This window comes from Oncorhynchus gorbuscha, linkage group LG02, assembly GCF_021184085.1.
Source record: "Oncorhynchus gorbuscha isolate QuinsamMale2020 ecotype Even-year linkage group LG02, OgorEven_v1.0, whole genome shotgun sequence".
NCBI lineage: Eukaryota > Metazoa > Chordata > Actinopteri > Salmoniformes > Salmonidae > Oncorhynchus > Oncorhynchus gorbuscha.
Genome location: NC_060174.1, coordinates 16,298,514 through 16,442,692, shown reverse-complemented (window position 1 = coordinate 16,442,692; position 144,179 = coordinate 16,298,514). Strand labels below are relative to the sequence as shown.

Sequence of the window (144,179 nt, the reverse complement as noted above, 5' to 3'; positions counted from 1 at the left end):
AAACACAACGCTCTTCCCGTAAGAAAGTGGCCTACGGCACAACAGTGGGCAGAGAATAGTGAGCGAGCCCGGGCAGCAGCGAGCTGCTGAGTCATGGAGGAAGTCAACAACGTGATTGGTCCTGTGTTTCAATGACTCGGCAAATCCGAGTCATTCGCAGCTGGGAAATGGATGGAAATGATTTGAGCTAATCTGCCCGTGTGCACAATGTCTTACACAGTACCCCATGTGATAGTTCTGGACATCTGCCATTTATTTGAACACAGAGTTCAGGACAGAATATTCCAGTGGATATATTGATGTCTGGAAAAATAATTAGACTTGTCTGGTAAGAATAGAAGCCAAAATACATTTTCAAAGCATATGTGTACCATTTTGGTTGAGCATTTAGCCTACAATACTACAATGCTACACAATAGCACAGCCATGGCATCCTTTGTCAATGCTTGCATGGCCACTTTGGAGGCAGCAAGTTCAAAGTTCATGGATACCCCTCACATGTACACACTGAACACCTTGCGTGCAACCTGTCGCAGCCCTTCAACAAGTTTAGTTTCACACAGACTGACAAAACAACTCCCCAGGAACCCACACAGACTGATTGCCTAGCTCTGATATAAAACACTCTAGCTTTCAGCCAGCCAGCGGCAGTAGTATGTGTGGTTCAAGTCAACTGAACGGAAAAACAATATACATCATGTAAGGACTCTAAATGGTAGCTAGAGCCTCATCACGAGCCAGGCATTGCTGTCTCCTTCACTCTTTCTTTCTCTCTCTCTGTCTCTCTCTGGTGATTGTTTACTGTGGTGGGATTCTAGACGGGACCCCAAACCGTCTGCGAGTTGCCCCTGTTGAGTCACAGTCTAGGGTTGAACTGATGTAATGGGGCAGGAATCCGGCCCAGCCACCACCAGTCTAGACAGCCTGACCCACTCCCTCAGCCTGAGGTGGAAAACAACATTCTGGAAACCAAGCCAGGTCAAGCGGTGGCCATTTTGTGATCTCATATCGCCATCCTGTGGCTACCAGGTGTATTTCTTTGTATGACTGAAATTCTTGCAAAAACAGGTAGATTACTCATACAGTCAAATAGCAACTATCAATCATAAGAACACAGATCCATACCATATAATACAGATAGATATACAACAATAAACAATAGCAACATTTCGGTTTATCATATTTGACAGTATTTATCGTAGCATTTGCCTTTCTAGTCAAAACACAATATACTGTACCCTCTGCTCCATCGCACCTTAATTGTTTTGAAAGACCTTTAAAAAGTAGAGTTTGCACACTAGAGCCAGTCAGTAAATGTCAGTAACTGTGCATTCTGATGAGTCATCGTGACCATTATCCTGCAGCATCTGACTGGAACAGAGCACTTACTGCAGAGAGAGTGTTTCCAGGTAATGCTTTCATTAACACCTTCCAGCTAACCCTCCTCCCTAACAGCCAACTGAAAGATTGATAACCCACACCCACATGTACAGTACACACACACACACACACACACTTCCCGGAAGCTCAGAGCTGTTGGGAGAGGGAAAAGGGAGGGTTACGATGCCGGGATTTCATCAGGTTCTTCCCGGCAATCAAATACTGCATCACCAACACACAGTGATAGGATGGGCCCATCTTGTGGCTGGTCAATCCCTGTGACGAGTTTCGCAATGCACAGCCATACAGAGAGCAGCTATAGGATAAAAATGGGAAGGATGCCGAGATGTGAGGAGTGTTCTGGTTATTGATCTCACTTAGCAGTTACTAAAAAAACACGGTGGGTCCACTGTGGGTTTTTGAAAGAAAAGCACATTTTCTGTCCATTAAAATAACATCAAATTGATCAGAAATACATTGTAGACATTGTTAATGTTGTAAATGACTATTGTAGCTGGAAAAGGCAGATTTTTTAATGGAATATCTACATAGGCGTACAGAGGCCCATTATCAGCAACCATCACTCCTGTGTTCCAATGGCACGTTGTGTTAGCTAATTCAAGTTTATAATTTTAAAAGGCTAATTGATCATTAGAAAACCCTAGAAATTGCCATGAAACTGACGATCTCGTACAACGTTGTGGACTACTCCCTTCACAGAACAGCGCAAACTGGCTCTAACCACAAAGAAAGAGGAGTGGGAGGCCCCGGTGCACAACTGAGCAAGAGAAAAAGTCTTCAACTGGCAGCTTCATTAAATAGTACCTGCAAAACACCAGTCTCAAAGTTAACAGTGAAGAGGCGACTCCGGGATGCTGGCCTTCTAGCCAGAGTTCCTCTGTCCAGTGTATGTGTTCTTTTGCCCATCTTAATCTTTTTCTTTTTATTTGCCAGTCTGAGATATGGCTTTTTCTTTGCAACTCTCACAGCCTACCACAACTTTGCCAAACGGGGTGATAATTTAACACAAGCACATTCGCAAAAAAAGCACAATCGTTGCACAAATGTACCTAACCATAAACATCAATGCCTTTCTGAAATTCAGTACACAGAAGTATATATTTTAAACCTGCATATTTAGTTAGAATAAATTAATGTTAGCAGGCAATATTAACTAGGTAAATTGTGTCAGGGTATATGCAACCGTTTGGGCCGACTGGCTCGTTGTGAACTGTGTCCGTAATTAATCTGCCAGAATTTTACATAATTATGACATAAAATTGAAGGTTGTGCAATGTAACAGCAATATTTAGAATTAGGGTTGCCATCCGTTAGATAAAATACGGAACGGTTCCTTATTTCACTGAAAGAATAAACGTTTTGTTTTCAAAATGATCGTTTCTGCATTTGACCATATTAATGACCAAAGGCTCGTATTTCTGTGTTAATTATATTATAATTATGTCTATGATTTGATGTATGATAGAGCAGTCTGATTGAGTGGTGATAGGCAGCAGGCTTGTAAGCATTCATTCAAACAGCACTTTACTGCGTTTGTGAGCAGCTCTTAGCAATGCTTGAATCACAGCACTGTTTATGACTTCAAGCCTAATAGCTCCCGAGATGAGGCTGGCAAAACTAAAGTGCCTGTATGAACATCCAATAGTCAAAGGTTTATGAAATACAAATGGTATAGAGAGAAATAGTCTAATTGTCATAATTCCTATAATGACTACAACCTAAAACTTCTTAACTGGGAATATTGAAGAACTGGGAATATTGAACCATCCCCTTTCATATGTTCTCATGTTCTGAGCTGTAACGGCATTCAGAGGTGGAAGAAGGATCGGACCAAAGCGCAGCGTGGTAAGTGTTCATAATGATTTATTCAAAACGACCTGAACACTGAAATACAAAACAATAAACGATGTGAACAAATGAAAACCGAACAGTACCTTGTGGCCCAAACACTCACACGGAAACAAACACCCACAAACCAAAAGTGAAACCCAGGCTACCTAAGTATGATTTTCAATCAGAGCCAACTAACGACACCTGCCTCTGATTGAGAACCATACTAGGCTGAACACAAAAACCAACATAGAAAAACATACATAGACTGCCCACCCCAACTCACGCCCTGACCATACTAAAACAAAGAATAAAATAACAGAACTATGGTCAGAACGTGACATGAGCAAGGAACTTAAACGTCATCTTTTTTACATGGCACATATTGCACTTTTACTTTCTTCTCCATCACTGTGTTTTCGCATTATTTAAACCAAATTGAACGTGTTTCATTATTTATTTGAGACTAAATAGGGTCTTATTTATGTATTAGATTAAGCTAAAATAAAAGTGTTCATTGTTCATTCAGTATTGTTGTAATTGTCATTATTACAAATATATATCGGCCGATTAATGGGTATTGTTTTTTTTGGTCCTCCAATAATCGGTATCGGCGTTGAAAAATCATTATCGGTCGAGTCAATGTGTGGGGGCACCGGTGTCGAGGTAATTATGTACATGCAGGTAGTGTTATTAAAGTGGCTATGCATAGAAAATAACAGAGAGTAGCAGCAGCGTCGGGGGGACAGAGAGTGAGAGAGAGGACAGAAGGGGAGAAGGAGGACAGTGGGTGAGAGAGAGAGGAAAGAGGGTGGGAAAGAGAGAGGACAGTGGACGAGAGTGAGAGGACAGCGGGCCACCAACCAACAGGGCAGGAGAGGACTTCCTCTGTGTCATAGGGTCAGAGAAGACGAAGGGCAGAGAGGAAGAGGGCCAGAGAGGAAGAGGGCCAGAGTATAACGAGGAGAGGAGAGGTGTGTATATGAGGTGTTTCCATCCCCATCCCTTTGAAGTTTTTGAGTCCCATCACGGGCTACCATAGGTGCATTCAGAATGTGTCATGTTCTGCAGTAGAACCTACTGTGAATTGTTCCATTTATACAACCTTAGTGTTGGGGACAAGTTATGTTGCCATAAAACAGTTACAATAAATCATTTTATATTATTCCTCCAGTAAAACTGACCTGCATAGACACGGGAAACTGTTTGCGTGTGATCAGGGGTGTATTCGTTCCACAGATTCTGTTGAAAAAAACAGTTTGCAATCGGAAGCAAACAGAACCGAACAGGGATTAACATACCTGAATTTGCCAATAGAAATTTGCCAATAGAAAACTGTTGGACTAATGATTACACCCGAGGTCAGCTAGATGCAGGCAAGAGTGTGCAAAGCAGTATTAATTGTGTCACAGTCTGTCACCTTGATTACTAAAAAGTATCTCGACCTGTGGACTATATTGTAACCTAACATTCATAAGCTAGGCTGTAGCAACCTCATGATGGGTACAGGGAAAATTAGAGCATCATGTAATAGCCTAAACCTATCGATAGGTTGAATGGAATATAAATGACAGTCATCCAATATGCTGTAATAGAAATAAGGCCATAACATAATCATCCACATAATCATCCTCTCTCATCTTATAAGGCACAGACCGCCACTGGGTTGTGTGTGTGTGTGTGTGTGTGTGTGTGTGTGTGTGTGTGTGTGTGTGTGTGTGTGTGTGTGTGTGTGTGTGTGTGTGTGTGTGTGTGTGTGTGTGTGTGTGTGTGTGTGTGTGTGTGTGTGTGTGTGTGTGCGTGCGCGTGCGTGCGTGTGTGTGTGTCCACAGCTATCCGGCCAGGCAGCAGCAGCCGTACTGACGTGGGTCCAGGTCATAATGATCCATAATGACCATAATAATGATAATGATAATAATGATCATTTCTTCTGAGGACAAACAGCTCCCGGTTACTGTATCATTTAGGACCCAGGTGTTACAGGAAAATGTTGAATCACTCCAATAAAGATTGACCTTGTGCTCCATAAAAATGTATCAAAATATACTATTAGACGGGCTACAGTGTTACTGCTGTATGAGAGCCTCTGAGAGGGGTGTTATGTTTGTGTGTCTTTTGTAGATGTTTGTTTATTGTTTGTCGTGATTGGTTTTACTGTGAGTAACCCCTGGATTATTCTAGCTTTGGCGTGTGCGTGTGTGTTTGTGCGTGTGTGTTGACAAAGTGGTCCGTAATGAGATGAATGGGTTTACCTGTGTTGAGTGGGAGGAGACATATAGAGGTTTCTCTTTAGTCACATGACCTGTTCCAGACAGAAAAGGATCAAAGAAAAGTAGGGCAGAGGATTACACTGACTGTACTCTTCTACCCCAGGCTATTCACAGCCAGAGAATATTACCTAATCACACACATGTACATCAGAGCTGGAAGATTCCATAAGAGCAGCTTACATCACATACACTAAAGCCAATCAACACAAACAAACATTTACAGAAGCACAGAAAGTACACCTGCACAAGCGTGCAAACATGCATTCACACATGCAGTATAAAGCATTGTATGTGCCTGCCTGCCTGTCTAACTAATGACTGAGCAGCAGCTGATTCATACTTTACATAAGAGAGAGACAGAGAGAGAAAGAGAGAGAGCGAGGGAGAGAGAGAGCCACAGAGAGACACAGCGAGACACAGAGAGACAGAGAGACTATGCTGAGGTGAGGGGTCTATGGTCAGTCCGGGTACTATTTAATGAAGCTGCCAGTTGAGGACTTGTGAGGCTTCTGTTTCTCAAAATAGACACTAATGTACTTGTCCTCTTGCTCAGTTGTGCACCAGGGCCTCCCTCTCCTCTTTCTATTTTGGTTACACCCTGTTTGCTCTGTTCTGTGAAGGGAGTAGTACACCACGTTGTACGAGATCTTCAGTTTCTTGGCAATTTCTCGCGTGGAATTATGTTTCTGGCCATTTTGAGCCTGTAATCGAACCCACAAATGCTGATGCTCCAGACGCTCAACTAGTCTAAAGAAGGACAGTTTTATTGCTTCTTTAATCAGGACAAAAGTTATCAGCTGTTCTAACGTAATTGCAAAAGGGTTTTCTAATGATCAATTAGCATTTTAAAATGATAAACTTGGATTAGCTAACACAACGCCTCTGTAAGCCTATGTAGATACTCAATACTCATTTACAACATTAACAATGTCTACACTGTATTTCTGATCAATTTAATGGACACATCTTTTGCTTTTCTTTCAAAAACAAGGACATTTCTAAGTGAACGCAAACTTTTGAATGGTGGTGTATGTCAAATATTTGATGGCAAGTGCTTCTGATTGGCTGTGGGAGGGCTGTTTCAGGCCCAAACGCAGCGAAGTTGGGAAGTATTTTGATCAAACTGATGAAACCCATTTGCAATGAAAAACAACACAAAGAAACGTTCTCTGAGGGCAGCAGCAATTTCGCATCACACCAGAAACTCCACCAGAAATGTAAACCGGACTAATAGCTCACAGTGGATTGAGCCTGGCACTGGGTCATTTTCGCCTTTTGACAGTAGAAGGAATTAGAAGTTGGGTTTTAAAGTCAGTTGCAGCTTAAAAGTGCAATTATTAATTCATGAGGATTTCCCCAAAAAAATTGTTGGGTAATTTCCAGATTTGTCACCAACCCAATTTCGTGAGCCGTGGACTACTCTTTCTGACCTCGGTTTCTCACCAAATCTTTCTGAATTTCAGCCCATTGCTTTGCATAGTAGTGCTTTCCTCTGTTGGCTTGTTTAGTAAAAGGGGACTTTATTTACCGTAACAGCTAGTAAGAATCCCAGGTGAAATATATATTTTTCCTTTCGAATGTAGAACTACATTTATTGTAATAGGGTTTTTCAAAAGGAAGTGCAGCCAAAACCTTGTAAATAAAGATTACAAATATATTTAATGAGGAGCTTCTTGGAGTCTCTCTTGCAGACTGACACATAGGCTACTGCTACAGTGGTGTAATGTAGTGCTGCAGGAGCGACACACCGTCACTTCTCAGAATGGTGCTTGTTTAATAAAGTTTAGATCAAAGCTGAATCAAAGGCTTGCCTTTTCCAGGTGGGGCTCCCAACTGGAGAGCCTGGTAAATAGCCTCTCCACCCCTGACCACACGGCCTGCTGTCCTCTCTCTCTCACAGGGGATGCTGTCCTCTCTTACAGGAGATGCTGTCCTCTCTCTCTTACAGGAGAGGCCGTCCTCTCTCTCACTCACTCAGGAGAGGCTGTCTTCTCTCTTACACAGGGCATGAGAGCACTTCCTCTGTTTGAGAGGGTCAGAGAGGCAGAGAGCCAGAGAGGAAGAGGACCAGCGAGGACGAAGGCCAGTGTATAGCGAAGAGAAGAGATGGGGTTGTTTCATCCCCACCCCTTTGCTGTTTTTGTGTCCCATCACGGGCTACAATAGGTGCATTCAGAATGTGTAATGTTCTAAATAGCATTCTGCAGTAGAACCTACTGTGAATTGTTCCTAACATTTATACGACCTTATTGTTGGGGACAAGTGAGTTGCAATATTTTATTTGACATTAATCCAATGTTCAATGTTTATAGCAATGGAATGCATTATCAATACAGAAGTCAAACAACATAACTGTGGATTGAGAGGAACATGAAAATTGTATTAATTTAGCTGCTTCTCTGGACCAGTCTCTGATAGTGTCACATAGCATGTGGGTTTTGAACAGTCTGCTGGTTATGCCAAGACAGAGGTGCTATGTCTAAACGCTAGCCTGGAACTAAACTCTGTTGCCACGATACCACAGCCACACGAACACAGAGGCAGTCATTTAAAAAAGGGGCACCTACATACAGTAGCCTACAACGTTGGCTTAACCGCAGAACCTCCAACAAACATTTTTTGGGGAAAAACACACAATAAACCACTTGTCTGACAGACATCTTTGCCACACATTGGGGCTCCCATGGTGATGAAAGCTACAACAAACTGACTCACAGGGATTTCAGTGGTCTCCCAAAATTATCCCCCCCAAAAAATAGTTTACATTGAACTCTCCACAAGAGATAAGTATAGAAGCTGGTGGTATAACTCATGTTGAGCACAGTAAAACTGACCTGCATAGTCAGGGGAAAGCCATATATTCCTATCATGACCACACTTTTTCCTCAGCAAAAGCCTGGTTCTTGGAATAGTGGAACACCCCATCAGAGCACCAGCTAAATGGGATGAGTGGTTTGTCTGGGCAATGGGAGGGAGGAAGGAGGCTGTTAAAACAGGACGGACGGGTGTGTCACACTCATATCGGCCCCTCGTTAGAGTGTGTCTCGTCTCTTAGCGCGTGTCATTGTCAGTCAACGCCCTGATGAGACTTCTCGCCGGCGACAGTGTGTGTTGTGACCTTGAGGCTTCTAGGCAGCGTGCCCAATGTGGTGTGTGTGTGTGTGTGTGTGTGTGTGTGTGTGTGTGTGTGTGTGTGTGTGTGTGTGTGTGTGTGTGTGTGTGTGTGTGTGTGTGTGTGTGTGTGTGTGTGTGTGTGTGTGTGTGTGTGTGTGTGTGTGTGTGTGTGTGTGCGTGTCCACAGTTATCCGGCCAGGCAGCAGCAGCCGTACTGACGTGGGTCCAGGTCAAGGAGGAAATGGAACAACAGATAATGTACCATAATGATCATTTCTTCTGAGGACAAACAGCTCCCTGTTACTGTATCGTTTAGGACCCAGTTGTTACAGGAAAATGTTGAATCACTCCAATAAAGATTGACCAAAGATTGACTGACTAGGCCTTCTCACCGGTTACGTAAGTCATTTCATCAAAATGTGAGAACTACTGGATATGTAACTGATTTAGCTAGTTGAGGTGCTGATTAATGGTTGACTAGTAGAATCAGGTGTGTTTAGAACAGGGATGGAACAAAAGTCTGCATACTGGGTTGCTGTCCAAGAGGAGGGTGGGATGCTCCTGCTGTAGCTTGTTGTTCCCCATTACAGAGAAGGGTTAGGGTTAGAAACACTGTTTTATATAGGGAAGGCCAAGAGACAACTCAAGGTCCACTTTAAAGCTTGGATCCTTAATGTGCATCTCCATCCATAGCTGCAGGAAGTAGGGGTCCTGTATTATTAGGGTGGCGAGTCGCCTTAGGGTTAGAGCATTGGGCCAGTGACCAAAAGGTTGCTTGATCGACTCCCTGAGCTGACAAGGCAAAAATATGTCGTTCTGCCCCTGAGCAAGGCAGTTAACCCACTGTTCCCCAGTAGTATTGTAAATAAGAATTTATGCTTGACCTACTTGCCTAGTTAAAAAAAGGTTAAATTAAAAAAATATATATACAGTTTATGATGGAAGTTTATGTACACTTAGGATGGAGTCATTAAAACTCATTTTTCAACCCCTCCACAAATTTCTTGTTAACAAACTATAGTTTTGGCAAGTCAGTTAGGACATCTATTTTGTTCATGACACAAGTCATTTTTCCAACAATTGTTTACAGACTTATTATTTCACTAATAAAGTATCACTATTCCAGTGGGTCAGAAGTTTACAAACACTAAGTTGACTGTGCCTTTAAACAACTTGGAAGATTCCAGAAAATTATGTCATGGCTTTAGACGCTTCTGATAGGCTAATTGACATAATTTGAGTCAATTGGAGGTGTACCTGTGGATGTATTTCAAGGCCTACCTTCAAACTCTCTTTGCTTGACATCATGGAGATATCAAAAGAAATCAGCCAAGACCTCAGAAAAAGGAGGTGGGAGGCTCGTATGGTATAGAAAGTAGGGCCAGTGCAAGCACTTACAGTAGACTTAAGCCTGGGTCCTGATGCTAAAACGATGATTGTAAGCACTTCATTCATTCCTCGTGGTTTGTCTTGTTCACAACTAGCTACCACATACAGTATGTGCAGGGGAAGGATACAGATTATGGTGATGATGATTGTGGTGATGATGATGATGGTGATGATAGTGATGATGATGGTAATGATAACTATGATGATGATGATGATAATGATGATGATGATGAGGGTTTTGATGACAGAAATGTATGTGGGGAAGGATACTGATTAGGTCAATCCTGTTGTATCGGGCTTGTAGTGGTTATGAGTAATGAATTTGGCCCTACTAGAGTTTCTGTACTAATGAAGCATTAAGACACAATATTTAACACTGAAGTATAGTAACAATACAAACCTGAAACGATATTGACGTCCTCTAATGTCATACAGTTATTCATTGCAACACATGATAAAGTAAACAGAAACGTAAACCGGCCACAAAGTTAACTGTCAATGAGTCCCTCTCTCTACTTGCATTTCCAATCATAGCCTCAACACACTTGTGATGTACGGGCAACTAAACCCCAATGCTTTAGTTCAGCATTTACAGTAAATAGGACTTCTATGTGGACAGAGAGCATTTCCCTGGGCAGTGCTTGCGTTTACCACTTGCTGTTTCTTTTGCACCATAAAGCCAATTCCCAGGAGTCCAAACCTTGAGCTCTCGCTCAATCAGCCCGAACAGTACGTAGCCTAAGAGATAAAACACAACAGCATGTCTACATGGCTGTGTTGTTTGTAAGCAGAGGGGGGGGACCGTTAAGATGTGAGCTGAAACTGTATGCAGTAGCAGATTGTGCTCCATTTTGCATTTCCACACTTAGCTTTAATGATCGGCATTGAACTGAGTGTAGGATCCCCTGATCCTAGATCTGTGCTTGACCTCTACTCTAACCTGTCTTCCATGAGAAAAGCCCATGTGCGTAAGTGTTCATTACCTATAAACCAGTCCACACACGTGCACATACACCCCTCTGAAAAAGCCTGAGTCACTGTATCCCCCTGAAGCTCACCGTCTAGCACCATCAACACACACATACTGGAGCTCTTCATCTTTATCATGGAGATGAAATGCTCCATTAACACAACAGGAGAAAATAAGCTACTGTAGGCTCAACCCTAATGTACGTGCTCTCTGTCATGGCCCAAGACAATACCTAAGGGTCGGGTCGCCTTTCCTCCACTGAGGGGCCAAAAATGTAAATATTGAATGTCTAGTACAGTATTCAGAGAACTGACTATTGAATGTCTGGTACAGTATCCAGAGAACTGACTACTGAATGTCTGGTACAGTATCCAAGGAAACTGACTACTGAATGTCTGGTACAGTATCCAATGAAACTGACTACTGAATGTCTGGTACAGTATCCAAGGAAACTGACTACTGAATGTCTGGTACAGTATCCAGAGAACTGACTACTGAATGTCTGGTACAGTATCCAAGGAAACTGACTACTGAATGTCTGGTACAGTATCCAATGAAACTGACTACTGAATGTCTGGTACAGTATCCAAGAAAACTGACTATTGAATGTCTGGTACAGTATCCAAGGAAACTGACTACTGAATGTCTGGTACAGTATCCAAGGAAACTGACTACTGAATGTCTGGTACAGTATCCAATGAAACTGACTACTGAATGTCTGGTACAGTATCCAAGGAAACTGACTACTGAATGTCTAGTACAGTATTCAGAGAACTGACTACTGAATGTCTGGTACAGTATTCAGAGAACTGACTACTGAATGTCTGGTACAGTATTCAGAGAACTGACTACTGAATGTCTGGTACAGTATTCAGAGAACTGACTACTGAATGTCTGGTACAGTATCCAGAGAACTGACTACTGAATGTCTGGTACAGTATTCAGAGAACTGACTACTGAATGTCTGGTACAGTATTCAGAGAACTGACTACTGAATGTCTGGTACAGTATCCAAGGAAACTGACTACTGAATGTCTGGTACAGTATCCAATGAAACTGACTACTGAATGTCTGGTACAGTATCCAAGAAAATTGACTATTGAATGTCTGGTACAGTATCCAAGGAAACTGACTACTGAATGTCTGGTACAGTATCCAAGGAAACTGACTACTGAATGTCTGGTACAGTATCCAATGAAACTGACTACTGAATGTCTGGTACAGTATCCAAGGAAACTGACTACTGAATGTCTAGTACAGTATTCAGAGAACTGACTACTGAATGTCTGGTACAGTATTCAGAGAACTGACTACTGAATGTCTGGTACAGTATTCAGAGAACTGACTACTGAATGTCTGGTACAGTATTCAGAGAACTGACTACTGAATGTCTGGTACAGTATCCAGAGAACTGACTACTGAATGTCTGGTACAGTATTCAGAGAACTGACTACTGAATGTCTGGTACAGTATTCAGAGAACTGACTACTGAATGTCTGGTACAGTATCCAGAGAACTGACTACTGAATGTCTGGTACAGTATTCAGAGAACTGACTACTGAATGTCTGGTACAGTATTCAGAGAACTGACTACTGAATGTCTGGTACAGTATTCAGAGAACTGACTACTGAATGTCTGGTACAGTATCCAGAGAACTGACTACTGAATGTCTGGTACAGTATTCAGAGAACTGACTACTGAATGTCTGGTACAGTATCCAGAGAACTGACTACTGGTTGTCTGGTACAGTATCCAAGGAAACTGACTACTGAATGTCTGGTACAGTATCCAATGAAACTGACTGCTGAATGTCTGGTACAGTATCCAAGGAAACTGACTATTGAATGTATGGTACAGTATCCAAGGAAACTGACTATTGAATGTCTGGTACAGTATCCAAGGAAACTGACTACTGAATGTCTGGTACAGTATCCAGAGAACTGACTACTGAATGTCTGGTACAGTATCCAAGGAAACTGACTACTGAATGTCTGGTACAGTATCCAATGAAACTGACTACTGAATGTCTGGTACAGTATCCAAGAAAACTGACTATTGAATGTCTGGTACAGTATCCAAGGAAACTGACTACTGAATGTCTGGTACAGTATCCAAGGAAACTGACTACTGAATGTCTGGTACAGTATCCAATGAAACTGACTACTGAATGTCTGGTACAGTATCCAAGGAAACTGACTACTGAATGTCTAGTACAGTATTCAGAGAACTGACTACTGAATGTCTAGTACAGTATTCAGAGAACTGACTACTGAATGTCTGGTACAGTATTCAGAGAACTGACTACTGAATGTCTGGTACAGTATTCAGAGAACTGACTACTGAATGTCTGGTACAGTATTCAGAGAACTGACTACTGAATGTCTGGTACAGTATCCAGAGAACTGACTACTGAATGTCTGGTACAGTATTCAGAGAACTGACTACTGAATGTCTGGTACAGTATTCAGAGAACTGACTACTGAATGTCTGGTACAGTATCCAGAGAACTGACTACTGAATGTCTGGTACAGTATTCAGAGAACTGACTACTGAATGTCTGGTACAGTATCCAGAGAACTGACTACTGAATGTCTGGTACAGTATCCAGAGAACTGACTACTGAATGTCTGGTACAGTATCCAGAGAACTGACTACTGAATGTCTGGTACAGTATTCAGAGAACTGACTACTGAATGTCTGGTACAGTATTCAGAGAACTGACTACTGAATGTCTGGTACAGTATTCAGAGAACTGACTACTGAATGTCTGGTACAGTATCCAGAGAACTGACTACTGAATGTCTGGTACAGTATTCAGAGAACTGACTACTGAATGTCTGGTACAGTATCCAGAGAACTGACTACTGATTGTCTGGTACAGTATCCAGAGAACTGACTACTGAATGTCTGGTACAGTATTCAGAGAACTGACAATTGAATGTGTGATGGAATAATACTATACTATTCATGTTTGGTATCTATGTGTAACGTCTTCCCTGAAGGGGACTCTGATGTCATATATCTAGATTTATGATTTCTGTGGTTCCTTGTAGTTGTTCAGAGAGAATTCTGATGACACTGTACGCAATGGCCCTACACAGCCCACACCCTCAGGCCATCACACATAGAAATGACCCCCTTCTTAGGGGATGATGGCTGGTTTGATATGATTGGATATCTTAGTTTTATTACCTTTGGTTTGGTCTGTGGATTGGTCAACAATTAATTTTGAATACAAACAATTCAGATCTGGTATAAATGGAATGAAGGTCTATTGTTCTCTCTCTTATCCTGTATCCTGTCCATCAGAGAACGGTGGTGGGATATGTTCTAATTTCCTAGGCTTCTAGGCCTCCAGACTATTAGGCATCTATTTGTAAGTTAACCCCAGGCCTGGGAAACTCCAGGTCTTGGGTGCCTGATTGGTGTCACACTTTTTCCCCAGCTCCAGCTAACACACCTGACTCCAATAATCAACTAATCATGATCTTCAGTTAAAAATGAAATTAGTTTAAATCAAGTGTGTTTGCTAGGGATGGTGGGAAACGTGACACCAATCAGGCCCCCGAGGACTGGAATTGCCAAGGCCTGTGGCTCGGATCGACCCTGAGTGTACAAAACATTAGGAACACCTTTCTAATATTAAGTTGCACCCCTTTTTCCCTCGGCACAACCACAGTTCGTTGGTGCAGGAAAGGTAGTGACGTGTTGAAAGCACCAAACTGTCCGTTTAAACAGCTAACACACAGCTCTGACAACCCATACATACCCTACAACATTTACATTTACATTTACATTTAAGTCATTTAGCAGACGCTCTTATCCAGAGCGACTTACAAATTGGTGCATTCACCTTATGACATCCAGTGGGACAGTCACTTAACAATAGTGCATCTAAAACTTAGGGGGGGTGGGGTGAGAGGGATTACTTAACCTATCCTAGGTATTCCTTAAAGAGGTGGGGTTTCAGGTGTCTCCGGAAGGTGGTGATTGACTCCGCTGTCCTGGCGTCGTGAGGGAGTTTGTTCCACCATTGGGGGGCCAGGGCAGCGAACAGTTTTGACTGGGCTGAGCGGGAGCTGTACTTCCTCAGTGGTAGGGAGGCGAGCAGGCCAGAGGTGGATGAACGCAGTGCCCTTGTTTGGGTGTAGGGCCTGATCAGAGCCTGGAGGTACTGAGGTGCCGTTCCCCTCACAGCTCCGTAGGCAAGCACCATGGTCTTGTAGCGGATGCGAGCTTCAACTGGAAGCCAGTGGAGAGAACGGAGGAGCGGGGTGACGTGAGAGAACTTGGGAAGGTTGAACACCAGACGGGCTGCGGCGTTCTGGATGAGTTGAAGGGGTTTAATGGCACAGGCAGGGAGCCCAGCCAACAGCGAGTTGCAGTAATCCAGACGGGAGATGACAAGTGCCTGGATTAGGACCTGCGCCGCTTCCTGTGTGAGGCAGGGTCGTACTCTGCGGATGTTGTAGAGCATGAACCTACAGGAACGGGCCACCGCCTTGATGTTAGTTGAGAACGACAGGGTGTTGTCCAGGATCACGCCAAGGTTCTTGGCGCTCTGGGAGGAGGACACAATGGAGTTGTCAACCGTGATGGCGAGATCATGGAACGGGCAGTCCTTCCCCGGGAGGAAGAGCAGCTCCGTCTTGCCGAGGTTCAGCTTGAGGTGGTTATCCGTCATCCACACTGATATGTCTGCCAGACATGCAGAGATGCGATTTGCCACCTGGTCATCAGAAGGGGGAAAGGAGAAGATTAATTGTGTGTCGTCTGCATAGCAATGATAAGAGAGACCATGTGAGGTTATGACAGAGCCAAGTGACTTGGTGTATAGCGAGAATAGGAGAGGGCCAAGAACAGAGCCCTGGGGGACACCAGTGGTGAGAGCGCGTGGTGAGGAGACAGATTCTCGCCACGCCACCTGGTAGGAGCGACCTGTCAGGTAGGACGCAATCCAAGCGTGGGCCGCGCCGGAGATGCCCAACTCGGAGAGGGTGGAGAGGAGGATCTGATGGTTCACAGTATCGAAGGCAGCCGATAGATCTAGAAGGATGAGAGCAGAGGAGAGAGAGTTAGCTTTAGCAGTGCGGAGCGCCTCCGTGATACAGAGGAGAGCAGTCTCAGTTGAATGACTAGTCTTGAAACCTGACTGATTTGGATCAAGAAGGTCATTCAGAGAGAGATAGCGGGAGAGCTGGCCAAGGACAGCACGTTCAAGAGTTTTGGAGAGAAAAGAAAGAAGGGATACTGGTCTGTAATTGTTGACATCGGAGGGATCGAGTGTAGGTTTTTTCAGAAGGGGTGCAACTCTCGCTCTCTTGAAGACGGAAGGGACGTAGCCAACGGTCAGGGATGAGTTGATGAGCGAGGTGAGGTAAGGGAGAAGGTCTCCGGAAATGGTCTGGAGAAGAGAGGAGGGGATAGGGTCAAGCGGGCAGGTTGTTGAGCGGCCGGCCGTCACAAGACGCGAGATTTCATCTGGAGAGAGAGGGGAGAAAGAGGTCAGAGCACAGGGTAGGGCAGTGTGAGCAGAACCAGCAGTGTCGTTTGACTTAGCAAACGAGGATCGGATGTCGTCGACCTTCTTTTCAAAATGGTTGACGAAGTCATCTGCAGAGAGGGAGGAGGGGGAGGGGGCGGAGGATTCAGGAGGGAGGAGAAGGTGGCAAAGAGCTTCCTAGGGTTAGAGGCAGCAGCTTGGAATTTAGCGTGGTAGAAAGTGGCTTTAGCAGCAGAGACAGAGGAGGAAAATGTAGAGAGGAGGGAGTGAAAGGATGCCAGGTCCGCAGGGAGGCGAGTTTTCCTCCATTTCCGCTCGGCTGCCCGGAGCCCTGTTCTGTGAGCTCGCAATGAGTCATCGAGCCACGGAGCGGGGGGGAGGACCGAGCCGGCCTGGAGGATAGGGGACATAGAGAGTCAAGGGATGCAGAGAGGGAGGAGAGGAGGGTTGAGGAGGCAGAATCAGGAGATAGGTGGGAGAAGGTTTGAGCGGAGGGAAGAGATGATAGGATGGAAGAGGAGAGAGTAGCGGGGGAGAGAGAGCGAAGGTTGGGACGGCGCGATACCATCCGAGTAGGGGCAGTGTGGGAGGTGTTGGATGAGAGCGAGAGGGAAAAGGATACAAGGCAGTGGTCGGAGACTTGGAGGGGAGTTGCAATGAGGTTAGTGGAAGAACAGCATCTAGTAAAGATGAGGTCGAGCGTATTGCCTGCCTTGTGAGTAGGGGGGAAGGTGAGAGGGTGAGGTCAAAAGAGGAGAGGAGTGGAAAGAAGGAGGCAGAGAGGAAAGAGTCAAAGGTAGACGTGGGGAGGTTAAAGTCGCCCAGAACTGTGAGAGGTGAGCCGTCCTCAGGAAAGGAGCTTATCAAGGCATCAAGCTCATTGATGAACTCTCCGAGGGAACCTGGAGGGCGATAAATGATAAGGATGTTAAGCTTGAAAGGGCTAGTAACTGTGACAGCATGGAATTCAAAGGAGGCGATAGACAGATGGGTAAGGGGAGAAAGAGAGAATGACCACTTGGGAGAGATGAGGATCCCGGTGCCACCACCCCGCTGACCAGACGCTCTCGGGGTGTGCGAGAACACGTGGGCGGACGAAGAGAGAGCAGTAGGAGTAGCAGTGTTGTCTGTGGTGATCCATGTTTCCGTCAGGGCCAAGAAGTCGAGGGACTGGAGGGAGGCATGGGCTGAGATGAACTCTGCCTTGTTGACCGCAGATTGGCAGTTCCAGAGCCTACCGGAGACCTGGAACTCCACGTGGGTCGTGCGCGCTGGGACCACCAGAGTAGGGTGGCCGCGGCCACGCGGTGAGGAGCGTTTGTATGGTCTGTGCAGAGAGGAGAGAACAGGGATAAACCGACACATAGTTGACAGGCTACAGAAGAGGCTACGCTAATGCAAAGGAGATTGGAATGACAAGTGGACTACACGTCTCGAATGTTCAGAAAGTTAAGCTACGTAGCAAGAATCTTATTGACTAAAATGATTAAAATGATACAGTACTGCTGAAGTAGGCTAGCTGGCAGTGGCTGCGTTGTTGACACTACACTAATCAAGTCGTTCCGTTGAGTGTAATAGTTTCTGCAAGACAAGACATGCCACCAGGGGTCTCTTCACGTTCCACAACTTTGGGAAATGCACAGTACCACATAGAGCCATGACTACATGGAACGCAATTCTACGTCAGGTAACTCAAGTGAGCAGTAAAATCAGATTTAAAAAACAGTTAAAACAACCCGTCATGGCACAACGCAGACTGTGAAGAGAAACACACACATACGCACACATACTTTAACACACACACTCTACACACAAAATAAAGATCTCAAGTGGACCTTTGTTGCCCACCTGTACCATGATACCATGTGTTGTGGGATGGGTCAGCTGTACAGTAGTGGAGAGGGTAGCTAGTTTTAAGTTCCTCGGCATACACATCACAGACAAACTGAATTGGTCCACTCACACTGACAGCGTCGTGAAGAAGGCGCAGCAGCGCCTATTCAACCTCAGGAGGCTGAAGAAATTCGGCTTGTCACCAAAAGCACTCACAAACTTCTACAGATGCACAATCGAGAGCATCCTGGCGGGCTGTATCACCGCCTGGTACGGCAACTGCTCCGCCCTCAACCGTAAGGCTCTCCAGAGGGTAGTGAGGACTGCACAACGCATCACCGGGGGCAAACTACCTGCCCTCCAGGACACCTACACCACCCGTTGTTACAGGAAGGCCATAAAGATCATCAAGGACATCAACCACCCGAACCACTGCCTGTTCACCCCGCTATCATCCAGAAGGCGAGGTCAGTACAGGTGCATCAAAGCTGGGACCGAGAGACTGAAAAACAGCTTCTATCTCAAGGCCATCAGACTGTTAAATAGCCACCACTAACATTGAGTGGCTGCTGCCAACACACTGTCATTGACACTGACCCAACTCCAGCCATTTAATAATGGGAATTGATGGGAAATGATGTAAATATATCACTAGCCACTTTAAACAATGCTACCTTATATAATGTTACTTACCCTACATTATTCATCTCATATACATATGTATATACTGTACTCTACAACATCGACTGCATCCTTATGTAACACATGTATCACTAGCCACTTTAACTATGCCACTTTGTTTACTTTGTCTACATACTCATCTCATATGTATATACTGTACTCGATACCATCTACTGTATGCTGCTCTGTACCATCACTCATTCATATATCCTTATGTACATGTTCCTTATCCCCTTACACTGTGTATAAGACAGTAGTTTTGGAATTGTTAGTTAGATTACTTGTTGGTTATCACTGCATTGTCGGAACTAGAAGCACAAGCATTTCGCTACACTCGCATTAACATCTGCTAACCATGTGTATGTGACAAATAAAATTTGATTTGATTTGATTTGATTTGATTTGATACAGTACATGGAAGCCTTTGTGCAACAGCCCTGGGCCTGAGATGGGCGTTAGCTGATTAGCAACTTAGCATTTGGTGCGGGGAGCTGACTCAGAGATAACCGGCCGGATGTCCGTGTTGTTTTGAAGGAGCTCTGAACACAAGTGTGTCTTCTGTAGTGGCGACAGGGTGAGATCCAATGGGATATTTTATTTATTTGATTTGGGCTCCGGGCAGCCGAGCGGAAATGGAGGAAAACTCGCCTCCCTGCGGACCTGGCGTCCTTTTCACTCCCTCCTCTCTACATTTTCCTCCTCTGTCTCTGCTGCTAAAGCCACTTTCTACCACGCTAAATTCCAAGCATCTGCCTCTAACCCTAGGAAGCTCTTTGCCACCTTCTCCTCCCTCCTGAATCCTCCTCCCCCCTCCTCCCTCTCTGCAGACGACTTCGTCAACCATTTTGAAAAGAAGGTCGACGACATCCGATCCTCGTTTGCTAAGTCAAACGACACCGCTGGTTCTGCTCACACTGCCCTACCCTGTGCTCTGACCTCTTTCTCCCCTCTCTCTCCAGATGAAATCTCGCGTCTTGTGACGGCCGGCCGCCCAACAACCTGCCCGCTTGACCCTATCCCCTCCCCTCTTCTCCAGACCATTTCCGGAGACCTTCTCCCTTACCTCACCTCGCTCATCAACTCATCCCTGACCGCTGGCTACGTCCCTTCCGTCTTCAAGAGAGCGAGAGTTGCACCTCTTCTGAAAAAACCTACACTCGATCCCTCCGATGTCAACAATTACAGACCAGTATCCCTTCTTTCTTTTCTCTCCAAAACTCTTGAACGTGCCGTCCTTGGCCAGCTCTCCCGCTATCTCTCTCTGAATGACCTTCTTGATCCAAATCAGTCAGGTTTCAAGACTAGTCATTCAACTGAGACTGCTCTCCTCTGTATCATGGAGGCGCTCCGCACTGCTAAAGCTAACTCTCTCTCCTCTGCTCTCATCCTTCTAGATCTATCGGCTGCCTTCGATACTGTGAACCATCAGATCCTCCTCTCCACCCTCTCCGAGTTGGGCATCTCCGGCGCGGCCCACGCTTGGATTGCGTCCTACCTGACATGTCGCTCCTACCAGGTGGCGTGGCGAGAATCTGTCTCCTCACCACGCGCTCTCACCACTGGTGTCCCCCAGGGGTCTGTTCTAGGCCCTCTCCTATTCTCGCTATACACCAAGTCACTTGGCTCTGTCATAACCTCACATGGTCTCTCCTATCATTGCTATGCAGACGACACACAACTAATCTTCTCCTTTCCCCCTTCTGATGACCAGGTGGCGAATCGCATCTCTGCATGTCTGGCAGACATATCAGTGTGGATGACGGTTCACCACCTCAAGCTGAACCTCGGCAAGACGGAGCTGCTCTTCCTCCCGGGGAAGGACTGCCCGTTCCATGATCTCGCCATCACGGTTGACAACTCCATTGTGTCCTCCTCCCAGAGCGCTAAGAACCTTGGTGTGATCCTGGACAACACCCTGTCGTTCTCAACCAACATCAAGGCGGTGGCCCGTTCCTGTAGGTTCATGCTCTACAACATCCGCAGAGTACGACCCTGCCTCACACAGGAAGCGGCGCCGGTCCTAATCCAGGCACTTGTCATCTCCCGTCTGGACTACTGCAACTCGCTGTTGGCTGGGCTCCCTGCCTGTGCCATTAAACCCCTTCAACTCATCCAGAACGCCGCAGCCCGTCTGGTGTTCAACCTTCCCAAGTTCTCTCACGTCACCCCGCTCCTCCGTTCTCTCCACTGGCTTCCAGTTGAAGCTCGCATCCGCTACAAGACCATGGTGCTTGCCTACGGAGCTGTGAGGGGAACGGCACCTCAGTACCTCCAGGCTCTGATCAGGCCCTACACCCAAACAAGGGCACTGCGTTCATCCACCTCTGGCCTGCTCGCCTCCCTACCACTGAGGAAGTACAGCTCCCACTCAGCCCAGTCAAAACTGTTCGCTGCTCTGGCCCCCCAATGGTGGAACAAACTCCCTCACGACGCCAGGACAGCGGAGTCAATCACCACCTTCCGGAGACACCTGAAACCCCACCTCTTTAAGGAATACCTAGGATAGGATAAGTATTCCCTCTCACCCCCCTTTAAGATTTAGATGCACTATTGTAAAGTGACTGTTCCACTGGATGTCATAAGGTGAATGCACCAATTTGTAAGTCGCTCTGGATAAGAGCGTCTGCTAAATGACTTAAATGTAAAATGTAAATGATTTGACTTAACTAGGCAAGTCAGTTAATAACAACAAATTCTTATTTATAGCCTACCCCGGCTAAACCCTCACCAGGACAACGCTGTGTGCCGTCCTATGGGACTCCCAATCACGGCCGGTTGTGGTACATCCTGGAATCACTTATGTGCAATGCCTTAGACCGTTGCGCCATTAGGGATCCAATTAACATAAAACAAGCCCTGCTTAGTCTCTGTCCTAAAGGGGAGCTCACTGATTCTGCAGTTGTATCGCGCAATCATTTTGTTCAATTATATAGACAACTCAAGAGCAAGGGTACATGTTCCATCAGCAACTTGCCACCTGACAGAGCTAGTTTTCACCAACTGAGGGATTGCGCTCTTACCTGAGGAGCAGATCTCAAGACAGGGGTGAGTCTGACTCTGTACGGCAGGTAGCATAGCATTTAAGAGTGTTGAGCCAGTAACCTAAAGGCCACTGGTTTGAATCCCAAGCAGACAAGGTGAATAATTTGTTGATGCTCTGGATAAGAGCATCTACTAAAATAGATGCTCTTCAACTGGCTTCCAGTTGAAGCTCGCATCCGCTACAAGACAATGGTGCTTGCCTACGGAGCTGTGAGGGGAACGGCACCTCAGTACCTCCAGGCTCTGATCAGGCCCTACACCCAAACAAGGGCACTGCGTTCATCCACCTCTGGCCTGCTCGCCTCCCTACCACTGAGGAAGTACAGCTCCCGCTCAGCCCAGTCAAAACTGTTCGCTGCTCTGGCCCCCCAATGGTGGAACAAACTCCCTCACGACGCCAGGACAGCGGAGTCAATCACCACCTTCCGGAGACACCTGAAACCCCACCTCTTTAAGGAATACCTAGGATAGGATAAGTAATCCCTCTCACCCCCCCCTTTAAGATTTAGATGCACTATTGTAAAGTGACTGTTCCACTGGATGTCATAAGGTGAATGCACCAATTTGTAAGTCGCTCTGGATAAGAGCGTCTGCTAAATGACTTAAATGTAAAAGTAAAATATTATTTGTCACATGCGCTGAATACAACATTACCGTGAAATGCTTACTTTACGAGCCCTTTCCCAACAATTCAGAGTATGAAAAAGTATGAAAATTAGCAAAAAAATAGGAAAGAGTAACACACTAAATAACAATATCAAAGCTATGTACAAGAAGTACCAGTACAAAGTCAATGTGCAGGGTTTCAATGTAGTTGAGGTAATATGAATGATACTTGTTAGTACCATTCTGTACTAATACAGTACAGGCCTAGCTGGGCAAGTATCACAACATAATGACAAGTATTATAAGGTAAGTACCACAAATCCAGACATGAAACAGCACAGTAATGTGATTGGAAATGTGAAAATATTCCCACCAGGTGGCGCCTAATCACTACAATACAGTATGCTGGCTACTCAATGTAATCGTGACAGTGTGATGGCTCCAACCTGTTATGACATATAACCACAACTAAACCACGATATCTGCATAGTGTTATTCTTATTCTGAGTTATTTTGCTCTGATATAGGTTAGATGACATGGCAATCTAACAAGTTGGATCCTGGTGCTAGATCAAACAGTATTGAGAAGCATGTGAACTGTCATGGGACTCCTAACCTGAAACAAGCATCTCTGCTTATTGGTATGCAATTGCTCCCTTCCTAATATCTTTAATCCAATTTAAATTATGCTTCTATACAACCAAATCAAATCAAATAGATTTATATAGCCCTTTTACATAATATATAATAATAATAATATATGCCATTTAGCAAAGTGCTGTACAGAAACCCAGCCTTAAACCCCAAACAGCAAGCAATGCAGGTGTAGAAGCAACCACATATTTAAAGTATGATTGAATAATAGGTGACGTATCAAATACAAACCTAAGAAGTTGGACCATAGAAAAATGCTGCCGTAAAGTAAGTTGCTGTTAGTGTTGAGGAATTGAACCTGCATTGATAGAGCTAACAAGCAGCCAATATGGCATGTCATTAGAACATATCAGCCTATTTTACCGTATTAGGGTCCTGCATACAACACTAAGATAGTCTAGCTTAGCTCCCATGCATTTAACATGGCCCACAAGTAGCTAGAAAAGCTGCAGATGTAATTCCAGCTACTCTGTCTTAAGCAAAGTGATTGATACTAACAATTAGTGCTCCGAGCAAGTCTATCATCAATTACTACTACAAAGGGTCCTGGTAGAATTTAGGAGAGAAACAGTGACCTCATCAACAAGCCTGATGGAAAAACAAAGCTGAACATAAAAGTATGCCCTGTCGATTCTTTGAAGCCAGAGAGATTCATAGATCAAACTACAGTAGTCCCTTGCCAGTTGTCTATCCCCACATAAAATGCACACACTTAAGCAGGACTCGGTTAGTAGCAGGAGCACATCTGGAACTTTGCTATTTTTTCTGTGATTTCCGCCCAATGGCTATAAATGCAAGAAATCCAACCTTACAAGGCAGAGTTCCTCTGTCCGGTGTCTGTGTTCTTTTGTCCATCTTAGTATTTTATTTTTATTGGCCAGTCTGAGATATGGCTTTTTCTTTGCAACTCTGCCTAGAAGGCCTGGATCCCAGATTCGCCTCTTCACTGTTGACGTTGAAACTGGTGTTTTGCGGATACTATTTTATGAAGCTGCCAGTTGAAGACTTGTGAGGCATCCGTTTCTCAAACTAGACATGAATGTACTTGTCCTCTTGCTCAGTTGTGCACCTGGGCCTCCCACTCCTCTTTCTATTCTGGTTCGAGACAGTTTTGCTCTGTTCTGTGAAGGGAGTAGTACACAGCGTTGTACGAGATCTTCAGTTTCTTGGCAATTTCTTGCATGGAATAGCCTTCATTTCTCAGAACAAGAATAGACTGACGAGTTTCAGAAGAAAGTTCAATATTTCTGGCTATTTTGAGCCTGTAATCAAACCCACAAATGCTGATGCTCCAGATACTCAATTAGTCTAAAGAAGGCCAGTTTTATTACTTCTTTCATCAGAACAACAGTTTTCAGCTGTGCTAACATAATTACAAAAGTGTTTTCTAATGATCAATTAGCCTTTTAAAATGATTAACTTGGATTAGCTAACACAACGTGCCATTGGAACAAAGGAGTGATGGTTGCTGAAAATGGGCCTCTGTACGCCTATGTAGATACTCCATTAAAAATCAGCTACAATAGACATTTACAAAATTAACAATGTCTACACTGTATTTCTGATCAATTTGATGTTAATTTAATGGACAAAAAATTTGATTTTCATTCAGAAACAAGGACATTTCTAAGTGACCCCAAACTTTTGAACGGTAGTGTATATTATTTTTTTTAAATAAAGATTTCAAGGGCAAACCACACTTGTTGGCGCAGGTAGGCCCACTACATCCTGGACTGGCTTCATCTTCCAAAGCCCCCACCATTTCTCCTTTACCCAAATCCAGATAGCTGATGTTCTGAAAGAGCTGCAAAATCTGGACCCCTACAAATCAGCCGGTGCTAGACAATCTGGACCCTCTCTTTTTAAAATAATCTGCCGAAATTGTTGCAACCTCTATTACTAGCCTGTTCAACCTCTATTTCATATCGTCTGAGATTCCCAAAGATTGGATAGCCGCAGTCATCCCCCTCTTCAAAGGGGGTGACCCTCTAGACCCAAACTGCTACAGACCTATATCTATCCTACCCTGTCTTTCTAAGGTCTTTGAAAGCCAAGTTAACAAACAGATTACTGACCATTTCGAATCCCACCATACCTTTTCCACTATGCAATCTGGTTTCAGAGCTGCACATGGGTGCACCTCAGCCAAGCTCAAGGTTCTAAACGACATCATAACCGCCATCGATAATAGACTTTACTGTGCATCCGTATTCATCGACCCGGCCAAGGTTTTCGACTCTGTCAATCACCACATTCTTATTGACAGACTCGACAGCCTTGGTCTCTCAAATGATTGCCTCGCCTGGTTTACGTCCGGTCCACTGACGGTCTCTATGGGTGTGCCACAGGGTTCAATTCTCGGGCCGACTCTTTTCTCTGTGTATATCAATGATGTTGCTCTTGCTGCGGGCGATTCCCTGATCCACCTCTACGCAGACGACACCATTCTATATACTTTCGGCCCGTCATTGGACACTGTGCTATCTAACCTCCAAACGAGCTTCAATGCCATACAGCACTCCTTCCGTGGCCTCCAACTGCTCTTAAACGCGAGTAAAACCAAATGCATGCTTTTCAACCGATCGCTGCCTGCACCCGCATGCCCGACTAGCATCACCACCCTGGATGGTTCCGACCTTGAATATGTGGACATCTATAAGTACCTAGGTGTCTGGCTAGACTGCAAACTCTCCTTCCAGACCCACATCAAACATCTCCAATCGAAAATCAAATCAAGAGTCGGCTTTCTATTCCGCAACAAAGCCTCCTTCACTCACGCTGCCAAGCTTACCCTAGTAAAACTGACTATCCTACCGATCCTCGACTTCGGCCATGTCATCTACAAAATGGCTTCCAACACTCTACTCAGCAAACTGGATGCAGTCTATCACAGTGCTATCCGTTTTGTCACTAAAGCACCTTATACCACCCACCACTGCGACTTGTATGCTCTAGTCGGCTGGCCCTCACTACATATTCGTCGCCAGACCCACTGGCTCCAGGTCATCTACAAGTCCATGCTAGGTAAAGCTCCGCCTTATCTCAGTTCACTGGTCACGATGGCAACACCCATCCGTAGCACGCGCTCCAGCAGGTGTATCTCACTGATCATCCCTAAAGCCAACACATCATTTGGCCGCCTTTCGTTCCAGTACTCTGCTGCCTGTGACTGGAACGAATTGCAAAAATCGCTGAAGTTGGAGACTTTTATCTCCCTCACCAACTTCAAACATCAGCTATCCGAGCAGCTAACCGATCGCTGCAGCTGTACATAGTCTATAGGAAAATAGCCCACCCATTTTCACCTACCTCATTCCCATACTGTTTTTTATACTGTTTTTATTTATTATTTTTTTTCTGCTCTTTTGCACACCAATATCTCTACCTGTACATGACCATCTGATCATTTATCACTCCAGTGTTAATCTGCAAAACTGTATTATTCGCCTACCTCCTCATGCCTTTTGCACACATTGTATATAGACTGCCCATTTTTTTCTACTGTGTTATTGACTTGTTAATTGTTTATTCCATGTGTAACTCTGTGTTGTCTGTTCACACTGCTATGCTTTATCTTGGCCAGGTCGCAGTTGCAAATGAGAACTTGTTCTCAACTAGCCTACCTGGTTAAATAAAGGTGAAATAAAAAATAAAAAAATAAAACTTAAAACTCATAAGGATCCACCCCTTTTTAAAAACATTTTGCCCAAAATGACATACCCAAATCTGAGCCTGTAGCTCAGGACCTGAAGCAAGGATATGCATATTCTTGATACCATTGCAAAGGAAACACTTTGGAGTTTGTGGAAATAGGAAAGGAATGTAGGAGAATATAGCACATTAGATCTGGTAAAAGATAGAAAAAGATCATTCAAAGATAAATCATCTTTGAAATGCAAGAGAAAGGCCATAATGTATTATTCCAGCTCAGTCGCAATTTAGATTTCGGCCACTAGATGGCAGCAATGTATGTGCAAAGTTTTAGACTGATCCAATAAACCATTGCATTTCGGTTCAAAATGTTGTATCAAGACTGCCCAGATGTGCCTAATTGGTTTATTAATAACTTTTCAAGTTCAAAACTGCACTCTCCTCAAACAATAGCATGGTATTATTTCACTGTAATAGCTACTGTAAATTGGACAGTACAGTTAGATTAACAAGAATTTCTGCCAATATCAGATATGTCTATGTCCTGGGAAATGTTCTTGTTACTTACAACCTCTTGCTAATCGCATTAGCCTATGTTAGTTCAACTGTCCCGTGGACAGGACACCGATCCTGAAGATGTTTTTAAGATGAAGGAGGACAATTAATATTTTAATGACAGCATATTGGACGACTGTCATTAATTTTCCATTCACCAAGTTCAATGTAACACTAATAGGTTTAGGCTTACATGATAGGTTTATTTAATACTCAAATTTTCTCTACGCCCATCATGAGGTTGCTACAACCTAGCCTATGAATGGAAGTTTACAAAGTAGGTGCAACACAGGTTGAGAGAAAATGTTTAGGTGACAGACAGTTACACATTCAATATCGCCTTGCACACTTGCCTGCATCAATCTGATCTAGAGTGGAATCATGTGTCCAACAGTTGCAAACAAGAGTTTCTAATGGACACATTCAGGTATGTTTGCTTCCGTTCTATTTGCTTCCGTTTAAGAAACGTTTTCCAACAGATTCAGCAGAATGAATACACCCCTGATCACATGTAAACACAGTTCACTTTCATAGCAGCATCACTACTCTGGATGGTTTTGACTTAGAATATGTGGACAACTACAAATACCTAGGTGTCTGGTTAGACTGTAAACTCTGCTTCCAGACTCACATTAAGCATCTCCAATCCAAAATTAAATCCAGAATCGGCTTCCTATTTTGCAGCAAAGCCTCCTTCACTCATGCTGCCAAACATACTGTTGTAAAACTGACTATCCTACCGATCCCTGACTTCAGCGATGTAATTTGCAAAATAGCCTCCAACACTATACTCAGCAAACTAGATGTAGTCTATCACAGTGCCTTCCATTTTGTCACCAAGGCTCCATATACTACCCACCACTGCGACCTGTGTGCTCTCATTGGCTGGCCCTCTCTACATATTCGTTGCCAGACCCACTGGCTCCAGGTCATCTCTAAGTCTTTGCTAGGTAAAGTCCCGCCTTATCTCAGCTCGCTGGTCACCATATCAACACCCACTCGTAGCATGCGCTCCAGCAGGTATATTTCACTGGTCATCCCCAAAGCCAACACTTCCTTTGGCCGCCTTTCCTTCCAGTTCTCTGCTGCCAATGACTGGAACGAATTGCAAAAATCACTGAAACTGGAGACTTATCTCCCTCTCGAACTTTAAGCATCAGCTGTCAGAGCAGCTTACCGATCACTGTACCTGTACACAGCCAATCTGTAAATAGCACACCCAACTACCTCATCCCCATATTATTATTTATCTTCTTGCTCTTTTGCACCCCAGTATCTCTACTTGCACATCATCATCTGCTCATCTATCCCTCCATTGTTAATGCTAAATTGTAATTATTTTGCCTCTATGGCCTATTTATTGCCTTACCTCCCTAATCTTCTACATTTGCATAACACTGTACATAGATTTTTCTATTGTGTTATTTACTGTACGTTTGTTTATGTGTAACTCGGTGTTGTTGTTTTTGTCGCACTGCTTTGCTTTATCTTGGCTAGGTTGCAGTTGTGAATGAGAACTTCTCAACTGGCCTACCTGGTTAAATAAAGGTGAAATAAAAAATCTATGCACTCTCCTCCTCTCACCCTTTCCCTTCGCTTATGGACTTCAATACATAACACATCAGCTGTAAGTGACCAGGCAAAAAAACTTTAGAGCCAAACCATAACAGAACAACTACACACACTCTACATCGTTGTCACCATATTAGCTAAAGGAACATCATCGTCAAGATAGTTTATAGAATGAAGACGTTAGTAAACCCGCTACAATTATGCGGTAACGTTGCCGTGCACAGATTAATTAATTTGTTAAAAACTGTTCAACTATTTTCTTTCTCTTTGAGTCAACTACTCATCACACTTTATGCACTACCGTGCTAGCTAGCTGTAGCTTATGCTTTCAGTTCTAGATTAAATCTCTGCTCCTTTGATTGGAGGGGACAACATTTCAGTGCATCATGCAAGAGCTTTGATAGGTTGGATGACGTCCTCTGGAAGTTGTCATAATTACTGTGTAAGTCTATGGAAGGGGGGTGACAACAAAGAGCTGCCTAGTTACCTAGCCTCAGAGCTGTGGGTAGCTGGGAAGAGGTGCTCTTGTTCTCCATGGACTTTACAGCGGCGCCGACAGAGATGGCCGCCTCGCTTCGCGTTCCTAGGAAAATATGCAGTTTTTTGTTTTTTTACGTGTTATTTCTTACATTAGTACCCCAGGTCATCTTAGGTTTCATTACATACAGTCGAGAAGAACTACTGAATATAAGATCAGCGTCAACTCACCATCAGTACGACCAAGAATATGTTTTTCGCGACGCGGATCCTGTGTTCTGCCTTTCAACCAGGACAGCGGAATGGATCCCATGCTGCGACCCCAAAAAACGACTCCGAAAAAGAGGGAAACGAGGCGGTCTTCTGGTCAGACTCCGGAGACGGGCACACCGTGCACCACTCCCTAGCATTCTTCTTGCCAATGTCCAGTCTCTTGACAACAAGGTTGATGAAATCCGAGCAAGGGTAGCATTCCAGAGGGACATTAGAGACTGTAACGTTCTTTGCTTCACGGAAACATGGCTCACTGGAGAGACGCTATCCGATGCGTTGCAGCCAACGGGTTTCTCCACGCATCGCGCCGACAGAAACAGACATCTTTCTGGTAAGAAGAGGGGCGGGGGTGTATGCCTTATGGCTAACGAGATATGGTGTGATGAAAGTAACTTACATGAACTTAAATCCTTCTGTTCACCTGATTTAGAATTCCTCACAATCAAATGTAGACCGCATTACCTACCAAGAGAAATCTCTTCGATTATAATCACAGCCCCCCCCCCCAAGCAGACACATCGATAGCTCTGAACGAACTTTATTTAACTCTTTGTAAACTGGAAACCATTTATCCGGAGGCTGCATTCATTGTTGCTGGGGATTTTAACAAGGCTAATCTGAAAACAAGTCTCCCTAAATTTTATCAGCATATCTATTGCGCAACCAGGGGTGGAAAAACCTTGGATCATTGTTACTCTAACTTCCGCGACGCATATAAGGCCCTGCCCCGCCCCCCTTTTAGAAAAGCTGACCACGACTCCATTTTGTTGATCCCTGCCTACAGACAGAAACTAAAACAAGAGGCTCCCACGCTGAGGTCTGTCCAACGCTGGTCCGACCAAGCTGACTCCACACTCCAAGACTGCTTCCATCATGTGGACTGGGATATGTTTCGTATTGCGTCAGTTAACAATATTGACGAATACGCTGATTCGGTGTGCGAGTTCATTAGAACGTGCGTTGAAGATGTCATTCCCATAGCAACGATTAAAACATTCCCTAACCAGAAACCGTGGATTGATGGCAGCATTCACGTGAAACTGAAAGCGCGAACCACTGCTTTTAATCAGGGCAAGGTGTCTGGTAACATGACCGAATACAAACAGTGCAGCTATTCCCTCCGCAAGGCTATCAAACAAGCTAAGCATCAGTACAGAGACAAAGTAGAATCTCAATTCAACGGCTTAGACACAAGAGGCATGTGGCAGGGTCTACAGTCAATCACGGACTACAGGAAGAAATCCAGCCCCGTCACGGACCAGGATGCCTTGCTCCCAGGCAGACTAAATAACTTTTTTGCCTGCTTCGAGGACAATACAGTGCCACTGACACGGCCTGCAACAAAAACATGAGGTCTCTCCTTCACTGCAGCCGAGGTGAGTAAGACATTTAAACGTGTTAACCCTCGCAAGGCTGCAGGCCCAGACGGCATCCCCAGCTGCGCCCTCAGAGCATGCGCAGACCAGCTGGCCGGTGTGTTTACGGACATATTCAATCAATGTTCAATCATATTAAATTCAATCAACCACATGCCTCATTCAATCAACCACATGCTTCAAGAGGGCCACCATTGCTCCTGTTCCCAAGAAAGCTAAGGTAACTGAGCTAAACGACTACCGCCCCATAGCACTCACTTCCGTCATCATGAAGTGCTTTGAGAGACTAGTCAAGGACCATATCACCTCCACCATACCTGACACCCTAGACCCACTCCCATTTGCTTACCGCCCAAATAGGTCCGCCGACAATGCAATCTCAACCACACTGCACACTGCCCTAACCCATCTGGACAAGAGGAATACCTATGTGAGAATGCTGTTCATCGACTACAGCTCGGCATTCAACACCATAGTACCCTCCAAGCTCGTCATCAAGCTCGAGACCCTGGGTCTCGACGCCGCCCTGTGCAACTGGGTACTGGACTTCCTGACGGGCCACCCCCAGGTGGTGAGGGAAGGCAACAACATCTCCTCCCCGCTGATCCTCAACACTGGGGTCCCACAAGGGTGCGTTCTGAGCCCTCTCCTGTACTCCCTGTTCACCCACGACTGCGTGGCCACGCACGCCTCCAACTCAATCATCAAGTTTGCGGACGACACAACAGTGGTAGGCTTGATTACCAACAACGATGAGACGGCCTACAGGGAGGAGGTGAGGGCCCTCGGAGTGTGGTGTCAGGAAAATAACCTCACACTCAACGTCAACAAAACTAAGGAGATGATTGTGGACTTCAGGAAACAGCAGAGGGAACACCTCCCTATCCACATCGATGGAACAGTAGTGGAGAGGGTAGCAAGTTTTAAGTTCCTCGGCATACACATCACAGACAAACTGAATTGGTCCACTCACACAGACAGCATCGTGAAGAAGGCGCAGCAGCGCCTCTTCAACCTCAGGAGGCTGAAGAAATTTGGCTTGTCACCAAAAGCACTCACAAACTTCTACAGATGCACAATCGAGAGCATCCTGGCGGGCTGTATCACCGCCTGGTACGGCAACTGCTCCACCCTCAACCGTAAGGCTCTCCAGAGGGTAGTGCGGACTGCACAACACATCACCGGGGGCAAACTACCTGCCCTCCAGGACACCTACACCACCCGATGTTACAGGAAGGCCATAAAGATCATCAAGGACAACAACCACCCGAGCCACTGCCTGTTCACCCCGCTATCATCCAGAAGGCGAGGTCAGTACAGGTGCATCAAAGCTGGGACCGAGAGACAGAAAAACAGCTTCTATCTCAAGGCCATCAGACTGTTAAACAGCCACCACTAACATTGAGTGTCTGCTGCCAACACACTGACACTGACTCAACTCCAGCCACTTTAATAATGGGAAATGATGGGAAATGATGTAAATATATCACTAGCCACTTTAAACAATGCTACCTTACATTACATGTTACTTACCCTACATTATTCATCTCATATGCATACGTATATACTGTACTCTATATCATCGACTGCATCCTTATGTAATACATGTATCACTAGCCACTTTAACTATGCCACTTTGTTTACATACTCATCTCATATGTATATACTGTACTCGATACCATCTACTGTATCTTGCCTATGCTGCTCTGTACCATCACTCATTCATATATCCTTATGTACATATTCTTTATCCCCTTACACTGTGTATAAGACAGTAGTTTTGGAATTGTTAGTTAGATTACTTGTTGGTTATTACTGCATTGTCGGAACTAGAAGCACAAGCATTTCGCTACACTCGCATTAACATCTGCTAACCACGTGTATGTGAAAAATAAAATTTGATTTGATTTACAGTGTCTCAAAACATTTTGGAATGAAAGCTACAGAATGCAAATTTCTGTTTGAAAAAGCTGGCCTTTGCTTTCCTGACTTGACTGCGTGTATTGGTTCCTTACTTCCCTGAACAGTTGCATATTGCAGGGACTATTCGATGCTATTGCAGTCCGCCACAGGATGTTTTTGTGCTGGTCAAGGGCAGCCAGGTCTGGAGTGAACCAAGGGCTATATCTGTTCTTAGTTCTAAATATTTTTTTTGAAAGGGGCATACTTATTTAAGATGGTGAGGAAATTACTTTTAAAGAATGACCAGGCATCTTCAACTGATGGGATGAGGTCAATATCCTTCCAGGATACCCGGGCCAGGTTTATTAGAAAGGCCTGCCCTCAGAAATGTTTTAGGGAGCATTTGAGGGTGATGAGGGGTGGTCGTTTGACCGCGGACCCATAGCGGATGCAGGCAATGAGGCAGTGATCACTGAGATCCTGATTTAAAACAGCAGAGGGGTATTTGGAGGGCAAGTTGGTCTAGCTTAGCTTGTAGGACTGCCGGGGTGTTAAGCATATCCCAGTTTAGGTCATCTAACAGAATGAACTCTGAAGATAAATGAGGGTCAATCAATTTGCTTAAACCACACCAGGGGATTACTTTTGAGGCCTGGGGATCTTTTGTTTCAAGAAACTTGTTGTCCTTTATTTCATTAAACATGCCCTGCAGTGTTGTTTGGTTAGCAGTTTTTATGTAGGGCACATGTAGGGCATGTGATGAGTTTGCAAATCAAATGCCCACTTGTGATGTCACTGGACAGCTAAAAAATAATAAGTTAACTTTTATTTATTGTAATTTAAATTAGCTTGTAGTAGTTAAGCGTTGAGTTAGATTGCATTGATACCTCAACAGTTATTTCAAATAATTTCAGTGACTTCACAACAATTGCTACCTAGCTAGCTAATGAAATTTAGCAAGCTAGCAGGATCAGCTAAATCCCTTGAGATACAGCCACATCTCATAGCCATGTCATGAGATGTGTATATAAAAGAGGAATATAAAAATAAGAATGGAGGTTCCCATCTCCCCTTTGGAGTATTTCTGGCCCAGCAAAGAAATGCCCTTATGCAGCCGGTGTGACAAAGGCATTTCCTTACATACCTGCTAACTTGATTTGTTGTTACTTTAAGGTGGGAACCAATATGCAGTACCTCCAGCAGGCAGAGGCAAGAACCATTCATCCACCAGCTCAGGAACAAGCTATACTGTTCACACTGTTCACTGTACATTGTACACAGCCCTGTGTAATAATGTTCAATGTATTTACATTGCTGGACTTTTTAAAACTTAACGTATGTGTATTGTTTAAAAAATGTGAGGAAATGTATGGCTTAAACATGTCTTTAATGTTTATTTGTTTTAACTGTTAGTGATAATTCCCTAAGTATTAATACATTTGTGTTTACATCATTAAGCCTATAAGTATGTGTTATGGATGACCAAGGAAGTCTCACTTTATGGTAAGTACAGCATCATATGATGCAAGGCATTTATGTACTGTATGTGTTATAAATTACTAAAGGGGCCTGACTTTAAAGTAAGGACATTACATAAAGTGTCAATAAATAGGTTATTAACGTTCTTGTAACATGTGCGCTGAGAGCCGGGAAGCAAGTTCAGGGAGTGATTCAGTTAATAAATAAATGAGAACATAATACAAAACACAAACAACCCACAGAACTGAAACAGAAACAATGACGCCTGGGCAGGGCAGGTAATCAAGAAGGTGATGGAGTCCAGGTGAGTGTCAAAATGTGCTAATGCGCATAACGATGGTGACAGGTGTGCACCATAACGAGCAGCCTGGTGACCTAGAGGCCGGAGAGGGAGCACACGTGACAGATCTGCTGACATATGAAGGTTCTCTCATGAGCCGAAGGTTACTGTAGAGTGAGAGCTACTTAAATTGGTTGATGGACCTGCAAAGCTTGTGTGTGTGTGTGTGTGTGTGTGTGTGTGTGTGTGTGTGTGTGTGTGTGTGTGTGTGTGTGTGTGTGTGTGTGTGTGTGTGTGTGTGTGTGTGTGTGTGTGTGTGTGTGTGTGTGTGTGTGTGTGTGTGTGTGTGTGTGTGTGTGCGTGCGTGCGTGCGTGCGTGCGTGCGTGCGTGCGTGCGTGCGTGCGTGTGCGTGTGTGCGTGTGTGCGTGCGTGTATCAGAGCCAAGATGATTTGGAGTACTTCAACCTGAGACTACTTCACCAGGTTTCCTCTTCTATTCCCATGGAGACCAGGGAGTAATTACAACCTGTTACAAGGGTGCCAGCATTTTGTGGCTGATCTTTCAGCTGGGGAGTGGGTGAATGGGTCAAAGACCTGACTGGTCCCAGCCCCGCATGGTAAGGTTCATTATATTGTTGTGTAGGTGATTGTGTAGTGAGGAACATGTAACTGTCACGTCCTGACATTAGAGAGCCATTTTATTTCTCTATTTGGTTAGGTCAGGGTGTGATTTGGGGTGGGCATTCTATGTTGTCTATTTCTTTGTTTTTGGCCGAGTATGGTTCCCAATCAGAGACAGCTGTCTATCGTTGTCTCTGATTGGGGATCATACTTAGGCAGCCCTTTTTCCAACTTTCTGTTGTGGGATCTTGTTTTTGTCAGTGGCTGGTTTAGTGTCGTTTATCGTTCCTGTTTTTTTGTGTTCATTTAATACATTCAAAATGTACGCCTACCATGCTGCACTTTGGTCTCATTCCAAAGACAGCCATAACAGAAGATCCCACACGACAAACGGACCAAGCAGCGTGGTCAGGAGGAAAGGACAAAACGGAAACCCAAGAGACAGCCCTCCAAAAAATTGGAAGGGGGGCAGATGATGATTACCAGCTGCCTCTAATTGGGAGTCATACAAAACACTAACATAGAAAATATAAACTAGAACACAAAATAGAAATTATAATCTAGAATGCCCCCTAGTCAAGCCCTGACCTACTACACCATAGAGAAACCAGGGCTCTCTATGGTCAGGGCGTGACAGTACCCCCCCCACCCCCAAAAGGTGCGGACTGGACACTGTGCCTGTTTTGGCAACCGGCGCAGAGGAAGGCTCCTGCCCTGGAGCTGGACTGGGCGCCTTGCCTGTTTTGGCCACCGGCGCAGAGGAAGGCTTCTGCCCTGGAGCTGGACTGGGCGCCTTGCCTGGACTGGCCACCGGCGCAGAGGTAGGCTTCTACCCTGGAGCTGGACTGGGTGCCTTGCCTGGACTGGCCACCGGCGCAGAGGAAGGCTCCTGCCCTGGAGCTGGACTGGGCACCTTGCCTGGAAGCTGGAGTTGACCGTCGCTGGAGGTTCTGGACCGTGGACCATCGCAGGAGGTTCCGGACCGTGGACCGTCGCCGGAGATTCCGGACCTTGGACCGTCGCCGGAGGCTCCGGATCGGGGACCGTCGCCGGAAACTCCGGACTGTGAACCGTCGCCGGAAACTCTGGACTGTGAACCGTTGCCGTAAGCTCTGGACTATGAATGAACACTGGAGGCCTAGTGTGTGACTTGCACCGGACTGGTGACACGCACTTCAGGGACAGTGCTGGGAGCGGGCACAGGATGTACCGGACTGGGGAAGTGCACTGGAGGCCTGATGCGTGGATCCGGCACAGGTGGCACTGGACTGGTGACACGCACTTCAGGGAGACTGCGGGGAGCGGGCAGAGGATGTACCAGACAGGGAAGGCACACTGGAGGCTAGATGTGTGAAACCGGTGCAGATGGCACCGGACTTGTGTCACGCTCTTCAGCACGCCTGTACGGCAGCATTCTCATCGCTACCACCTCTCTCCAGAATCTTTTATCAAATTCCTCCTACAACTCCCAAACATGCTCTGGCACTCTCCGCTGCTCGACCGCCAGTTCCATGTGCCCCCTCCCCCAAAACATCTTGGGGTTTCTGTGGCCGTGGTCCCCGGGGTCGTCGCTGTCCTTCCATGCTCCTTGGTGACTCCCGCCAAGGAAGGGTCTCGTGTCCTCTCATGTCCTTCCAAGTCCAAAACTTCCTTACCTCATTTTCACGCTGCTTGGTCCTTTGTTGGTGGGATATTCTGTCACGTTCGTGTGGAGAGACGGACCAAGGCGCAGCATGATTGGAGTTCCACATCTTTATTCCAAAGTGAAACTTAAGCAAAACAACACATGGAACTCCAATCACGCTGCATCTGCCCATTACATATCAGTCTATGTAATGGGCAGGTGTTCGACTTCAGTAGAAGTCACTGTTCAGGCAGGAATCGTTGGATGGTGGCTTCTAATTTGATTTATTATACCTCTTTATTTAGGTTGATGGCATGACGTCGAAACAATGACGTTGTTTCAAAGATGCCATTTTACTATCAACATCGAAACAAGATCAATTAAAATGTCTTATCAAATATAAAATCCTGTGTAGTGCAGTGACCTGGGTGTGGTTTCATTCTCACCCAGTAAAACAGGTTTAGGGTAATTGAAGTTGACCCTTGACCCTCAAATCAAAACAAATACAGAGTTGTCTACATTTAGGTGTTGTTCATAATTGCATGATATGGAGGTAACATATCTCTGGATGATGGTGTTAATATAAAGTGAAACTTTAAACTGTCATGGAGAACAATTCTTCTGACCCAGTCAGTCAGAGCACATAGGGGTCAGTCATGTGTTGCTAATTATGAGATATAACAGCCTTGAATCTGTATCTGTCAGTCAAACAGTGACACTCTGTAACCCTGTATTCTGTAGTGTACATTGGTGCCCTGGCTAGGCTACTACTATGGCCCAGTGACCCTGTGTAATCCCCATATGGCAGTCGGTTGTCCCACTGCAAACAAGTGTACCTCTATCTCTCTCTCCCTGTCCCGCCCTTCTGCCTTCTACTTATTAAGCATCCCGATGGCAGCTCGCGCTCGTTCTAAGCGGTTATCAAACACTGTCGGCCTGCGGCCTGTCCAATCCCTCTGAGAAAATCCTGCCATTGATTTTAGCCTGCTCCTTCCAGCCCCCCACGAATTGAATATGAATTCATATAATACTTCCTTCTCATGTATAAACACACCTGAGAACAGGTATTTTTTCTATACATGTATAATACATCTGATTACAATTATCATGCAGCCTACTGCAGCCTACTGCAGCCTACTGCAGCCTACTGCAGCCTACTGCAGCCTACTCCCGCAGGTTCATGCTCACTCAAAATACATTTTGCCACTAGATACATCGACTCATACTTTAGAAATATGTGAATTAACCAAATAATTATATGTACATTTAGTTGTCTTTATTTAGCAGTTCCTTCATACGATTCAAGTGAAAGTGTTCACGTATAAGATAGGAGAATGTGTGAGGCAACCAGAGAGCATCAAAGGGTTTACCAGAAGATCAAATGTCACTGTGCTCCAAATCCTCAAAGTGCTGTCATGTCGTATTGCTAAAGCAGCAGTATGTGATTTGGGGATTTGAAAAAATATTCAAATGGGGGGCATTGAGAGCATTTGGAGCGTATAAATATATTATTTACAGAGCATACAATATATAAATAACCTTGGATTGTAAAAAATAAAATAAAAAATCCATCAAAGATTTTTATCGAAGGTAAAATCAACGTTGATATAGACACCTAAATTGATGGTATGAGGGTCCAGACATTTGTGCTAATAGATGTTAAATAAATGTATTCAAAAACATTTACATTTCAAACGTGCTTTGTCTGCTTGTTGCTTTTGTTCTGGTTGTGCTTTGTTCAGCTAAAGCTCACATTGATTATGAAATTATGCAAAATGTCAAGTCAACTGGTAGGAAAGGCATTTCAAATGTACAGCAAAATGCAGAGACCACTTGCAGCAAAATGCAGAGACCACTTGCAGCTATCTTTTCCATCTTTTTTATTATCTACACTCACAGTCACATGCTACTGTTAATTAGCAATAATTAGCAACCTTTGATAGGCCTAATCTGTACCTGTAATATACTGTATAATGTATTAATAACTTTCAATGAACAACTTTATTGAATGCAATATCTAGTTCTCAAATCCCATCCATTCACCAGGTCACGGGTAGACACGGAGATACTGAAGGCGAAAGCCCAACTTGTGCTTATGGACGTCCATTTGAATTGATGAAAGTCGTGTTTCCATTACTCTAACATTAAACATGATACCTCTCTCATTCTCCGGCAAACCCACCCTATTACCTATCCAGTCATAGGAGTCAAGTGGCTGCCCAGCAAACAGGGGACATCCTGAGGACATTCAGTGACGTTCCTTTACGTCCCTTAAGGGTTTCAGCTTGACGTTATCCTTGTGATGTTCTGAGAACTTTCGAAGAGCGTTGCGTGATGGTCTCAAGGGAACATTCTCTGGGGGGCCTTTGTCTAGGTCCCTGTAAATTCCCAGGACGTCACTGAGTTAATCTGAGTATTGTCTCATTTATTTCAATGACCTATTTCAGCAATTTGAGTTTGGATTTTCAGAATAGTTGTCTAATTTTGGTGGGGCATATTTTTTCTGTTTTAATGTTATTCCTGAATCACTATGATAAATATAATCCTTTTCATGAGTGTACACTACCGTTCAAAAAGGTTGGGGTCACTTTGAAATGTCCTTGTTTTTGAAAGAAAAGCAAATGTTTTGTCCATTATTGTAGCTGCCGTTTCCAGCTACAATAGTCATTTACAACATTAACAATGTCTACACTGTATTTCTGATCAATTTGATGTTATTTTAATGGACAAAGAATGTGCTTTTATTTCTATGGACATTTCTATGTGACCCTAAACGTTTGAACGGTAGTGTATGTTTCACAGTGCTGAGATTTAATTTTAAGTGCAAAGTCTCCATGGGACTATGGCACAACGTCCCAAGAACATCCTAAAAACATCCTCGGAACAAACCGGGAACAAGACAAAACCTCCGGGGACATTGACACAACATCCTGACGACTTTAGGCAACCATTTAGTGATGTCCTGGGGATGTCTTAACAACTCATTATAGTTTGCAGGGTGTCTCATATTAGCAGGAGATCGACAGCTATAGGAGAAGAGGGTAAACGTGGGGTGAATAATATTGAAATGGGTTCTGAGTTTGTAATAATGCCCTGAACTTCAGAGGATATCAATTGTCAGGGCTCCATATTCTTTCATTTTTCTAATCAAAGTAGAATTGCATCAAGGCTTGAACTTCTCTTCTCTTTGAACTTGAATAGCCTCTTTGTGGGGGGGGGGGGGGGGTCACCTCTGTTGGGATAAAATAACCCCTCTCAGACGAGCTCCGTCCCACCCCTACCTTCCCTCCATTCCTTGAAGTGACTCTCTTCAAGAACATCTACACTTTGCACCACCACCACCCTCCCCAACCCCAGTCTTTCGTTCTAAGGGTCAGGCATCAACTCTCCCTCCCTACATGATGCTGCACTTGCCCTTGAGCTTGTCGGCACGCTTCTGCTTGCCGGAGCGCTTGCCATCGATGCTCAGACTCATGTTCCTCTTCTTCTCCAGGGTGAGCAGCTCCTGGAAGAGCTCTTTGACGTTGTAGTTCATCTTGGCAGAGGTTTCCATGAAGGCACACTTCCATGCTGCAGCCTGCGCCTCACCCTCCGTGGTCTCCACCTCACGCTGGGTTTCGTCACTCTTGTTGCCTACCAGCATGACAGGGATGGCGTCCACGCTGCCCTTGATGGCAAGCACCTGCTGGTAGATGGGCTTGAGCTCCTCCAGGGACTGGCGGCTGGTGACAGAGTAGACCAGGATGAAGGCGTGGCCCTTGGATATGGACAAGCGCTGCATGGCGGGAAACTGGTGGCTGCCCGTGGTGTCGGTGATCTGGAGGGTGCACACGCTCTTGTCACAGCTGATCACCTGACGATAGGTGTCCTCCACAGTGGGGATGTAGGTGTCCCGGAAGGTGCCCTTGACAAAGCGGAGGACCAGGGAGCTCTTGCCCACGCCGCCAGCCCCAAACACCACCACACGGTAGTCGTTGCTCTGCTCCGGCATGCTGGGCCTCTTGGGGGGGTTTCCTAAAATCTAAGGTTTAGCTAAGACCTAAGTTTTCCTAAGACCTGTTTGCTAAGACCTAAGGAAGAGAGAAGAAAGAGAAGATCAGGTAATCAATGGAGGGGATCAGAAGCAGTAGAAAACCATGAATGCCATTCTTTGTTGATTCAAATCTAATTTTATTGGTGACATATACATGTTTAGCAGATGATGTTGCGGGTGTAGCGAAATGCTTGTAGGAGGGATTGTGATTTTTCTTGTTGAAGCTACTCCAGTGGTTGAAATTATGTCAAATGATGTAATTTCAACCAGTTTGGCCAGTTGGGACACGGCTACAAAACAACAACAACATAACAATCACATCTGGGCTTTAGCCTTTTGGGGGCCCAAAGAGAGATTTGGTTGTAGGGCCCCCCCACCTTTCGGCAAAACCTTTTAGTAGCCCCCCTCTTGACGGCGGAGAGAACAATTTAAGCTTGAAAGTTAATTTCCTGCAATTCTATTATTTGACCATAGGACTTAGAGAAAATGTTGCTGTTTTAAAACAAGTTTTCTGCAATTACACAACTTTTACCATGGTGCAGAAAGAAACGATTGCAATTTAATAACACATTTCATGCAAGTCTACAAATTTTGCCATCATTTTTTTGCCATTTTAAAGCAAATTTCCTTAAATTCTACCCACTTTGTATTGGGGTGGAGAGAAATGTTTGCAGGTTTAAAGCAAATGTTATGCCATTCTACACATTTTGTAATGACATGCCATATCCAATTTGTAAGTCGCTCTGGATAAGAGCGTCTGCTAAATGACTTAAATGTAAATGTAAATATTAATAGCATATCTGAGTGAGAATTCAAATCAATGGGAGCGCCCTGGAGGTTACCTGGATAGACAAAGTACCAACATGAAAATGTTTAGCTGACAATGCTAATTGAGAGAGAAACTGCTGATGCATAACCACATTTTGAAAATCGCACCGGGTGTATTCTACTATTCATACTCAGTAAGTTGAGACCCCAGTTGAGTTGTATATACACAGTACCAGTCAAAAGTTTGGACACACCTACTCATTCAAAGGTTTTTCATTATTTTGACTATTTTCTACATTGTAGAATAATAGTGAAGACATCAAAACTATGAAATAACACATATGGAATCACTTAGTAACCAAAGAAGTGTTAAACAAATAAAGATATATTTTAGATTCTTCAAAGTAGCCACCCTTTGCCTTGATGACAGCTATGTACACTCTCAGCATTCTCTCAACCAGCTTCATGAGGAATGCTTTTCCAACAGTCTGGAAGGAGTTCCAACACATGCTGTGAACTTGTTGGATGCTTTTTCTTCAATCTGCAGTCTAACTCATCCCAAACCATCTCAAATGGGTTTGAGGTCAGGCGATTGTGGAGGCCAGGTCATCTGATGCAGCACTCCACTGTCCTTGATCAAATAGCCCTCCACAGCCTGGAGGTATGTTTTGGGTCATTGTCCTGATAGTCCCACTAAGCCCAAACCAGATGGGATGGCGTATTGCTGCAGAATGCTGTGGTAACCATGCTGGTTCAGTGTGCCTTGAATTCTAAATAAATCACAGATAGTGTCACCAGCAAAGCACCATCACACCTCCTCCATACTTCACAGGGGGAACCATACATGCAGAGATCATCCGTTCACCTACTCAGGCCTGTTCTGTAAAGGGAGTAGTACACAACGTTGTACGAGATCTTCAGTTTCTTGGCAATTTCTTGCATGGAATAGCCTTCATTTCTTAGAACAAGAATAGACAGATGAGTTTCAGAAGAAAGTCTTTGTTTCTGGCCATTTTGAGCCTGTAATCGAACCCACAAATGCTGATGCTCCAGATACTCAATTAGTCTAAAGAAGGCCAGTTGTATTGCTTCTTTAATCAGAACTACAGTTTTCAGCTGTGCTAACATAATTGCAAAATGGTTTTCTAGTGATCAATTAGCCTTTTCAAATGAAAAACTTGGATTAGCTAACACAATGTGCCATTGGAACACAGGAGTGATGGTTGCTGATAATGGGCCTCTGTACGCCTATGTAGATATTCCATTCAAAATCAGTCGTTTCCAGCTACAATAGTAATTTACAACATTAACAATGTCTACACTGTATTTCTGATCAATTTTATGTTATTTTAATTACAAAAAAATAGCTTTTCTTTCAAAAACAAGAACATTTCTAAGTGACCCCAAACTTTTGAACGGTAGGTAGTATATATATAAAAACTGGTCCTGGAGACCATACCCAACACAATATCTTAATCATGGCATAAAACTAGTTTTTATCTAAATAGCATCCTCGCTTACACAGATCTTGTTGTGCACTTGAACAATATATAAGCGACCCTAAACTGAGATAAACAGTGTGATTGTCACGTCCTGACCATAGAGAGTCCTTATTTTCTATGGTGGAGTAGGTCAGGACGTGACTGGAGGTTAGTCTAGTTTATTATTTCTATGTGGAGTTCTAGTTTTGTTTTCTATGTTGGTGATTTTGTATGATTCCCAATTAGAGGCAGCTGGTAATCGTTGTCTCTAATTGGGGATCATATTTAGGTAGCTTTTTTCCACCTGTTTGTGGGATATTGTTTATGGGTAGTTAGTTGTATGTCAGCAATCCATTGTCGTCACTGTTGTTATTAGTTTATTGTTTTTGCTAAGTTTCCCGATTAATAAATTATGTGGAACTCAACATGGTCCGTTTCTACAAACGATTTTAACAGTGATAAACTTGTTTTTCCCTTTAAAGCCAAGCTTGCCGTCATAGATTATGCAAATCAATGAGTTCTCAGATCTATCCACAGCACAGGGGGCAGAAGACGCCAAGCACATTGTCGTCAAACGCGTGTTTGATCCAAGATCTGTTTGTGCTGTCTTGCCACCCCCCAAGGAGATTGCTTTGAATTGTCACGTAAACAGTTTTTGGAATGACAATTACCATAGGAATTGGCAAGACTGCAAAACATATCTTGGACTAGGCAAGTGCTTGTGCGATCCAATGTTACATGGGGGCTGCATTGCAATAATGCCAAAGAATAGAAAGGTATGGAAAACATCAACACAAAATAGTGATAGTACTATTTTTCAAATAGTAATTCAAAAATAATTATATGTACTGTATCATTAATCTTAAAGTGCATTAGTTGATAATGGATAAAAAAAAATTTATGTTAAATGCGAAACTGTAGCTCTGTTTCGCGAAACTGTAGCTACTACTGTAGTAGTTGGGAGTGTCATGTAGGCCTATTGCATTTTCAGGCGCGAGCTCATGTGCATGACAATGCGTGTAAAGGAGGTGGTTCAGTAAGCTATGCTTGCATTTTGAATAACCTTGCCCAGGCTTTAGCTCAGTGGGCTAACACAATCCTGAGGTGACAGACAACCCAGGTTCAATACCAATCAGTCACATGAGCACAGGTTCAGACATGCAAATAAGTACACACGTGGGAGTGTTACGGTATGTGTCTGTGCGCAGGCATGTGTGTGAAAGATTGTGTGTTGGCTGCCATCAGCACTATAGTCAGGGTGTATTAGGAAGTCATTAATCTTGCTGTGGCTGAGCAGTGGAGTATCAGTCTTTGGGTGTGTAGGTGGAGAAACAAGGTGGAATGGAAGGGGGCCAAGCCTGGGGAGGGCTGACAGATTGCCACTCTGAGTGGGAAGATGACTGAGTGAGAGACTAAGAGGAAGAACAGTCCGGATCTAGTGTCAGAATGTGTCACGCCTTGATCTGTTTCACCTGTCTTTGTTATTGTCTCCACCCCCCTCCAGGTGTCGCCCATCTTCCCCATTAGCCACTGTGTATTTATACATGTGTTCTCTATTTGTCTGTTGCCAGTTTGTCTTGTTTGTCCTGTCAGCTCTTGTTTTTTTTCCAGCCTCTCTTTTTCTATCCCTCCTGGTTTTTGACCCTTGCCTTCCTTGTCCTGACCCTGAAGCCACCCGCCTGACCACTCTGCCTGACCACTCTGCCTGACCACTCTGCCTGACCGTAAGCCTGCCTGCCGTCCTTTGTCCCTTTCTGGATTTCAGACCTCTGCCTGACCTGACCCTGAGCCTTTCTGGATTTCAGACCTCTGCCTGACCTGACCCTGAGCCTTCCTGTCGTCCTGTACCTTTCTGGATTTCAGACCTCTGCCTGACCTGACCCTGAGCCTTCCTGTCGTCCTGTACCTTTCTGGATTTCAGACCTCTGCCTGACCTGACCCTGAGCCTTCCTGTCGTCCTGTACCTTTGCCTCTGTTGCTGTAATAAACACTGTTACTTTAACACTGTCTGGGTCTTACCTTATCCTGATAAGAATGACTAATTTGAGGTTTTGGTTGGGGGGTTTGCTCAAACATGGGAACATGGTCAAAAGAGCGTTTTGCCAGCTTTCTGTCTGTTAATCAAGTGATCACTATCAGTTCTATCTATGCACTCCGAGTGACATTAAAAACACTCAAAATATCACTTCAACTATATTACTGCAGTTTGAGTGCCAACCCAGACAATTCCAGGCAATCAAAAGCCATAACCAAGGCCATCCAGGTGACCATCAAAATGGAATATCAAGGTACATAGGACAAGACAACACTCATCTACAAGACAGTCTACCAGGACTTGATTCATAGGTTGCTGAATCATTTTTTAAACCGAATGGTATGCCCTTAAACTCAGAGACCATAGGGGAGACAAAACGTAATATTGGATCTGCTATCAGCGAACATCTCCACCTGCTAGTTGTTGACTTTCAAAAAACACAAGATTCCAAGAATTCCTCTAAGATCAAGAATGGAGTTCCTTCAGTAAGTAGAGCAGTAGTGGAAATACCCCAGCCATTAATGTCTACTGCAGGAGAGTGCTAGAGTACAGAGACACTGACATGATTGGGATTCGGATAATGGAGGGTCTAGGTGTCACAAATCAACAGCTACAAGTCAATCACTGTGAATAGAGATTTAAAGGTCTGCATAATAGGTAGCATACTCCATCTCTATGCCTTGCTTGTCTGGTGAGTATTTATCATTACAGCTGAGCAGGTAGAAGCAATATCATCACACCCATGATCGTGTACGTTAAAGGGATAGTCCACTCTAGCTTCACAAGGTGTGGGAAATAGACTCATCTCAACATGAGACCACATCTGATGTCTGAAAACATCTGAGCAACTTGGATTTTTCAAGCAAACTATCATTCGAATGTACTCTACTAGAAGACTACACCCTGTTGCTCCTACCTATTCAGTGCTTTCAGCTCAGCGAACAGTAGGAGACATATTTCCCTGTGTGGGTATCTGAGCCTTGTATGTTACAGCCAAATGATTCCCATGGACCAGACAGGTGCTAGATGGACCTCCGCTGTCCGTCTGTGGATGAAGGCTCCTGTGCGGCACCATGCATAGTAATCTGTTTGTAGTACATCCCACCCATTACAATGAGCCTGTTGTCCTATAGCACCTCCCACCAGTCTCCTCTGGGGTAATTTACATATTTTAGCTGGACTTTGATTAATGCATACAAGGTTGTCCTTATGCTAGTAAACAGTGAAAATAACTGGTTGTTTCTTACAGCACAATGTTAATGTTGTTGCTTATAGCATAGCTGGGTTGGTAATGAAGGCTCTGTGGACCAGTGGAGAGATAGGGTCCCCCGCCAGAGACGTTTCCATACTACCACCCCCATCTATCTGCCTGTGATAGCAATGCGTAATGACAGCCTGGACACTGCTGCTCTGGGCTCCCCCTGGCCTGTATGTCTGGTGGCCAGACCATATAGCCCAAGAGGCCATTTCCAGGGAAATTCTCTCCCGGCTACGGTTACATTGTCATTTGTTCCATGATTTACAGTGCCTTCACTGTAAAGGCACTGTTCCTTCACTCCTTGACTTTCTCCTCATTTTGTTGTGTTAGAAGGTGGAATTCAAATGGATTTAATTTACATTTTTTGGTCAACGATCTACACAAAAATATGTCAGTGTAAGAAAATTTCTAACATTTGAAAGAACTAAAATGAAAAAATAAAACACTAATATATTTTGAATACTTACAGTACCAGTCAAAAGTTTGGACACACCTGCTCACTCAAGGGTTTTTCTTTATTTTTTAAAAACTTTATTTAAAAAAAAACTATTTTCTACATTGTAGAATAATAGTGAAGACATCAAAACTATGAAATAACACACAAAACTATGAAATAACACATATGGAATCGTGAAGTAACCAAAAAAGTGTTAAACAAATCAAACTATATTTTATTTTATTTTGTATATAATTTTTTATATATTTTTATTTTATTTTATTTTTTTATATATATTTTTATATTTTCACACTCTTGGCATTCTCTCAACCAGCTTCACCTGGAATGATTTTACAACAGTCTTGAAGGAGTTCCCACATATGCTGAGCACTTGTTGGCTGATTTTGCTTCACTCTGTGGTCCAACTCATCCCAAACCCTCTCAATTGGGTTGAGGTCGGGTGATTGTAGAGGCCAGGTCATCTGATGCAGCACTCCATCACTCTCCTTCTTGGTCAAATAGCCCTTACACAGCCTGGAGGTGTGTTGGGTTTATTGTCCTTTTGAAAAACAAATGATAGTCCCACTAAGCGTGGTTTCTTTGCAGCAATTCGACCATGGAGGCCTGATTCACGCAGTCTCCTCTGAAGAGTTGATGTTGAGATGTATCTGTTACTTGAACTCTGTGAAGTTTGTATTTGGTCTACAATTTCTGAGGCTGGTAACTCTATGAACTTATCCTCTGTAGCAGAGGTAACCCTGGGTCTTCCTTTCATGTGGAGGTCCTCCTGAGAGACAGTTTCATCATAGCGCTTGATGGTTTTTGTGACTGCACTTGAAGAACCTTTCAAAGTTCTTGACATTTTCCAGATTGACTGACCTTTATGTCTTAAAGTAATGATGGACTGTTGTTTCTCTTTGCTTACTTGAACTCAAATGCATTTAGAAGGAAAGGAATTCCACAAATGAACATTTATCAAGGCACACCTGCTAATTGAAATGCATTCCAGGTGACAACCTCATGAAGCTCGTTGAGAGAATGTCAAGAGTGTGCAAAGCTGTCATCAAGGCAAACAGTGGCTACTTTGAAGAATCTCAAATATATAATATATTTTTATTTGTTTTTGGTTACTACATGATTCCATATGTGTAATTTCATCATTTTGATGTCTTCACTACTTTATACAATGTAGAAAATAGTAAAAAAATAAAGAAAAACCCTTACATGACTAGGTGTGTCCAAACTTGAGTAATTACATGTTAGAATCACCGTTGGCAATTATTACAGCTGTGAATCTTTCTGAGTAAGCCTCTAAGATTTGCACACCTGGATTGTACAATATTTGAACATTATTATTTTAGAATTCTTCAAGCTCTATCAAGTTGGTTGTGGATCATTGCTAGACAGACATTGTCAAGTCTTGCCATAGATTTACAAGATGATTTAAGTCAAAACTGTAACTAGGCCACTCGGTAACATTCATTGTCGTCTTGGTAAGCAACTCCAGTGTATATTTGGCCTTGTGGTTTAGGTTATTTCCCTACTGAAAGGTGAATTTGTCTCCCAGTACCTGATGGAAAGCAGACTGAACCAGATTTTCCTCTAGGATTTTTCCTGTGCAGAACTCTATTCCATCTCTTTTTATCCAAAAAAACTCCCTAATCCTTGCAGATGACAAGCATACCCATAACATGATGCAACCACCACCATGCTTAAAACTATGTAGAGTGGTACTCTGTGATGTGTTGTGTTGGATTTGCCCCAAACATAGCGTGTTGTATTCGGGAAACAAGATGCATGTTTTGCAATATTTGTATTCTATACAGTCTTCCTTCTTTTCACTCTGTCATTTAGTTAGTATTGTGGAGTGATTACAATGTTGTTGATCTATTCTCAGTTATCCTATCACAAACATTAAACTCTGTAATTGATTTTAAGTCACTACTGGCCTCATGGTGAAATCCCTTAGTAGTTTCCTTCCTCTCCGGCAACTGAGTTAGGAATGACACCTGTATCTTTGTAGTGAATGGGTGTATTGATACACCATCCAAAGTGTAATGAATAACTTCACCATGCTCAAAGGGATATTCAATATCTGTTTGTTTTTTACTCATCTACCAATAGGTGTCCTTTTTGCAAGGCATTTGAAAGCCTCCCTGGTCTTTGTGGTTGAATCTCCGTTTGAAATCTCCTCTCAACTGAGGGATCTTACAGATAATTGTATGTGTGGGATATAGAGATGAGGTAGTCATTCAAAAATCATATTAAACACTACTATTGCACACAGAGAGTCCATGCAACTTATGGGACTTGTTAAGCAAATATTTACTCCTGAACTTTTTAAACTTGCCATAACAAAGGGGTTGAATACTTATTGACTTAAGACATTTCAGCTTTTCTATTCATTTGTAAACATTTCTAAAAACACAATTCCACTTTGACATTATGGGGTATTGTGTGTAAGCCAGTGACACAAAATATAAATGTAATCAATTTTACATTCAGGCTGTGACACAACAAAATGTGGAATAGACAGATTTCACCACATGTGCTTCATGTTTTTTAAATAAAATAACTTACGAATAGATCAATTCAATCTCTCTATATAGTTAATGTTAATGTTATAGTTAATGTTATATTTTTACTATATGAACAGAGCTTAAAGATGAAAAGATTATACATGTAAGTAATTTCACAAAAAGTGTCACCTCCAGTCGCTCATGTTTAACGTCAGTCCTCTACCCACAGTGAGAGACAGATTTAGAAGAATGACTTGAAGGTCTGGTAATCAATCTACTCCCAAGATTTGGTTCATGTATGCTCGCCCTGTGTGTGTGTGTGTGTGTGTGTGTGTGTGTGTGTGTGTGTGTGTGTGTGTGTGTGTGTGTGTGTGTGTGTGTGTGTGTGTGTGTGTGTGTGTGTGTGTGTGTGTGTGTGTGTGTGTGTGTGTGTGTGTGTGTGTGTGTGTGTGTGTGTGTGTGTGTGTGTGTGTTCCCTCCCTCTGCAGCTCTGGTATTTCTCTGTTGTGTGTATTGTTTTCTACAGATCTCTGGGAGATCTCTGGTTACTGTGGTAACAAGGCCCAGAGGGAAATCTATGACAGAGGAAGAGAGGGTGTGTGTGTGTGTGTGTGTGTGTGTGTGTGTGTGTGTGTGTGTGTGTGTGTGTGTGTGTGTGTGTGTGTGTGTGTGTGTGTGTGTGTGTGTGTGTGTGTGTGTGTGTGTGTGTGTGTGTGTGTGTGTGTGTGTGTGTGTGTGTGTGTGTGTGTTAAAGGAGATAGACAAAGACAGCAGAGGGGTGATGACTTGTACATTTTGGGACAGGTTAAAAATATGTCATTGCCCCTGTCATCACTCAGTTGCCATGGTTACCCGCCCACACACTTTTATGTCATATCTTTTTTCAGAGAGGTCAACAACACAACAAGAGAATGTCAGGGATTGACGTCAAATTTTCTCAGACTCTCTTTCTGAAATTGACAGTATGGCAATTCTTATCATTGTCAAATGTTTGGACCATTACTGAGAATTGACAACTTGCTAGCCATATAGAGTACCACAGTTTGAACCATAATACCCATAAAACCTAGAGGTCAAATAGGGAAATGGTTCCAATCGTTTTTCTACCATTCATTTTTCCCATGGGGGATTTTAGACACACTTAAAATAAGGGCTGTATCTTGTGTAGGCTTACCCTGGCGTGAGTCAAAGCCTAGAGTCTAGAGCCTAGAGCCACCCTTCACTCCGGAGCCACCGCCCCTCTGTCCAGTGGCACCCTCTACGAGGGTCTTCAGTCCGGGGCCAGTTGTGAGGGTCCCCGAGGTGGAGCGGGGTCCACGTCCCACACCCGAGCCGCCGCCATACAGAAGGCCCCCTGGACCCTCCCCTTTAGAGTCAGGTCAACAACAACAGCCAAGCTGGAGAACTCATCCAGATAATCGTCCAGTGAACAACATGGCTTCCTCACACACACCTAATGAATGGCATTGTCTGTGGCAGGCATGTAACAGCCCAGATAAAGGGAGTAGTTCTGCCATCTCTCTTAGGCCCAGCTTAGTGCCTCTCTTCCCTGCCTGCCTCCCCCAGTGTAGTCTTGGGCTTTGTGTGGACGACACCCTGGAGAATGCAGCACGCTGTCCTGAGAATGTGTGTTTGAGCGAAACGTGCTGATGCTAACAACAGTCCAAGGTGCCACACGTGATTAAGTATATAGCCTATCCTGAGGATGAGCTATCTACCAACACACACACAAACCACACACACACAGAGAGAGAGCAATCTATAATAGACATTAAGTGCCGTCCAGACCAGTATTGCCAGAATGGTGTGGGGGAGGTAGTAGACAGACCACAACAGTATGTCAACAGAGAGGGATTTTGATGTTATAACAATTGGGAAATAATGTCAGCCTCCAATATCTTGATTCCTGTGCATTTTGGCGAGGAAAACCATGGCAACACAACTGCAAAATAATGGCAACACGAACATGTTCGCAGGCACGCACATCCATTTTTCAATGGTTGGACAGATTGTTCCACTGGGACTGAATTTCAATACTTTGAAACCTTGGCTGCGATTCCCTTACTACATGTTTATAGTGACACCCACCACCCACCACCCACCACACACCACGCACCACCCACCACCCACCACCCACCACACACCACCCGCCACCCACCACACACCACCCACCACCCACCACCCACCACACACCACCCACCACCGACCACACACCACCCACCACCCACCACCCACCACACACCACTAACCACCCACCACCCACCAATCACGACCCACCACCCACCACCCACCACCCACCACCCACCACACACCACTCACCACTAACCACCCACCACCCGCCACACACCACTCACCACTAACCACCCACCACCACCACCCACCACCCACCACACACCACTCACCACTCACCACTAACCACCCACCAATCACCACCCACCACAAACCACCCACCACTCACCCAATGTGCCACAACCCCATGACACTAATAGACCCATCCACAAACATGAACAACCCCTAGTTCCTCCATACCCCTGAATGTTGAGATTTGAAACGATTGGATATGTTGGAAAATTTCACACATCAACCAAAATGATAGCAGAAAAAAAGTCATTGTAATATAAGCGTAGGCAAGATTGGAAAATTGTCAATGGTTAAAACGTTAATATATTCTTAACATCTGGTACAGGGGTCATTGATGTAGAGTTGGTTCCGGTTCGATTGGTGGTGGTAAAATGATTAATGATTCCCTATAGTGATCAAGATGTGATGATTGCCCCACTACTTTCCTAACACATGCTAAGGTTAGCGGTTATAGAGTCAGGGGTGGCAGGTAGCCTGGCGGTTAGGAGCGTTGGGCCAGTAACAATATAAACATCTGTTTCGCCCTTAAGCATGGCGATTAACCCTAATTAATTACCCTCCAGGGTAGCCGTCAATAATGGCTGATCCCTTGGCTGGGACCCCACTCTCCGAGGGTGTCTCAGGGGGAGTGAGATATTGAAAAAACACATTTCCATTTCACACCTGTAGTGATTACCCACTTGTACATACAGAGAAACATGACTATATAAGCACCCCCTAATTTTGATTATTATTATTATTATTATTATTATCAGGGTCTCACCCCTACAATGCATCTTTCATACATCTGTAAGGTCAGACGCTGGGAGATGAGAAGCAAGTACAGCGAGTGAATATTTAATGAATAAACAGACAGGAAACAAAACACGAACAGCGTCTGGACAAGGGACACATTACGACATTAATGCTGACTCGGGAAAGAAGCTGAGGAGGTGACAGATATAAGGGAGGTAATTAATAACGTGATGAGTCCAGGTGACTCCGATGAAGCACTGAGATGAAGCACTGATGCGCGTAACGATGGTGACAGGTGTGCGTAATGATAAGCAGCCTGGTGACCATGAGCGTTAGCGAGGGGGAGCGGGAGCGGGAGCAGACGAGACAGTACCCCCCTCTAGGGGCATCACCTGGCGTCCCACCTGGGGAAGCCCGACGGGCCGGCGAGGCATGGGAGCCCGACGAGCCGGCCGAGGCGTGGGAGCCCGACGAACCGGCCGAGACGTGGGAGCCCGTGGAGCCGGCTGAGGCATGGCGTGGGAGCCTGACGAGCCAACCGAGGCTTGTGAGCCTCTGGAGCCAGCTGAGGCATGTGAGCCTCTGGAGCCAGCTGAGGCATGGGAGCCTGACGAGCCAACTGAGGCTTGTGAGCCTCTGGAGCCAGCTGAGGCATGTGAGCCTCTGGAGCCAGCTGAGGCATCCCCGGTTGCTTCGACAGCGGCACCCGGACCCAAAGCCACCAACAAAAACAAAAAACTCCATGATGCTTCTAATTGAGGAGTCATCATTCTGCAGGGACAGATGCTGGGAGACGAGAAGGAAATGTTCAAAGAGTGAATATTTAATGAATAAACAGACAGGAAACAAAACACGAACAGTGTCTGGACAAGGGACACATTACGACATTAATGCTGACTCAGAAAATAAACTGAGAAAGTGACAAAGAACCCTTTTAGAACCCTGTCTTCTGAATGTTCTCAAATGAAAAAAGGTTCCCAGCTGAACCCTTGAAAATCTCAAGATGTTTTTGTTTGTTCTAAGAGTGTACCTTGTCAACGCTGCAATAACAAGACCTTGTCAACGCTGCAATAACAAGACCTTGTCAACGCTGCAATAACAAGACCTTGTCAACGCTGCAATAACAAGACCTTGTCAACGCTGCAATAACAAGACCTTGTCAGCGCTGCAATAACAAGACCTTGTCAACGCTGCAATAACAAGACCTTGTCAACGCTGCAATAACAAGACCTTGTCAACGCTGCAATAACAAGACCTTGTCAACGCTGCAATAACAAGACCTTGTCAACGCTGCAATAACAAGACCTTGTCAACGCTGCAATAACAAGACCTTGTCAACGCTGCAATAACAAGACCTTGTCAACGCTGCAATAACAAGACCATGTCAACGCTGCATGAACAAGACCTTGTCAACACTGCAATAACAAGACCTTGTCAACGCTGCAATAACAAGACCTTGTCAACGCTTCAATACTATTAATAAGCAAAGAAAATGACCTACAGTACCTGGGTTAATTACCTACAGTACCTGGGTTAATGACCTACAGTACCTGGGTTAATGACCTACAGTACCTGGGTTAATTACCTAAAGTACCTGGGTTAATTACCTACAGTACCTGGGTTAATGACCTACAGTACCTGGGTTAATTACCTACAGTACCTGGGTTAATTACCTACAGTACCTGGGTTAATGACCTACAGTACCTGGGTTAATTACCTGCAGTACCTGGGTTAATTACATTTACATTTACATTTAAGTCATTTAGCAGACGCTCTTATCCAGAGCGACTTACAAATTGGTGCATTCACCTTATGACATCCAGTGGAACAGCCACTTTACAATAGTGCATCTAAATATTTTAAGGGGGGGAGGGGGTGAGAAGGATTACTTTATCCTATCCTAAGTATTCCTTAAAGAGGTGGGGTTTCAGGTGTCTCCGGAAGGTGGTGATTGACTCCGCTGTCCTGGCGTCGTGAGGGAGTTTGTTCCACCATTGGGGAGCCAGAGCAGCGAACAGTTTTGACTGGGCTGAGCGGGAACTGTACTTCCTCAGTGGTAGGGAGACGAGCAGGCCAGAGGTGGATGAACGCAGTGCCCTTATTTGGGTGTAGGGCCTGATCAGAGCCTGGTACCTACAGTACCTGGGTTAATTACCTACAGTACCTGGGTTAATTACCTAAAGTACCTGGGTTAATGACCTATAGTACCTGGGTTAATTACCGACAGTACCTGGGTTAATTACCTAGAGTACCTGGGTTAATTCTTTGAATTAGAACGTCCCATTGGGGGACCCTCCTGATGTCCAAGTGGGGGACCCTCCTGTCTGAGGTGTTCAGTGTCCCGTCGTAAAAGACACCTCACTCTCTGCCCTACTAGGTCCTCAGTCTATAGCCCCCTCGCCTGTCGTCGCAGCAGGGGACCAGCTGAGCTCTCCTGCTGCGGCCTAGCATCACAACCCGGGGCCTTTGTCTGGTCACCCTACTTTGCTATGGTCTCCTGATGCGAGGCCTTCACCTGGTTCCTCAGCCTGGGTCTGGCCTGTCCGGTGGCCACCGCCTGTTGCTGCTCCGTGAGGCCAGCCACCCAAGTATCCAGTCTCAGACTCCTTGTTGAGCTCTGTCGCTGCGACCTTGAGGTCTCCAGTCCGACTGTCCTCAGCTGACCCCATGCTGTGGGTCAAGATGACTCCTGTTCCTCCTCTGGGGGCCTCACCTGCCCTCACTGCCGAGGTCCTTCTGTTGTCTGTTTCTTGGCAGAGGTTGGCGGTCCTCTTCCACAACTGCTGCACAGCCTGCACTGGTATCGGCCTCATCAAACAGCCAGGTTCGGTGACCTCAAACACCTACTTGCTGGGGTGGCCAGATGCACCAAAAAAACAATTCCTGCTTGACCAGATGCCTATGCTCTATGATGTTTCTGACGGGGTGGCCAGACACACTCAAGGACTAGACTTTCCCTTGTCTGGCTCCTTCACAGCTCTGCCTCCCTGTCCAAGTGAATGAATACACACAAGTGACCTTATGATAGAGCCTTTTGTTTAGAGTTCACATTTACACAGTACATGTGGGGGTGGCTGATAAAAAGGACATTTCTGATTTAGCAGTTTCAGCACCACTTAACTATTAGTTAGTTGTACTTGCCCGACACCCCTTATTTTCTTATTCGTCGTACCTGCAAGTCACCCCACTTGTATCGGCCAATCACATTTCGCCTTTCCCCGTGCACCTCACTCAACCCCACTCCCGCTCGTTGGACTGTTTCCTCAAGTGTTTTTGTAATCGCCTGTGTGTTTGATTTTGTCCCTTACGTTATATATCATGTCATAGCAGTATAGAGATTTTATATACTATGTCATGATGTGTATTCTAGATAGCAGCATGTATACTGTCCTTCCACCGGCTACATTATGGGCCTGTATACACTGAGTGTACAAACATTATGCTCTTTCCATGACATAAACTGACCAGGTGAATCCAGGAGAAAGCTAGGGTCCCTTATTGAGGTCACTTGTTAAATCCATTTCAATCAGTGTAGCTGAAGGGGAGGAGACAGGTTAAATGTTTAAGCCTTGAGACAATTGAAACATAGGTTGTGTACACTACCGGTCAAAAGTTTTAGAACACCTACTCATTCAAGGCTTATTCTTTATTTTTTACTACTTTCTACATTGTATAATAAAAACGATGAAATAACCCATATGGAAACATGTAGTAACCAAAAAAGTGTTAAACAAATCAAAATATATTTTATATTTGAGATTCTTGAAATAGCCACCCTTTCCCTTGATGACAGCTTCGCACACTTGGCATTCTCTCAACAAGCTTCATGAGGTAGTCACCTGGAATGCATTTCAATTAACAGGTGTGCCTTGTTAAAAATTCATTTGTGGAATGTCTTTCCTTCTTAATGCGTTTGACCGAATCAGTTGTGTTGTGACAAGGTAGGGGGTATATAGAAGATAGCCCTATTTGGTAAAAGACCAAGTCCATATTATGGTAAGAGAAGCTCAAACAACTCTCCTCTCCTTCCAGACTCACATTAAGTATCTCCAATCCAAAGTTAAATCGCAACAAAGCCTCCTTCACTCATGCTGCCAAACATACCCTCGTAAAACTGACCATCCTACCAATCCTCGACTTCGCCGATGTCATTTACAAAATAGCCTCCAACACTCTACTCAGCAAATTGGATGCAATCTATCACAGTGCATTCCATTTTGTTACCAAATATACTACCCACAACTGCGACCTGTGTGCTCTTGTTGGCTGGTCCTCGCTACATATTCATCGCCAAACCCACTGGCTCCAGGTCATCTATAAGTCTTTGCTAGGTAAAGCTCCGCCTTATCTCAGCTCACTGGTCACCATAGCAACACCCACCCATAGCACGCGCTCCAGCAGGTATTTCTCACTGGCCATCCCCAAAAGCCAACACCTTCTTTGGCCGCCTTTCCTTCCAGTTCTCTGCTGCCAATGACTGAAACGAATTGCAAAAATGGCTGAAGTTGGAGACTTATATCTCCCTCACTAACTTAAAGCGTCAGCGGTCAGAGCAGCTTACCGGTCGCTGCAGCTGTGCACAGCCCATCTGAAAATAGCCCATTCAACCAACTACCTACCTCATCCCCATATTGTTTTTGTATTTCTACTTGCACATTCTTATCTGCACATATATCACTCCAGTGTAAATTGCTCAATTGTAATGACTTCTATTGTGTTATTGACTGTATGTTAGTTTATCCCATGTGTAATTCTGTGTTGTTGTTTTTGTTGCACTGCTTTGCTTTATCTTGGCCAGGTCGCAGTTGTAAATGAGAACTTGTTCTCAACTGGACTACCTGGTTAAATAAAGGTTAAATAAAATAAAATAAAAAATAAGCAAAGAGAAATGACAGTCCATCATTACTTTAAGGCATGAAAGTCAGTAAATACGGAAGACTTCAAGCACTTTGAAAGTTTCTTAAAGTGCAGTCGCAAAAATCATCAAGCAGTATAATGGAACTGGCTCTCGTGAGGACAGCCTCATAAATTGGAGCCCAAATAAATGCTTCACAGAGTTCATGCAACAGACACATTTGTGTGAATCAGGACTTCATGGTCGAATTGCTGCAAAGAAAGCACTCCTAAAGGACACCAATAAGAAGAAGAAGAGACTTGCTTGGGGCAAGAAACACAAGCAGTGGACATTAGATGGGTGGAAATTTGTCCTTTGGTCTAGAGTCCAAATTCAAGATTTTTGGTTCCAACCGCAGTGTTTTTTTGAGACGTGGAGTGGGTGAACGGATGATCTCTGCATGTGTATTTCCCACCGTAAAGCATGGAGGAGAAGGTGTTATGGGGTGGCGGTGATTTGCTGGTGACACTGTCTGTGATTTATTTATAATTCTTCAAGGCACACTTAACCAGTATGACTACCACAGTATTCTGCAGCGATACGCCATCCCATCTGGTTTGGGCTTAGTGGGACTATCATTTGTTTTTCAGCAGGACTATAACCGCAAAATCAAACAAGTATTTAAATCAAATCAAACAAGTATTTAAAGAGCAGCAGCAGAAAAACAATAGCGAGACGATATACAGGGGGGTACAGAGTCAATGGGCAGGGGCACCGGTTAGTTGAGGTAATATGTACATGTAGGTAGAGTTATTAAAGTGACTATGCATAGATGGTAACAAAAGAGAGTAGTAGCGGTGTAAAGGGGGGGGGCAAAGCAAATAGTCTGGGTAGCCATTTGATTAGATGTTCAGGAGTCTTATGGCTTGGGGCGTAGAAACTGTTTAGAAGCCTCTTGGACCTAAACTATGTGCTCCGGTACCGCTAGCCGTGCAGTAGCAGAGAGAACAGTCTATGACTAGAGTGGCTGGAGTTTTTGTCAATTTTTAGAGCCTTCCTCTGACACCTCCTGGTATATAGGTCCTGGATGGCAGGAAGCTTGGCACCAGTGATGTACTGGGACGTTCGCACTACCCTCTGTAGTACCTTGCGGTCGGAGGCTGAGCAGTTGCCATACCAGGCAGTGATGCAACCCGTCAGGATGCTCTCGATGGTACAGCTGTAGAACCTTTTGAGGATCTGAGGACTGATGACAGATCTTTTCAGTCTATTGTGGAGGAATAGGTTTTGTCGTGCCCTCTTCACAACTGTCTTGGTGTGCTTGGACCATGTTAGTTTGTTGGTGATGTGGAAACCAAGAAACTTGAAGCTCTAAACCTGCTCCACTGCAGCCCCGTCAATGACGGAGAGGTTGTTGTCCTGGCACCACACGGCCAGGTCTCTGACCTCCTCCCTATAGGCAGTCTCATTGTCTCACTGTTGTGTCATCGGCAAACTTAATGATGGTGTTGGAGTTGTGCCTGGCCGTGCAGTAATGAGTGAACAGGGAGTACAGGAGGGGACTGAGCACACACCCCTGAGGGGCCTGTGTTGAGGATCAGCGTGGCAGAAGTGTTTTTACGTTCGCAGTTGCAGAGGGAGGTGTTTGGTCCCAGGGTCCTTAGCTGATTGATGAGCTTTGAGGGCATTATGGTGTTGAACGCTGAGCTGTAGTCAATGAATAGCATTCTCACATAGGTGTTCCTTTTGTCCAGGTGGGAAAGGGCAGTGTGAAGCGCAATATAGGTTGCATCATCTGTGGATCTGTTGGGGTGGTATGCAAATTGGAGTGGCTCTAGTGTTTCTGGAATAATGGTGTTGATGTGAGCCATGACCTCCTTTCAAAGCACTTCATTGCTACAGACGTGAGTGCCAAGGGTCGGTAGTCATTTAGGCTGGTTACCTTAGTGTTCTTGGGCACAAGGACTATGGTGGTCTGCTTAAAACCTTGTTGGTATTACAGACTCGGACAGGGAGAGGTTGTAAATGTCAGTGAAGACACTTGCCATTTGGTCAGCGTATTCTAGCAGTACACATCCTGGTAATCCGTCTGGCCCCATGGCCTTGTGAATGTTGACCTGTTTAAAGGTCTTATGCACATCGGCTGCGGAGAGCGTGATCACACAGTCATCCAGAACAGCTGGTGCTCTCATGCATGTTTCAGTGTTATTTGCCTCGAAGTGAGCATAGAAGTAGTTTAGCTCGTCTGGTAGGCTCGTGGTACTGGGCAACTCTCGGCTGTGCTACCCTTTGTAGTCTGTAATGGTTTGCAAGCCCTGCCACATACGATGAGCGTCAGAGCCGGTGTAGTAGGATTCAATATTGGTCCTGTATAGATGCTTTGCCTGTTTGATGGTTCGTCAGAGGGAATAGCGGGATTTCTTATAAGCTTCTCGGTTAGAGTTCCGCTCAATGAAAGCGGCAGCTCTACCCTTTAGCTCAGTGTGGATGTTGCCTGTAATCCATGGTTTCTGGTTGGGGTATGTACATACAGTCACTGTAGGGACTACGTCATCGATGCACTTATTGATGAAGCCAATGTCTGATGTGATGTACTCCTCAATGCCATCGGAGGAATCCATGACGTATTCTAGTCTGTGCTAGCAAAACAGTCCTGTAGCTTAGCATCCACTTCATCTGACCACATTTTTTTATTGATCTTGTCACTGATGCTTCCTGCTTATAAGCAGGAATCAGGACAATAGAATTATGGTCAGATTTGCCAAATGGAGGGCGAGGCGGAGCTTTGTATGAGTCTCTGTGTGTGAAGTAAAAGTGGTCCAGAGTTTTTTTCCCTCTGGTTGCACATTTAACATGCTGATAGAAATTTGGTAAAACAGATTTAAGTTTCCCTACATTAAAGTCCCCGTCCTCGCCTCTGGGTGAGCGTTTTATTGTTTTCCTATGGAGGAATACAGTTCATTCAATGCTGTCTTAGTGCCAGGCTCAGTCTGTGGTGGTATGTAAACAGCTACGAAAAATACGGATGAAAACTCTCTAGGTAGATAGTGTGGTCTATAGCTTATCATGAGATACTCTACCTCAGGCGAGCAATAGCTTGAGACTTCCTTAAATATCATGCACCAGCTATTATTTACAAAATACATAGTCCGCCACCCCTTGTCTTACCAGACGCCACTGTTCTATCCTGCCGGTACAGCGTATAACCAGTCAGCTGTATGTTGACAATGTCGTCGTTCAGCCACAACTCTGTGAAGCATAAGACATTATAGTTTTGAATGTCCCATTGGTAGCTCAGTCTTCTGCAGAGGTCATCTATTTTATTGTTCAAAGATTGCACGTTTGCGAGCAGAATGGAAGGAAGTGGAGGTTTATTCGATCAACTACGAAATCTCAAAAGGCAGCCCGCCCTCTGGTCTCTTTTTCTCTGCCTCCTCTTTATGCAAATCACAGGGATCTGGGCCTGTTCCCAAGAAAGCAGTACATTATTTGCATCGGATTCGTCAGACTCGTTAAAGGAAAAAAACTATTCTTTCAGTCCGTGGTGAGTAATCGCAGTCCTGATGTCCAGAAGTTATTTTCGGTCACAAGAGATGGTAGCGGCAGCATTATGTACAAAATAAGTTACAGACAACGCAAATAAACTAACAAAAAACACAATCGGTTGGGGACATTTAAAACGTCATCCTTATTCTCAACACACCTCCAGGCTGTGTTGTCACACGGTGTGTTTTGTCTTGGGGTTTTGGTATGTATTGGGATTGTAGCTAGTGGGGTGATCTAGCAAAGTCTATGGCTGTATGGAGTGTTTCTCAATCAGAGGCAGGTGTTTATCGTTGTCTCTGATTGGGAACCATATTTAGGCAGCCATATTCTTTGGTTGTTTTGTGGGTGATTCTGTAACGGTTTTCTAGGTGTGGTGAAGGAGAGTCAGACCAAACTGCAGCGTGTAGATTGCGATCCATGTTTAATGAACAAAAAGACGTAACACGAATCTAAAACACAAACACTACAAAACAAAGAACGTAACGAAAACCAAAACAGCCTATACTAGTGAAAACTAACACAGACAGGAACAAGGACACTAAGGACAATCACCCACAAAACAACCAAAGAATATGGCTGCCTAAATATGGTTCCCAATCAGAGACAACGATAAACACCTGCCTCTGATTGAGAACCACTCCAGACAGCCATAGACTTTGCTAGATCACCCCACTAGCTACAATCCCAATACATACCAAAACCCCAAGAAAAAACACACCACAATACAAAAACCCAATGCCACACCCTGGCCTGAACCAAACATGAAGATAAACACAAAATACTTCGACCAGGGCGTGACATGTGTAAAGGCTATTTTACCAAGAAGGAGAGTGATGGAGTACTGCATCAGATGACCTGGCCTCCACAAACCCCCGACCTCAGCCAAATTGAGATGTTTTGGGATGAGTCGGACCGCAGAGTGAAGGAAAAGCAGCCAACAAGTGCTCAGCATATGTGGGAACTCCTTCAAGACTGTTGGAAAAGCATTCCAGGTGATGCTGGTTGTGAGAATGCCAAGAGTGTGCAAAGCTATCATCAAGGGAAAGGGTGGCTATTTGAAGAACCTCAAATATAAAATATATTTTGATTTGTTTAACACTTTTTGGTTACTACATGACTCCATATGTGTTATTTCATAGTTTTGATGTCTTCACTATTATTATACAATGTAGAAAATAGTAAAAATAAAAATAAAGAATAACCCTTGAATGAGTAGGTGTTCTAAAACTATTGACCGGTAGTGTATGTGTGCCATTCAGAGGGTGAATGGGCGAAACAAAAAATGTAAGTGCCTTTGAACAGGGTAAGGTAGTAGGTGCCTGGTACACCGGTTTTGTGTCAAGATCTACAATGCTGCTGAGTTTTTCATCCTCAACAATTTCCCATGTGTATCAACAGCGGTCCATCACCCAAAGGAAATCCAGCCAACTGGACAGAACTGTGGGAAGCAATGGAGTCAACATCGGCGAGCATCCGTGTGGAACACTTTAGACACCTTCTAGAGTCCATGCCTTGAAAAAAAATGAGGCTGTTCTGAGGGCAAAAGGGGGTGCAACTCAATATTAGGAAGATGTTCTTAATGTTTGGTATACTCAGTGTGTACTGAATGTAAGTCAGTACTCATGTTTATCTCTTTCTATTCTTTCTACATGGAACCTCTTCTTATAGACTTTTACGTCGGTGAGCTGTCAAAACAGAGGACTGTGTGGTGTGGTTGAACCCAATATCTAATAAACCTGTTCGGACAGACCTGTTCGGACAGACCTGTGGTGACTGAAATCTATCCATTGGCACCTAATAGCTATCTACTACTTAGTGCCCATTCTACATGGTCCCCCCCCCCCCAGATTGGACCTTTAGTATTTTTCTGTTACATTCCTCAGTCTCCCTGCTGTTTTTCTTTCCCCCGTGTTATGTGCATGGATTTGCTCAGGTAACCTAAACCAGGGGTGTCACACTCAGGGCACGGGACAAACAGCTTATTATGTTTGTTTTTCAACAACAGAAAAGAAGGGAATAAAACTGGCCCAAACTGGCAATTGTTTTATTAGAAAAGATTGGGACCTTTATAATATCCTCTTATGTACATAGGATGCTGTATTAAAACAAAATAAGATATTTGTCCAGCCTTTGCTGCTATGCTTGCAGATGTGCATAATATGCTGTGACCCTAATCAAAAAAAGTATTGAATTACTCCAAATAACAAAAACGTACCTATAGGTTGTTGTGACATTTAAAAGTAAAAGTGTTTCATTTTTTCACTCTCCCTCCACTGAGTGCTGTCGGGACACATGAAAGCAGCGCAATTGAAGTTGAATTGACGAATGCGAGCACATTAGGCTGTAATTTCATAAATTAGAATACTCAACTGTTGACTCATTTATGCTCGCTTGTTTGTCCTATTGCCCAGGAGTAGTAATTTATACCCGCGTGTGAATCCTTTATCTTGTAACTATTTGCCAACCAAGATGACATTTTATGTAGGCTACAGCAATGACCAGTTGGAACTGCAACTTGACATGGCCATTTCGTCTACAACTCTAGTTCGGGTAAAAGACTGATGATTTGATACAGAGCGCAGGCTGGCTCGTGTGTTGGTGGGTGTGAGGCAATGCCGTAAGGCTTGCAGCACTTTGACAGTGCTTGCTGTGACTTGTAGTGCAGCGCGTTGCGGACTGCATGGAAGTGGGCCAAAATTAATTGACAACCCAAATAATTGCGCAGGCCAGATAGGAATGTGTCACTGGCTGGATTCGGCCCGCGGGCCTTGTGTTTGACGCGTGACCTGAACCCCATAGAAAATGTATGACATAATTGCAACCACGCGTCTTGGATAATCATCTAGGTATTTGACTTAACGGGCCAAACTACTGATTTAACGACACTAAATCCAAGCATCAATCACTCATTCATGGCATAATGTTTGGCGGCTACCTCCCCATTGTGGGTTGAATGTACGACACGTTGATGGCCCTCCATCACACGCTGTTATGCTACACAAACACACACTCCGCATTGTAGCACATACCATATGCATGTCCATATGATATTATAGCAGCTACGATAGCCCTATAAAACAGTGAATCCTATGGTAAACTATGGGAAGTCAGAAATGAGATATAAATCCAAATCATATTAAGCTTATATTTGCAAAGTTTATTGTGGGGTTAACTTTGATAGAGAAATGTAGGGTTTCGAGCCCTGCATAACACAAACTTATTTGAACACAACGGTGGTTGTCCGTCCGTCAGACGCATCTGATTTCATTCATAAACTTGTCTTGAAAACGCCGCGACAGTGTATCGTCCTATGACCAGGTATCATTATCACACGGCAAAAACAAAGGATTGGCCTCATGATACCGCTGTAACATGTAGCCAAACGCAAATTAAAAATGTCCACCAGATACTGAACAATGGAAATTAGAATGTTGAATGAGTCAGTAGGCTAGATTAGTGGGGGAATGGAGAGTGAGTGAATGAATGGATGGACATACGTGTTGAGTTGAAATTAATCGAACTTACCTTAAGCTAACTTCCCCAGATCCGTTGTGATTTTGCGGATTTACATATGCCTGCATGTAACACTTGTAAAAAAATACATTGATGCTAGAGTCCTTGTATAGTGGGCCAATAGCATTTTACAGTATGCGTGATGTGCTGTTTAGCCACGTCCTCCTCTTTTTACTGCATCTCTCTCTCGCTCTTTCTGATTTAAACCCCCTGATGCCAAAGATAGGAGGTGCTTTACTTTCTATTTCGTCTCTCATCGAATACTGACGCAAGCGAATGGGCAGATCAATTCCAGCAATCTTGCGCTCTTGACACTGCTTCCTGCTTTTGCTGAAGATGTAAACTCCATCTTTCAGCTCAGCGTCTGAGATCTGTCTCTCATTCCACTCTGTCTTTGTCTTTCTTCTTTTCAATACCTAATATGGTTGCCTGATTCAATCTTTGTCATTATTTTTAGGTTATAGACTATTATTGGTGAAACATCAATCGGTTTATTGTTTAGAGAAGCTGGAATAGCATCATGTCAATCTGACATCAATATACACTACATGACCAAAAGTATGTGGACACCTGCTCGTCGAACATCTCATTCCAAAATCATGGGCATTAATATGGAGTTGGTCCCTTCGCTGTTATAACAGCCTCCATCCACTCTTCTGGGAAGGCTTTCCATTAGATGCTGGAACATTGCTGCAGGGACCTGCTTCCATTCAGCCACAAGAGCATTAGTGAGGTTGGGCAGTCAGTGTTCATTCATCCCAAAGGTGTTCAATGGGGTTGAGGTCAGGGATCTGTGCAGGCCAGTCAAGTTCTTCCTCGCCGATCTCGACAAACCATTTCTGTATGGACCTTTCTTTGTGCACGGGCCTTCCCCAAACTGCACAGAATCGTCTAGAATGTCATTGTATGCTGAAGTGTTAAGATTATCCCCTCAAATCAAATGTTATTGGTCACATACACATGGTTAGCAGATGTTAATGTGAGTGTAGCTGTAGCGAAATGCTTGTGCTTCTAGTTCCAACAGTGTAGTAATATATAACAAGTAACCTAACAATCCCACAATAACTACCTAATACACACAAATCTAAGTGAAGGGATGGAATAAGAATATGTACATATAAATATATGGATGAATGATGACCGAGCAGCATAGGCAAGATGCAATAGATGGTATAGAACACAATATATACATATGAGATCATGGTGGCGCCGGAGGAGATGCCCGCAGTTTTACGGTCTCCTAACCAATTGTGCTATTATGGTTTTTCTCACGATATTTGCAAATTATTTTGTACATAATATTTCTGCAACCGTATCTTTCGGCAGGAAAGAGCTTCTGGATATCAGGACAGCGATCACTCACCTCGGATTAGAAAAATATTTCTTCAACAACAACAACAACAGCAGCAAGCAGGACTCACACGATATTCTCCAAACACCCCACAGGGCAGACATCCCAATTATTCACAAAAGGAAGCGACGCAGAGGACAAAGAGCCGGATGCCTCGTCCGGACCCGCAGAAGATAACTAGGAAAGCTGCCGTTACCGTCAATATTACTCGCCAACGTGCAATCATTTGACAATAAACTAGACGAGGTAAGATCACGAATATCCTACCAACGGGACATAAAAAACTGTAATATCCTATGCATCACGGAATTGTGGCTGAATGACGACATGGATATCCAGCTAGCGGGATACACGCTGCACCGGCAAGATAGAACAGCACACTCCAGTAAGACGAGAGGGGGTGGTCTGTGAATATTTGTAAACAACAGCTGGTGCACGAAATCTAAGAAAGTCTCTAGATTTTGCTCGCCTGAAGTTAAGTATATTGTGATAAACTGGAGGCCACACTACTTGCCTAGAGAGTTCTCAGCTATACTTTTCGTGGCTGTTTATTTACCACCACAGACAGATGCTGGCACTAAGACTGCACTCAATCAGCTGTATAAGGAAATAAGCAAACAGGAAACCACTCACCCAAAGTTGGCGCTCCTAGTGGCCGGAGACTTTAATGCAGGGAAACTTAAATCAGTTCTACCAAATCTCTATCAACATGTTAAATGTGCAACCAGAGGAAAATAATGCTAGATCACCTGTACTCCACACACAGAGATGCGTACAAAGCTCTCCCTCGCCCTCCATTTGGTACATCCGACTACAACTCTATCCTCCTGATTCCTGCTTACAAGCAAAAATTAAAGCAGGAAGCACCAGTGACTCAGTCTATTAAAAAAATGATCAGATGAAGCAGATGTTAATCTACAGGACTGCTTTGCTATCACAGACTGGAACATGTTCCGGGATTCTTCCGATGACATTGAGGAGAACACCACATCAGTCACTGGCTTTATCAATAAGTGCATTGAGGACGTCCCCCACAGTGACTGTACGTACATACCCCAACCAGAAGCCATGGATTACAGGCAATATTTGCACTGAGCTAAAGGGTAGAGCTGCCGCTTTCAAGGTGCGGGACCCGAAAGCTTATAAGAAATCCCGCTATGCCCTGCGACGAACCATCAAACAGGCAAAGCATCAATACAGGGCTAAGATTGAATCATACTACACCAGCTCCAGGGGCCGCCAGTCTGCAAGGAGCTGCCAGAGCCGCCAGTCTGCAAGGAGCCGCCAGAGCCGCCAGTCTGCAAGGAGCCGCCAGAGCCGCCAGTCTGCAAGGAGCCGCCAGAGCCGCCAGTCAGCCAGGATCCGCCAGAGCCGCCAGTCAGCCAGGATCCGCCAGAGCCGCCAGTCAGCCAGGATCCGCCAGAGCCGCCATTCAGCCTGGATCTGCCAGAGCCGTCAGTCAGCCAGGAGCTGCCAGAGCCGTCAGTCAGCCAGAAGCTGCCAGAGCCGTCAACCAGCCTGAGCTATCTCTCAGTCCTGATCTACCTCTCGGTCCTGAGCTACCCTTCAGTCCTGAGCTGCCCCTGTCCTGAGCTGCCCCTCTGTCCAGAGCTGCCCCTCAGTCCGGAGGAGTTTGTTTAGTCCAGTGGGGCCCTTTAGTAGGGTTGCCAGTCCAAGGTCGGTGGCGAGGGTCGCCGTTCCTAGGAGGACACTAAAGCGGACAAAGACTATGGTGGAGTGGGGTCCACGTCCTGCGCCAGAGCCGCCACCGCGGACAGATGCCCACCCAGACCCTACCCTATAGGTTCAGGTTTTGTGGCCGGAGTCCGCACCTTGTGGGGGGGGGGGGGACTGTCACGTTCTGACCATAGTTATTTTGTGTTTACTTTGTTTTAGCGTTGGTCAGGACGTGAGCTGAGTGGGCATTCTATGTTTTGTGTTTCTATGTTGGGTTTGTTACACCCAGACCATTATTCCTCTTCCGCCAAACGTTACAGTTGGCACTATGTATTGGGGCACGTAGCGTTCTCCTGGCATCCGCCAAACCCAGAGTCCAATGGCGATGACCTTTACACCACTCCAGCCGATGCTTGGCTTTGCGCATGGTGATCTTAGGCTTGTGTGCGGCTGCTCGGTCATGGAAACCCTGTTGTGGAAATTCACCACTAAGGACTCAAAGTCAAACTAAATTAAGTAATGTTTATTAACGCACAAATTCAATAGAAGACTGATGAAACTCTGAAAAGGGGCGTTCCCTTTCAGTCCCTTTATACTGCTACACAAACAAGTCATATAACCTTGAAACTGAGAAATTTTATAACTCTTCTAGTCCCAAGATAATGTTTTACAAATACTGCCAAATTGCTTATTAGTGATAGTGTGGTTTACTTCTTTGTGCAGTCAATCTGTCACTCGCGTGAACCCAACCAAGACAGGTTATTACAAAACAGCATTGTGCTAAACATACGATCTGATACACACAGAGACTATTTCCATTACAAACCATTCCATGAAGCTCCTGACAAACAGTTCTTGTTCTGACGCTGCTTCCAGAAGCAGTTTGGAACTCAGTATTGAGCGTTGAAACTGAGGAGAGATTCTTTTTAGGCACTACTCGCTTCAGCACTCGGTGGTCCCATTCTGTGAGCTTGTGTTTCCACTTCAAAACAGAACTTACTTTTGAAGCTCTAGCAGGGCAGAAATTTGACAAACGGACTTGTGCCACATTGAAAGTGAAAACTGAGAAAATAGCATTGGATTCCTGGATGTTGTGACGGTGCCACATTGAAAATCACTGAGCTCTTCAGTAAGGCCATTCTACTGCCAATGTTTGTCTATGGAGAATGCATGGCTGTGTGCTCAATTTTATACACCTGTCAGCAACAGGTGTGGCTGAAATAGCCATATCCACTAATTTGAAGGGGTGTCCACATACTTTTGTGTATCTAGTGTATGATTATCTTTGATTAGATGGGGTTCAGTCAGTTTAATGTAGTGTAGCCCAACATGCGGTGCTTTAGGCTGCCACATAATTTGTGTCAGTGAGTGGATGCCGTTTGCTGCCTGTTAAATAGCATAGTGGCTCCAGAGTGGCATGGTGCAGAAGGAACAGCTCCCAGGTTTCTCTCTCTCTCGCTGTCTCTCGCTCGCTCTCTCTCTCTCTTTCTCTCTCTATTGGTGGGAGTGGACATGAAGCTAGGCTTCAGGCCTCAACCCTAACAATACAATGAACGATTAATTTGCCCCTCCCCCCACTAAATGGCAGAAAGGTAGGCATTTACATTACATTTACATTTACAGGCCTCACTGACCGAGAATTAATGTGCTTTTGAGTGACATCGGCAGATGGAATCACGCATGGGATCGTTCAACAGACGGTTCCGATGAACGCAATCCAGCATCTGACCATGTGAAATGAACTCTTCACAGTGTAAACTTGGTCCAACAGAGAGTGGGAGGAGAGAAGGAGTCATTAGACAGACAGAGGTGTGAAAGAGGAGAGTGAGAGAGTAGGGAGAGGGGGAGAGAGAGATGAGGGGAAGGCAGGGAAAGATAGGAGAGAGAATGGAGGGTTGAAAGGGAGAGAGAAAAGGGGAAGAGAGGGAGAGGGTGAAGGAGGGATGGGAGAGAGAGGAGAGAGAGATTAGAGAAGGGGGAGGAGGGAGAGAGAATGGATTAGGAGGGTGCGAGAGAGAGGGAGGGGTGAAGGAGGGAGGGAGGGAGGGGGAGAAAGAGGAGGGAGGAGAGAGAGAGAGTCAGTCAACAGACAGACAGAGGTAGGAGAGAGGAGAGAGAGACGAGAGGAGGGGGAGGCAGGGAAAGAAGGAGGGAGAGAGAATGGAGGGGGAGGAGGGAGAGAGAAAGGGGAGATTGAGGGAAGGGGAGAGAGAGAGGGAGAGGGTGAAGGAGGGATGGGAGAGAGAGGAAGGAGAGAAAATGGAATAATAATAATAATAATAATATATGCCATTTAGCAGACGCTTTTATCCAAAGCGACTTACAGTCATGTGTGCATACATTCTACGTATGGGTGGTCCCGGGGATCGAACCCACTACCCTGGCGTTACAAGTGCCATGCTCTACCAACTGAGCTACAGAAGGAGGAGGGAGAGAGAGAAAATGGGAGAGTGGGGGAGGGGTAGAGAGGGGAGAGAGAGACAGAGAAGGTGGGGGCGGGGTGAAAGAAGGGGGAGGAGAGAGAAGAAAAGTAGTGGGAATAAAAAGGTGGAGAGAGAGAGAGACAGACATTAGATGAACAAGAAAAACGTTAACCCTGTGACACTCATATTTTCCCATTGACTGCGATATACTGAGAAAACATCGCTGATGTGAGGGGGATGGCGCCACAGTCTGTAAATTTTCCCAGACAGCCTTTCTTGGTCTTGCTGACACTAAAGATTAGCTGTTGTCTCTCTCCAGTGGTACATTGAGAAATTGCAAGAATAGGAGGCAACGCCCACCTCCAAAACAATGACGCATGGTTAACCAATTATGAACGGGGTCATGTGCCTTTCTTCATTATTTATCAACGAGTTGGGTCAGGTGACTGAATAACTAAATAATACCTGGATAGGCAAAGTACTCAGGGGATCTGTCCGTTCAGCACCCCACTGCCCTGGTCAGGAACCTCTGTCAAGGCAGCGGCACCATTCACCTGTTCAGCACCATGAACAGCAACCCCTGGCAAGGCAGCGGCGCCATTCACCTGTTCATCACCATGGACAGCAACCATTGGCAATGCAGCGTCGCCATTCACCTGTTCAGCACCATGGACAGCAACCCCTGGCAAGCTTTGAGCAGAACATGTCAAAACTAAGCCTTGATATGACCAAAATGTGCACAGTATTATCATTCACAAATGCACACATTATAGGTGGGAACCAAATCTGACATCTGTGTGCTTTCCCGCACTTCCATATACACGTTTACAGTTAAAGTTAAAAGTTTAGGCTTAGATTTAGCTAACCAGTCTTTACGCTGAACGTATGAAGCACATTATAATACTTTCTATATTCGAAATTGCCTACCAAGAAAAATAAATAGCGATTTTAGGGAAATTGAGAGACAACGAGAGAGCGCGCGAGAGAGAGGGAGAGAGGTTGTGGTGTGTGACAGACTAGCATCACAACAGTAACACGCATCTGCTAGTGGCGAATTCAGTATCACTCCCACAGAATCCCGAGGTCTCATTCCACACCCTATTGAAATCAACACAGCTCGGGAAATGAGGTAAGAATAAAGCACAATTGTATGTCTTATAATTATTTTACATGCCAGCAACGAATGCATCATCGTAGATTTTAAAGCTACGAATTGTTTGTTTTATCGGTTTCTTACGATGCTGCATGAAAATGGAGGTCGGGTTGGTTACGTTGCGAGCTGAGTAGAGGGAGAATAGTCCTGATGCGAATAGAATGTTAAACAGGCGGATGCATGGAAGTGTTTGTTTTTTCAAGATACACATGACGCTTTTAGCCTTGAATGCATTTTATGTTCAATCATCACTGCAAAAATGTATTTGTAACCCAGATTATCCAATGTATAGGCAGGTACTGAAAATGTATTGCAAGGTCGATTGAAATAGGTGGGCTTGTCCAGGTGACCTAATGTGATGGTTTCGAAACGGTACATGTGCAGGCTATTTCTCTAGCTGATCATCTCTCCACTCGACGTCAATAAATCATGGACATATTTTGCATTGACATATTTTGCATTGAGGTGTATTTTCATAGCTACGCGGTGGCCTATTTGACGACGCCAATGGAAGAAAACAGTAGACCATCGCTGCTGTGTGATTGATGGACTCCTAATTGCAGTTGTTTTTATTAAGTTGTTTGGCTGAGCAATGTAAGGCCAAATGGATATGCACAATGTTTAACAACAATGCATGCTGTTTTAAGCAGTTACATTTTTATTAGGCCTATATGGTAAATTCCAGAGATATAAGGCCTACACTTGATTATTGAGAATGGTGGATAGACATTTAGAGCTGTACTGGCTGATGCGCAGGAGGCTCCGTGTGTGTCTGTCCTTATTTTGTAGCCTGTGGATTACAAAATGTATCGAATTTACATTAGAATGCATGCACACACAAAAAGTTAATACAATTAGGTTATTTTTGTCAGTTTGAATCAATCACCGGAACCTCATCTCATCCTGTGTTCTTGGAATCTAAAATGTATTTTTTGTGACATTTGTGTCAAATTACATCACACTTCATTAGAAAAATAGATATTGTATGCAAAGGAAATTAGTAGCCACATACAACACAATACTACATGAATAATAATGTGTAAACCCAGAAGTAGAGAAGACATTTTAATACCTATTTTTTTAAATCAATCCTCTCACTGTAGACACACAATGGTAATCAGTACAGATCCTACACTAATGAGTCTCTTAGGGACTGGCCACCCACTGTGGCCATGGCTTTGATTATCCTGTGAGTGGCTTCTATCATACAACTAGGGTGTGGCTGTGCCCTATTTGTTCTGTTGCCATCTGTGTATGTGTAACAGTATTGTTTCCGTCCCTGTCCTTGCCCCCCTACCCGGGCTTCAACCAAGGACCCTCTGCACATATCAACAACTGCCTCCCATGAATGGTTGTTACCTATCGCTCTACAAAAGCAAGGGAAACAACTACTTCAAGGTCTCAGAGCGAGTGACGTCACCGATTGAAATGCCACTAGTGTGCACCGCTAACTAGCCAGACATTTCAGACCGGTTATATATGTCTCATATCAAGCATTCACAACAACATCCAGGAATCCAATGCTATTTTCTCAGTTTTCACTTCCCCACTGCAGTTGGTTAACTATCGGCAAAACTGTATGTCATGATGTTCTGAGCTGTCTGGACACTGTCTGGACAAAACTGCCCAATGGAACTGAACTTGACCACCGAGAGAACTGCCAGGTTAAACAGACCATTGATTCATAGCCCCTTTAGGCCTGGAAACTAAGCATCACCAGGCTTTAAAAGGCCTCAACATGGAAGGCGCTTACATAATGTTATATAGTGTGATGATTATTTAGGGAAGGGATGGGCTATTACACTACATGACCACTTGCTCGTCTCATTCCACCATTATGAGCATTAATATGGAGGTTTTTTTGAACACTCGAACAAAAACAATAAACGATGACGTGAAAATATACAAAACCGAAACAGTACCGTGTGGCGACAAACACTCACACGGAAACAAACACCCACAAACCAACAGTGAAACCCAGGCTACCTAAGTATGATTCTCAATCAGAGACAACTAACAACACCTGCCTCTGATTGAGAACCATACTAGGCTGAACACAAAAACCAACATAGGAAAACAAACATAGACTGCCGACCCCAACTCACGCCCTGACCATACTAAAACAAAGAATAAAATAACAGAACTATGGTCAGAACATGACATTAGCACTATGCATTGGAGCAGATCGTGTTTTCCTGGCATCCACTAAACCTAGACTTGTCTGTCGGACTGCCAGATGATGAAGCGTGATTCATTACTCCAGAGACCGTGTTTCCACTGCTTCAGAGTCCAATGGATGTGAGCTTTACACCACTCCAGCCAATATTTGGCATTGCGCATGGTGATCTTAGGCTTGTGTGCGGCTGCTCGGCCATGGAAACCCATTTCATTAAGCTCCAGATGAACAGTTTTTGTGCTGACGTTGCTTCCGGAGGCAGTTTGGAGTGTTGCAACCTAGAAAATGTGATTTTTACGCTCTTAAGGACTCGGCGGTCCCTTTTTGTGAGCTTGTATGGCCTACCACTTCGCGGCTGAGCATTAGTTGCTCCTAGACGTTTCCACTTCATGATAACAGCACTTACAGTTGACCAGGGCAGCTCGAGCAGGGCAGAAATTTGACGAACTGACTTGGAAAGGTAGCATCCTATGACGGGGCCACATTGAAAGTCACTGAGCTCTTCAGTAAGGGCATTCTACTACCAATGTTTGTCTATGAAGATTGCATGGCTGTGTGCTGGATTTTATATACCTGACAGCAATGGGTATGGCTGAAATAGCCTAATCCACTCATTTGGAGGCGTGTCCACATACTTTTGTATATACAGTGCCTTCGAAAAAGTATTCAAACCCCTTGGCCTTTTCCACATTTTGTTACGTTACGGCCTTATTCTAAAATTGATTAAATCATTTTCTTTCCTCATCAATCTACACACAATAACCCATAATGACAAAGCAAAAACAGGTTTTAAAATGTTTTTGTAAATCTATTAAAAATAGAAAAACCCTTTGCTATGAGACTCGAAATTGAACTCAGGTGCATCCTGTTTCCATTGATCATCCAGGAGATGTTTCTACAACTTGATTGGAGCACCTGTGCTAATTTCAATTGATTGGACATGATTTGGAAAAGCACACACCTGTCTATATAAGGTTGATAGTCCATGTCAGAGCAAAAACCAAGCCATGAGGTCGAAGAAATTGTCCGTAGAGCTCCACAGAATTGTGTCGAGGCACAGATCTGGGGAAGGGTACCACATTTTTTTTGCAGCATTGAAGGTCCCCAAGAACACAGTGGGAACCACCAAGACTCTTCCTAGAGTTGGCCGCCCGGCCTAATTGAACAATCTGGGAAGAAGGGCCTTGGTCAGGGAGGTGACAAAGAACCCGATGGTCACACTGACAGAGCTCCAGAGTTCCTCTGTGGAGATGGGAGAACCTTCCAAAGAGACAACCATCTCTGCAGCACTCCACCAATCAGACGGAAGCCACTTCTCAGTAAAAGGCACGACAGCTCGCTTGGAGTTAACCAAAAGGCACCTAAAGACTTTCAGACCATGTGAAACAAGATTCTCTGGTCTGATGAAACCAAGATTGAACTCTGGCCTGAATGCCAAGCATCACGTCTAGAGGAAACCTGGCACTATCCCTACAGTGAAGCATGGTGGTGGCAGCATAATGCTCTGGGTATGTTTTTCAGCGGCAGGGACTGCGAGACTAACCAGGATTGAGGGAGTGATGAATGGAGCAAAGTACAGAGAGAGATCCTTGATGAAAACCTCCTCCAGAGAGCTCAGGACCTCAGACTGGGGGTGCGAAGATTCACCTTCGCCCCAGTCAACAATCCTAAGCAGACAGCCAAGACAATGCAGGAGTGGCTTCTGAATGTCCTTGAGTGACCCAAACAGAGCCCGGGCTTGACCCTGATCGAACATCTCTGGAGAGACCTGAAAATAGCTGTGCAGCAATGCTCCCCATCCATCCTGACATAGCTTGAGAGGATCTGCAGAGAAGAATGGGAGAAACTCCCCAATTACAGGTGTGCCAAGCTTGTACCGTCATATCCAAGACTGGAGCAGGTTGAGAGCTTCAAGTTCCTTGGCATCACCAACAAACTAACATGGTCCAAGCACACGAAGACAGTCGTGAAGAGGGCACGACAAAACCTATTCCCCTTCAGGAGACTGAAAAGAATTGGTGTAGGTCCTCAGATCCTCAAAAGGTTTTACAGCTGCACCATCTAGATTCTAGAGCATCCTGACGGGTTGCATCACTGCCTGGTATGGCAACTGCTTGGCCTCCGACTGCAACGCACTACAAAGGGTAGTGCGTACGGCCCAGTACATCAGCGGGGCCGAGCTTCCTGCCATCCAGGACCTCTATACCAGGAGGTGTCCGAGGAAGGCCCTAAAAATTGTTCAAGACTCCAGCCACCCTAGTCATAGACTGTTCTCTCTGCTACCGCACGAAAAGCGGTACCGAAGCACCAAGTCTAGGTCCAAGAGGATTCTAAACAGCTTCTACCCCCAAGCTTTAAAACTCCTGAACATCTAATCAACTGGCTATCCCCCTTTTATATGCTGCTGCTACTCTCTGTTATTATCTATGCATAGTCACATTAATTACTCTACCTACATGTACATATTACACCAGTGCCCCCGCAAATTGACTCTGTATCGGTAGCCCCTGTATATAGCCCTGTTATTGTTATTTACTGCTGCTCTTTAACTAATTATTTGTTTTTCTTGTCTCATATTTTCTTAAAACTGCATTGTTGGTTAAAACCTCTTATGGCTGAGACCCCGCTAACGGGATCGATATGACAACAGCCAGTGAAAGTGCAGGATGCCAAATTCAAACAACAGAAATCTCATAAATTAAAAGTCCTCAAACACACAAGTATTTTACACAATTTTAAAGATACACTTCTTGTTAATCCCACCACAGTGTCCGATTTCAAATAGGCTTTACGGCGAAAGCACCACAAACAATTATGTTAGGTGAGTGTCTATTCACAGAAAAACACAGCCATTTTTCCAGCCAAAGAGAGGAGTCACAAAAATCAGAAATAGAGAAATTCATCACTAACCTTTGATGATCTTCATCAGATGACACTCATAGGACTTCATGTTACACAATACATGTATGTTTTGTTTGATAAAGTTCATATTTATATTTAAAAAATCTCAGTATACATTGACGCGTTATGTTCAGTAGTTCCAAAAACATCCAGTGATTTTGCAGAGAGCCACATCAATTTACAGAAATACATATCATAAATGTTGATGAAAATACAAGTGTTATAAATGGAACTTTAGATAAACTTCTCCTTAATGCAACCACTGTGTCAGATTTCAAATAAGCTTAATCGAAAAAGCAAACAATGCAATAATCTGAGTACAGCGCTTAGAGACCAAAACAAGCCAAACAGATATCCGCCATGTTGTGTAGTCAACAGAAGTCAGAAATAGCATTTAAATATTAACTTACCTTTGATGATCTTCATCAGAATACACTCCCAGGAATACCAGTTCCACAATAAATGTTTGATTTGTTCGATAAAGTTCATTATTTATGTCCAAATACTTCCTTTTGTTAGCCTGTTTGGTAAACAAATCCAAACTCACAACGCGCGTGCAAGTCCAGCGGAAATTACGGACAGAAAGTCCAAAAAGTTATATAACAGGTCGTAGAAACATGTCAAACGAAGTATTGAATCAATCTTTAGGATGTTTTTAACAGAAATCTTCAATAATTTTCCAACTGCAGAATTCCTGTCTGTAGAAATGGAACAGAGCTCGCTCTCACATGAGCGCGCGAGACTATGCTTGTGGCTCTCTGCCAGACCTCTGACTCATTCCCCTCTCATTTGCCCCCACTTCACAGTAGAAGCATCAAACAAGTTTCTAAAGGCTCTTGACATTTAGTGGAAGCCTTAGGAAGTGCAATATGACCAATATCCCACTGTATCTTCAATAGGGAATGAGTTGAAAAACTACAAACCTCAGATTTCCCACTTCCTGGTTGGATTATTTTCTCAGGTGTTTGCCTGCCATGTGAGTTCTGTTATACTCACAGACGTCATTCAAACAGTTTTGGAAACTTCAGAGTGTTTTCTATCCAAATATACTAATAATATGCATATCTTAGCTTCTGGGACTGAGTAGAAGGCAGTTTACTCTGGGCACCTCTGGGCACCTCTGGGCACCTTATTCATCCAAGCTACTCAATACTGCCCCCAGCCATAAGAAGTTGTAGTAAGTATTCGAATACAAATTTCTGTTGTATTCAGCGAGTGTGACAAATAACATTTGATGTGATTTGATCATATGTCTGTCATTGGGACCCATTTTATGGTTTTAGAATCTGTAGAGACAGCTATAGCTAGCAAAAGCCTTTCCCTTCTTGTTGTAGGCTTGTATAAACAAAAGGCCCAGGGCGTGTTACTAAGATTATGCAATCTTCTTTAGTGGTTTTTACCATGCGCATATCTACCTTTACATCTGACATGTAATACATCCATGTAATTGATGAAAACAAAATGCTGCGGTCACTTTTGAAGGACGTGTCCCCAGAGAGATAGATCGTGTTGTGTCTGGGTCTTTTAAGAACTTGTGCACAGAGTCAAAGGTCGCTGAGAGGCTTTTTGGCAAGTGAATTCCAGTCAACTCTGATGATAACACCGTATTGATTCTTCACATAGTGAGCATGTACAGAATAGTCAATCCCAACTGTGACAAACTTATAGAATCAGACTAGCTTTTACAGTCCATTCCCTAAACTGGGATGGCCAGTCAGTTCCAGGCTAGCAAAGATCTGTGCTGTTAGCATTAGCCGTAACGTTAGCAATGTTCTAGCTAAGAAGGCCTACTAAATATGTTGTGCTAGCTATTGTATGTGCTGACGATGCTGTGTAAGCTATGTGCTAGCTATTGTATGTGCTGACGATGCTGTGTAAGCTATGTGCTAGCTATTGTATGTGCTGACAATGCTGTGTAAGCTATGTGCTAGCTCATGATATATGATATTTCCCCATGCGAGGACAATACTTCTGTAAGCTTAGCATGTGTCCACTTGTCATGACAGTCACCATTTTGAAAGAAGAAAAACATCTGTGTCTGGAAACCACACATAACTTTACCATTAGAGAATAAGCATTTGATCAGTGCACGACTTCTTCCCCCGTTTACAATATCTGAATAATTCATCTTCTGGGTTTCATTTTGGATGAAATTGTAAATGCTCCTCCTACTTGGGTCAATCAAAGTGTTTTGGAATGACAGTATATTACCTGGCCTTTTACCTGTCAGTATGGGCTGGTCTGACCCCATGCTCAATCCATGGAAGTGGGTTCCTCCATTATTGGAAAATGGAGCTGTGGTGATGCATTTCATGTAAGATGGAAAATGTCCCTTATACTGCTTCATACGTATAAGAACTAGTTTTCATTAAACACCTGTGTTTGACTATATGTTTTGGACCAAATTGACCATAATAATAGTTAGGTTCCAACAACCTGAGCAAGGCCTCATTGTTAATCCGTAGCCTATGGCTATTATTCTATTGCATTTTATACTAGCAAAATACTTAATAGCGGTTTAGACATACATCCACACCTTGAAAGCGCCCATGGTACTGCCCTACTGTAAGAGCAATGTTTATTCTTAACCTACACCTACAGTATGTTAAGATTGATTCTATTCAATTGGGCACAAGGACAAGACCGCCTGGTTGAGGAGAGAGATTCTCAGGCTCGACATCTTCACTGGCAGGTGCCGTTGTCGTGGTAACCAGACAGTCTTGGAGTGACAGGGTGATGTATGAAGAAATGCAGCAGTGGTGGGCGGGCGTGTTGGTTGGGGGAGAATCCTATTATGTATACTACTCCTTTTCTTTGTTCCGGCTCACATTCATGGCCTTCGTTTACTGTATCGATGACTCACATCGTAAAAAATGTAATAATAACAGTGATAGCGTAATAAAAGTAAACCTATAGCTATGATAATCATGATAATGCAAATCTACTACTAATCTTTTTTAAGACTGAAATACATGCAGAAGTTCAGTATTTGTATTATAAATAATTACGAGTTTTTATTAATAATTACTAATAACAATATTGTTACTACAGTTTAAGTTGTGGTAAGAATGTTTTTACGGATTCGACTAGGGAATGAATTATTTTGTACCAAGCTTCCATTGACAGACAACAAACCTGCTATTAGTAGCTAATTACTTAAACAAATTACCATAATTAGGAAAAACAAGATGGGAGAGGCAACAAATAGCCTGTTTGGCTCCGACTAACACTCATGGACCCCTGGACTTGAGCCCTTGACTGCTTAACCACAACAGACAATACTGAGAAAGCAAGTCTGCTTGTTCTTTCAAACTCAGATCCCCATTTATGTCCACGCAGTGTTTAAGTCATCGTCTGTCAGGAGAAAGTGCTCTTGATTAGCCTCTGTTTCACCTGACTTGGTTCGCTGGCTATACAAGCGTCAGTTGCATCCAGTGGATGTGGCTCAGAACTTTGGCTCCTATTGTGTTTGCATGACTGGAGATAGAAAGACCCGGCTGTACAGAGCTTACTAGCTAATCACAGCACTGCTCGGCCCTAGCCCACTGCTGCTGTTGGGCATCTATGCTCTAGCATGGTTGATGTTCAACCTGACGTTATAGGCGTGGAATGAGGCTCGGTTTTACCCTTTGTGTGTTTCGATTGTCTGAACATGGTTTTTACAAAATCCTAAACTGGCCATAAGTCCATTCGGGTTCATCTTGCCACACTGCTCCATAGAGAGTTGCTGTGTACTGTGTTACTCACAGTAGGTGAGATAGTAGTGCCAGCTGAAGGCTGACTTCTTCCAGGTCATAGTTTGTGTAAGCTCTGGCTACTGCATATATTAGTCACTCACTGATCAAAATAAACAGTCATTTCATGTCAGATTGCGCTTCTGAATGGAAACTGCACAGACCAGTTGTGAAGTAGGCAGCACATCATGTCAGTGGCATTCGTTTAGCTTGTATCAATAGCCTTACACTATATGAGATGCCCACTTAACCACATACAGCAGGGGTGTGATGTCCAACATGGTTGCAGGACAGAGTATATGAGTATATGATATGGCGTTGTTTTGCTCTATGACATCGATTACCCTCCTAAAACCCCTTCTGCTTAGTTTGCCTTTATTAATCTCATCCTCTCTTTTACCACCTTTTCTGAGCGTTGCCATAGAAACTGTCTCGAACTGTAGCACACCATTGGCAGGCTCGCTAACACTCGCACGGCTCCGTCTGAATTATATTCCTCTTGGGGACGATTTCCTCCTCCAGATTATCCAGCATGCATTGCGGCCCCACCAGCAGCAAATAGGACACAACATAAAGAGCCATGTTGGGGGGAAGAAAGAGAAAGGGAGGGAAAAAACGCCAGAGAAATAGACATCACCTGACAAATGTCACTGCAATTAATGCTTTTGCCACCGGGGCAATTAAGATGGAAGAAGGTCGCGATAACATTGGCCCGCAAGCCAGCTCATGAATATATTGCTTTGATGTAAGATACCTAATGGGCAAAATCAACCGACTGTATTGAATTCCCTTAGGACCACCATTCAGCACGCCCCCTCTCAGTCTCTACTCACTATCAGTGGCTGGCCTTCAGTAACACACTGCCACACTGCCTTCAAAGCTGTCCAGCAGAATAATAAATGTGTTTCATGTCTCCCACTTAGAAATGATAAAGAGAGTGGTGTGTTCAAGGCATGGCCAATGATGTCTCTCCACATGTCCACAGCCATTAGCTAGACGTGCTGAGGCTGCTTTGTGCAGGCCGGATGCATATATTATCTTGCACCTGCCTATTTTCAGTTCATATTGCCTTGCTTATCTCTATATGTGGATACAGATAAATGTGTAAAGAAATGCGACTCACTGATGGAAAAAAAAGTAGGAAAAATACCACCTCTTTCATTGCTCCAACCCTCTGGGTTTATGGTAGAATGGCCAGACGGAAGCCACTTCTCAGTAAAGGCTCATGACAGACCGCTTGAAGTTTGTCAAAAGTCTCCTAAAGGAATCTCAGACCATAAGAAACCAGATGGCCTGAATGCCAAGTGTCAAGTCTGGTGGAAACCTTGCACCATCCCTACGGTGAAGCTTGGCCATATACCACAACCCCCTCAGACCTTATTGCTTAAATATAAAACATTTAAACATGTACAGTACTACATCAGCCTGATCTCTATTTTGTTCCACTGTGAATTCCCTAAGTGGTGACAGACATGCGGTAATGAAATGCAACACTATTCCAGGGGAGGGTTTTCCGCACTGACATTGCCTGCCTGCCCGAAAGCAGTGGTCCATAGCCTGACCTTTGTGACCCACCAAAGGCGTAGATGCCCTCCCCAGTACTATAGAAGTGGCCTGAATTGTGCTGGTGTGTGCAGAAATACCTCTCATGTCTGGAAAGCACCTCCCCCCTCAACAACACTGCCGCTGCGGGGAGGAAATCTCATCACTCAGAACTGGCCGAGGTCCTTTAGCAATTCAGATGGCTACACTGTGCAGGGATGAACGTCTCTTCAAATTAAATTATGTGTCGTCAAAATCCATTGAATAAGACCCCATTGTTTTGTGTATCTGTGTGTATTCATAGGAGTAATTGTTAAACAAATTCCCCCGATAATATTTACAAAAATAAATGCTGCGTTAACTTTAATTTCTTTGTTAAAAATAGCAATCATTATAATACCATAATTAAAGAAAATGACTAGGGTGGACTATAAGGAGGCTAGGTAAGGAGTGATGTTGTCACTATGGTGCATCATTGTTGGAGACAATGGTTTGGTTTTCCAGTTCAGGGTATTTATTAACTAACAATTAAGCCCAGCACAAGGACACAAGAAGTAGGATGGAGATTTGATGGCTTCTGAAGCAGGTAGGTTAGTTTGTGATACAAGTTATGGGCTTGTGGTAGTGGCTGGAGTGGAATTAGTGGAATGGTATCAAAATACATTCCAGCCATTATTTTGAGCCGTCCTCCCCTCAGTAGCCTCCACTGAGAGGTAGATACAACACATTAACATAGAAGACAAAGTGCCATAACTAAGGAGAAATGTAAAAGTATAACAAACATGCTAACCAAACAAAGTTGTCAGGAGAGGGGGCATGTCCAGGGGGTAATTAGGGAACAGTTGGGCTGGCATGATCCTTCAGAACAATAGTCGGGCAGACGGTTGCGCTTGCTCTCCCTGAAAAGCAAACTATGTTTACATTTTCAAACTACTTGCCATGCAAGCTTTATGCTTGAAAATTATGTGTGAAATTACAGGCCCAGGAGAATCACTGTCGCAGGTGCTGTTATCACCAGTCATGAAGAGCAGGAAGGCGTTAATAATGCACACCTGTCACTGTCGTCTGAGTCTCCATAAAACGCAGAGTGATTGACTGCTTCAGGCATTATGCACAAATGCGTACTGGCTTCATTTGTTTTCATTGATGTCAAGGTGACTAGGGGATGAATTTGATTTGTTTCTATATAATTGCATTAAAGCCACCAGAAGTGAGTCATATTATTGTTTTTTTGCATGTGTCAAATATTTATGATACACTTTCAAATCCTTGAAATCTCATTAGCAAAGCAGCAATGGCTCCCTGCACACAGTCATTTATCAAAATGGCTGCGCCGTATTCCCTCACTGACAGCATTTCTGATGTTGTAAAAAGAGGTCCAAATCATCAAAGAACATAGCCCAGACAAAATCTATGAATTTGATGCATACATAATTGATGAACACAGAGGTTTTAAAATCATGAGTAACTATAATAAGTATGCTGTAATGTCAATTTGATATGGTTTGGTATTAAACTTTTAACCAGCAAGGCTCCCGGGTGCCACAGCGGTCTAGGGCACTGCATCTCAGTGCAAGAGGTGTCACTATAGTACCTGGTTCAAATACAGGCTGTATCACATCTGGCTGTGATTTGGAGTCCCATTGGGCGGTGCACAAATGGCCCAGCGTTGTCTGGTTTTGGCTGGAGTAGGCTGTCATTGTAAATAAGAATTTCTTCTTAACTGACTTGCCTAGTTAAATAAAAAATCTTATACCATAATAACATCCAATATCTGTACCAATAACAGTTTCTTAACCAGATTAACAAGATGCTTAAACAAAACACAGAGCATCTGTGTTACCATGTCATGAGGCTTGAAAACGGGATAGACGCTCGCTGCCTTTTAGTCCTGTGTCTGTGTGTTTTGTAGCATATTGAATGGCCACACACAGAGTGAATACAGGCTCGGCCAAGCGCAAACATTGATCAAAACGGAGCTAAACTTGATTTGACAGATGATACGTTTCTCTGTGTACCATCTGCTACCAACCATACACTGCAGAGAGGACAGATGTGGCCGTTGTTTATATGTATGGAAGAGCCCCAAGCATTGCTCTTTCTATGTATGTTGTTTATACAGTGCATTTAGAAAGTATTCACACCCCTTGACTTTTTCCACATTTTGTTGTCTTACAGCCTGAATTGAAAATGGATTCAAAGTGGAATTATGTACACAAAATATTCAATGACGTCAAAGTGGAAATTTGTGTATTAAAAATGTATTAAAAACTGAAAACTGAAATGTCTTGAGTCAATAAGTATTCAACCCCTTTGTTATGGCAAGCCTAAATAAGTTCAGGAATAAAAATGTGTTTAACAAGTCATATAATTTGCATAGACTCACTCTATGTGCAATAATAGTGCTTAACCTTATTTTTGAATGACTACCTCATCCCTGTATCCAACACAATTATCTGTAAGGTCCCTCAGTCGAGCAGTGAATTTCAAACACAGATTCAACCACAAATTCCAGGGAGGTATTCCAATGCCTCACAAAGAAGGACACCTATTGGTAGATGGGTACACATTTTAAAAAGCAGGCATTGAGTAATCCCTTTGAGCAGGGTGAAGTTATTCATTACACTTTGGATGGTGTACCAATACACCCAGTCACTACAAAGATACAGGCGCCCTTCCTAACCCAGTTGCCGGAGAGGAAGGAATTCACCATGAGGCCAATGATGACTTTGATGGCGTAGCAATGCAGACGTTGTTTGTCGTTCTCCCGTGTACATTTAGTCTTTTTCGTCTTTTTGTATATAATATATTGACACAGTCAGTTAGGAAAGCAAACAGAAATTTGCATCCTGTAGCTTTAACTCCAAAAAGTTCTAGGACACTGTAAAGTCCATGGAGAATAAGAGCACATCCTCCCAGCAGCCCACTGCACTGAGGCTAGGAAACACTGTCACCACCAATAAATCCACTATAATTGAGAATTTCAATAAGCATTTTTCTACGGCTGGCCATGCTTTCCTCTTGGCGACCCCAACCCTGGCCAACAGCTCTGCACCCCCCGCAGCTACTTGCCACAGCCTCCACAGCTTCTCCAACCAATTCCAGATAACAGATGTTCTGAAAGAGCTGCAAAACCTGGACCTTTACAAATCAGCTGGGCTAGACTATCTGGACCCTCTAAAACTATCCACCGCCATTGTTGCAACCCCTATTACCAGTCTGGTCAACCTTTCTTTCGTATCGAGATCCCTAAAGATTGGAAAACTGCCGCGGTCATTCCCCTCTTCAAAGGGGGTAACACTCTAGACCCAAACTGTTATAGACCTATATCCATCCTGCCCTGCCTTTCTAAAGTCTCCGAAAGCCAAGTTCACAAACAGGTGGACTGACCATTTCGAATCCCACAGTACCTTCTCCTCTGTGCAATCCGGTTTCTGATGCTGGTCATGGGTGCACCTCAGCCACTCCTAAGGTACTAAACGATATCATAACTGCCATCAATAAAAGACAGTACTGTGCAGCCATCTTCATCAACCTGGCCAAGGCTTTTGACTCTGTCAATCACCGTATTCTTGTCGGCAGACTCAACAGCCTTAGTTTCTAAAATGACTGCCTCGCCTGGTTCACCAACTACTTCTCAGATAGAGTTCAGTGTGTCAAATCGGAGGGCTTGTTGTCCCGAACCTCTGACAGTCTCTATGGGGGTACCACAGGGTTCAATTCTCGGGCCGACTCTTTTCTCTGTATATATCAACGATGTTGCTCTTGGTGATTTCCTGATCCACCTCTACGCAGACGACACCATTCTGTATACATCTGGCCCTTTTTAGACAGTGTTAACAAACCTCCAAACGAGCTTCAATGCCATACAACACTCACTCCGTGGCCTCCAACTGCTCTTAAACGCTTGTAAAATTAAATGCATGCTTTTCAGTCGATTGCTGCTCTCACCCGCCCGCCCAACTAGCATCACTACTCTGGACGGTTCTGACTTAGAATATGTGGACAAATACAAATACCTAGGTGTCTGGCTAGACTATAAACTCTCCTTCCAGACACAAATTAAACATCTCCAATCCAAAATTAAATCTAGAATCGGCTTCCTATTTTGCAAACAAAGCCTCCTTCACTCATGCTGCCAAACATACTGTTGTAAAACTAACTATCCTACCGATCCTTGACTTTGGCGATGTAATTTACAAAATAGCCTCCAACACTCTACTCAGCAAACTGGATGCAGTCTATCACAGTGCCATCCGTTTTGTCACCTAAGTCCCATATACCACCCAATACTGCGACCTGTATTCTCTCATCGACTGGCCCTCGCTACATATTCGTCGCCAGACCCACTGGCTCCAGGTCATCTGTAAGTCTTTGCTAGGTAAAGCTCCGCCTTATCTCAGCTCACTGGTCACCATAACAACACCCACCCGTAGCAGGCGCTCCAGCAGGTATTTCTCACTGGTCATCCCCAAAGCCAACACCTCTTTGGCCACCTTTCCTTCCAGTTCTGCCAATGACTGGAACGAATTGCAAAAAATGCTGAAGTTGGAGACTTATATTTCCCTCACTAACTTTAAGCACCCGCTATCTGAGCAGCTTACCAATCGCTGCATCTGTACACAGCCCATCTGTAAATAGCCCATCCAATCTACCTACCTCAACTACTAATTCTGAAAATCACTCTCTCCAGAAATAAGTCTCTCACTGTTGCCGCCTGCTACCGACCCCCCTCAGCTCCCAGCTGTGCCCTGGACACCATTTGTGAATTGATTGCCCCCCATCTAGCTTCAGAGTTTGTTCTGCTAGGTGACCTAAACTGGGATATGCTTAACACCCAGGCAGTCCTACAATCTAAGCTAGATGCCCTCAATCTCACACAAATCATCAAGGAACCCACCAAGTACAACCCTAACTCTGTAAGCAAGGGCACCCTCATAGACGTCATCCTGACCAACTGGCCCTCCAAATACACCTCCGCTGTCTTCAACCAGGATCTCAGCGACCACTGCCTCATTGCCTGTATCCGCTACGGTGCCGCAGTCAAACGACCACCCCTCATCACTGTCAAACGCTCCATTAACACACTTCTGTGAGCAGGCCTTTCTAATCGACCTGGCCCGGGTATCCTGGAAGGACATTGACCTCATCCCGTCAGTTGAGGATGCCTGGTCATTCTTTAAGAGTAACTTCCTCACCATTTTAGATAAGCATGCTCTGTTCAAAAAAAGCAGAACTAAGAACAGATACAGCCCTTGGTTCACTCCAGACCTGACTGCCCTCGACCAGCACAAAAACAGCCTGTGGCGGACTGCAATAGCATCGAACAGTCCCCGCGATATGCAACTGTTCAGGGAAGTCAGGAACCAATACACGCAGTCAGCCAGGAAAGCTAAGGCCAGCTTCTTCAGGCAGAAGTTTGCATCCTATAGCTCCAACTCCAAAAAGTTCTGGGACACTGTGAAGTCCATGGAGAACAAGAGCACCTCCTCCCAGCTGCCCACTGCACTGAGGCTAGGGAACACGGTCACCACCTTAAAATCCATGATTATCGAAAACTTCAACAAGCATTTCTCAACGGCTGGCCATGCCTTCCGCCTGGCTACTCCTACCTCGGCCAACAGCCCCGGCCCCCCCGCAGCTCCTCGCCCAAGCCTCTCCAGGTTCTCGTTTACCCAAATCCAGATAGCAGATGTTCTGAAAGAGCTGCAAAACCTGGACCCGTATAAATCAGCTGGGCTTGACAATCTGGACCCTCTATTTCTGAAACTATCCGCCGACATTGTCGCAACCCCTATTACCAGCCTGTTCAACCTCTCTTTCATATCGTCTGAGATCCCCAAGGACTGGAAAGCTGCCGCAGTCATCCCCCTCTTCAAAGGGGGTGACACCCTGGACCCAAACTGTTACAGACCTATATCCATCCTGCCCTGCCTATCTAAGGTCTTCAAAAGCCAAGTCAACAAACAGGTGACTGACCATCTCGAATCCCACCGTACCTTCTCCGCTATGCAATCCGGTTTCCGAGCCGGTCACGGGTGCACCTCAGCCACACTCAAGGTACTAAACGACATCATAACCGCCATCAATAAAAGACAGTACTGTGCAGCCGTCTTCATCGACCTTGCCAAGGCTTTCGACTCTGTCAATCACCATATTCTTATCGGCAGACTCAGTAGCCTCGGTTTTTCAGATGACTGCCTTGCCTGGTTCACCAATTACTTTGCAGACAGAGTTCAGTGTGTCAAATCGGAGGGCATGTTGTCCGGTCCTCTGGCAGTCTCTATGGGGGTGCCACAGGGTTCAATTCTCGGGCCGACTCTTTTCTCTGTATATATCAATGATGTTGCTCGTGCTGCGGGCGATTCCCTGATCCACCTCTACGCAGACGACACCATTGTATACACTTTCGGCCCGTCATTGGACACTGTGCTATCTAACCTCCAATCGAGCTTCAATGCCATACAACACTCCTTCCGTGGCCTCCAACTGCTCTTAAACGCTAGTAAAACCAAATGCATGCTTTTCAACCGATCGCTGCCTGCACCCGCATGCCCGACTAGCATCACCACACTGGATGGCTCCGACCTTGAATATGTGGACACCTATAAGTACCTAGGTGTCTGGCTAGACTGCAAACTCTCCTTCCAGACCCATATCAAACATCTCCAATCGAAAATCAAATCAAGAATCGGCTTTCTATTCCGCAACAAAGCATCCTTCACTCACGCTGCCAAGCTTACCCTAGTAAAACTGACTATCCTACCGATCCTCGACTTCGGCGACGTCATCTAAGCTCCGCCTTAGATGACGTCAGCAAAGCTCCGCCTTATCTCAGCTCACTGGTCACGATGGCAACACCCATCCGTAGCACGCTCTCCAGCAGGTGTATCTCATTGATCATCCCTAAAGCCAACACCTCATTTGGCCACCTTTTGTTCCAGTACTCTGCTGCCTGTGACTGGAACTAATTGCAAAAATCGCTGAAGTTGGAGACTTTTATCTCCCTCGCCAACTTCAAACATCAGCTAGCTGAGCAGCTAACCGATCGCTGCAGCTGTACATAATCTATTGTTAAATAGCACACCCATTTTCACCTACCTCATCCCCACAGTTTTTATTTATTTACTTTTCTGCTCTTTTGCACACCAATATCTCTACCTGTACATGATCATTTATCACTCCATTGTTAATCTGCAATATTGTAATTATTCGCCTACCTCCTCATGCCTTTTGCACACATTGTATATAGACTCCCCTTTTTTCTCTGTGTTATTGACTTGTTAATTGTTTACTCCATGTGTAACTCTGTGTTGTCTGTTCACACTGCTATGCTTTATCTTGGCCAGGTCGCAGTTGCAAATGAGAACCTGTTCTCAACTAGCCTACTTGGTTAAATAAAGGTGAAATAAATAAAAAATAAAAAAATAAAAATCCCCATATTGTTTTTATTTACTTTTTTGCTATTTTGCACACCAGTATTTCTACTTGCACATCATCATCTGCACATATATCACTCCAGTGTTAATTTGCTAAATTGTAATTACTTCGCTACTATGGCCTATTTATTGCCTTACCTCCTCCCGCCATTTGCACACACTGTATATAGACTTTTTTCTATTGTGTTATTGACTGTACATTTGATTATTCCATGTGAAATTCTGTGTTGTTGTTTGTGTCGCACTGCTTTGCTTTATCTTGACCAGGTCGCAGTTGTAAATGAGAACTTGTTTTTAACTGGCCTACCTGGTTAAATAAATGTTCAATTTAAAAAAAATGCATAAAATAAAATTCAGTCTACTTTCCACCAGACACTGTGAGATGCAGGACAACAACTAAAATACCAAATCTACACTGGAGTTGCTTACCAAGAAAGCAGTGAATGTTCCTGAGTGGCCGAGTTACAGTTTTTACATAAATCTACTTGATAATCTATGGCAAGACCTGAAAATGTTTTTCTAGCTGTAATGAAATGATGGGAGACAGAGAGCTGGTTTCCTGTGCAGCGCACAGCAGGTGTTTATTTGTGAAGGACCACAGGTGGAGGCAGGTAGCTGGGTCCGGGGGCAGGAAGGTCATACACAGGGTTCCTAAAGGCAACAGTACAGGCAGCGAAAAGGCTAGAAACGTCATCTGGGAGATCAGGCAATAGGTTGATAACAGGAAATCCGATGAGGCTGAGGTTCAGGCAGGGAATAGGCAAAAGGCTTCGTTAGTGAGGCAGGCAAAAACTAACATACACGGGAGGAGAAAATCACGGGAAAAAACAGCGCTCCAAATAGAAGTGTGTCACAAACAAACAATATCTCACAGTAACGGGGGGCAACGAACTGAACCAAATAGTGTGTGATAATGACATACCGGTGTGTGAACAGGTGATCAGAATTCAGGTGATTGGGATCTGGAGAATGAGCTGCGTTCAGGGGATCTATGTGTTTGAGAGTGTGAGCTGGAAAGTGGGCTGGAAAGTGAGCTGCATTCAGGGGATCTAGGTGTTTGAGAATGTGAGTTTTGACAAATTTGACAGAGCTTGAAGAATTTATAAAAGAATAATGGGCAAAAGTTGCTTGAATCATTTTGAAAATTATGATGTTGCACAATCCATGAGTGGAAAGTTCTTAGAGACTTACCTAGAAAGATTCACAGCTGTAAGCACTGCCAAATGTGCTTCTACAAAGTATTGACTCAGGGGTGTGAATACTATTGCATATATTTATTTATTTTATTTTCACTAAATGTGAAAAAAAATTATAGAAACATGTTTTCACTTTGTCATTATGGGGTAATGTTTTTAGATGGGTGAGCTATTTTGTATATAGGGACTGGGAGATTAGTCAGGATCGAGGGAAAATGCACAGAGCAAAGTACAGAGAGAATCTTGAAAAAAACCTGCTCCAGGGCACTCAGGACCTCAGACAGGGTCGAAGGTTCACCTTCCAACACGACAGCATACAGCCAAGACAACGCAGGAGTGGCTTCAGGACAAGTCTCTGAATGTCCTTGATTTTTATTTTATTTTATTTGGATCTTTTAGTCCCCATTTGGACTAATCTTCCAAGAGTCCTTAAACATTAAAATACCATTTATAATACAAACACATTTTCACATATAACACACTATTACAAAAATACATAAGTGACTTGGGCCTTGAGTGGCCCAGCCAGAGCCCGGACTTGAACCCGATCTAACATCTCTGGAGAGACCTGAAAATAGCTGTGCAGCAATGCTCCCCATCCAACCTGACAGACCTTGAGAGGATCTGCAGAGAAGAATGGGAGAAACTCCCCAAATACAGGTGTGTCAAGCTTGTAGCTTCATACCCAAGAAGACTTCAAGGCTGTAATTTCTGGGGGGTCTGAATACTAATGTAAATGCTATATATATATTTTTTTTAACAACAACAACAAAAACAACAACATTAAAATCTGTTTTTGCTTTGTCATTACAGGGTATTGTGTGTAGATTGATGAGGACCATTTTAGAATAAGGCTGTAATTTAACAAAATGTGTAAACAGTCTGTATACTTCCCGGATGCACTGTATTAGGAAATAAACTGCCTGTTTTCCTATAACTGTTGCTACAAAGACACAATGGATTTATAATAATCAATGCGTAATGTGCTGGAGTTAGCCATGAAACTCATCTCCAACGCTCTTCTGCCTTGCAGGAACCACAACATTGTCTGAAGATGGCAAACTCCACGGCTTCCTATGACCAGCTGGTCTACCAGGTGGAAGCTCTCCGCCAGGAGAATTCCCATCTGCGGAGAGAGCTGGAGGACAACTCCAACCACCTGTCCAAGCTGGAGAACGAGACCACCGACATGAAGGTGAGAGAGGTTAGAGGGACGACCCCAGGGCTAAGGGAGAAATAAGAATAGGAGGCTAACATTGGGCTGTTGATTTGATGATTGGTTAGAAAAGTGGATTTTCAACCATTTCCACATTTCCTTGACCTCTTCATTTGTTGTTTGTTATTTCTATGCATCTGGTATTAAGATTTTTTTTAAATATGACGACACAGATGAGAATATGTTGCTTTGATGATAGCTCATAATAATTACAGCAATTGTCATTTGTTTTTTAAAAGGACACATTTTTCATTTGGGATTTTCTCTATGCCTACTTTCCCTCCATTTTGTCAAGCCATGGCTAATAGTATGATTTAGATAGAGATAGGATATTTCCATATTCAAAATCCACTCAGTTCTGCCTCAGATGGATAGAGTTCATCCCCAATTCTGAAGGATGCTGTAGACTTAATGTAACTCCTTCGCTAGAGACCCGGTTTCTCTCATGATGGACTGAAGACAATAATGCTTCATGGCTAAAATTCCTGGCCTGGCACTGAGTTACCCTTAAAATCATTCCTCTTTCTGCACTGATCTAACCAGTTGTCCTCGTTACAGTAATGATACCACCAGAGATTGAGACAAGCTGCAGAGGAAGAAGGAAACCATTAGACCACATAGCCCGCTAAGACATTTTCTCATTATCGATTATTTTGTTGCTTGAAATCCCAGCTTGTCTGACAGGATATTTCTTCTTTGATATAGTCATTTTAGTCTCTGTGGCTAAACCTGCTACAAATTGCTGTACACTCCTCCCTGTCACACCATGTGCAATTAGGGTTTACTGTTAGGTCTGTTTGTCAACAAAACATTTGTTTTTTATAGACATGCTGCCAGACTGTCATAATAGGATATCTGTGTCAGTGTCTGTGGTATTATAGCCTAGGTCACAGTTTTGTGCCAGGCTAGCATTAAACGTTGCCAGAATCCCAGTTTGTGGGGAGTTTAGATTACCGGCAGAATTAGGGACCATCCCAAGAGGGGTGGAATCAGGGTTTCCAATGTGCTTTAGTGTGGCTTTAGCCTAAATGCTGTGTACTGTGGACTACCACTGAAACACTGGTTACCTGATTCTGAGGCATGAGCAGAAAGGTCAAAACATATATCATAATCTGGTTATTGAAAATGTCCCACTCATCCTTCTTTCATAACAAATTATTTCAATCTAAATTGACGAAGTGAACAACAAAACATACCAAAACAATTTCTCCATTCCAGCCAGCAACATCAATCATATAATAGTCTGGATAGGTCACCATTTTAAGATTTAATTGTAGGTGCCATCCCCAGGTCATGCTGGTACGTCCTATCACTCCTCTGGCACACAGCTGGATTATCCCCAGCTAAAGCCTTTATATTCCTGAGGGAAGCTTGAGCTATCAGCAGACAACCAGGACGCTCTATAGGGAGCTCACAAAGCCAGACACTGGTGGCAAATAGACCTAACCTTCCAACCTCAAAACAACCCCTTGGAGAATATTGATTTGAGGAAAAGGCTTGGATTTTACATTGACTTGGCTGTGATTTCAGACGGCCTACTGAGGAAAAAGAAATGACAGGAATAGGAGGCATACAGTAGTTGCTTTGCTTTTTTCATCTCTAGGAGGACATTGTAATTCCAGAAGGTTGTAACTCATTTTTGGATTCACTGTGGCCACAACAATTTCATTTGACTGGGATTCTGGTTGGACACAGGTAGTGAATTGCTTTCTCTTCCCTAGGGGGTTCTGAAGGGGCTGCAAAGCAAACTGGAGCTGGAAGCTGGCACTTTGGCCTCTTCTGGGAGGACTGATGTGCTGGACCAGCTCAAAGGTATGTGTGCCTTAACCCTGTGCTTTTCTGTCTATTTTCCCACTATTTAATGTCTGTTTAGACTGATATTGTACAGAACTCATTAATTAATTCAATATCAGCTATTCCAATCATTCATTTTTAGAAAATAAAATCATATTCAAATATTAATGACATTTCTCTCTCAGAGTTGCACATGGACTTGACCAACTACTATGAGCTGAAGTACCAGCCGCAAAACATGCGCGTTCTCCCAGACAGTCTAGCCAGTCTGGCAGCTCAGTCGGGTGACATGGACGATTGTCTGGCCTGCTTGCCTCCCTCCTCCTCCAGAGCCAGGAGCCCCCTGCGGCCTTCATCCCGCCAGAGCTCCTCTCTGTCTGGGGAGGGCACGGCTGTGAACCCTGGAGCCCTGACCAAAGTCATGCTGGGAGACAGGCGCATCACGGCCCAGCATCTGGAAGACCTCTACAAAGAGAGGTTAGCACTTTACCGTAGTTCAATCAGATGTATGTATTACTAGTAATACTAAATCAAACATCTTTAAAATAATACCTTAAAAATAATAATTCACTATAAATCAGTAGTCCCTTCAACAACAACAAAAAAGTGAGCTACTATGAATCCCCAGTGATGTTGTGGTGGATGGTAGTCAAAGTGTTAAATGTAGCTGGGTGTGTTCCAGAACGATGTTGCTAAGTGAGATAGACAAGGAGGAGCGGGAGCGTCACTGGTACTACAGCCAGCTCCAGGGACTGTCTCAGCGGCTGAACCAACTGCCACGCATCGACACGGTGAGAGCACTTTAACACCACTGAGTCTCCAGAATATTCTCTCCTGCACAGTGCTCAGACACAGTGGACCATAACGTACAGTACAAAGTATACTTGTACTCAGCACTCAGTTGCAGGAAATGTAAACTGTCGCCCCCTCGTATTTCATTGTGTGCTTGTTGTTTGAAAATGACTCTTTGGAAACAGTTTCATAGACAGACACAACATGTCTTATTGCTCATTTCTTTCTTGCATGTTCATTGTCATGAAATCAACTCATTATTGTTTTAACAGGCGCACAGGCGAGAGTTAAACCATCAAGTAGAACAATGAGCCAGATATTTCACAGGATGTATAAATGTGAAGCATCCACTTGGTGTTTTCACTCACTACCAAATATGGTGATGAGAGGAAGCCCAGCGGCCGTCAGTGTGAGAAAATGGAGTGTGATGGATTTTGGCCGACATTCTGCAGATTTTTTTGTCAATGAAGCATTTGGTCTCCATGCAGTTCTCTTTCCAAAACTATAATCTGTAACAAACAGAGTGGACCGCTTCTTAAAGACTTTACCCTTTGCCAAAGTTTCACATTTTTTGTTGTTGTTTAGAAGGAGTGCAAGGGCGAATTCAGTTATTGCACACGCGCACTTCACAGAGTAGATCGTTCCATAACAGAAATATGCACCAGTAGGATCTCTCTAGCTCATGCTTGGTTCTGCCCACTATGATTAATTTGGTCCCATTGGAAACAACAGGCTCTGGTCTATCTTGGGTTGAATCTTTGGTTAAACTCTCTGGCAGAGAAGCTAGCGTCCATTTTGTTTCAGAATGCCCCAAAATGGAGGCTTGTGTTGTGCGGAAACGAATCTCTTTTTCCTTATCTTAACAGTTCTCCATACAGATTGACCTCATTCGCCAGCAGCTGGAGTTCGAGGCACAGCAGTTGCGTTCTGTCATGGAGGAACGCTTCGGAACCAGCGATGAAGTGGTCCAGAGGACACAGGTAAGGAGAGGCACTCTCTGCCATGTCTGTCTGTGTCATGGCAACACACACAGTAACATTTGGCAACTGTTCTCAATATCTTCACTTACATTATTGCGTGTGGAACTTCTTTCTGAAACATGTTTTGGATGCAACACACACATTTTACATGAAAAACTAAGAAATTAAAACTGCTCTCAGAGGTTGTTGTACAATGTTTGGACAATGTTTGTCGTGCCACAAAATGACTGTGGCGACTAAAGACTCTCTCTCTGTCTCCCCTCACAGATCCGTGTGGCTCGTCTGGAACAGCTGGAGAAAGAACTACAGGAGGCCCAGGAGTCCAGAGGCACCCAGGAGAAGAGCCTGTGTGAGGTGAGAACACAGTTCGGACATATAAAGTTTGTATTTGAAAACTATTTCTAGATGCATATTTTCAGTTTTTCCCGATCCCACTTCAGTCGCGCAAAAGAAGTAAGCTTGCGCTGCTCTTGCTGGCACATGTGCAGATCAAATACAACACAGTAAGTATGATTAAGAAGTTTACATGAAAGATCGCTCATAAAACCAGGTGTTTTAATCGGCGTATGCTTACTTCGATTATGACCTAACGCCGATTTACATTTACATTTACATTTAAGTCATTTAGCAGACGCTCTTATCCAGAGCGACTTACAAATTGGATTTAAGATAAGCAGAGTAAGGTTTTTACATGACTAATGCCATACTTGGCTTACTGCCATACTCAGTTTAATATCAAATTATTAGTCTGCATGTGAACATACTGTATTCAGAGATTGAGACAAGCAAGTGACAGTGACAGATAATCCTGTGTTCAGTTTTCACAAAATGATTTTGTACTTTAAAAATGAAAGATGACAAGGATTATTTTCTGTATATAGCCACGCTACTGTTGTTTTTATTTATTTACATACCTATTGTTCACTTTTTTTTTTTTTGCACTATTGGTTAGAGCCTGTAAGTTGGTTAGAGCCTAAGGCATGTTCTCGCAGATGAGCAGGGACCCTGGGCATCTTTCTTTTGGTGTTTTTCAAAGTCAGTAGAAAGGCCTCTTTAGTGTCCTAAGTTTTCATAACTGTGACCTTAATTGCCTACCGTCTATAAGCTGTTAGTGTCTTAACGACCGTTCCACAGGTGCATGTTATGGTTCATTGAACAAGCATGGGTAACAGTGTTTAAACCCTTTACAATTAAGTTATTTGAATTTTTACGAATTATCTTTGAAAGACAGGGTGCTGAAAAATGGACGTTTCTTTTTTTTTGCTGAGTTTATAATATTGTAGACTGTGGAGTGTTGTGTTATCCTGTAATATACAGTTAATCCACTTTTCTCTCTCTCTCTCTCTCTCTCTCTCTCTCTCTCTCTCTCTCTCTCTCTCTCTCTCTCTCTCTCTCTCTCTCTATCCCCCTCTATCTATTTCTCTCCCTCTCTTGCTCTCTCTCTCCATCCCACTCCGTCTCTCTCTGTCCCCCTCCGTATCTCTCTCTCGCTTTCTCTATCCCCTTCATCGCCCCACTATCTCTCTCCATCCCACTTACCTTGTTCTCTATCGGTGCTGTGCCACTATGCAGAACACAGGCTTTGCCCCTCTTTAGCTTGGCTCCAATTGGTAGCTCCTCCCAAAGACTATAGTGTTGCTTGGGCACTGCAAGCTTGGCACAGCAGGAGTGGGTGTTTCGGGTTGAGTGGGTCTCAGACCGGCCCGTTTAGGTGTCTGTGTATCTATCCTCTGGGGCTCTGTAGGAGAATAGCAATGAGTTCTCTAGTACCAGGATGCAGGAAGAATGTGAATTGAAAGGGACAACAATAGACACATTGTTCCATGTTTTTCTGGGTTATTGTCAACCATCTTGCATCACACAGCAGGTTCCTATGCAATCCATTGTAAGCGTTTGATTATTTATTTGAACTGCGTGACTACGACAATTAAAGGGGTAAAATCCACGGCAGATTCAATCCATCAAAACACAGACACATTTAGCATGTTTATCTTGTTATCGGCGAGATCACACTTTATTACTTACAACATGGTGGAGCTATTCAGACTAGCATATGTCTAATAGCCCTTCCCCTTTGTCTGAAAGCTTGTCTTCGGTGTGATCAGGCACAAGCCAGGTTACCATGGTGATCGACTGGGGGAATGAAAGAGTTGATAGATGACTCTCTGAAGATTTGTGATGGAGCCAATCGGTTTGTTGAATCCAAATGGAGTGTGTCTGTATGCTGGGAGTGTGCAACTCATACCTTATGAGAAAAGACATGAATGTCTGTCTGCACGGCCAATATTAAGATGCAGGAGGTGAAATTAAATGTATTGATATCAGTTAGTTGTCTACTGACAATAACATCTCACTCTGGTGTTCACTTCAGGGGATACTGATGCTGATTACTAAATAGTTTTTTAAATGTTTGGACAGCAAATTTAGGTCATTAATTTTTTTCCTATTATCTACTAATGCCAGAGACTGGATACATTTGTTATTTATTCTGGCCTATTTATCGGGTATAATTATATTTGCACGATAATTTTAATGGGATATTAACAAACATTATTTTAAATTAGATGTTCATAATCTTTCTATTCAGATGTAATTATTTCTAAATAAGTTTGTTAAACCCAATATACTTAACCAACTCCAATTGTGTACATTCAGTATTGAATATAATAATAGAATATAATTTATCTACAAAGATATTAGTCTATTTTAGATATTCTATTTTAAATAATCAATAAGATTGTAATTTAGACTGAAATTAATAACCAAATACATTTTTTTAAGGGATCTTGAAGGCCAGTCTTGATTTGGTATGGATGATATTATATCAGTACTTTGACTCCAAGTATCAATTTTGAACAATTTTTGTAATATATACAGTAAATCAAATCAAATGTATTTATATAGCCCTTCTTACATCAGCTGATATCTCAAAGTGCTGTACAGAAACCCAGCCTAAAACCCCAAACAGCAAGCAATGCAGGTGTAGAAGCACAGTCAAAGGTTTGGACACACCTAGTCATTCCAGTTTTTTTTATTTTTGCTATTTTCTACATTGTAGAATAATAGTGAAGACATCAAAACTATGAAATAACACATATGGAATCATGTAGTAACCAAAAAAAGTGTTAAACAACTAAAAATATATTTTAGATTCTTAAAAATATCCACCCTTTGCCTTGATGACAGCTTTGCACACTCTTGGCATTCTCTCTGTGATGTCTTCACTTTTATTCTACAATGTAGAAAATAGTAAAAATGAAGAAAAACTCTGGAATGAGTCACTTTTGACTGGTACTGTATATATATATATATATATATTTATTATCATTTTTTTCTAGGTAGTATTAGCTAGCGCTGGTCGGCTGTAACTCCACAAAACTCTGCTATTTTTCATCCTGTTCTTCTTTTGTTTTTCTCATCTTCTATTTAATTTTTTTCAGCACTTTTATTTCCATGACTGATCAACATTTTTCTCATGCTCTCTCGTCTCTCTGCAGCCGACATATAGTGAGCAATATGCTGAGGAAATTGCAATAGAATCACAGTATAGAATTGCAATACATATACAGTAGAATCGTGATAATCGCAATACATACCGTATCAGCAGCGATGTATTGTGATAATATCGTATTGTGAGGCAATTCCCAGCCCTAATAGAAAGTTCAAAGCAAACCGCCTGCAATTGACTTTAATGCTACAAAATGAGAAATTTGAAACCATTTCATTTACGATCCCTCTCTTTCTTTGCAGATCTCAAGCTGTGAAAAGCAGCCTATTCCCGAAACTGAACATGCGTTGACTGCTTCTGCTCTGGATGCACAAGGAGATGGAAGCAAAGTAAGGCCATCATCACATCTTTAGTAATAATGAATGGAGTTTGCATTTGTGGCTCTGCATTTTTTAGATGACTATTTGTGTGGACAATAATCAGATCCCATCAAGCCATGTGTAGTGAAAGTAGATCTTACATGCTTATGATAATATTCAACCACCATTTTCCGACGGGGTATTTCGATTGTTTTACATATGTAACCCTCTCACCAGGCTCGAATTTGACTCTTACAATATTACCTTACTTAGATTTCTGAACGAGATGGGATATTAGGTGAGAAGGACATAAGAATCCCTATTGTAAACTCGCCAGGGTGATTACAAACTAGGGTAATAACATCAGATAAAATTTAAAATTGTAGGTTTCTTCCTAGGTTCTGGCCTTTCTAGGGAGTTTTTCCTAGCCACCGGTGCTTCTATATTTGCATTGCTTGCTGTTTGGGGTTTTAGGCTGGGTTTCTGTACAGCACTTTGTGACATCGGCTGATGTAAAAAGGGCTTTACAAACGAAGCACCGGGGAGTGCTGGCGTTCCGGTTGGTGGTGACGTCGGGTCCGGGAGCCGCCACCGATAGAACCGGGGGTGCCTAAGCCAGCTCGTCAGGCTGTCACGCCCTAGCTGGCTCGAGATATTTTTTGCCCCGGTTGGCTCGGAAGGCGGCCATCCCACGTCAAGCCTCAGCCAGATCGTCAGGTTTTTACGCCCAGCCGTCTCGTCAGGCTGCTACGCCTCCGACGGATCATCTGACTACCACACCTCAGCGGGATTAACAGGCCTTCATGCCTCAGCCGGATCGTCAGACTCCTATGCCTCAGCCGGCTCACCAGGCTCTCACACCTCTGCCGGTTCGTCGGGGGTACTGTCACGCCTGCTCCCACTCTTTCCCCCTGGTGCTCGAGGGCACCAGGCTCCCCAGCATTACGCACTCCTGCCACCATCATTACGCCAACCTTCCTTCCTCCGTCACGCACATCAGTGATTATTGGACTCACCTGGACTCAATCACCTCTGTCATTACCTCCCCTATATCTGTCTGTTCCCCCGCTCTGTTCCCGGCTTCAGCATTGATTGTCATATGTCTTTGTATTCCCGTGTGCTGACTCTGTTCCCGGCTTCAGCATTGATTGTCATATGTCTTTGTATTCCCGTGTGCTGACTCTGTTCCCGGCTTCAGCATTGATTGTCATATGTCTTTGTATTCCCGTGTGCTGACTCTGTTCCCGGCTTCAGCATTGATTGTCACATGTCTTTGTATTCCCGTGTGCTGACTCTGTTCCCGGCTTCAGCATTGATTGTCACATGTCTTTGTATTCCGTGTGCTGACTCTGTTCCCGGCTTCAGCATTGATTGTCATATGTCTTTGTATTCCCGTGTGCTGACTCTGTTCCCGGCTTCAGCATTGATTGTCACATGTCTTTGTATTCCCGTGTGCTGACTCTGTTCCCGGCTTCAGCATTGATTGTCACATGTCTTTGTATTCCCGTGTGCTGACTCTGTTCCCGGCTTCAGCATTGATTGTCACATGTCTTTGTATTCCCGTGTGCTGACTCTGTTCCCGGCTTCAGCATTGATTGTCACATGTCTTTGTATTCCCGTGTGCTGACTCTGTTCCCGGCTTCAGCATTGATTGTCATATGTCTTTGTATTCCCGTGTGCTGACTCTGTTCCCGGCTTCAGCATTGATTGTCACATGTCTTTGTATTCCCGTGTGCTGACTCTGTTCCCGGCTTCAGCATTGATTGTCACATGTCTTTGTATTCCCGTGTGCTGACTCTGTTCCCGGCTTCAGCATTGATTGTCATATGTCTTTGTATTCCCGTGTGCTGACTCTGTTCCCGGCTTCAGCATTGATTGTCATATGTCTTTGTATTCCCGTGTGCTGACTCTGTTCCCGGCTTCACCATTGATTGTCACATGTCTTTGTATTCCCGTGTGCTGACTCTGTTCCCGGCTTCAGCATTGATTGTCATATGTCTTTGTATTCCCGTGTGCTGACTCTGTTCCCGGCTTCAGCATTGATTGTCATATGTCTTTGTATTCCCGTGTGCTGACTCTGTTCCCGGCTTCAGCATTGATTGTCATATGTCTTTGTATTCCCGTGTGCTGACTCTGTTCCCGGCTTCAGCATTGATTGTCACATGTCTTTGTATTCCCGTGTGCTGACTCTGTTCCCGGCTTCAGCATTGATTGTCACATGTCTTTGTATTCCCGTGTGCTGACTCTGTTCCCGGCTTCAGCATTGATTGTCACATGTCTTTGTATTCCCGTGTGCTGACTCTGTTCCCGGCTTCAGCATTGATTGTCATATGTCTTTGTATTCCCGTGTGCTGACTCTGTTCCCGGCTTCAGCATTGATTGTCACATGTCTTTGTATTCCCGTGTGCTGACTCTGTTCCCGGCTTCAGCATTGATTGTCACATGTCTTTGTATTCCCATTGATTGTGCTGACTCTGTTCCCGGCTTCAGCATTGATTGTCACATGTCTTTGTATTCCCGTGTGCTGACTCTGTTCCCGGCTTCAGCATTGATTGTCACATGTCTTTGTATTCCCGTGTGCTGACTCTGTTCCCGGCTTCAGCATTGATTGTCACATGTCTTTGTATTCCCGTGTGCTGACTCTGTTCCCGGCTTCAGCATTGATTGTCACATGTCTTTGTATTCCCGTGTGCTGACTCTGTTCCCGGCTTCAGCATTGATTGTCACATGTCTTTGTATTCCCGTGTGCTGACTCTGTTCCCGGCTTCAGCATTGATTGTCACATGTCTTTGTATTCCCGTGTGCTGACTCTGTTCCCGGCTTCAGCATTGATTGTCACATGTCTTTGTATTCCCGTGTGCTGACTCTGTTCCCGGCTTCAGCATTGATTGTCACATGTCTTTGTATTCCCGTGTGCTGACTCTGTTCCCGGCTTCAGCATTGATTGTCACATGTCTTTGTATTCCCGTGTGCTGACTCTGTTCCCGGCTTCAGCATTGATTGTCACATGTCTTTGTATTCCCGTGTGCTGACTCTGTTCCCGGCTTCAGCATTGATTGTCACATGTCTTTGTATTCCCGTGTGCTGACTCTGTTCCCGGCTTCAGCATTGATTGTCACATGTCTTTGTATTCTGTTGTGCTGACTCTGTTCCCGGCTTCAGCATTGATTGTCACATGTCTTTGTATTCCCGTGTGCTGACTCTGTTCCCGGCTTCAGCATTGATTGTCACATGTCTTTGTATTCCCGTGTGCTGACTCTGTTCCCGGCTTCAGCATTGATTGTCACATGTCTTTGTATTCCCGTGTGCTGACTCTGTTCCCGGCTTCAGCATTGATTGTCACATGTCTTTGTATTCCCGTGTGCTGACTCTGTTCCCGGCTTCAGCATTGATTGTCACATGTCTTTGTATTCCCGTGTGCTGACTCTGTTCCCGGCTTCAGCATTGATTGTCACATGTCTTTGTATTCCCGTGTGCTGACTCTGTTCCCGGCTTCAGCATTGATTGTCACATGTCTTTGTATTCCCGTGTGCTGACTCTGTTCCCGGCTTCAGCATTGATTGTCACATGTCTTTGTATTCCCGTGTGCTGACTCTGTTCCCGGCTTCAGCATTGATTGTCACATGTCTTTGTATTCCCGTGTGCTGACTCTGTTCCCGGCTTCAGCATTGATTGTCACATGTCTTTGTATTCCCGTGTGCTGACTCTGTTCCCGGCTTCAGCATTGATTGTCACATGTCTTTGTATTCCCGTGTGCTGACTCTGTTCCCGGCTTCAGCATTGATTGTCACATGTCTTTGTATTCCCGTGTGCTGACTCTGTTCCCGGCTTCAGCATTGATTGTCACATGTCTTTGTATTCCCGTGTGCTGACTCTGTTCCCGGCTTCAGCATTGATTGTCACATGTCTTTGTATTCCCGTGTGCTGACTCTGTTCCCGGCTTCAGCATTGATTGTCACATGTCTTTGTATTCCCGTGTGCTGACTCTGTTCCCGGCTTCAGCATTGATTGTCACATGTCTTTGTATTCCCGTGTGCTGACTCTGTTCCCGTGCTGCTTCAGCATTGATTGTCACATGTCTTTGTATTCCCGTGTGCTGACTCTGTTCCCGGCTTCAGCATTGATTGTCACATGTCTTTGTATTCCCGTGTGCTGACTCTGTTCCCGGCTTCAGCATTGATTGTCACATGTCTTTGTATTCCCGTGTGCTGACTCTGTTCCCGGCTTCAGCATTGATTGTCACATGTCTTTGTATTCCCGTGTGCTGACTCTGTTCCCGGCTTCAGCATTGATTGTCACATGTCTTTGTATTCCCGTGTGCTGACTCTGTTCCCGGCTTCAGCATTGATTGTCATATGTCTTTGTATTCCCGTGTGCTGACTCTGTTCCCGGCTTCAGCATTGATTGTCACATGTCTTTGTATTCCCGTGTGCTGACTCTGTTCCCGGCTTCAGCATTGATTGTCACATGTCTTTGTATTCCCGTGTGCTGACTCTGTTCCCGGCTTCAGCATTGATTGTCACATGTCTTTGTATTCCCGTGTGCTGACTCTGTTCCCGGCTTCAGCATTGATTGTCATATGTCTTTGTATTCCCGTGTGCTGACTCTGTTCCCGGCTTCAGCATTGATTGTCACATGTCTTTGTATTCCCGTGTGCTGACTCTGTTCCCGGCTTCAGCATTGATTGTCACATGTCTTTGTATTCCCGTGTGCTGACTCTGTTCCCGGCTTCAGCATTGATTGTCACATGTCTTTGTATTCCCGTGTGCTGACTCTGTTCCCGGCTTCAGCATTGATTGTCACATGTCTTTGTATTCCCGTGTGCTGACTCTGTTCCCGGCTTCAGCATTGATTGTCACATGTCTTTGTATTCCCGTGTGCTGACTCTGTTCCCGGCTTCAGCATTGATTGTCACATGTCTTTGTATTCCCGTGTGCTGACTCTGTTCCCGGCTTCAGCATTGATTGTCACATGTCTTTGTATTCCCGTGTGCTGACTCTGTTCCCGGCTTCAGCATTGATTGTCACATGTCTTTGTATTCCCGTGTGCTGACTCTGTTCCCGGCTTCAGCATTGATTGTCACATGTCTTTGTATTCCCGTGTGCTGACTCTGTTCCTGCCTTGTTTCATGTCTGTTCCTAATTCAATGTTTGACTCACCATACCTGTTTCTCTACTCTAGCGTTGGTCCTTACAGTTACTGACTACTCGTAGATATTTCCTCAGCACCGCATAGCAGTTTGGTGCAGGTGAGGTGTCCTCACAAGATCCACAGCAAACACAGTTTTCAATGCAGCCAGTACTGTGTAGCAGCAACCGATATCCCGTGGAAACCATAATTCGCTGATCGTCCACAAGTAATTCTCTCCAGACCTTGCAAGATGCTAGGCTAGCCTTGAGGATGTTGAATGTATCCACAATGTGAAGGCAGCTCCAGTCTCCAATAGGTCTTTCTTAACAATATAATAATACTCTCTTGGAAAAAATAAAATAAGTATTTCCCTTCAAAACTCTGTAGGTATGTCTTTGTTCCCTCCTTATAGTCTTCTTTAGTCGTTTTTCTTCACCAACACTGATAACGTCTCTCCTCTCTCTTTTTTCAACGTCCCCCTCTCTCTTTTTTTCAACCCAGGCCTCCTGTTAACCAGGTCAACTCTCCCATTGACCACATCATAACAAGCTACTTCATTAGTCACAACTTAACCTTACATGGGAAACTTAAACTTAACAGTAAACCAACCTATTCACTTGTACATTAAAGAAACATTGCTTCAAAAGAAATGCATTAACGACATAACAAATCAGGAGCAATTCAATCACCTTTTAAATATAATATCAATGAATTATAACAAATAAACTCTATGCTTGGTTTTAACAAAGGTATTAGACATAATATGCAAGTTATGCTTATAATCATTGCTATAAAATATTGAGGCATCTCTCAGTCGACTTATCTGCCAAAATAAAGGTAAATAAATTAATGAATAAAATATGTACTCTCCACGGCCATGTATTTCACCTGGATTAGGTGGAGATGGTGTTCTGGCTGCTCTCCATGCTGGCCAACCGGGACAAGGAGGAGATGTCCCGCACTCTGCTGGCCTTGTCCAGCTCCCAAGACAGCTGCATCGCCATGCGCAAGTCCGGCTGCGTTCCCCTGCTGGTGCAGATCCTGCACGACGGCCCAGGGGGCGCCGGAGAGTCGGCCAGGAGTGTAGCATGCAGCCGGGAGGCCCAGTCCAGAGCCAGCACTGCCCTGCATAACATAGTGTACTCCCAGCCCGACGAGGGCCAGGCCCGGCGGGAGATGAGGGTGCTGCACGTGCTGGAGCAGATCCGCTCGCACTGTGACAGCGGCTGGGACTGGATTGAGAGCCATGTGCGTACTCCCTCTCCTGGAGGTACTACAACCACAGGTTAGTAGAAGAGGATTATTTTAGGAGATTCATGTGATCTCTATAGCAGACTGTGGATTATATAGTGATGTGAGAGTAATTCAAGATGTACTTGTCCGTGTTCCGTTCAGACATCCCTGAGCCAGTGGAGCCCCAGATCTGCCAGGCCATGTGTGCTGTCATGAAGCTTTCCTTCGAGGAAGAGTACCGAAGAGCCATGAATGAACTAGGTTAGTGAACAACACGTCAACGGGAAATATACAGACGATAAAGAAAAATATGATATGTGAATGAATCTATTATTCAGTGATGTGCTTGGCGGGTGTATCTGTTTAGGAGGGTTGCAGGTGGTTGCAGAGGTGATGCACTTGGACCAGGAGCTGTACGGCATGCAGAACGATCCCATCAATATGGCACTTCGACGCTACGCGGGAATGGCACTGACAAACCTTACTTTCGGAGATGTCGTCAACAAGGTATCATCCGAAAAACATCGAACCACTGAAAGGGATACATATTTATCTGATTTGTAAAGGCATTTTTCAATAAAGACATACACCTTAGCCAACTACATTTACAGTGCCTTGCGAAAGTATTCGGCCCCCTTGAACTTTGCGACCTTTTGCCACATTTCAGGCTTCAAAAATAAAGATATAAAACTGTATTTATTTGTGAAGAATCATCAACAAGTGGGACACAATCATGAAGTGGAAAGATATTTATTGGATATTTAAAAAAATTTGAACAAATCAAAAACTGAAAAATTGGGCGTGCAAAATTATTCAGCCCCTTTACTTTCAGTGCAGCAAACTCTCTCCAGAAGTTCAGTGAGGATCTCTGAATGATCCAATGTTGACCTAAATGACTAATGATGATAAATACAATCCACCTGTGTGTAATCATGTCTCCGTATAAATGCACCTGCACTGTGATAGTCTCAGAGGTTCGTTAAAAGCGCAGAGAGCATCATGAAGAACAAGGAACACACCAGGCAGGTCCGAGACACTGTTGTGAAGAAGGCCGGATTTGGATACAAAAAGATTTCCCAAGCTTTAAACATCCAGCACTGTGCAAGCGATAATATTGAAATGGAAGGAGTATCAGACCACTGCAAATCTACCAAGACCTGGCCGTCCCTCTAAACTTTCAGCTCATACAAGGAGAAGACTGATCAGAGATGCAGCCAAGAGGCCCATGATCACCCTGGATGAACTGCAGAGATCTACAGCTGAGGTGGGAGACTCTGTCCATAGGACAACAATCAGTCGTATATTGCACAAATCTGGCCTTTATGGAAGAGTGGCAAGAAGAAAGCCATTTCTTAAAGATATCCATAAAAAGTGTTGTTTAAAATTTGCCACAAGCCACCTGGGAGACACACCAAACATGTGGAAGAAGGTGCTCTGGTCAGATGAAACCAAAATTTAACTTTTTGCAACAATGCAAAACGTTATGTTTGGCGTAAAAGCAACACAGCTCATCACCCTGAACACACCATCCCCACTGTCAAACATGGTGGTGGCAGCATCAGGGTTTGGGCCTGCTTTTCTTCAGCAGGGACAGGGAAGATGGTTAAAATTGATGGGAAGATGGATGGAGCCAAATACAGGACCATTCGGAAGAAAACCTGATGGAGTCTGCAAAAGACCTGTGACTGGGACGGAGATTTGTCTTCCAACAAGACAATGATCCAAAACATAAAGCAAAATCTACAATGGAATTGTTCAAAAATAAACATATCCAGGTGTTAGAATGGCCAAGTCAAAGTCCAGACCTGAATCCCAATTGAGAATCTGTGGAAAGAACTAAAAAACTGCTGTTCACAAATGCTCTCCATCCAACCTCACTGAGCTCGAGCTGTTTTGCAAGGAGGAGTGGGAAAAAATGTCAGTCTCTCGATGTGCAAAACTGATAGAGACATACCCCAAGCGACATACAGCTGTAATCACAGGAAAAGGTGGCGCTACAAAGTATTAACGTAAGGGGGCTGAATAATTTTGCACGCCCAATTTTTCAGTTTTTGATTTGTTAAAAAAGTTTGAAATATCCAATAAATGTCGTTCCACTTCATGATTGTGTCTCACTTGTTGTTGATTCTTCACAAAAAATACAGTTTTATATCTTTATGTTTGAAGCCTGAAATGTGGCAAAAGGTCGCAAACTTCAAGGGGGCCGAATACTTTCGCAAGGCACTGTAAACTCAGTTTTTCACAATTCCTGACATTTAATCCTAGTAACAATTCCCTGTCTTAGGTCAGTTAGATCACCACTTTATTTTAAGAATGTGAAATGTCAGAATAATAGTAGAGAGAATTATTGATTTAAGCTTTTATTTCTTTCATCTCATTCCCAGTGGGTCAGAAGTTTACATACACTCAATTAGGATTTGGTAGCATTGCCTTTAAATGGTTTAACTTGGGTCAAATGTTTTGGGTGGTCGTTCACAAGCTTCCCACAATACGTTGGGTGAACTTTGGCCAGTTCCTCCTGACAGAGCTGGTGTAACTGAGTCAGGTTTGTAGGCCTCCTTGCGCGCACATACTTTTTCAGTTCTGCCCACAACTTTTCTCTAGGATTGAGGTCAGGGCTTTGTGATGGTCACTCCAATACCTTGACTGTGTTGTCCTTAAGCCATTTTGCAACAACTTTGGAAGTATGCTTGTGGTCATTGTCCATTTGGAAGACCCATTTGCAACAAAGCTTTCACTTCCTGACTGATGTCTTGATATGTTCCTTCAATATATCCACATAATTTTCCTACCTCATGATGCCATCTATTTTGTGAAGTGCATAGTCCGTCCTGCAGCAAAGCACCCCCACAACATGATGCTGCCACCCCCATGCTTCACGGTTGGGATGATGTTCTTCGGCTTGCAAGCCTCCCCCTTTTCCCCTCAAACATAACGATGGTCATTATGGCCAACAGTTCTATTTTTGTTTCATCAGACCAGAGGCCATTTCTCCAAAAAAGTACGATCTTTGTCCCCATGTGCAGTTGCAAACCGTAGTCTGGCTTTTTTATGGCGGTTTTGGTGAAGAAGCAGTGGCTTCTTCCTTAGTGAGCGGCCTTTCAGGTTATGTCGATATAGGACTTATTTTACTGTGCATATCGATAATTTTGTACCTGTTTCCTTCAGTATCTTCACAAGGTCCTTTGCTGTTGTTCTGGGATTGATTTGCAATTTTCGAACCAAAGTCCGTTCATCTCTAGGAGACAGAACACGTCTCCTTCCTGAGCTGTATGATGGCTGCGTGGCCCTATGGTGTTTGTACTTGCGTGCTATTGTTTGTACCGATGATGTGGTACCTTCAGGCATTTGGAAATTGCTCCCAAGGATTAACCAGACTTGTGGAGGTCTACAATTTTTTTTCTGAGGTCTTGGCTGATTTCTTTTGATTTTCCCATTATGTCAAGCAAAGAGGATCTGAGTTTGAAGGTAGGCCTTGAAATACATCCACAGGCACACCTCCAATTGACTCAAATGATGTCAATTAGCCTACTAGATGTTTCTAAAGCCATGACATAATTTTCTGGAATTTTGCAAGCTGTTTTGCAAGTAGTCAACTGTATGTCAACTTCTGAGCCACTGGAATTGTGATACAGTGAATTATTAGTGAAATAATCTGTCTGTAAACAATTGTTGGAAAAATTACTTGTGTCATGCACAAAGTAGATGTCCTAACCGACTTGCCAAAACTATAGTTTGTTAACAAGATATTTGTGGAGTGGTTGAAAAACAAGTTTTAATGACTTCAACTTAAGTGTATGTAAACTTCCGACTTCAAATATATGTCTGACCTTTATTTTACACAGGCCACTCTCTGCACAAAGAAAAGCTGCCTGCAGGCCATTGTCACCCAACTTGCATCTGATAGTGAGGAACTACATCAGGTTCGATGTTGTTACTACTATACTAAAGCTTTTTCCAGAGTGTATTAATTCTGTCACCCTTTCAGGAAAACTAGGCATTACTCTTTTTAGTTTCAGTGCTTCAAATACATTTTTACAATACCACATGGCTGAAGAGGTTATGTCTATTGTTCCCTCACAGGTAGTGTCAAGTATTCTTAGAAATCTGTCATGGCGTGCAGACATCAACAGCAAGAGGGTCCTTAGAGATGTGGGGAGTGTAACAGGATTGATAACCTGTGCTCTTCAAGCTACAAAGGTAAAATCACACCTAGATTATGTGATTAATTCATGTTGGCAATTGTAAGCAAAGCAATTATCAAAGGAAATAATTGCAAAATATATTATATTTTTTAAATCTCTAATGCAATGTTAATGCAAAATCCCATTTTAGGAATCCACCTTGAAGAGCCTCCTCAGCGCTCTGTGGAATCTGTCAGCACACAGTCCTGAGAACAAGATGGCCATTTGCTCAGTAGATGGGGCTCTGGGCTTCTTGGTCAGCACCCTCACCTACAGATGTCAGACCAACTCACTGGCAATCATTGAGAGTGGAGGTGGCATCCTGCGTAATGTGTCCAGTCTTGTGGCCACCAGGGACGATTACAGGTATTTCCTTGAATGGAATTCTACATCAGTGCAACTGTTCAATGATTATTGTCATCAATTTCTGCACATTTCATTCTGACATGCTTGTATACTTAGTATGTTCTCATTCTTTCAACACAGGCAAATCCTCAGGGACCACAACTGCCTCCAAACGCTGCTACAGCACCTGCGCTCCCACAGCCTGACAATTGTGAGCAACGCTTGTGGGACCCTCTGGAATCTCTCTGCCCGCAGTCCCAAGGACCAAGAACTGCTGTGGGACCTGGGAGCGGTCAGCATGCTGCGCAACCTCATACACTCCAAGCACAAAATGATAGCCATGGGAAGTGCCGCAGCTCTACAGAACCTGCTCACGAACCGGCCCTTCAAGTATAAGGATGCAGCGGTCATATCCCCTGGTTCCTGCATGCCCTCACTCTACATGAGGAAGCAGAAAGCACTAGAGGCTGAGCTAGATGCAAAGCACCTTGCGGAGACATTTGATTCTATTGAAAAAAAAACCTGTGCCAAGCATCCAAGCATCAACAAGCCACTGTGGCACATCGAGAGCCTGGCAAAAGATTATGCATCTGACTCGGGCTGCTTTGACGATGATGAGGCCCCTAATGTCTCCAGTAGTCTGGACACAGGGAGTTTCTCCATGCTCTCCATGTTCCTGACCAACTCCAACTTTCTTCAAAACCAGCCTCGCAAGAAGGACAGTGAACCGGAGAGAGATGTGGAGCCACCACAGACAGAGGAAAAGAAGCCAGTGCCTCCAGAAGATGAGGTGTCTGTTGCAGCAGAAAAATTAGCAAAAAAGATCACCAACACTGTGGCTAAGATTGATAAGCTTGTGGAGGACATTACCATGCATACATCTTCGGAGGACAGCTTTAGCCTTAGCTCAGAGGACCGTTTTGCAGACCTGCCCTATGGATCAGATGAACTCCATGAGGCCCGGGCCAAGTCATGCTCCCCCTGCCGCCTCTCTGATACCAGCAGCTATGCACACAGAGAACGTCTAAACAGAGCCCATGCTATCATACGTCTCAAAACTACCCATGCAAGTTTGTCCACTGACAGTCTGAACAGTGGCAGCACCAGTGATGGCTATTGTGGTAGCAAGGACCAGATTAGGCCCTCAGCGAGACGGCCTAACAAGCTTGATCTTAAGGTGGCCCATCAAGAATACCTTAACGTCGGAGCTCATGTCCTCAATGAGGCAAGTCAGATCGAAGTACCAGAGAGAGATTCTGTGGACAGCAAAAATGTGAAATTGCCTGATCTTAATAGCACAGAAACAGAGAAGAGCCAAGCGTTGCCCCCTCAAACACCAGCTAGCCTATCAACTAAATTATCTTCTGATGTCAGCATGACTTCCATAAAGCTGTCCCCTTCCTATCAACATGTCCCTCTAATTCAAAGTGTCGCTAAGTTTGGTGTTGCAAAGACTGCCATCAATGTACATGCAGCTCAAGCAATGAGGAGACAAGCCTGGGTCCCAACTGTGATGACTGGGGGGAGTTTAACCAAGTTTTCTCCAATGAGCTCTGCTAGAAGTCCTACCATTGGACCAATGGAGACACTGCAGAAGTATTCAGTGGAGAACACACCAATCTGTTTCTCCCGTTGCAGTTCCCTGTCCTCCCTCTCCTCTGGTGATGAAGCTCTTGACGGGCAGAGTCAAAGTGAAAATGAGTTAGAGAGTGACTCATCACTTGAGATCATTGAAGTGGAAGATGAGGATCTGGTAAAGAGGGAGGAGGAGAATGAGACCTTGGAAGATCTTAGTGATAGCCAACTGCTAGTCACTGATTCAAAAACCTGTCAAAGCCTTGGGACTGATCCAATTGAAATTCCCTGCCCAACCAAACATGAAAAGGTGTTCCTGAGGGGTGTCTCACCAGGCATACTTGAGGACAGATCACCTTCAAGTTCGTCAGAGAACTACATCCATGAGACCCCACTTGTGATGAGTCGTTGTAGCTCTGTCAGCTCACTGGGTAGCTTTGAATCTCACTCAATTGCCAGCTCCATACTAAGTGATCCATGCAGCGAAATGATCAGTGGGACCATAAGTCCAAGTGATCTTCCTGACAGTCCAGGGCAAACCATGCCTCCCAGTCGAAGCAAAACTCCATGCTTTGCTGAATCAAATGGTACAGAAAGCCAAAACGCCGGGACAGCAGGGCAGTGGGAAAGCAGCTTGCGCAAGTTCATGGATATTGCAGACTTTAAGGAAAGGTTCAACCTGCCTCCAGATTTAGACACCATGATCTACTTTACAGTGGAAAAGCCGACAGAGAACTTTTCATGCGCCTCTAGCTTGAGTGCTCTACCTCTTCATGAGCACTTCATTCAGAAGGATGTTGAACTGAAATTGACCCCCATACTCCAGCAAAAGGACAACAATCCAACATTCCCACAGGCTCAGGGAGAGCCAGATGACAATGAGCATCCTTCCTTTATGGACCAAGGGGAAAGATATAGTGAGGGCAATTCAGATGATGATATAGAAATTCTCAAAGAATGCATCAATTCAGCAATGCCCTCCAAGTTCAGGAAAGTAAGGCCCTCCCTGATCTCCACCTTACCCACCCATGTTCTAAACTCACAAACCCGAAAACCTATACCTGTTTATATGATGGTTCCTAACAATGCCAATCAAATGTGCTCAGGGAGAAGGATTGTAATGCAACAAAAGGACTTATATCTGGATGATTCCTCATATACTGATTCTGCCGAGGGCACCCCTGTCAACTTTTCCAGCACGACATCGTTAAGTGACGAAACACTTCAGTACCCAGTGAGGGACAAGGGGGCAAAAGATTGGGTAAGAAATATGAACAAACAGGAATTGTTGGATCAAGAGGCAAAGAGAATTGAAGACCTTCGGGTTTTTTCGCACTTCCACAAGAACACTAAAATGACCAGTCAGCCTGACATACCAGTCAATCAAATGAACAGGTCAATCAAACATGTCATTCCCACTCAAAGAGTACTGATGCAGAGCAAAGAGGTGGCTGATAGAGTGGCTAACCAGAGAAAGCATGATCAATCACCCATTCAACAAAGACAAAAGCAGGGACAGGTCCTGACAAGGAAACTGGATCTGCCTATCATAAAGCCAAACACAGAGGGGAACCAAAATCAGAGAGCACTCCAGGGGAACAAGGCTTTTCAGTCCATCCGCTGTCCCACAGAGGAAGCCATTTACTGCTTATACAATGAACAGACAGACAAAGAGGAGGGAGTGATTAAAAGGGCAGGGAAAAAACAGATGAGAGAGTCCAGCAAGAACACTCTCTCCCGAAGTATGACTAATATTGGTCGGATTGACAATTCCCAGACAAGACCCAAAGGTTTTAATAGGATCAAGCACCAACTAATAATGGACGAAACACCCCCATGTTATTCTCTTAGTGGATCTCTTAGCTCTTTGATTGATGCAGAATTTGAGGAACACCAATCAAAAGCCCAGCAAATATGGGTGAAAAACAAACACAACAAGATATCTAACCAGGCCCAACAAAAAAGACCAATGCACATCCAAAATCAGTATGAGGAACAAAGCTCACCAAGCTCAGTCAGTATGGATTCAGAGGATGATCTTCTGCAAAAATGCATAACATCTGCAATGCCCAAGCAGAGGAAGAAGCTTTCTGCAAGAAAGAAAGCAGAGAACAAGCAGAAACAAAGAAACGTCATGCAGAATGTGGCCAGTGGATGGAACAAAGAACAAGAATTTGACAGTGAGGATATGGCTTCGGATAAAGACTCAGACCTCAACAGTGTTGAATGGAGAGAAATACAAGAAGGCGCTAATTCTGTTGTCACACGCTTACAAGCATCAAAGTCTCAAGAACCGTCCTCTGAAGAGACCGAATCTGTCCTCTCTTTTATGTCTGGATCTAGTTTTACTCCTAAAGAAAAGAAGATCTTTAAGGACAAAAAAGCTAACAAACCTCTGGACTTTAACCAACGTAAGCCAGTTCCAAATCTGCCAGTGGTCTTCAGAGGTAGAACAGTGACATACACCCCTAAGAAAGAGATAAATCTCTCACAAATACCTCCTCCTAACAAAATGTCACCCAAGACAGATGCTCCAAAGAATCCAAACCTTGCTCAACAGAGGTCAAGGAGTCTCCACCGTTTGGGACAACCCCATGACTCCACACAGTGGTGTTTGCCGAAAAGAAGCTCAACCCCACCTCCGAGGATACCAAAGAGCTCATCATCTGGATCATCTCAAAGCTCTACTCCATCGAGACAGTCACCGAAGAAAATAACCTTCCCCTCACAAACTAGTCAATCTGTTTCCAAAAAAGATACCACACCAGCAAGTAGTCCACCTGAAAGGAATGGACGTTCCACTGTTCCTTCAAATCCGACCCCAAAATCTCCAGCACACAAAACACAGAAGTCACCCGTCCGAATACCCTTCATGCAGAATGCAGCAAGACAGTCCAGAACTCTATCACCATTGGTAACCAACCAACCCACAAGTATCAGCAGGCAAAACAGTCAGGTGGCAGGAAAAAGAATACCTCCAGCCACTCGCACGACATCTGTCCATTCAAGCTGCAGCGAATCTGACCGCAATGGGTTCCTGAGGCAATTGACCTTCATCAAGGAATCAAAGACTATGATGAGACGTGACGGTCCGTCCTCACGCTCTGTTCCTACCTTGCAACATGCATCGCCCAGAAAAGCAATCCCAGGTGCTCCTGCAGTCTTCCTCTGCTCATCTCGATGCCAAGAGCTAAAGGAAGTTGCTCAGAGACCAAGAAGGATGCAAGAAAGGGGGCCAGGGCAAAGGCAAGAGTCAAGGCAGGGGCTACAAAGGCAGACTGTGACTCTGTCCAGAGCCTGCTCTAGTGACCGAGACCTCTCAACAAGGCATCCAGCCAGGAGAACCAGCTCAGAGAGTCCCTGCAGGTTGCCTCAGAGGAACATCTCTGCAACCAAGCAGCAGGAAAGAGACACAATCAAGCACCATTCCTCATCGCCCAGTATTAACATACTGAGCAGAGTAACCAGCCGTTCCTCCCTCCGCTCCTCGTCCTCTGACTCAAGTGGGCGAGCCAAGAGTGAGGACGATACAAAGAAGAAGCAGCAGAGAACTGGATCACGTCTCAATGACAGAGTCACCTGGAGGAGAATTCGGGATGAGGATGTTCCTCAAATCTTGAAGAGCACTCTGCCATCTACTGCACTGCCTCTGTTGCCTGTTCCTGAAGGGCCAAAACCTAAACCACCGGCACTGCCAGGGAAACTGCCGACCATTTTACTTAATTCAAGAAAGACGAGCGACGCCACAGTCCAAACAGAGGATTTCTCGTCCAACAAGACCAACTCAAGCACCTCTCCAACTGTTGAGACAGCTCCAGTCATCTCAGAGGAGGCAGCGAGACTAGCCCTCCTTAGAAAGATCAGCATTGGCTCCGGCCAAGATGGAGGCTCTGATGGATCCCTAAAGAGCTACAGCACAGCCTCTACTGGAAATTCACACTCTGTGGAAACTCACACAGGTGGCGTCGGTCATTTCCGTCAGAGCTCCCCCAGCATGGCGGTTAGGGTTACCCCATTCAACTACATACCCAGCCCCATGGCTTGCTGCCTGCAAGACACACAGAGCCAAGAAACAACAATCAATGAGAAGTCATGTGATAAATCTGAAGCGCAGTAGCTACTACGTAGTACCGTATGTACTTCTGTACATTTGAGATGAATAAAATCCTACTGTGTTCCTGATTGATACTAACACTCAGATGGCTTAGTTGTGAATATCAATCATTTTACCTCGGGTATTGAACCTTCTTTTCCCTCACTGCTTCAGAAATATGTCTTCAAAAAAGAACACTTGTCATGTCAAATCATCTGATCCCACAATGCCGGATGTATGCGTTAAGACAAGACTTCAATGGATAGACTAACACTATCCTTTAGAGATGAGTTACGGGGAATAGCCTATTCTCTTACAAAATAACATTTTTGTACTTTTTGTATTTGTATATAAATCATTGCCTGTTAGAAAAGTAGTGTAGACATGACAACATACAAAAAAATAAAATTGTATGTGGATTCCAAGACATACAGTACCATCATCAAAATGAAGGAAGTACCATTAATGAAAAACAATATGCAAATTATTGAGTGAAAACCCGGCTGGAAGATTTCGTGTTTTTGGAAAGGTACTACTGTCTCTCCAAACTAATTTGAGAAAGACCATTGAAATACATCAAAATAAGGACATAATTTCATGTACAGTATTTCTTATGTACTCACATGTCACTGCTTCGCCTTCACCACACTACTCACTACTGAGGATACAACACTGTTGGCATTCACTTTTGAACCACTGCAGGAATTATTATTGCTAATAGTTAACCTTAAACAATCAGCACTGCTGGAACTCTGTGTTATCTGTATTCTGTCTTTAAAGTAGTATTTAATTGCGTGCAGGCATACGGTAGAACTATAAGCTTCCCAGTGAGCAAAAACAACTCTGTGTTGCTCCTTACAGCATGTCAAATACACCTGTATTACACCTCTTAATATTGTGGATGTTGGACTAAAATCAACTTCTCAGTGGTATTCTTCATTATTTAAAAAGTTCAACAAAAAAAGAACCAGTAAACATGCATTTCTAGTCCATCTGCAATCTGGATCAAGTGGCAATGAAGTAACGTCATGCTCATTGATGCTCGTTGTACATGAACAGGCTAAATGACTTGACTGTATTTCAACTTAATAGCTGTAAATGCCTTTGTCTATTGAATGCTATAACATATTTGTGTTTGCCTCTAGAATCAGTTATACTTAAAGTAATCACAGGCAGGTAAAAGATGGTGTTAAGGTGGCTGATGGTCACTAAGAGAGAAACAACTGTTGGGTTTTACAGACGTGTACTCTTACAGAAATGATTCTGTATAACTATTTACAGAAATGTGTTAATATTTGCTTAAACGTCTTGCTGCCAGTAGTGATAGGTCAAAGAACTCAAGTATAAGAAATTCAAATAATTAATATTCTCTGTAGTTGTAACATCACCTGTTCATATGTTCTCCGGTCATATGTTCTCTGAGAGATGTAACCAAGACAAAAGTGCTTGACAAAAAGTAAACTAATCTGGCTTGATCTCCATGACATTTAAGGGCTGTTTATTCTCATTAAATGTGCAGTGTTGATGTCCATGTTTTACTCGTGTTTTCAGTAATGCAATGAACCAAGTCTCTTTGTCACACAAACATTGTCACATAATGGCCATTGATAATGTATAAACAGCCCTTAAAGACAAATAGTGAGTGTGCAGTATGTAGGAAAGTTTTGTCAAAGACGAAGACATTATCTTTGAAAGTTTTGTCAAGATCCTTACAACTGAAGTGTTGTATATGCTATGTTACGATTAAAATATCCAAGGTCGTCCACCATGAATGTCATATGCTTTGTTTACACCTGGCATTACGTTACTTCAAGTAATATTCAGTGCTTGGAAGCGCCAGAATGATTTGCAAACTGGTTGTGAACGAGTCCAATGAAATCACCTCCAAAGTTGGAACATAAAAGCTGATTTGCATCAGCCATGACTTGGAACTGGACAACTGTAGCAGTTTCCTGTGAAGCTAACTGTCATTTTGATATTACCCACTTTGCTACAACTAGAATAAATGAAGTTGGACAACTGGGTGAAGGGAAGGAGGATTATAACAGATCAGATATGGGGGACAAGAAATCTCATGCCAGGTGTGAACAGAGCCATAGGCAGCAAATGGTACAATGTGATATAGGCCAAGGAATGAAAGTCATCCGAATAAATGTTCTCATCAAATAAATTGTGGACACATTTCATTAACCTGGCTGACTAAAACCTTCAATTGAATTTTTCTTGAATTTGTCAAAACAATAAAATGGGCTTTCAATTATATTGACTTAGCATGCACTCATGCCAATGAAATGTGGACATACTGACAGTTTTATGAGCTAATTGGGATATCAACAAATGCACTTCTCCACTGACATTTCATCCTGGCATTAATTTCATAATGACCTTTAAGTTTAAAAAAATATCACATGGCTAGATATTATCACATGGCTAGGTGTTATCACATGGCTAGATGTTATCACATGGCTAGGTGTTATCACATGGCTAGATGTTATCACATGGCTAGATATTATCACATGGCTAGATGTTATCACATGGCTAGATATTATCACATGGCTAGATGTTATCACATGGCTAGATATTATCACGTGGCTAGGTGTTATCACATGGCTAGATGTTATCACATGGCTAGATGTTATCACATGGCTAGATGTTATCACATGGCTAGATGTTATCACATGGCTAGATGTTATCACATGGCTAGATATTATCACATGGCTAGATGTTATCACATGGCTAGATGTTATCACATGGCTAGATATTATCACATGGCTAGATATTATCACATGGCTAGATATTATCACATGGCTAGATGTTATCACATGGCTAGGTGTTATCACATGGCTAGATATTATCACATGGCTAGATATTATCACATGGCTAGGTGTTATCACATGGCTAGATGTTATCACATGGCTAGGTGTTATCACATGGCTAGATGTTATCACATGGCTAGATATTATCACATGGCTAGATGTTATCACATGGCTAGATATTATCACATGGCTAGATGTTATCACATGGCTAGGTGTTATCACATGGCTAGATGTTATCACATGGCTAGATGTTATCACATGGCTAGGTGTTATCACATGGCTAGATGTTATCACATGGCTAGATGTTATCACATGACTAGGTGTTATCACATGGCTAGATATTATCACATGGCTAGATGTTATCACATGGCTAGATGTTATCACATGGCTAGATGTTATCACATGGCTACCATTTGTGAAAAGTCACACCAATTTATGGAGACAATGTTAATTATTTGGAACAACAATCAACTGACAATGTACAATCAATCTGTTGAGTCCCATTTCCATTTCTGAGACCCTCCTGTGTGAGATTGAGGTGGTGTGACTCGAGGAACGCCAACTTTTCTTGTGATGTATCTGTTCAAGCTAAGGTAAGGTTCTCACCCACCCCTGAGGTTAGATGCTCCCCCAGCCCTGAGGTTAGGTGCTCCCCCAGCCCTGAGGTAAGGTGCTCCACCAGCCCTGAGGTTAGGTGCTCCCCAAGCCCTGAGGTTAGGTGCTCCCCAAGCCCTGAGGTTATAGCTCCCTCAGCCCTGAGGTAAGGTGCTCCCCAAGCCCTGAGGTTAGGTGCTCCCCCAGCCCTGGGGTTAGGTGCTCCCCCAGCCCTGAGGTTAGGTGCTCCCCCACCCCTGAGGTTAGGTGCTCCCCAAGCCCTGAGTTAAGGTGCTCCCCCTGCCCTGAGGTTAGGTGCTCCCCGAGCCCTGAGGTTAGGTGCTCCGCCAGCCCTGAGGTTAGGTGCTCCCCAAGCCCTGAGGTTAGGTGCTCCCCCAGCCCTGGGGTTAGGTGCTCCCCCAGCCCTGAGGTTAGGTGCTCCCCCACCCCTGAGGTTAGGTGCTCCCCAAGCCCTGAGTTAAGGTGCTCCCCCTGCCCTGAGGTTAGGTGCTCCCCGAGCCCTGAGGTTAGGTTCTCCCCCACCCCTGAGGTAAGGTGCTCCGCCAGCCCTGAGGTTAGGTGCTCCCCAAGCCCTGAGGTTAGGTGCTCCCCAAGCCCTGAGGTTATAGCTCCCTCAGCCCTGAAGTAAGGTGCTCCCCAAGCCCTGAGGTTAGGTGCTCCCCAATCGCTGAGATTATAGCTCCCTCAGCCCTGAGGTAAGGTGCTCCCCAAGCCCTGAGGTTAGGTGCTCCCCCAGCCCTGGGGTTAGGTGCTCCCCCAGCCCTGGGGTTAGGTGCTCCCCCAGCCCTGAGGTTAGGTGCTCCCCCACCCCTGAGGTTAGGTGCTCCCCAAGCCCTGAGTTAAGGTGCTCCCCCTGCCCTGAGGTTAGGTGCTCCCCGAGCCCTGAGGTTAGGTTCTCCCCCACCCCTGAGATAAGGTGCTCCACCAGCCCTGAGGTTAGGTGCTCCCCAAGCCCTGAGGTTAGGTGCTCCCCAAGCCCTGAGGTTATAGCTCCCTCAGCCCTGAAGTAAGGTGCTCCCCAAGCCCTGAGGTTAGGTGCTCCCCAATCCCTGAGGTTATAGCTCCCTCAGCCCTGAGGTAAGGTGCTCCCCAAGCCCCGAGGTAAGGTGCTCCCCAGCCCTGAAGTAAGGTGCTCCCCAAGCCCTGAGGTTATAGCTCCTTCAGCCCTGAGGTAAGGTGCTCCCCAAGCCCTGAGGTAAGGTGCTCCCCAGCCCTGAGGTTATAGCTCCCTCATCCCTGAGGTTAGGTGCTCCCCAGCCCTGAGGTAAGGTGCTCCCCAGCCCCGAGGTAAGGTGCTCCCCAGCCCTGAGGTAAGGTGCTCCCCAAGCCCTGAGATAAGGTGCTCCCCAAGCCCTGAGGTAAGGTGCTCCCCAAGCCCCGAGGTAAGGTGCTCCGCAAGCCCTGAGGTTATAGCTCGTTCAGCCCTGAGGTAAGGTGCTCCCCAAGCCCTGAGGTAAGGTGCTCTCCCAGCCCTGAGGTGTGATGCCTCAAAGACTGGTTCAAGGGCTCTCCCTTTGACCTTGGCCACGCTGATCCCCAACTGCTCTCCAGCTGTCCTCAGTTCCTCCCTCTGCTGCACGAGTTCACCTCTGACCTCTTGAAGCCGCTTGTTCATCTCCAAGTACCTGCAGCTCTGAAGATACTTTGTCTCCACTTCATTGTCTGATGACCCCCTCTTGGCATCTGTGGAAGGGGGAAATCCAGTTTAGTTCAATAGGTTTCCTAAAACACAGGCCACCAAATCGAGTAGACAATTTGCTGAAAGCTCAACATTAGATGCTCTCCCTCATAACATTACATGTGAAATAAAGTGAAGGGTGTCTGCTTGAATTCACTTAGTAATAGTGTCATCTATTTGACAGATGTACAGTAGCTAGGTGCATACCTTGGATGGCATCCTCCAAGACGCTGAAGACTGGATCTTTCGGAAAGGCTCTGATGTCCATCAAGAATGGGATCCACAGTGGGCGGATCTGGTCGACTATGAAGCACCACTTACTTCTTATTTTAGCACCCATGCTGATATTCATTCTGCAGAACCAAAATGCGGATTATCTGGAATAATGGCACCGTGGAGAAGTATGTCTTAATTAAGATAGCCAGCTAATTTATATATCCAATTATCTATTATAGCTAAGAGTCCTATCTTGCTACTGGTGTCTGTCTACACATGTCAAATGTCCTAAGTTAGACAGTCATGGTTTTACGGGGTCTCCTAAACTTGCCACTTCTCTGTTGGTAGCTAGTTGAAGACTTTCTACGGTGCAATTTTACCAAGCTGTCTTACAAACGTTTAAAACTGTGCATACAACATAACTTAAACAATATCAATATGCAACAAAAAAAATGATTATTGTGCGCATGCATGGACCTGAAGTTGAGACGTCATTTGTGTGAGACAGACACGTCATTACGCACATATTTGTTATATTCTTTGATAACCTTGTTCATGATGTTTTTAATGTTATGTTTTTTATATCTGTTGAATAATACATCAAATTGTATGCTTTTATTGCCAACACGCAATTTATAAGCCGTTTTTCATCCCTGTTGAGACAATGATGATGACAACCAATAGAGGGTACTCTCCTCTAAAATGCTTTGTCTCCATTGCTCCCTGCCAAAGAATCTGTGATCATCTTGATAAGCAACATGTCCAGTAAAAAACACACTAAATAAGAGGACACTTTTATTCATACACAATTGGTAAAAATGTATGTGCTTTTGAGAGTACAACATCTGTACATGTAAAATAATAATAATAGTAATAATAATGGAATGTTATTGAAATATCTTATTGCATTGCTAACTCACAACTACAATAAGAAGCACTTACTCAGTTTCTCATTCCATTTCATTTATTGGTTAAATAAATAGTAGCAGTATTTACCATTGGAAAATTATCTCACCAGGATTCCAAGACCCACTGCATTCAAATCTAATTTACAGTATTGGTATGTGGCGATTTCATTTTAATACAGCCTAGATCTGACTATAATACAATTTTTCAAGACAAAAAGAGAAAAAAACATGTTCAAATAAAAAAAAAGAAACAAAAGACAATGATGAATAAATATTTCATTCAGCACAATGAAGTATGTGAAAACAAAAACAAAGAGGTCTAAGACTAAAACACTGTGCCTATTGTTGAAGCATTGAGCCCACACACTCCCTTATCGGAAGACAAGGACATTGACTGTAAAGCAAAGACATATCAGACAAATTCAGTTACTCTAATCAGGTGATGAGAAGGTCAAAATATCAGACATTGCATAGCATTCAACTGACCAGACACACGACCACGCGGCTATGAAGTGATTTTCAGCTGCAGTGGTTTTGGTCGATATGAAGCTTGGCTATGTGTTTTTCCTGTCCCATTATCTGTCTGTGTAATTGTATCCCATCTCTGTCAGATTTGTTTCATCGTTTTCCCACCATAGGGCATCAAGTATAAGTGGTTCAGCAGTTTGCAAGTCAACATGGAAACCAAAGTCCTTCCGGTGAATCTGGCATGGTTTGGTTTGCTGTCTTCAGTACCATCACTGAGACGATGCCTCTACCTGTGGATCTGTAAATATAATGAAAGACACTTGCTCACAGTTCACTCAAAGTTGCTCATTGTTCTCTCAAAGTTGCTCATAGTTCACTCAAAGTTGCTCATTGTTCACTCAAAGTTGCTCATAGTTCACAAAATCTAATTTTGTAAAAAATACTTTCAAATCCCAAAGGTAGTCTTATGTTGAAAGTAGACCATGTCTATATCTCTATTATTGATTTGCGATTGAGGCATAGCTGGGTCTACACAATGATGTCATGGAACATGAACTCATATCGACATGAGACAACTTTGGAAGTCTGAAAACATCTGACAAACTTTTGGAGTGAACGATGCTTTTAAGAGGTTAGGTATTTTGCTTAATGCAATTAGTAATCTATCTATGCCACCAGATCCAGCCACTGCCCTTGTGGTTGACCAGGTGAATACAGGTGAGTACTCCTGTGTACACACAGTATCACTGCGTGTCACTTACCATTAGTCTACTTTGGGTTCAGTGTAGGTCAACTCATGAATCATCTTATGAACAGACATGGAATAGGACCAAACAAGACAATGAGGAGGAATTACTTTCAAACGAGCTTCACAACCATGTTATGAAAGGGAAACATACGTTTAGCATCCTTGAAATATAGGCTAATTGGCTGATAGTCGACTACCTCTTCTCACAGCTCAGGTAATGACTGTTGTAGTGGTTCTAGATAAGACCCTGAGGAGGGAAGCCTGGGAGAAGCTTTAGTCCCGGCATGTGTTCTTCTCACAAGCGGGATTTGCTGATTTATGTCCTTGTTTTCTTTCTTCATAAAACAGCCCTCAAGTCCAGACCTCACCATGTGGTTGCTGTGATAAAGTCTCTGACCAACCATATTTGAAAGTTTATTTTGTGTTAAGGCTGCACTTCCTACTACATTTCCTTCACAAGGCACTCACAAAACTGAATGTACAATAGACCCACATTCAAGCTTGCAGAAAGAGAAAAATAGCTTTGCTACTCATGGCAGCATTATCAGTATCCATTGTCCACAGAGGAGAGGGATTGGTTTGTTAGCACCCCCATTAACTTCAGCCTGACTCTACAGAGGAATCGCTCAGGACACACCAACAACATTTACCAGCCGAAGGGGAGAAAATAGTGGTCCACCGTGTGACTGGGGGGCTGGACACTTGCACCATACAATGACAAGCACTTTCAATTGTGTTTTGACTTTCAATCCCACTGAGTGTTTTCATCTTCTGTTGTTGATTTTCTATTGTTGATTTTCTATGGCTATGTTCATTAAGGGACTGACAAGCGACTAGAATGAAGGAGTGGTTTGCATAAGGTTACAACAAAATGACAAAAATCATGAAAAGGGGGCTTGCCAAGAAAGACTTATTAAAGGACTAAGGGCCTATTCTCATTGAAGAGACTTGGAGTGGAGATATCGGGATGATTTTTCAATTTACATAATATGTAGATAAGTTTATCAATTCACATTATGGGAGTGTCATAAGACAAGAAAGGGAACTATTGTTCAAGATGAGATCAGTCACCTGTACACTCATTCTGAACAATGGAGTAAAGTGAGCTAATAATAAATGAATCTCTTGTTGAGTGCTGCAACTCCTTTCTGCCACAAATTCGTCCTTTTGGAAGTTTTTGTTTGGTAAGCCCTTTTCATGATCTAAGGGAAACAACTCGCAGACACAGCTAACGTGCAAGTTAACTAATGGTGGGACTATGTTAGCTGAGCTGGAGGGTTGTTAGGGAGTAACTATGGACCAAGGAAATAAAGTAATAAGGAGTTTTTTATGAAAATAAACTGTTTGTTTTACATACAGGTGAATCTGATGTGCTGGGTAAGCCTTTTGTCTCTGATGCTTGTTGTATGGTCTTGTTTTTCACCAGTGTTTGAAGGACTGAGGCCAGACAGGAAAGAGAGAAAGAGACATGCAAACAAAGAGACAAAATACAAAAATTGCAAAAGTAATTGGAAAAACTGTATACAAATAATCAAGGCTGAAACACACACACATATGCACACGCATGCACACACAACAGAATAGCTCTGTTTTTACTGAAAATTGAACGGATCTAAATATTTAGGCTAATTAGATTGTTCCGTATACTTTCCATTATTCTTAAAGCAAGTATGCATTCTTTCAACAGGTTGCCTCTTTCAACAGATCTATTTATATCAGCTGACCTGGTTCCTGCCATCCTTTCGTCTACCTGCCGTAAGCTGCCTATGACCTCAGCCGACAATGTTAATCCCTGCTAGACCATTTGCCAGTTTATGAACTCCATCACTGGTGTGACCTCATACAGTAGTCTACAGCACATTGATCCTATCCTCATTGTTTACACGCAGGTGTCTAATAGGATTTATACTGTGAAATACCAAGTAATTTAGGGACAGCCCTCTGGTGGCAGCCCTCGGCACCAGGCTTCCTGTGCGTGTCCAGAGCCCAGTACTCCCTGTTTCTCCTCCCCGCACTCGCCCTGAGGTGTGTGTCCTCTGCCCAGTATCACCAGTGCTGGCACCATGCACCAGGCATACAGTGCGCCTCGTCTGTCCAGCGCTGCCAGAGCCTTCTTCCTGCCCAGCGCTGCCAGAGTCTCCCGTCTGCCCGGAGCCGCCAGAGTCTCCCGTCTGCCCGGAGCCGCCAGAGTCTCCCGTCTGCCCGGAGCCGCCAGAGTCTCCCGCCTGCCCGGAGCCGCCAGAGTCTCCCGTCTGCCCGGAGCCGCCAGAGTCTCCTGTCTACCCAGAGCCGCCAGAGTCTCCCGCCTGCCCGGAGCCGCCAGAGTCTCCCATCTGCCCAGAACCGCCAGAGCTGCCAGTCTGCAAGAAGCCGCCAGAGCCGCCAGTCTGCAAGGAGCCTCCAGTCTGCAAGGAGCCGCCAGAGCCGCCAGTATGCAAGGAGCCTCCAGTCTGCAAGGAGCCGCCAGAGCCGCCAGGATCGGCCAGAGCCGCCATTCAGCCAGGATTGGCCAGAGCCGCCATTCAGCCAGGATCGGCCAGAGCCGCCAGTCAGCCAGGGTCAGCCAGGAGCGGCCAGAGCCGCCAGTCAGCCAGGATCTGCCAGAGTCGTCAGCTAGTCCGGAGCTTCCCCTCAGTCCGGAGCTGCCCCTCAGTCCAGAGCTACCCCTCAGTCCTGAGCTGCCCCTCAGTCCAGTGGGGCCATTTAGTAGGGTTGCCAATACTAGGTCAGCGGCGAGGGTCGCCATTCCTAGGATGCCACAAAAGCGGACAAAGACTACGTCCCACACCAGAGCCCTCACCATGGACAGACGCCCACCCAGACCCTCCCCTATGGATTTAGGTTGGGGGGGGGGTACTGTCACGCCCTGGCCTTAGTTATCTTTGTTTGCTTTATTATTTTGGTTAGGCCAGGGTGTGACATGGGTGATGTATGGTTTTTGTCTCATCTAGGTGTTTGTCTTGTCTAGTGGTTTTGTAAGTTTATGGGGCTGTTTCCTTTCTAGGTAATTGTATGTCTATGGTTGCCTAGATTGGTTCTCAATTAGAGGCAGCTGTCTATCGTTGTCTCTGATTGGGAACCATATTTAGGCAGCCATATTCTTTGGGTATTTTGTGGGTGATTGTTTCCTGTGTCAGTGTTTGTGCCACATGGGACTGTTTCGTTGCCAGTTCACTTTATTATTTTGTATTTGTGTTCATGTTTAGTTTTTCTTATTAAAAACCATGAACACCTACCACGCTGCGTATTGGTCCGATCCTTGTTTCACCTCTTCAGAGGAAGAGGAGGAAATCTGCCTTGACAGCTACATTCTCCAAACATGCATAATTGAAACAATGGAGGCTCCTCAGATAAGGAAGGAGAGGACCATCCTCCTCAGTGAATTTCAGAAGAAAAGAAAAATAGTGAAACATTCAAAAAGTTATCCTTTTTAGATAAAACTATACTAAATATATTCACGTCACCAAATAATTTATTAAAAAACACTGTTTTGCCATGAAGGTCTACAGAAGCAATAGCAGCACTCTGTAGGGTAGCACCATGGTGTAGCTGGAGGATAGCTAGCTTCTGTCCTCCTCTGGGAACATTGACTTCAATACAAAACCCAGGAGGTTCATGGTTTTCACCCACTTCCACAGACTTACACAGTAAAACACTTCCGGAGGACTTCCTTCAGAGCTCTTGCAGCATGAACTGGCATATTGTCCACCCAATCAATGCATCAGAGAATTAATATAGTACTGAAAGCATAAACTACAGCTAACTAGCACTGCAGTGCATAAAATATGACGAGTAGTTGACTCACAGAGATAGAAAGACAATAGTTTTAACAGTTTTGAACAAATTAACGTCTTCCTAAATTAAGGAGAAGCGGAAGAGAGAGAGCGCTAGCTACAGTATATTTGGTTTTATGTTTTTTAACTTTCACTTAGCTAGAAAATGCAGCTAGCTAGTTTAGTCTTTTCAAACACCTGGCTCAAACAGAGAGGGATGCTATGTTAGCTAGCTGGCTATGGCTATCCAACACTGGAACTCTTCCAAGTCAAGCTAAGTGTTTGGTTTTATTAATTTATTGTCATCGGGCCCGCCGGTGTAACTGCTAAACTGTTTTCTGACTGTACACCGTACTGCGTGATTGTAGCGGGTTTACTAACGCGTTAGTTCTAGTAGTTCTAGTTGACAATGAAGTGACAACTATGTAGGCTGTGTGTAGGGGTTTTTCACCTGGCTTTTAGAAGTTTTTGCAAATTTGTAATAAATGAAAAACAGAAATACTTTATTTTCAAAAGTATTCAGACCCTTTGCTATTCAGACTCGAAATTGAGTTCAGGTACATCCTGTTTCCGTAGATCATCCTTGAGATGTTTCTACAACTTGATTTTAGTCCCCCTGTGGTAAATTCAATTGATTGGACATGATTTGGAAAGGCATACACCTGTCTATATAAGGCCCCACAGTTGACAATGCATGTCAGCGCAAAAACCAAGCCATGAGGTCAAAGGAATTGTCCATAGAGCTCAGAGACAAGATTGTGTCGCGTAACAGATCTGAGGAAGGGTACCAAAACATTGTTACGGCATTGAAGGTCCCCAAGGACACCGTCAAATCAAATCACATTTAATTTGTCACATGCGCTGAATACAACAGGTGTAGTAGACCTTACAGTGAAACGCTTACTTACAAGCCCTTAACCAACAATGCCGTTTTAAGAAAAAAAAGTTTTGAGTAAAAAAATATAAATAAAAATAACAAATAATTAAAGATCAGCAGTAAAATAACAGTAGCGAGGCTATACACAGGGGGTACCGGTACAGAGTCAATGTGCGGAGGCACCGGTTAGTCGAGGTAATTGAGGTAATATGTACATGTAGGTGGAGTTAAAGTGACTATGCATAGATAATAACCAGAGAGCAGCATCAGCGTAATGGGTGGGCAATGCAAATAGTCTATGTAGCCATTTGATTAGCTGTTCAGGAGTCTTATGGCTTGGGTGAAGAAGCTTTTAAGAAGCCTTTTGGACCTAGACTTGGCGCTCCAGTACCGCTTGCTGTGCGGTAGCAGCGAGAACAGTCTATGACCAGGGTGGCGAGAGTCTTTGACAATTTTTAGGACCTTCCTCTGACACCGCCTGGTACAGAGGTCCTGGATGGCAGGAAGCTTAGCCCCAGTGATGTACTGGGCCGTACGTACTACCCTCTGTAGTGACTTGCGGTCAGAGGCCAAGCAGTTGCCATACCAGGCTGTGATGCAACCAGTCAGGATGCTCTCGATGGTGTAACTGTAGAACTGTTTGAGGATCTGAGGACCCATGCCAAATCTTTTCTGTCTCCTGAGGGGGAATAGGCTTTGTCGTGCCCTCTTCAAGACTGTCTTGGTGTGTTTGGACCACGATAGTTTGTTTGTGATGTGGACACCAAAGAACTTGAAGCTCTCAACCTGCTCTACTACAGCCACGTTGATGAGAAAGGGGGCGTGCTCAGTCCTCCTTTTCCTGTAGTCCACAATCATCTCCTTTGTCTTAATCATGTTGAGAGAGAGGTTGTTATCCTGGCACCACACGGCCAGGTCTCTGACCTCCTCCCTATAGGCTGTCTCATCATTGTCGGTGATCAGGCCTACCACTGTTGTGTCGTCGGCAATCTTAATGATGGTGTTGGAGCTGTGTCTGGCCATGCAGTCATACGTGAACAGGGAGTACAGGAGGGGACTGAGCACGCACCGCTGAAGGGCCCCCGTGTTGAGGATCAGTGTGGCAGATGTGAGTGCTACGGGTTGGTAGTCATTTAGGCAGGCTACCTTAGCGTTCTTGGGCACAAGGACTATGGTGGTCTGCTTGAAACATGTTGGTATTACAGACACAGTCAGGAACAGGTTGAATATGTCAGTAAAGACACTGGCCAGTTGGTCAGCGCATGCTCAGAGTGCACGTCCTAGTAATCCATCTGGCCCTGCGGCCTTGTGAATGTTGATCTGTTTAAAGGTTTTACTCACATCGGCTACGGAAAGCATGATAACACAGTCATCCGGAACAGCTGATGCTCTCATGCATGCTTCAGTGTTGCTTGTCTCGAAGCAAGCATAGAAGTAAAATAGCTGGTAGGCTCGTATCACTTGGCAGCTCGCGCTGTGATTCCCTTTGCAGTCTGTAATAGTTTGCAACCCTGCCACATCCGACGGGTGTTGGAGACGGTGTAGTACTATTCAATGGCCTCCATCATTCTTAAATGGAAGAAGTTTGGAACCACCAAGACTCTTCCTAGAGCTGGCCGCCCGGCCAAACTGAGCAATCGAGAGAGAAGGGCCTTGGTCATTGAGGTGACCAAGAACCTGATAGTCACTCTAACAGAGCTCCAGAGTTACTCCATGGAGATGGGGGAACCTTCCAGAAGGACAACCATCTCTGCAGAACTCCACCAATCAGGCCTTTATGGCCAGATGCAAGCCACTCCTCCGTAAAAGGCACATGACAGCCCGCTTGGAGTTTGCCAAAAGGCTCCTATAGACTCTCAGAAGAATGGGAGACACTCCCCAAGTACAGGTGTGCCAAGCTTGTAGCGTCATAACCAAGAAGGCTCAAAGCTGTAATCACTGCCAAAGGTGCTTCAACAAAGTACTAAATTAGTTTGAAACCCCTGCCCTAGGGAGGTTGAAAATAAGCTAATACTTCAACAGAGTGAACTATCACTTTGAGATGTACATTAAATGTAATGGGGCTTGGAGCTAGCAGTTTCTCTGTACCTTCTCTGGTGACGGACTCGGCTGCGTTCATGGCTTTCCCGCTGAGGTCATTGACCATGCTGTCCACAGTGGCCTCATGCTTGAGGAAGAAGGGTCGCACCACCCGGTTGTAAAGGATCTGAGAGCCGTTCCATGCAACGGGGGCCATGCACCACAACAAGAACAAGCACTGGGAAAGAGGGAGGGAAAAAACAGGAACATGTTGACACGTTGAAGGGCAGCACATACTAAAGGAACAACATAAGCAAAGCATGACTCCTCCATGAGCATAATAAACCATGAATGCATGTGTTTGACGACAGGTATTTCACAGCATACCCAGAATTTATTGACAGGAATGTATGAACTGTATGTATAACTAGCTCATAATAGCTTGTCAATTGTTTATTAATGTGTTATATACCATATTCCATAGCCTATAGTGATTTTGAATTAGAGTGTAATTGTAAGGTCAGTAGTTGGTCACATTTTTTTAAACCTTTATTTAACTAGGCAAGTCAGTTAAGAACAAATTCTTATTTTCAATGACGGCCTAGGAACAGTGGGTTAACTGCCTGTTCAGGGGCAGAACGGGGATATGAACTTGCAACCTTTCGGTTACTAGTCCAACGCTCTAACCACTAGGCTACCCTGCCGGATCTGAGGACCCATGCCAAATCTTTTCTGTCTCCTGAGGGGGAATAGGCTTTGTCGTGCCCTCTTTAAGACTGTCTTGGTGTGTTTGGACCATGATAGTTTGTTGGTGTTGTGGACACCAAAGAACTTGAACCTCTCAACCTGCTCTACTCCAGCCACGTTGATGAGAATGGGGGCGTGCTCGGTCCTCCTTTTCCTGTAGTCCACAATCATCTCCTTTGTCTTAATCATGTTGAGAGAGAGGTTGTTATCCTGGCACCACACGGCTGTCTCATCGTTGTCGGTGATCAGGCTTACCACTGTTGTGTCGTCGGCAATCTTAATGATGGTGTTGGAGCTGTGTCTGGCCATGCAGTCATAAGTGAACAGGGAGTACAGGAGGGGACTGAGCATGCACCGCTGAAGGGCCCCCGTGTTGAGGATCAGTGTGGCAGATGTGAGTGTATTGATGAGTGAGTTGAGTGAGTTGAATCAGTTTTGGCTTAGAACATAAAGCACACAGATAGTGTCTTTCTGTGTGAAACACATCTAATGCTCTCCTTACCTTGAAAGCATAGTAGAAAGGAAACCAATAAAGGAAGATGTCGGAGAAGAATTCCCCCACACTGAAGATTCCGTAGACCACCCAATAAGTCAGCCATTTTGTGTCATCATCTTTGTTTTTACCCTCGAGGGCTTTGATTCTACATAGAAGAGTGGACAAAGTAACCAACATTACATAAACCTACTTGAGGCAAGGTACTACATAACATAAAATGGCAATACATACACAGTCTGGCTAATAAATAATACTATCAGGTCTCTACGATCAGGAATCTGTCATGGGCCCAGATTCACAAAAACTTCTTAAGAAGACATTTCTTCTTAACTGCCATTTTTTCTTTAACTATAGACTTAAGTAGAAAGTTAAGTAAAGTTGTTATTTCTCCAAAGGGTTCTTGTAAATTTCTTACGCAATTTCTCATGTTTCTCCTTAAGCAAAAAGTTAAGAAGAAATTAGAGTCTTGAAAATACATTTATTGGAAATGTTCTTAATTCCAAGATTGCTGAACCCTTGTCTTAAACTCAGGGCATTGAGAGAAAAAGCTCATGAAAGCAATTGAACATGTTCCTTTGTAATCAGGTATTTGCTGGAGTGTACATTAGAAGTAGATATACAGTACATAAAGATATACAGTTTTAAGTTAATGCTAAATACATGTAACTTTAAACCTAGTTTGCTACTGTACTTACGAATAATATGCAGGATACACAAAACCAATCATGTTACAGAGGAGGGAGGCGCCATAGCCGTATACCAAATACAGTCCTGTCAGAGACACTGCACCTGTCAATAACAGAAAGGACACGACGAGAGGTCAGACTTTATACTGCACAAATATCTTAATCAAGCATTGCACTGCTACTTCATGAGAATGTAAGTAGTCTTACGGAAATTAGGAAAAGAGTCTCAAACGCTGTTATTGACTTAGGTAAATGATTTACAGAACGGTAGAATGCCATGCAAAATGCATAACTGTCTTCATAATTATTGATGAGCGAGAGAGAGAGCGAGAGAGAGAGAGAGAGAGAGACCAAGCCATGAGGTTGAAGGAATTGTCTCTAAAGCTTTGAGACAGGATTGTGTCGAGGCACAGATCTGGGGAAGGGTACCAAAACATTTCTGCAGCATTGAAGGTCCCCAACAACAAAAGTGTCCTGCATCATTCTTAAATGGAAGAAGTTTGGAACCACCATGACTCTTCCTAGTGTTGTCCGCTTGGCCAAACTGAGCAACCAGGGTAGAAGGGAGGGGAGGTGACCAAGAACCCAATGGTCACTGACAGAGCACCATAGTTCCTCTGTGGAGCTCTGTGGAGATAGGAGAACCTTCCAGAAGGATAACCATAACTCTCAAACCATGAGAAACAAGATCCTCTGGTCTGATGAAACCAAGACTGAACTCTTTGGCCTGAATCCCAAGCGTCACGTCTGGAGGAAACCAGGCACCGCTCATCACATGGCCCATACTATCCCTACGGTGAAGCATGGTGGTTGCAGCATCATGCTGTGGAGATGTTTTTTTAGTGGGGGATTGGGAGACTAGTCAGGATCGAGGGAAAGATGGCCAAAGCAAAGTACAGAGAGATCCTTGATGAAAACCAGCTTCAGATTGCTCATGACCTCAGACTGTGGTTGCAAGTTCACCTCCCAACGGGACAATGACCCTAAGCACTCAGCCAAGACAAAGCAGGAGTAGCTTCGAGACAAGTCTCTGAATGTCCTTGAGTGGCCGAGCCAGAGCCCGGGCTTGAACCTGATTGACGATCTCTGGAGTGACCTGAAAATACTTTACGTTTTTTATTTTTAATACATTTGTTAAAATTTCTAAAAGCCAAACGTAACATATCATACTCAATGGAGTGTCTCTATGGAGTATGGTGGTGCTGTCCAGGGCTAATACCAACATGTAACATGGATCAGTATCAGTGGAGGCTGGTGGGAGGAGCTATAGGAGGACCGGCTCAATGGCTGGAATGGTATCAAACACATCAAAGACGTGAAAAACACATTATACTCCGTTCCATCAATTCCATTCCAGCCATTACAATGAGCCCATCCTCCTATAGCTCCTCCTCTCCTCCAGACTCCAGTGATCAGTACCACCCACTGGCATGAATACACCTGTCCCATGCCTTGCCTTGTCCTCTGGAGGCTGACAATGATGCATTAGACATAACTACAAAGATATTTTTTAAATTTAACTAGGCAAGTCAGTTAAGAATAAATTATTATTTACAATGACGACCTACCCTGTCCAAAACCTAACCCAGACGAGGCTGGGCCAATTGTGCACCGCCCTATGGGACTCCCAATCACGGCCGGTTATGATACAGCCTGGAATCGAACCAGGGTCTGTAGTGACCCCTCTAGCACTGAGCCCATACATGGCATGGCATGGTATGGTATGGTATTGACACTGTGGTTGGATTTCTGACAGTGAAATCTTTGAATGAAGTTGCGTTGTTTTTGTTTACATAGTACAGCAGTAGCATTTTATATTATAATAATGCACCATTAAAATATTCCTATTCCCAAACATAAAAACATATAATTAAGTAGTTCGATTTATTTCAAGTTACATTGATAGAGTTTCCCCTGATGAGAGTGTGTAAATTGGTCAATACCAAACTGTTTGCGACAGGCTAATTTACTTATAGGTCTACCATTTGGCTGGCTGTAGTTCGTGTTCACAGCCAGGATTAACCGAAACCTGTTGTGTATTCAACGAACATAGGTTTACAATGCATTATTGCCTTCACAGGTTGCCATCATAGACATAATTAGACATCATATTTCGATTTAGGTATCCAGTTATCATCTTTTCATGCACATAAAATGTGTCATCATAATAGGCTACACAGAAATGACATACCTCCGGCAAAACATTTTTTCTTGATCCCCGTTTTCTCCTCCAGTTTCCCAAGGAAATCTGTCACTATGTTTTTCTCATTTAGAAATGTATCTGCGCGAACTCGAAGTTTGTCAAGTAGTTCTGAGATTCCCATGGTGAACTATTACACGTTTCGGAGTTTCTTAAGGGTAAATTATAATATTAAACATGTAAATAATATAATTTTAAAAAATCCCTGTGGAGATCTAAGTACCGTGCAGTTCAAATCCGCTGACGGGACATGTTTCGGCTCCTCAATCCGCTTTGCTGGAGAATCCCTGGGTGCGTCATTTTGCGGTGGAGAGGGAATCGTCAATGATCACGTCTGGCTAAAAGGAATAGGCTACAGGTTATAATTCTCTGAAGTTGTACAGTGCCAAATTCCAACAGGTGTATCCGCTACACTGTTCATTTCAGCAGGTTAACAACCTGTAATTATATGGGTATGTGCCTATAATTTGTCTCTATTTCCAACGGGAATAATATTTGTTGCTGTGTGCAATGTATTATGTTACCCAGCAGGTGTCAGTTTATGCATTCATAGTGAGCCCTCTGCTGGCTGGCCCGCCAGGACTGGAATGAAGCCCTGGCCTAGACAATGACCTCAGGTCAGTTTTGCGTTTTTACACTAATGTTGAAGTTTAGCCCTTTGGAAAGGTAAGCTGATCCTGCATATGTGCCATGGGGCAACTTCAACTTTAAAGCTAGAATCCTTAGTTCAGGGGAGTCAAACTCAATCCACGGAGGGCTCAGTGTCTGCAGTTTTTGTTTTTTCCTTTCAATTAAGATCTAGACAACCAGGTGAGGGGAGTTCAAGGGTGGAACACAGACACTGGCCCTCCATGGCGAGTTTGACACCTGTTCCTTAGTTGATACATCCATTTTTTCTTTATTATAAATGAATGCATTGATTCTTGAAGTGTATTATAAGTGCCTAAAGAGCTTAGTTCAACTGTCATACTCTATCAGAACCCTACATATTGTAATACAATTACATTCTGTACATTGTTATACTCCAATGTTGGTAAACAAAATAAATGTAAACAAACACCATATAGCCTCATAACATGGTTAAAACGATACTTTTGACATCATGGATGGTGAGTCCTGCATACGTAGGTCTCTCTTTGAATTTGACAGCGGTTACAGCTTTTGACCAAAACACAGGCGGGGTGACCGCCTTGTTATTGTTTCAATTAAAGGATTCCAGTTTTAAGTGAACTTGACCATTATAAATAATGAGGAATGTATCAGGTAGCCAAAGTTCTCTATCAGGTGTAAAGAATGTGTCTTGTAGTGTTGCAACCAGTCCCTAGACAAGCTGAGACACATCTTGAGAATATAAGCAGGAGAGGGGAAAGGGGAAGACAACTCTTTGCTGTAGTCTGGCGATTTCAAACTACCACACCCGACTTCTCAAGAACTCACATAATACACAAGGAGAATGGTGAAAGGAATTAAAAAATATATAACCATTAAATACACTTTATTCGTCTGCTGTTACATTTTTTGGGTAAGTTGGCAAAAACTATATCATTAGCAGAGACATGTCTTGTGTAGCCCGTATATATTTTCTTTTAATATTGTCAAAGGATGCTCTGCTAATCTATTGTCTCATCAGAAAGATAAGACTGCTGATAGAAGTGGATGTCCTGGGTGTATGTCGTTAACAGTCACAATTTCACAAAAAGCTTGCTGTGTTTACTTTAAAGTTCAGTGATTGACTATTCCTTGTAGCTAATGACAGCCTGCCTACACAGAATATTCCAAGTGAAAGGCTACTATGAAATACAAATGACAAGTTTGTAAATCCGACTGCATGCTATATTACAATTAGTTCAACATTGCTTTCTCCAGGTAGCAAGTGCTGTTCTTATAGCAGTAGGAATCTACGCCAAAGTTTCCAAAGAGAAAGGTCAGTCTAAATGTCATAAACACACATTTTCAATGACAAGTGCTTGTCTAGACTCAACTGACACATATAGCCTATTTAGTGCGATACATGCCACTGATGAGACTGTGTGTGTGTGTGTGTGTGTGTGTGTGTGTGTGTGTGTGTGTGTGTGTGTGTGTGTGTGTGTGTGTGTGTGTGTGTGTGTGTGTGTGTGTGTGTGTGTGTGTGTGTGTGTGTGTGTGTGTGTGTGTGTGTGTGTGTGTGTGTGTGTGTGTGTGTGTGTGTGTGTGTGTGTGTGTGTGTGTGTGTGTGTGTGTGTGTGTGTGTGTGTGTGTGTGTGTGTGTGTCCACAGATGCTGTGGACACTTTGATGACTGACCCAGCTCTCTTGCTGATCGTCATTGGCTCCCTAATGTTTATGATCACCTTTTTTGGGTGCTTCGGTGCATTGCGCAATGGAACCTGCTTACTGAAGACAGTGAGTCGCTCCTTGCTTGAGACAATAGTTTACATTATCACTGTGATGAGCTAGCCACACATAACATATTGATTTAAGTACATTGGAAAGTCATAGAGATGGTGGTGAATAGTAGACATGTAATTATCTAAACATTGTTTATCATTATAATGATTACAGAGAGTAATTAATGCAACTATCCTGGCCTACTACAAGGTTGAAATGTCCCTTCTGTTTCTAGTTTTCAGGGATATTGGTGGTAATCCTTCTCCTACAGATTACAGCTGCAGTGCTTGGATTCCTGTTCACTGACAAGGTAATGTGAGAACCTTGAAAGTCAGTTTTATGCTGAGAATTGCATCCCCTTTATAGCCAAGCAGGATGCAATTCTCAGCATGCCACATTTAGAATACAAGTTAACACCATCAATCAAATTATGTTGTATTAGATACTTTTGACTCATGAGATGCTTTCTGATGTTCTTTCAGGTTTTGGAGAGGACTGAGAAGTTAATGAGAAAGGCAATTGTTAGCTATCGGGAGGATTTGGACTTGGAAAATGTTATTGACTTTGTTCAAAAAAAGGTGAATTACACTGATAATCACAGTCAAAGTGGTTCCGATGGTTCAGTTGGACGAAGCATGGTACCGGCCCTAAAGTAGAATTACTAGAATTGAGGGTTTTATTTCTTTATAGATCACATATACCAAGTATTTCTGTATTGGTGTCTTTGTGTAACTGCTGTAGAGTCAGGCGCAGGACAGCAGATATGAGGAATCAAACTTACATTCAAAAAATGAATGCATACAAAGTAACAGAATACACGCACACCATCTCAGACCCAAATACAAATAAACAATCACTCACAAAAACCATGGGGGGAGCAGAGGGTTAAATAATGAACAGGTGATTGTGGGATTGAAAACAGGTGTGTGAACAAAGACAAAACAAATGGAAAATTAAAAGTGGATCGGCGGTAGCTAGAAAGCAGGTGACGTCGACCGCCGAACGCCACCAGAACAAGGAGAGGGACCGACTTCGGCGGAAGTCGTGACACTGGATAAAATAATCTGATCAATTAAAATATTATTACTATATTATCTATTTAAGTACAGCACTGTTCACTTTGCTGTACAAGGGTTTATTGATACTAATGCACTTGTCGGTTCTGATTGCAGTTCCAGTGCTGTGGTGTTCACACCTATGAGGACTGGTCCGATAACGTCTACTTCCACTGCTCTGCGGAAAACCCCAGTCTGGAAGCCTGTGGAGTGCCTTTCTCTTGCTGCCTACGACTGCACAATGAGGTCAGACAAACAAATAACCTCAAAACAACACATTCATAATTCATAAAATATTTCCTTCACTCAGCTTTATTAAAACACTACAGTATATAAATGACCTCTGGGAACAACCTTTGCTATGATTAGGACATGAGAAGAAGTAGACCACAACACTATGCACTGCATACCGACGGAACAATGGACAGCAGGCTGCTGACTCGACTGAAATACTTCCTGTGTTAGCAGAATCCATGCAAGAGCAATGAAACACAACCTACTATCCTAGAATAGAATGATGCAACTGCAGTGAAGCAACTCAATCTAAACCTCAGGGGAGAACAATTGAATCAAGTTTATACACTATAGTCAATCAGTTTGCCTGGTGTCAGAAGATTCAGGTGTTTTATAGCAGTGCCGCAACAAAAGCCTGCACACCCAGTAGCTCTCCAGGAGGAGCGTTGGCCATTCCTGGACTTCAGTGTCTGTCCCAAAACTCATGCTTACTAATGTTATATCCACTGTATTCTCCCAGACAGTTTTCAACACCATGTGTGGCTATGAGGTCCAGAGTATGGAGCCCAGTTCAGCAGGGAGGAGTGTGTACACCAACGGCTGCCTGGATAAGGTTCTGTGGTGGGGGAAGCAGAACCTCTTCCTAGTGGGGGGGGATTACTGTGGGTCTGCTCTGCCTAGAGGTAAGACATGGTTCAGTATTAGAAGATTGCAAACATTCGTAGATTCTGGAAAAGTACAAACCCCTTTCCAATGTAGTGCAGTTCAGCAGTTACAATTGAATTACATTTGTTACTTGCTCTGGAAATCTACCTGGCAACAAAAATCAATTTCAAATCATTAAGAATCAAATGTATGATGAACCAGTAAGAAGATGGCATGAACAAATATACAATGTATACACACTAGCGTTCAAAAGTTTGGGGTCACTTCGAAATTTCCCTGTTTTTGAAAGAAAAGCACATTTTTTGTCCATAAAATGAACATCAAATTGATCAGAAATACAGTGTAGACATTGTTAATGTTGTAAATTACTTTGTAGCTGGAAACGGCTGATTTTTTTAATGGAATATCTACATAGGCGTACAGAGGCCCATTATCAGCAACCATCACTCCTGTGTTCCAATGGCACGTTGTGTTAGCTAATCCAAGTTTAGCATTTGAAAAGGCTAATTGATCATTGGAATACCCTTTTGCAATTATGTTAGCACAGCTGAAAACTGTTGTGATTAAAGGAGCAATAAAACTGGCCTTCTTTAGACTAGTTGAGTATGTGGAGCATCAGCATTTGTAGGTTCGAATACAGGCTCAAAATGGTCAGAAACAAAGAACTTTCTTCTGAAACTCATCAGTCTATTTTTGTCTATTCCATGCAAGAAATTGCCAAGAAACTTAAGATCTCGTACAATGCTGTGTACTCCTCCCTTCACAGAACAGTGCAAACTGGCTCTTACCAGAATAGAAAGAGGAGTGGGAGGCCCCGGTGCACAACTGATCAAGACAACAAGTACATTAGAGTGTCTAGTTTGAGAAACAGACGCCTCACAAGTCCTCCCCCCACTAGAAGGCCAGCATCCTGGAGTCACCTCTTCACTGTTGACATTGAGACTGGTGTTTTGCGGGTACTGTTTAATGAAGCTGCCAGTTGAGGACTTGCTAGGTGTATGTAACAGCTTACAGACGGTAGGCAAATAAAGCAACGATGTCACCTATGGGCACAAACCCACCGTCGCTGGACCAGACAGGACTGGCAAAAACTGCTCTTCACTGACAAGTCGCGGTTTTGTCTTATCAGGGGTGATGGTCGGATTCGCGTTTATCATCGAAAGAATGAGCGTTACACTGAGGCCTGTACTCTGGAGCGGGATTGATTTGGAGGTGGAGGGTCCGTCATGGTCTGTGGCGGTGTGTCACAACATCATCTGACTGAGCTTGTTGTCATTGCAGGCAATTTCAACCCTGTGCTTTACAGGGAAGACATCCGCCTCCCTCATGTGGTACCCTTCCTGCAGGCTCATCCTGACATGACCCTCCAGCATGACAATGCCACCAGCCATACTGCTTGTTCTGTGAGGGATTTCCTGCAAGTCAGGAATGTCAGTGTTCTGCCTCTCAATCCCCATTGAGCACGTCTGGGACCTGTTTGATCGGAGGGTGAGGGCTAGGGCCATTCCCCCCAGAAATGTCCGGGAACTTGCAGGTGCCTTGGTGGAAGAGTGGGGTAACATCTCACAGCAAGAACTGGCAAATCTGGTGCAGTCCACGAGGAGATGCACTGCAGTACTTAATGCAGCTGGTGGCCACACCAGATACTGACTGTTACTTTTGATTTTGACCCCCCCCCTTTGTTCAGGGACACATTATTCCATTTCTGTTAGTCACATGTCTGTGGAACTTGTTCACTTTATGTCTCAGTTGTTGAATCTTGTTATGTTCATACAAATATGTACACATGTTAAGTTTGCTGAAAATAGACGCAGTTGACAGTGAGAGAACATTTCCTTTTTTGCTGAGTTTATATTATTAGGGAATTCTCAGCTGCAAAAAGGCCACAAAACCAGTCCAATAACATGTTTAGTCACATTTGAAGATATACTGTGCCAGTTTAGTTGATAACAAGCAGAAACACATAAAGCTACACAAGTCACAGAGAGAGAAAGAAAAATACAGTGATTTCTAAATCAACACAAAGACAGTGATTTCTAAATCAACACAAAGACAGTGATTTCTAAATCAACACAAAGACAGTGCATGGAAAAGGACTTGAGAAAATATGTGTGATTGTAGGCATGTTTGTTGTGGCCATTCTTTTTTCACCATGTACCAACTTTTTGTTTTTTTTTGCAGCTGTGTATGATTACTTTGGCATCTTGCCAGGTGTCTCGTATAAAGACGGTTCAACAGAGGACAAAACGAGATGGTGGAAAACATCCTTCCTTGACTAGAGAAAGACTAGACAGCAATGTTTGGTACCCTGCTTCCTGGGACTTCAATAAGGAATGAAAGGGCCCTCTTGGTCCATTAGAGTTGTACATGAGCAACAGCTTTGAACAGAAGTTGTGTGGACGCACTGTGAATCTATGTACTTTCATGTCAAAACGTTGTTCAAGAAAGCACTGTGTGGTCCACTGTGCACAGATGTGACCTTGATGTTTGTGTGTTATTAAAACTGTGATTCTGATCATCGCCGGGTTTTTGATTGCAAGCCAGCAAGCAAAGGCATTAACGATCAAATACATGATTTTCAACCACAGGAAAAGTCTCAGATTATTTGATCAACATAAGAAACTTTATTTTGAAACGGATGTTCTATCTTAGTTTGAATAGTTTCTCACATCAGGAAAATAATCCTGTAGCAACAGGAAATGTGAATGAAAATTACAAACTTTAGAAGCCGTTTTAATCCTTGAATACACTAGAATTTGCATTATAGTGAAGACATCAAAACTATGAAATAACACATATGGAATCATGTAGTAACCAAAAAAGTGTTAAACAAATCTAAATATATTTTAGATTTCAGATTCTTCAATGTAGCCACCCTTTGCTTTGATGACAGCTTAGCACACTCTTGACATTTTCTCAACCAGCTTCATGAGGAATGCTTTTCCAACAATCTTGAAGGAGGTCCACATATGCTGAGCAGTTGTTGGAAGCTTTTCCTTCACTCTGTGATCCAACTCATCCCAAACCATCTCAATTGGGTTGTGGTCAGGTGATTGTGGAAGCCAGGTCATCTGATGCAGCACTCCATCACTCTCCTTGGTCAAATAGCCCTTACCCATCCTGGAGGTGTGTGTTGGGCCATTGTCCTGTTGAAAAACAAATGATATTCCCACTAAGCGCAAATCAGATGGGATGGCTGCAGAATAAGTGTGCCTTGAATTCTAAATAAATCAGACAGTGTCACCAGCAAAGCATCATCACACCTGCTCCTCCATCCTTCACGGTGGGAACCACACATAGATAATCCATTCACCTACTCTGTGTCTCACAAAGACACCTACTCTGTGTCTCACAAAGACACGACCAAACAATCTCCAATTTGGACTCATCTGAGAAAAGGACAGATTTCTACCGGTCTAATGTCTATTTCTCGTGTTTCTCGGCCCAACCAAGTCTCTTCTTATTGGTGTCCTTTAGTAGTGAAGCATTTATTTGGGCTGCAAACTGAGGTGCAGTTAACTCTAATGAACTTATCCTCAGCAGCAGAGGTAACTCTGGGTCTTCCTTTCCTGTGGCGGTCCTCATGATTTTCATCATAGCGCTTGATGGTTTTTGCGACTGCACTTGAAGAACCTTTCAAAGATGTTGAAATGTTCCGTATTGACTGACCTTCATGTCTTAAAATAATGATGGACTGTCATTTCCAAATAATAGAAAAATAATAACACAAGGAATAAATGGACTTCGACATGTTTCAGTAATCTGTACCTGATAGAGAACGCCCTTCTTGGATGCTATAAGTCGTCTGCCATGTTTTGCAGTGAAAGGTTAGTTGTAAGGGTTAAACTATGTGAAGAGCTTTCCAAACGGGTCTGCACTGTCTTGGCATCGGCGGAAGATGTGCTGCGTCTGAGAGGGAGACGACCATTCTGTTCAATAATCCAAGAATTATGGAGATACCGGTATCTTTGACTTGGAAGAGTATGTCTGCTGTGTTAAGATGCCATACTTTCACCTGCAGGTAAAGCAGAAGTGTTAAAGGGCTGATGATATTCATTTGGGGAGTCCCTACTGTACGTATCAAAAAAAACTAGAAACAGAATGATTGAAAAGGTGCATTTGAAGGAAAATTCATCATCAAAAATATGTATTTGATATAAGACAATTAACTCCTTCACATCCATGTCATACATGGCCTCCTGAGTGGGTAAAGACGAGGGCCCACTCCTCAGACACGTGGATGTGTGAGGTGGAAGACGAGGGGTTACTAGACACCGCCTCCAGCGTACAGTACAGCTGCCGGCCACTCAACAGGCTCCACCTCCTCAGAGTCCCATCAGAAGCCAATCGCCGCTGTCAATTGCTCTCACTGATAGCACTTTAGCTGTAGAGCACAAACAAGTAGACACACACACACACACACGTAAACACACAGAAATAATAAGCAGAATTTGGATATGCCTCACAGCGATTCTGGCAAGGAGATTATTACACAATCAAATACCTTTCCTAAGAAATGCATGCACGCACACACACACACACACACACACACACACACACACACACACAGAGAGAAAGACTGAGCAAGAATAAGCAGAATTTGAATATGACTGACAGCAATTCTGGCAAGGAGATTATTACACAATCAAATACCTTTCCTAAGAAATGCATGCACACACACACACACACACAGAGAGAGAGAGAGAAAGAATGAGCAAGAATAAACAAAATGTGAATATGCCTGACAGCGTACCCATACTAAATCCTAACCTTAATGATTAGAGAGGAGAAATAGAGACTGAACTTGGATCATCCTATACTCCTGGGCTCATTCACATTAAATGAGCGAATCCTACAGTACTGTGTACCAACCTTCCTGGAAACCAGCAAGCATTGTCTTTAGCGCTCCTCCTGGAGACTGGAGGAAGGTGCACTTGGGGATGAGGATGGGGTCGGGACAGCACAAGAGCCAGTCGTGACAGAAGTTACAGAGTCGTCCTATCAGTGAAGGGTACATCTCAGCGAAAGAGTGGAGCCTGGCCAAGACCTCCATGTTGAAAAGAGAGGGGACTTTGGAAAGGAAACATAGTATTAGAATGGAGTGAGATGGTTGGTGAGACAGTGTGAAGAGCAGGCTCTCCTGATATCATCCATCTAGCCCATCCATCCATCTACCCAGCTCATCCATCCTAAGTATAATGTCAATGTTTCTGGTTCCAAGCCATAGAGGAATGTATTAGGGACTCATATCCATCAATAACCAAATAATCTACCCTACAGCATGGCTTCTAAATATGTAAAATTGTGATCTACTTTAGGTCCTCAATGACACTGGCCACCCCACAGGTCAGAGACTTACAGTACAGCCACTCACTACAGCCTGTGGGGCAAAAGAGTCTCCGCTTCAAGGTAGACTTTGTAATATGACATCATCATACACAGTAAGGGCATCAACAATTCAAATTGACGTTCTTGACATTAGCCACTCCTTTAGCGAAACACGGGGGCTGAGGGGGCACCTTGAGAAGACAGCTGTATATTAATGATTCAACACCACACAAATGTCCCATGGGAACATTTTCACAATGGAAACACGGCCGGTTAGCTTCATGCTAGTTTCAGTCCTTATTTACTGTGAGTTTCTGGCTGTAGGTGGCATGAGATAATTGGTTGAACTGAACTGAAATCCCATCATTCTGTTACCTTGAGGTCAGGATCCATTGTGGTATTCAGTGGAGGTCAAAGGACAGCTATAAATTGGCCTTGGCTCAAGCTAGCCAGGAAGTACTCTGCTAGGACGCTGTGTCTCTCAGCCCGCTGCTCTGACCTCATCTACCTCCCTCGCACTGTTTCAAATTGTTAAACTGGGCTGTCCAGACCATTTTGATTCAGATCTAGATTTCACATGCATTGTCAAATCAAAATCAAATCAAATTTATTTATATAGCCCTTCGTACATCAGCTGATATCTCAAAGTGCTCTACAGAAACCCAGCCTAAAACCCCAAACAGTAAGCAATGTAGGTGTAGAAGCACGGTGGCTAGGAAAAACTCCCTAGAAAGGCCAAAACCTAGGAAGAAACCTAGAGAGAAACCAGGCTATGTGGGGTGGCCAGTCCTCTTCAGTCTGTGCCGGGTGGAGATTATAACAGAACATGGCCAAGATGTTCAAATGTTCATAAATGACCAGCATGGTCGAATAATAATAAGGCAGAACAGTTGAAACTGGAGCAGCAGCAGGGTCAGG

At 44.0% G+C, this 144,179-nt stretch overlaps 4 protein-coding genes across 6 annotated transcripts; 2 read left to right on the top strand and 2 right to left on the bottom strand.

Moving 5' to 3' along the window:
• Positions 1–40,338: 40,338 nt before the first annotated feature.
• On the bottom strand, positions 40,339–64,799 carry LOC123991374 (GTP-binding protein Di-Ras1). The gene is made up of 2 exons (XM_046292900.1): positions 64,637–64,799; positions 40,339–41,175 (listed from the first exon to the last, which is right to left on the bottom strand). The coding sequence occupies exon 2, from the start codon at positions 41,094–41,096 to the stop codon at positions 40,500–40,502; it is 597 nt and encodes a 198-aa protein (XP_046148856.1). The 5' UTR covers positions 41,097–41,175; positions 64,637–64,799; the 3' UTR covers positions 40,339–40,499.
• Positions 64,800–71,078: 6,279 nt separating this feature from the next.
• On the top strand, positions 71,079–117,598 carry LOC123997885 (adenomatous polyposis coli protein 2-like). The gene is made up of 15 exons (XM_046302548.1): positions 71,079–71,204; positions 91,250–91,411; positions 93,154–93,244; positions 93,412–93,703; positions 93,909–94,017; positions 94,885–94,998; positions 95,266–95,352; positions 98,749–98,835; positions 104,833–105,220; positions 105,331–105,429; positions 105,536–105,675; positions 109,014–109,091; positions 109,252–109,368; positions 109,504–109,718; positions 109,839–117,598. Exons 2-15 carry the CDS (start codon positions 91,271–91,273, stop codon positions 115,387–115,389), a joined length of 7,509 nt encoding a protein of 2,502 aa, XP_046158504.1. The 5' UTR covers positions 71,079–71,204; positions 91,250–91,270; the 3' UTR covers positions 115,390–117,598.
• A 3,874-nt stretch (positions 117,599–121,472) lies between these two features.
• LOC123997871 (receptor expression-enhancing protein 6-like) lies at positions 121,473–133,903 on the bottom strand. 3 transcript variants are annotated; one of them, XM_046302517.1, is made up of 7 exons: positions 133,604–133,902; positions 131,422–131,515; positions 130,733–130,871; positions 129,553–129,721; positions 124,172–124,251; positions 122,828–122,871; positions 121,473–122,364 (listed from the first exon to the last, which is right to left on the bottom strand). In XM_046302517.1, exons 1-6 carry the CDS (start codon positions 133,734–133,736, stop codon positions 122,830–122,832), a joined length of 657 nt encoding a protein of 218 aa, XP_046158473.1. In that variant the 5' UTR covers positions 133,737–133,902; the 3' UTR covers positions 121,473–122,364; positions 122,828–122,829. The 3 variants fall into 3 exon arrangements, with proteins under 3 accessions (XP_046158473.1, XP_046158481.1, XP_046158491.1); XM_046302525.1 differs by lacking the exon at positions 122,828–122,871 and having other exon boundaries at positions 133,604–133,903; XM_046302535.1 differs by lacking the exons at positions 122,828–122,871; positions 124,172–124,251 and having other exon boundaries at positions 133,604–133,903.
• A 1,058-nt stretch (positions 133,904–134,961) lies between these two features.
• zgc:113223 (uncharacterized protein LOC541424 homolog) lies at positions 134,962–140,453 on the top strand. Its single transcript, XM_046292889.1, is given in 9 exon segments — positions 134,962–135,134; positions 135,479–135,536; positions 135,869–135,993; positions 136,214–136,288; positions 136,461–136,556; positions 137,151–137,279; positions 137,788–137,916; positions 137,918–137,950; positions 140,115–140,453. Coding segments are annotated over 9 exon segments (870 nt in total). The 5' UTR covers positions 134,962–135,065; the 3' UTR covers positions 140,271–140,453.
• Positions 140,454–144,179: the final 3,726 nt, after the last annotated feature.

What these genes read in the sequence shown, in the direction of transcription:
- LOC123991374 (XM_046292900.1), bottom strand. Translation starts at nt 41,096, where the DNA reads ATGCCGGAGCAGAGCAACGACTACCGTGTGGTGGTGTTTGGGGCTGGC.
- LOC123997885 (XM_046302548.1), top strand. Translation starts at nt 91,271, where the DNA reads ATGGCAAACTCCACGGCTTCCTATGACCAGCTGGTCTACCAGGTGGAA. An exon ending in AACTGCCACGCATCGACACG is followed by an intron (nt 94,018 to 94,884) that starts GTGAGAGCACTT and finishes TTATCTTAACAG; the next exon opens with TTCTCCATACAGATTGACCT. An exon ending in AAGTGGTCCAGAGGACACAG is followed by an intron (nt 94,999 to 95,265) that starts GTAAGGAGAGGC and finishes CTCCCCTCACAG; the next exon opens with ATCCGTGTGGCTCGTCTGGA.
- LOC123997871 (XM_046302517.1), bottom strand. Translation starts at nt 133,736, where the DNA reads ATGGGAATCTCAGAACTACTTGACAAACTTCGAGTTCGCGCAGATACA. An exon ending in GAAAAAATGTTTTGCCGGAG is followed by an intron (nt 131,516 to 133,603) that starts GTATGTCATTTC and finishes TGTTATTGACAG; the next exon opens with GTGCAGTGTCTCTGACAGGA. An exon ending in CCAGCACATCAGATTCACCT is followed by an intron (nt 122,872 to 124,171) that starts GTATGTAAAACA and finishes TCTGTTCATAAG; the next exon opens with ATGATTCATGAGTTGACCTA.